The 121,896-nt window shown below is 34.1% G+C and overlaps 11 protein-coding genes across 20 annotated transcripts; 3 read left to right on the top strand and 8 right to left on the bottom strand.

Annotated features, from left to right (window-relative positions):
- The first annotated feature begins 297 nt into the window (after positions 1–297).
- LOC133299145 (extensin) lies at positions 298–2,230 on the top strand. Its single transcript, XM_061498585.1, has 7 exons — positions 298–457; positions 549–653; positions 732–858; positions 955–1,026; positions 1,319–1,370; positions 1,470–1,827; positions 1,945–2,230. Exons 1-7 carry the CDS (start codon positions 421–423, stop codon positions 1,968–1,970), a joined length of 777 nt encoding a protein of 258 aa, XP_061354569.1. The 5' UTR covers positions 298–420; the 3' UTR covers positions 1,971–2,230.
- A 7,591-nt stretch (positions 2,231–9,821) lies between these two features.
- On the bottom strand, positions 9,822–11,879 carry LOC133299131 (uncharacterized). The gene is made up of 5 exons (XM_061498567.1): positions 11,161–11,879; positions 10,773–10,843; positions 10,501–10,620; positions 10,226–10,344; positions 9,822–10,157 (listed from the first exon to the last, which is right to left on the bottom strand). Exons 1-5 carry the CDS (start codon positions 11,306–11,308, stop codon positions 10,079–10,081), a joined length of 537 nt encoding a protein of 178 aa, XP_061354551.1. The 5' UTR covers positions 11,309–11,879; the 3' UTR covers positions 9,822–10,078.
- A 226-nt stretch (positions 11,880–12,105) lies between these two features.
- LOC133299132 (stress enhanced protein 1, chloroplastic-like) lies at positions 12,106–13,456 on the bottom strand. The gene is made up of 4 exons (XM_061498569.1): positions 13,303–13,456; positions 13,141–13,233; positions 12,671–12,846; positions 12,106–12,358 (listed from the first exon to the last, which is right to left on the bottom strand). The coding sequence occupies exons 1-4, from the start codon at positions 13,346–13,348 to the stop codon at positions 12,254–12,256; spliced, it is 420 nt and encodes a 139-aa protein (XP_061354553.1). The 5' UTR covers positions 13,349–13,456; the 3' UTR covers positions 12,106–12,253.
- A 3,682-nt stretch (positions 13,457–17,138) lies between these two features.
- LOC133299039 (uncharacterized) lies at positions 17,139–35,177 on the bottom strand. 6 transcript variants are annotated; one of them, XM_061498437.1, is made up of 14 exons: positions 34,972–35,177; positions 33,983–34,687; positions 30,454–30,660; positions 30,043–30,351; positions 29,221–29,342; positions 27,902–29,056; positions 26,775–26,916; positions 26,501–26,660; positions 25,803–25,966; positions 24,582–24,667; positions 24,133–24,232; positions 18,923–18,984; positions 18,135–18,294; positions 17,139–17,711 (listed from the first exon to the last, which is right to left on the bottom strand). In XM_061498437.1, exons 1-14 carry the CDS (start codon positions 35,143–35,145, stop codon positions 17,544–17,546), a joined length of 3,714 nt encoding a protein of 1,237 aa, XP_061354421.1. In that variant the 5' UTR covers positions 35,146–35,177; the 3' UTR covers positions 17,139–17,543. The 6 variants fall into 6 exon arrangements, 4 of the variants coding, with proteins under 4 accessions (XP_061354421.1, XP_061354422.1, XP_061354420.1 ...); XM_061498438.1 differs by having other exon boundaries at positions 27,902–28,957; positions 30,043–30,354; XM_061498436.1 differs by having other exon boundaries at positions 30,043–30,354.
- Positions 35,178–37,001: 1,824 nt separating this feature from the next.
- LOC133299089 (RNA pseudouridine synthase 4, mitochondrial) lies at positions 37,002–41,085 on the bottom strand. The gene is made up of 9 exons (XM_061498512.1): positions 40,787–41,085; positions 40,555–40,692; positions 40,424–40,471; positions 40,229–40,309; positions 39,233–39,346; positions 38,982–39,080; positions 38,783–38,894; positions 38,029–38,075; positions 37,002–37,902 (listed from the first exon to the last, which is right to left on the bottom strand). The coding sequence occupies exons 1-9, from the start codon at positions 41,081–41,083 to the stop codon at positions 37,546–37,548; spliced, it is 1,293 nt and encodes a 430-aa protein (XP_061354496.1). The 5' UTR covers positions 41,084–41,085; the 3' UTR covers positions 37,002–37,545.
- An 18,532-nt stretch (positions 41,086–59,617) lies between these two features.
- Positions 59,618–61,099, top strand: LOC133299160 (gallate 1-beta-glucosyltransferase 84A24-like). Its single transcript, XM_061498601.1, has one exon. It carries the CDS (start codon positions 59,618–59,620, stop codon positions 61,097–61,099), a length of 1,482 nt encoding a protein of 493 aa, XP_061354585.1.
- Positions 61,100–71,352: 10,253 nt separating this feature from the next.
- LOC133299017 (DNA repair protein REV1) lies at positions 71,353–91,203 on the bottom strand. 4 transcript variants are annotated; one of them, XM_061498403.1, is made up of 25 exons: positions 90,913–91,203; positions 90,582–90,726; positions 90,223–90,338; positions 90,058–90,134; positions 89,348–89,850; positions 85,177–85,320; positions 84,832–84,964; positions 84,644–84,732; positions 84,469–84,513; positions 84,177–84,380; positions 80,915–81,034; positions 80,156–80,248; positions 79,600–79,659; positions 79,415–79,501; positions 79,143–79,226; positions 78,957–79,029; positions 77,404–77,472; positions 77,067–77,135; positions 76,610–76,900; positions 76,454–76,527; positions 74,912–75,507; positions 74,380–74,440; positions 73,061–73,236; positions 72,337–72,460; positions 71,353–71,859 (listed from the first exon to the last, which is right to left on the bottom strand). In XM_061498403.1, the coding sequence occupies exons 1-23, from the start codon at positions 91,149–91,151 to the stop codon at positions 73,189–73,191; spliced, it is 3,420 nt and encodes a 1,139-aa protein (XP_061354387.1). In that variant the 5' UTR covers positions 91,152–91,203; the 3' UTR covers positions 71,353–71,859; positions 72,337–72,460; positions 73,061–73,188. The 4 variants fall into 4 exon arrangements, with proteins under 4 accessions (XP_061354387.1, XP_061354386.1, XP_061354388.1 ...); XM_061498402.1 differs by having other exon boundaries at positions 76,454–76,524; positions 84,463–84,513; XM_061498404.1 differs by having other exon boundaries at positions 77,067–77,141; positions 84,463–84,513; positions 90,058–90,132; positions 90,221–90,338.
- A 4,080-nt stretch (positions 91,204–95,283) lies between these two features.
- On the bottom strand, positions 95,284–95,965 carry LOC133299166 (LYR motif-containing protein At3g19508). Its single transcript, XM_061498607.1, has 2 exons — positions 95,726–95,965; positions 95,284–95,604 (listed from the first exon to the last, which is right to left on the bottom strand). Exons 1-2 carry the CDS (start codon positions 95,918–95,920, stop codon positions 95,551–95,553), a joined length of 249 nt encoding a protein of 82 aa, XP_061354591.1. The 5' UTR covers positions 95,921–95,965; the 3' UTR covers positions 95,284–95,550.
- Positions 95,966–101,230: 5,265 nt separating this feature from the next.
- On the top strand, positions 101,231–107,053 carry LOC133299078 (alpha-L-fucosidase 2-like). Of its 2 annotated transcripts, none has more exons than XM_061498497.1 (11): positions 101,231–101,399; positions 101,619–101,775; positions 101,904–102,049; positions 102,169–103,064; positions 103,249–103,381; positions 103,779–103,937; positions 104,824–105,048; positions 105,156–105,257; positions 105,368–105,503; positions 105,905–106,100; positions 106,516–107,053. In XM_061498497.1, exons 2-11 carry the CDS (start codon positions 101,643–101,645, stop codon positions 106,844–106,846), a joined length of 2,457 nt encoding a protein of 818 aa, XP_061354481.1. In that variant the 5' UTR covers positions 101,231–101,399; positions 101,619–101,642; the 3' UTR covers positions 106,847–107,053. The 2 variants fall into 2 exon arrangements, with proteins under 2 accessions (XP_061354481.1, XP_061354482.1); XM_061498498.1 differs by having other exon boundaries at positions 106,524–106,788.
- An 8,832-nt stretch (positions 107,054–115,885) lies between these two features.
- On the bottom strand, positions 115,886–117,010 carry LOC133299161 (uncharacterized). Its single transcript, XM_061498602.1, has one exon. The coding sequence runs from the start codon at positions 117,008–117,010 to the stop codon at positions 115,886–115,888; it is 1,125 nt and encodes a 374-aa protein (XP_061354586.1).
- A 935-nt stretch (positions 117,011–117,945) lies between these two features.
- On the bottom strand, positions 117,946–119,616 carry LOC133299162 (cyclin-A3-2-like; the record flags this gene model as incomplete). The annotated part of the gene is made up of 5 exons (XM_061498603.1): positions 119,413–119,616; positions 119,105–119,337; positions 118,852–119,028; positions 118,315–118,453; positions 117,946–118,068 (listed from the first exon to the last, which is right to left on the bottom strand). Coding segments are annotated over exons 1-5 (876 nt in total), but the record flags the coding sequence as incomplete, so codon positions are not given.
- Between the last annotated feature and the right edge of the window lie 2,280 nt (positions 119,617–121,896).

Consider the following 121,896-nt stretch of genomic DNA (forward strand, 5'->3'; position numbering starts at 1 on the left):
TCTCAAGCAGCTTGAGAAACGATAAGCCCATATATATATATGTAAGGATCATTTTACACCAGTGTAAGTTACACTTTCAATCTTGTCCGTTGATCCCATTTATATCTAAGGGCTCTAATTTTTTAGTAATATGAGTCATTAGATACACGTGGATCAATGGTATTGAGTGTAAAACTTCTAACTCTTACACCGGTGTAAGAATATCCTGCCTATATATATATATATATATATATAAATATATATATATATATATATATATAGAGAGAGAGAGAGAGAGAGAGGAGAACAGGCGATTGGTCCTCTTTATAAGACTCAAATAGGCGTTTCAATTTGGTGTTGTTTTAAGGTCAATCTCAGATTCAATTTCAATCAGAAGACAATTGTGGTTGCTTCTTCCTCTCCATCTGTGTTTTCATCTCCATGTTGGGCATTCAGGGCCAAACTCTTGAGGTTACTGGTAAGCAAAGTAACATCCTGTCCTTTGATTTTGATTTTGATTTTGATTTTGGTTTTGATTTCTGAAAATAACAATGGATTGGTGGATGCAGTGGTGTCGTGCTCCAAGTTGAAAGACACTGAATGGATTTCAAGGCAAGATCCCTACGTTTGTCTTGAATATGCCAGCACTAAGTTCCGAACCAGAACCTGCACAGGTTCTGTTACATCCTCTTTTTCCAATTTGGTTTGACTCTTTTGTAATCAACGTTGACCCTTTACCCCTTTCAATTCAGACGGCGGAAAAAATCCCATTTTTCAAGAGAAGTTCATCTTTCCCCTAATTGAAGGCCTTCGGGAGATCAGTGTCATTGTTTGGAACAGCAACACAATCACCTTCGATGATTTTATCGGTAGCGGAAAGTATTTCACTTTCTCCCTTTTACGTTTTTTTGTTCTTCTTCTGCTTTTTTTTTTTAATTTTTTTAATTTTTTTACTTTGCTATTCTCCTTTGTCAGGATTCAATTGCACAAGGTTCTTTCTCAAGGTTTTGATGACTCTGCTTGGCCACTTCAAACTAAAACTGGCAGGTGAACACAATGTTAAGCTTCACTCTTTGTCTTTCATAATATCTATCTCTTTAAACTTCAAAGTTTAGACTGAACTACTGCTTGTTGCAAAACAACATTCAATTTTCATTTTTAGTTATAACACTTGACCAATGTTGAAAATTGAAATCCAATAACGATATACAGAAAATCATGTCTGCTTCCAATGTACACTACTTGTTTGATGCTTCTCTAGTGTTGATATGGAAAATTCCCTCCCTTTTCATGCGCTTAACTTTCATACTTATAATGCAACTCTCTTTTCCTTTGGCAGATACGCAGGTGAAGTAAAACTTATAATGCATTATGCAATTGCAAATCACAACGTAAGCTGCATTTTCATTATTTATTTAGATGATTACTGTCACTATTTTGATATAATTGGAATTGAACAGTTGATGATTATTGTATTGGGACCATTGCAGCAATTAGCCTCAAGCCATGCTCCGTCAGCACCTCCCTATGTGCCACCAGCAACTCCACCAGTCCCTTTATATTCTGCGCCACCTCTGGCACCTTCTTCCTACCGACCACCACCCTATGCAGCTCCTTATCTTCCAACAGGATCCGTACGTGATTACCCGCCACCTGCTCAATCTCCCTACCCTGCTCAATCTCCCTACCCTTCACATTCATCTGCTTATCCACCATCACCATACCCACCTTCATCTTCCTATCCACCATCTCCCTATCCACCATCATCATATCCTCCTCCCCCTTCATATCCGCCAACTTCAGCTTATCCACCACCTCCATATCCACCACCTGCGGGTTATCCTCCTGGTAATTATTGTTTTTCTAATTGATGTGTAGTGCTAACTGCTGCTTGTGTACTGTTTCTCTGTCAACCTTTTTTCTTGTTATCGTGCTTTTCACCTTTCTAATCTGATCCTTATTCAGGAATGTACCCTCCACCGCCTTACTGAGATGGATCTTCTACATTCTCAAGCAAGGAAGCAACATGGCTTTGTAGATAGTTTGTGATGGTCCATATCCAACATTTTGTCTTTAATTGCAGCCAATAAAAGGGATAATATCAAAAAGTATGCATGGTTATTAGATGGATTTGTGGAACAAAATTTTATGTGACCACTTAAATCGGTCTGAGTTTTGAGATGTGTAACTTGTGAAATGTTTATTTATATTTTATTTTAGGGATTAATGTTTGAGTTTTGAGATGTGTAACTTGTGAAATGTTTATTTATATTTTATTTTAGGGATTAATGTTTCTCATGTGATAGGAGATAATAATTTTATTTCCTACACACATAAAAATGTGTGGCTCACATAAAAATGTGATATTCATATTTTTTTTTTCTCTTTATTCTCTTCACATGGCTGACCCCACGTATTTTTATGTGTGTATAGAAGATAAAATTTATCTCCTATAATATGAGAAATATTATTCTTTTATTTTATACTTGAAATGTTAATCAGGTTGCTTGACTGGTAGAATCAAATAGCGTCCGTCTATCAGGGCTCTCTATGTTGATTAACCCAAAAGAACCAACATCAACATCAATATCAACAACACCTTTATCCCAAATTAATTGGGGTAGGTGGTAGATGAACCCACATGAAAGATACAAAACGGTTGAAAAAAAGTAAAAAAAAATAAAAAATAAAAAATAAATAAATAAATAAATAAAAATACACAAATAAAATAATAAAATAAAATAAAATAAAATAAAAATATATGTATATATAAATAAATAAAAGTAAAAAAGAAAGGGACAAGAAGAAGTGGGGGAAAGGAAGGGGAAAAGGACTAAAAAAGGACCATCTGGAACATAGGAATAACAGCGAGTCTAACCCTCCACATTACTTATAGCTTTTCTCCATTCCTTTCTAAGACATACTGTCCGCCAATCTATATCCCACTCCATTAAATCTTGTTTTACTACTTTTCCCCAAGTAAGCTTCGGCCTACCTCTGCCTCTTTTTGTGTTTAGCTCTTGGTAACAAACTTCTGTTCTTACAGGAGCATCCATGGGTCTTCTCATCACGTGCCCAAACCACCTCAATCTATGTTCTCTCATCTTCTCGGCTACCGGTACTACTCCGACCTTTCGTCGAATATCTTCATTTCTTATCTTATCCATCCTTGTGTACCCACACATCCACCTTAACATCCTCATCTCTGCTACTCCCATCTTATGCTCATGTTGCCTATGTGCTGGCCAGCACTTCGCTCCATATAGCATTGCTGGTCGTACTGCCGTTTTATAGAATTTTCCTTTTAACTTCAGGGGGATTTTGCGGTCACACAAAAATGCAGATGCACTACGCCATTTCATCCACCCTGCTCTGATTCTGTGATTTACATCCTCATCAATCTCTCCACCATTTTGTAAAATGGAGCCCAAGTATTTAAAAGCATTTTTTTTGGGTACCTCTTGACCATTTAGATGCACAGGTTCTTGGTCCTCATCTTGTACCAGAGAAAACTCACACTTCAGATACTCAGTCTTGCTTCGATTTAATGTGAATCCTCTGGATTCCAATGTGCTTCTCCACAATTCAAGTTTTCTATTAACACCCTCCTTGCTCTCATCAATAAGCACAATATCGTCTGCAAAAAGCATACACCATGGCACTTCCTCTTGAATATCTTTTGTTAGTTCATCCATAACTAAGGCAAATAGGTAAGGACTTAGAGCCGACCCTTGGTGTACACCTACCGTGATAGGAAAATAACTTGATGATCCGTTACAAGCTTTTACACATGTAGTAGCCCCATCATACATATCCTTGATTGCCTTTACATACTTTAATGGAACCTTTTTCTTCTCCAGGACCCACCATAAAACTTTCCTTGGAACCCTATCGTATGCTTTCTCAAGGTCTATGAACACCATATGCAAGTCCTTCTTCTTTTCTCGGTATCTTTCCATTAGTTGTCGCATCAAGAAAATGGCTTCCATGGTACATCTTCCTGGCATAAATCCAAATTGATTTACAGAAACCTTGGTATCTCTCCTCAAGCGATGTTCAATAACCCTCTCCCACAGCTTCATAGTATGACTCATTAGCTTAATGCCTCTATAGTTTGAACAATTCTGTATATCTCCCTTGTTTTTGTAGATAGGCACAATCATACTTTTCCTCCATACATCAGGCATCTTATTCGTCTGGAGAATCTTATTAAAAAGATTGGTCAACCATTTTATTGCCACATCCCCCAGGCCTCTCCACACTTCAATAGGGACACCATCAGGCCCCAAGGCTTTATTAGTCTTCATCCTCTTTAAAGCCTCCTTAACTTCATGTGTATTAATTCTGCGTACAAATCTTCTATTCATATCATCATACGCGTCCTCTAAGTCCACCTCGCTTGTGTTTCCATCCCCAAAAGAACCAAAAACCATCTAAATTCAAAATAATGAGCTTCATGACTAAGCTCAATGCGTCAGTTCATTGTGTTTTTAAAATATATTTTCAAAGATTGGACGAGGTTATTTCTGGTCTAGAACAAGGTTATTATGTCTGTTCATGCTTTGGGGTTGGGTTGTCTTGTCTTTCGGTCGTCGCCATGTGAGTGACCGTTTCCTAATTTGACATGTTTCTTCTCTTTTAGTATAAGTGGATGATGCCACAGAGAAGTGGAACACTTTTAGACGACGCAAAACTCTCCTCCAACTCTCTTAAACGGCCCCTGCTGTGTGTGAGCTAATCGAAGACCGTGGGTGGTCTTCCTCATTCGCATTATAGTTGTTAGGAATTTAAAACCTTCTTAACCAGTTAGATAGGTGTAAGTGAAGTGAAAGTCTTTCAGCGCTACCACCATTGTGACTAATTAAATAATTACCGAGTTTATGAAGTATGCCTTTTGAATCTCTTTCCTGTATACTAACTGTATAAATTAATTTCAACTTTTATTTCACTTGCCACGAAATTAACAAGTACATAAATCACCAATAATAGTGACAAGATTTTATGTGGAAAATCCAATTGAGAAAAATTATCGAAGATCTCTTAGAAATTCACTAAAAATATTAGGAGAGTTATAAAAAAATTATCTCTCTGAGAAAGTAAATTTATTATTATTTTATCTAATTCGCTCACACTAAAAATGTTCTAAGTTGAGCTTTTTCTTTAAACTTTTTCTCTAAAGCATTTGGTATGCTCTTCTTTCCGTGTGTTTAGAACTTGTTCGAGCAACTTTTATTTAAGCAAATTATCATCTAGTGTGAAAGCTAATAGCCACAATAATAACATATTTTTCACTGCCACTGCATCTGCATGCCATCAAATTAAAGATGAAAAAGGAAAGTGTTTAAAACTTCGTTTCATATTTAAAAAATGAGTTCGCTTTTTCTGGAGTATCTGCCGTAAGTTCAATATGATGTCGTTTTGGGACAGAAATCATGATATTTTTGTAATTTTAATTTATTTTAGGATTATTCTAGTCTTTATAATTATATATTTTTTAATATTTCAATCCGAAAACGACGTCGTTTTGAAAATAAATGCAGATAACTTATCTGCAGTAACTGCAGAAATATTTTTCTGTTTAAAAATTTAATGACAATAGTAAAGTGTTTTGAAATTATTATTATAATTTTTTTTGGAGATGAAATTAAATGTTAATGACAACAAAGGTGAGCACAGTTGGCTAAGGATTTGGTCCATACTCCTCAAGGGTGTGGGTTCAAACCCCGCTGGCCGATGTGAGGACTTTGTTGGTGGGTGATATGTAATTCTTCCCAGAAATCCTCAAAAAAGTTGGGAGATCTTCCCTGACCCTAGTGGAATATCGGTGTCTAACCCTACTTAAACTTTTTTGTTATACAAAAAAAGAAAAAAGAAAAATATTGCTTGGGAAATTGTTTCTAGTTTCTTACCATTGTTATTGGGAAGCTTGTTTGTATTAAAATAAAGCAAACATGTATTTCCAAAAAAAATAAAGCAAACATGTGTCATAGTTTTGTCGCTCCGGACAAATTTATGTAATATTTCAAAAGGAAATTATTCTCTCATTTTATATAAAATAATTATCTCATGCTTTTTTTACATAAAAAATTATGTCATCATTTTTTTTTCTTTTTTTAAAGGATGGTGGCCCATCACATTATGTGTCTGTGATAAGAAATATCTTTCTCCAATAATAAGAGAAAATAAAACCTTTTTTTCAAAATAGAAAAATCAGATTCTAATTTAATTATTTCAACAAAGGCAGGTTATTATACGTTTCAATAGTTCCCAGAAAGCCTGTAACTTTAGGCCTAGTGCCTGTTTGGAGGCTTTTTTACTCTTTTACCCTTCATTAATTAATAACTATTTTGCCTCTTATCCAAAACTATCTACTAGTATGTCCCTCTTTAATCGATTAACTTGAAGATTTAATCGATTAAATGATCAAATTGACAAAAATGGTTGACTTGAAGATTTAATCGATTAAATATCTCTCTTAAATGATTTAATCGATTAAATATCTCTCTTAAATGATTTAATCGATTAAAACTTCTATTTAATCGATTTAATATCCCGAATGAGCGTGAAAGCATTGATCGAATGAGACAAACACGGTATTGAAAGTTATTTAAATTTTGAATTTTGAATTTAATGTAATAGGAATTGATTGCGATTTGTATTTAATAGGAGCTGATTGCGTCTTATTAAATACAAAACGCAATCAACTCCTATTAAATACAAAACGTAATCAGCTCCTATTAAATACAAATCGCAATCAACTCCTATAACATTAAATTCAAAATTCAAATAACCTCCAATACACGAAAAACTGATTGAAGATTCTGCTAAGTATTTTTATGATGAATATGCAAGACGGGAAGGGTTCGTTGTTCGCCTTGATCGCTGTCGTCGTTCCGAGGTTGACAATAGAATCACTTCGCGCCGTTTTTCATGTAATAAGCAATGTTTTCATGTGAGATGTAGAAATCAAAGAAACAAAAGAATTTTTGTTTCTTTGATTTGCTTGTTTATCATATTTTAAAACCTAATAGGTTGACGTACTATATCAAAAGGAAAGTAACAAAATCAGTTCATGTAAATCAATCCAGTTTTCAAGAATCGTTTTTCTTTTGTTGGTTTCTTTGTTTGTTTGGTTATCTATGCTTGTTGATTTGCTTCATATGCATGAAATCTGCTTTTGTTTATGGAAGAGATTTGATCTTTGTTGGCTGTTGGGAGATTTAATCGATTAAATTGAATATTTAATTGATTAATCTTCAAGTCAACCATTTTTGTCAGTTTTGACCATTTAATCGATTAAATCTTCAAGTTAATCGATTAAAGAGGGACATATTGGTAGATAGTTTTGAATAGGGGACAAAATTGTTATTAATTAATTAATGAAGGGTAAAAGGGTCATAAAGCCCTTGTTTAGATCCTCTCTTTTTTAAGTTAGAAGCTACTTATAAGCATAAGCTAGGTCAAACAGATTTTGGGAAAAAACTCTTATAATGAATTTTTTTTTTTATAATAAGAAAAAATCTAAAAGCTAAAAACTTTTAAGAAGAACATTTTTTTAAAGCTTTTATCTGATTTTTTTGAATTGTGTGCTTTTTTTTAAAATGAAGGGTTATAAAGATAGAGAGATAATTTTCTTGAAATATGTGCTTTTAAATAACTTTGAAGCTAAAATTTTTATATGATTACCAAACAACTTTTAGTTTTTTTTTAAGCTCTTTTGTTTAGCTTTAGCTTATAAGAGTTTCTAGCTTAAAAAAGAGATGATCCAAACACTGGTTGTACAATAGTTATGGGTTATTTATAAAACTCAGATTTTAAATATTTTAAGATCTGTTATTTTATATTTTTTTCACTACTTTTAGTATTTTTATTTATTTTTTTATATTTATTTATTTATGTTATTAAATTTTTTATTTACAATAATTAAAAAATAAAAAATTTGATGTGAGAAATAATGTGAAGTTGAACAAGTTAATGACCATTGCAAAGAAAGAATGTTCTGTTCAATATCATCCATATGCTTTTCAGCTTTTTTATATTTATTGATATTGTATTTGAATATATTATTGTTATACATATCAATGGTTACTAAAGAAAAAATTATATTATTCTTTTTTTTTCGGTAAACAAATGCAATAAAAATTATTATTATTTTAATCATTTAGGTTTTATTTAACTCTATCTATTTATTTTTTAATAAATTAAAAACTAACATTTAAAAAAAATAAAGATTAAAATAATGGAAATAAAGCACCCATTAACCAGTCTGTTTATATTTTACCAAAAAATTAAGAAATTCGCATTATCTAATCTTAATTTAAGTACATCGCAAGAGTGCAAAAATAATAATAAAAATAATAATGATATTCACGTTATTTCTCTTCTTCTTTTTTTCCACAATGAGACCTTAATTTTTTATTTTTTTTGCAATAAATTTTAGTATATGTTGAACAAAACACTCTTTATTTATCGTGATCATATACCATATTAGTTTGTTTAGTTCCATATTATTCCTGGCATTAAATTTCTTCATATTTTAATTGTTATAAAATAAAAGTTCAAAAAACCATCGTATGATTTAATATTTTATCACTTATCGCGATCTGTTTCTTTTTTTAATCACATATCATCGATGATTTTACTAGTTCACTACAATAAAATAGACACATCAACCCAATATCTGATAGCGTTAAGAATGAATTTAGATAAAAAAATAAAATCCCAAGAGTGATAAATGATAAATAAAAAAAAGCATTCAGGATTAAAATTTTTGAAGCAAATAAAGAAAGGTTTTAAAACTTTTCACAAATAAAAATATGCAAGTGATGTCACCTGAAAATACCCAAATATTACCTCGTTACCTCTCCTTAAAAATACTCTCCACAGTCCACCCCTTATCACTCACATGTCCATTCTCAACTCTCTTTCATTCTTAGCTTTCTTCATTCCCGCAACGGCATGTTTGGATGGATTTTTTTTTCTTTTTTCTAAAAACTTTTTTTTTCATAAAAAAAAATCACTCTTCACTTTAAATTTGTTTGGATGTTTGTTTTAAAAAAAAAAGCAGAAATTAAAAAAAAGCCAAAAATATGTTTTTTTTAAACTATAAATTTTGGAAATGGATCCTCCGATGTGCCAAAAAAACATGATATGGTTATGTGAGAAGATCACAATCATACAAAGGTAAATCAACAGTTATGATTTTGTAACTACCTATTTTATCATTTTTTCTCTCTCCTTCTTTTTTATCATTGATCCATTTTTGTGTGGTTATGATTCCTCACCACATGACATGGTCATGTGAATTTTCACATTAAAGGATCCAGATCCATAAATTTTAGCTTATAAAAAGCAGAAGTTAAAAGTCAATTTTTTTTTTAAAAAACTAAATATTTTTATAAAAATATAAATAATTTTAACTTTCGTAAAAAACACTTCTGAAATAAGGAAAAAATAAAAGTTATTTTTTTTAGAAGTCCAACGGGTTCTAACTTTATCAAACTCTCTCCACATTGGATATTAACAACTAAAACTCTACTTAATAATTAATTTAATACTAACCACTAAATTTATAATTAATAAAATAATAAAAAGATTAACGAACAAATATAACATTAACTACTAAGTCGTTAATTAACATTAATTTTGTAACTATAACTATTTAACATAATACACCTTAATTAACAAAACAATGAAAATCACTAATAACTTACTAATTGATAATTAACTAAATTACTAATCACAAAATTATTATAATAATAAAATATTAAAAAACTTGCAACTTAGTAGTTTATTTAAATATATCCACCACAGCCTGAACATATCTTGATTGCTAAAGGAATATGTATTAGGGAAAAATAGAACTAAGGTATGATTGACAACAAAAGGATGAGTGAAATAAAAGTAAAATTAGGTGTGATGTGTTTTCCCCCCTCTAATTTTAACAATGATTCAGTACTACTGAAGATAATTTGCTACAGACTGAGTTAGTATTTCAAGGAGACGCGAATCTGACACTTTGTTGTTGAGAAGTACAATTGAGCTCCGAGTCATAGCATCTTGCGTAATGGGCAGGGACCTATGTCAGTCATGCTTCCTGTTAGGAAATGTTGTTTAATAGCCAATCAAGACCTTGATAGAGTCCTTGGCCAGAAATGGCAGAGGTGCTCTGAATGTACCTGCACGGAAGAATTCAGTAAGTAGAACAAACATATATATAAAGCATTACAATGAAGCCAACCCTTACCAACTCCGATTACCAAGTGAATGCAGGGCAAGCTTATCAGCAACCTCCCTAACACTCATGGCAGTTGGAAGGTCCTGTTTATTAGCAAAGACGACAAGTACAGCACTCTCTAGTTCAAACTGCAAAAGGATGTATGAGGCAATTCATCTACAGTATAGTACAGCACTAACAAGTAACAATATCATGTTTATTGAAGCATGCAATCGTAGAACAAGATGAATCTCACTGTCATGTAGGAAACAGAATATATGCAATTCCGCAACAGCTGGACTCACATCACTTAGCAAATTATGCAGTTCATTCCGGGCTTCTGAGATTCTTTGTCTATCATTGCTGTCCACCACAAATACAACTCCATTTGTGTTCTGAAAGTAATGTCTCCATAAAGATCGAATCTGCATCACTGCTCACAGTATAATGCACTACCAAGCTAATGTTAAGATGAGTCATGCCTTGAATAAAGAATAACTTGTGTCAATTGACTCTATCTGCTTATCAGAACTAATGGTAATGTCTGCTACGGTAGCACAAAAAGACTTGTTAATACCTTGTTTTGTCCTCCTACATCCCAGATGGTAAAGCGAACATTTTTGTACTCTATACTCTCCACATTAAAACCTGCTTCATCAGAAAACAATTATCACCCGCATTCACTGTCATGAGGGAATATAAAAAGTCATAGCAAGCTCAAAATCTTTATTATCTCCCACCACTCCCTTTTATGTAAATGAAGTCTGCATATCTAGATCAAAACAAATAAGAGAAAAAACTTAAAAACAAGATGAACCGACGGAGCTCAATTAGACCAACTTAAAATTCATGTAGCAACAGAATATAGGTGATTTTGGGGTGCTGAATTTGGCATGTGGCAACTGCCATAATAAGAGAATTCTAAATAATATCAAAGGAAACTCGGAAGGTACTGTCGCTGATACCAATAGTGGGTATGGTTCTGACCGTTTCCCCCATTTTAAGCTTGTACAGTATGGTTGTCTTCCCAGAGGAATCAAGACCTACCATCAGAATCCTCCATTCAAATTTCTGTAAGAACCCCTTTGCCAGTCGAGATATGATCTTGCCCATTGAACAACTGGATCTGGTGAACCGAAATTCTTGATTGAATCAGCGCTGAGCTACACGGTGATAGAGATGACTTGATTGATGATTTAGCATACTTAACGTTTTGAAGGCACAACAGAAAATATCTCTTGTAATATACGTAGACATCATGGGGACAAATACCTGATTGGACTCTAATTAGAAGGTAAAGGATAAAGAGAGAATCTTATCTTTAATTTCCAATAGCAGCTGTTTCCATCAAGCAATGAAGTCTAAATTAATATCGCAAAGATGATCAAACTTTTGATTGTTCTTGGAATAGACTTGAGGCAGGTCATGGTTGAACTTTTTAGAAAAGCCATGCACTTGTCCCCCACCTGAAATGAGGCTTCTCACGGAAGTCAATCTCATATTCTACCCATCCCACCAAGAGGCCTTGACCCAAAGTTAAACAGTTTCTAATTAAATCATAATAGCTGTATAGATTTAAACTCTCATTTGTGCTCGGAGTCAGGCTATTGACACTAAAATAAAACACTTCAGCGTTCAGTAATTAGGACCATTACTTTGATATACCATTAAAGATTTATTGACTCGTGTGCACAAGGGTATTCTTTTTTGTTGCTTTTAGATGTGCAAGAAGTAGTAGTAGTAGTATGATGACTGGGAAACTTCTCTAATTCAAAACTAAGCGACGGAATATCATCCTAAATAGAATAAAAAGGAGAAAGGGAAACGAAACACAAATCTCAACAAGAAATTAACGGGGAACGGACAAAGGCAAGGCAAGGCAACAGTGAAAGTAAGGCCTTATTTAGGCTCAACATTTTCCGGCACTGGTGCCATTTTCTTTTTGTCATCAACACAAATATTACAACAACAAAAAACGATAAATCTTTGTCTTAAGAAAAAAAAATCCCCTCAGTATTGCAGAATCAACTACAAGCACTACCGGCTTAAATACACTGATCAGTTCTTGGAGGCTGACTGAAAGATAAAAACCGCCGCGAGGACACCCACAAATGCTGTTACAGCCAGGGCAACTGTAGGCAGTGGAGCTGTGACTCCAAAGTTCTGCAAAATCAAAATACAAAAATATTATTATTATTATTATTATTGCAACAGATTCTGCTTATAATGAGAGAGAGGGGGTGGGTAAGGGTAGGAGCAAAGCGGTATTAGACCTCCATAAAGCTTAATCTTGAAGCGTCAGATTCAAGAATGATGGCCAAAGAGGTAAGTGGGTGGGTATACTAAAGCCAAAGGGAGGAAAAATCACACTTGATGCAGTAAATTAAAAACAGCTTCTTTATGCTTCAAAAAATGGTGATATATGTTTGATCACTAAATCACGGGAATTAGAGTATAATGAATGTCTCATAATACCTCTAGAAGACCCTTGCCGGTGGTAATTTCAGCAGTGACGAGCACTGCAAAGCCAACCATGGCCAGCCTGCCTAGCCATACATCCAAACTGTTCCCTTCTTGGGTACTTCGCTCACATCTTATTGAAATAGGCTTTGCTTTGCATGTTGTTTTCCTTTCATAACTCGTTGAGATCACTGAACACAAAAAGGTAAACATCACTTATCACTAACCTTACTAACTGCCACATGTTATTTCAAGTTTCCAACATTACTCTGGCGCCCCACAAAATCCATTAATAATAATAATAATAATGTATTCATCAAAGGAAGGTATTAAAAGGAGTAGCGAATAAACACTAATCCTTATGCTACATATTTTCTTTAATCTGAAGAAGTCAACAGAAGGAATGATCTGTGCGATAAACCCAAGATTGCTGAGAAACAGAAGCATCATCAGGTAGTGACTGGGAACTAGAATAGAAGTCTTACAGAGTGGGGAACCGGTGGCAAAGGATGGTGCATTGAGTTGAGGAAAGCGAGCAGAAGATGAAGGAGGTTTTGGTGCATTGAAAACGCAAGCATCTGCAACGGAAAGGGGTTAGTTTGAACTTGAGAAACCAGTCCATAATGGAAAGAGGGAGAAAGCGTTACCGCGTAGAGAGACAGAGAGAGAAGCAGATATATGAGCAACTGCCATTGGATTATGATTGTGATTGCAGCCTCTGCCTCACATACATATCACAAACTGCTTCAGCGCTTGATGGCTGATGCTGCTTCTTTTTCCTTCCAAGGATCAAATATTTCAGGCTCAGCAGACTGACACGTACCCTCTCTCAGTTCTCTCTCTCTTTTTTTTTTCAATATTAAATGATTTGTTCCTTTCACCTAAATTTATTACGGAATTAATATTTCTTCGGAGATAATTTTATATATATATATATAAAAGACTATCTGAGATTTATATATATATTTTTTTTTTTACACGACTCTATATGAATTTTATATATTTTTATGTATATATAGCTATAACATAAGAAATATTAATCTTATTATATATATATATATATAATTTTAATATGCCCTTGCTTATAACCAAAAAATAATTTTTTTTCATTGTTAGAATATGATTTTTCAGGTCAACCCGAAATATCTCACAATTCCCATAGGTCCGTCATATTGAGTTAACAATTTACTAATTCAAATTATATTTACTTTACTTGGTAAAAAAAACAATTATCCTTAATTTATTACGGACCGACCCATCTTTAGGTTGGCTCGCAACAGGCCGGCTCAATTCGATAAAATGTAACCTTTGATAATCAGCACAGCACATAGTATTATCAAGATTATGATTCAACAGCCCCTTTATAAGGCAAACACAAGCATATGCACAGACAGGCTTGCTGCGATGGGTTTTGGTTGAGTTTCTAGTCACCGTGACTGTCTTACAAATGTTTAATTATCTCTTTCTCTTATTTCTTTTAAATTGCACTTAATAAGGAATATTACAACGGACATAGCTATCTGCATACTAAATATCACAGGTTGGAAATGCATTTAGTGAAAAATGATACTAATGATATCATTTTTTTTTTTTTTTAGATTATTCTCTGGCAATTCTATAGGTTTTCTGGACTAATCCAAAATTAAAGGTGAGTCCAGAATTAAGACTTTAAATTCCTCCTAAAGATGCTAATGATATCATTCTTGATCATATATGATGTATATTCAGAAATTCTCTTTTCATATCAATTCAGCCACTCGAATTACTTGGGGCTGCCAGTGGCTCTATACTAACAGAAGAGCTTATGAGCACCATTACTCATTGACTGATAGTCTGATATGCTCAAATCAGGAAGTGCTTAAAAGAGAGCTGGGTAATTCGTTCTTCTCAATTCTCATACAAATCGGGAAAACAATGCATGTGCTCTTTGGCTCGCGATGCATGGGATTTCTGCTGGTAGTGGTTTGCATATTTTCCATGATCCCCCGTTAGGTCTTCGGGCTCTTCTCTCTGCTGACTTCTTTGGTATTTAGGTTCTTTAGTAGTGGGCCTTAGGATAAGGCCCTCTTTATTTAAAAAAAATAAAAAAAATGAGGGTACAGTACTCGCGTTCCATTTTACGTCATCAAGAATCAATGAGCACATGACGACCATCCCTTCTTTTGCCAGTTGCAAATTTGGCTTATTGTGTAGTTTATGTTTCTCCCACATTTTACTTTGTGCGAACAATATGTATTACCTCCAGTTCTGATTTGTAGTAATTTTGAGTGGTAAATCCTTCTAGATATTCTATGAGCATGTCCCTTGAGATTGAAGATTATTCAAAGACTACATATGAAAAAGGTTTTAATGAATGTTTGATTGCCCGGTAATGCCTCATTTTAGGCCTTCTACCACTACTAATGGAAGATGTAGAGAAGTCAGTGTACAAAGTTTATTTATTGTAACTACTAAATATAATATATGTAAAGTGTTGAAGTATTCAAGTGTGATGAGTCTCATATTGATTGGTAATGAGTTAAGTGAAGTCCATATAAGTGGGAGGATCCATTAACCCAATACTTTAAGATTTTGGGTTGAGACATGATGTCAAATTCATTTGATATGGTGGTCTAGTTTAGCCCATTGGTAGTTATCTCTCGCCACGGGCTTTCCCTTGGACCCGCTTGACTCTGGTTGAGACATGATGTCAAATTCATTTGATATGGTGGTCTAGTTTAGCCCATTGGTAGTTATCTCTCGCCACGGGCTTTCCCTTGGACCCGCTTGACTCTGGTAGTAGAGCCGGTTTGGGCTCGGACTAGCCTGATGATTGGCTAGAGGCAGGTTGAGTACTTGGGCCTGGATTGTTGGGATATTCAAGTGTGATGAGTTTCACATTGGTTGGTAATGATGGGCTAAGTGAAGTGAATATAAGTGAATGGACCCATGAATCCAATGCCTTAAGATTTTGGGTTAAGAAGTGGTGTCAGATCTACTTAGTGTGGTTAGTTTAGCTTAACTCATTGGCAGTGTCCTCCACCACGGGTCCCCCGCCACGGGCTCCCCTTGGAGACCCGCCTAACAGTGATATCAGAGTCGGTTTAGACTCGAGCTAACTTGGTGATTGACTAGAGGCAGGTTGAATACTTTGAGCTTGGGTACTCGGTTGAGAGGGAGTATATCAAAAGTGAGTTTCACACTTGAAGGGGATATTGTTGAAATATTCAAGTGTGATAAGTCTCACATTGGTTGATAATGAGCTAAGTGAAATAGATATAAGTAGATGGACCTATAAACCTAATGCCTTACGATTTTGAGTTGTGACATGATGTTGGACCCATTTATTATAACTGACCTAACTTCCCCTAGACCCGCGGGTAGGGGTGAAACTGGGTCGGGCCGGCCTACAGGGGCCTATGGCTCAGCCTACATCAGGCCAGACCTGACTTAGTATATTTTGTATAATAGGTTGGGCTTGGACCTTAAAAAAGCCTGTTTAATAAAAAGGTCGTAGGCCCACTTTCAAAAGGCCGGGCCTATAAGCCTACAGGTCGGTCTATATTGTACTATTTATTTTAAATAAAATAAAATAGAGTAAGTATGCCTTGAAGAAAAAACAAAAGATATAAATTTAATCAATTGCAATTATTTATAACTTAATTATATTCGATTATATTTTAATAGAAATCTTACTTTATTTCTTATATAGGAGGAACCAACATCTCAATATGTTAGATTATGTATATGAATATATTAAAAGATTTTTGGGAGAGGTTATACTTACTACAAGCATCATGATGTGTTTGATGGATTCATGTAGTTATTTTAATTTACATAGTATGGATTTGTTTGTTGGATTTGATGAAATATATATTATTTAGTTTGAGCATTTTGCTTTTGAAAATGACTTAAATGCATATTGTATAAGTTTTGTTATGATTCATGATTCTGTTTGGACGTTGAAATTATGATTTTTGGTATAGCAAAAGAATTTGAGTACTTTGTAAAGTTGATTCATGGTTCTGCTTGGAAGTTAAAAATTAACAGGCTAACAGGCCAAGCCAGACCATTTGTTTTTTTTATAAACAGGTCAAGTCAGGCTAACAGTTAAACTCATACTAGGCTTGGACCAGGCCAAATTGAAATTTTTTTACGTAGGCTTGGACTTTTCAGGGCAAAGCTTGGCCCAGCCCAGCCCACTTTCACCCCTACCCGCGGGACACAAAGGAGGTGCCGAGGTGGTATGTCTGTGCTTTCTCAGCTCTAAAGGATACTGGAGGTTCTTTCTCATGTACAATACCAGTGTTCCTAACCCCTCCAGAGTGAACCAAGGCTAGAGGGTGGAGATTCAAGATTCCTGTCGTATCATGGCATGAATTGAGTTGATTCTAATCTGGTTGGTATCCATTTACCGTATCAAACAGTTAAAACTTATGAGCAATCCAAACTAAATAAGTACGGCGAAGATTGCCACTCAGAAAACATTTTTCTTTTTTCCTTTCCTTTTTACAAAGTAAATTGTAACATCGTCATTGACATTTACATAGCATCCCAAACATTCTCATACCCTCTACATAAACTCAATTTCCGTTAGCAAATCCATGGGAAATAATCTCATTGACATTTCACAGATACAATGAGTTTGGTGTTTTTTTTTTTTTTTTTTACCTCCATCAGAGATACAATTGGTTAAGCTATTCCTAACATCCATGACTTTTCAACCAGTCACTTCCTCACATTTAATTGATTCTTCTAAAACCTGAGAGGATGTTAACATGTTCCAATCAAGAATACCGAGCCACAAATCAATGTTGTTACAAAATGCCATCATTCATCTGTCAAAGCTGGCTTCCTAGCTCTCGGCTGATACAAAATGCCATCATTCATCTGTGAAAGCTGGCAAATTTCAGACAGCATAGTACCCCGTATCATTGCTGACATGGGAATAATATTCATTGTAGTTGAGATATTCCCAAAACCGAGAAAGCCCAAAATTCCAGTGTTTTGGTTCCTTAATATAGCAAATGTGCAATTCTTTTAGACTTCTATCAAACTTTTGTTTTATGGAAAGCACCTGCAAATAAATACAAACAGCAGGTCAATATACTTTTTACTATGAGTTTAGGACCAATTATTTGAAGACATACCTAACATGTTCCAGATAGGATGTTCCATTTCCTCTTATGTTCTTATCTAATGCGTGGATGCTTTTAAGAGGCCTTTCGGCAAAGCTTAGGTTATTTTGAGGGCATCAGACCCTACGACTAATGAGAACATTGAGAAGACCCCCTAGAATACAGGGAAGCATGTATATTGCCATACACCATATGTAGACATTCCAATGAACACAAAGCCAGTTAAGAATAATCACTCGCAATCTCTATATATATAAGATGCCAAAATGTCCAGAATCCTTTTAATATATCAAAGAACAAGCTACGGAGAGTATTTTCATTAAATTTTATTTTCTAAAGCATAAGTGTATCGCATGGCTTACCTGGGATATATTGATTGTAGAAAGTTTGCCCAACAATTTTTCCTGATCACTTCCAGTATCCCAAGCACCAACTGTAAGACACGACCGGAAGTCAAGTGCACATTGCAAAATACTCTCAATAATGCTGCCTACTGCCTTTGTTTCATCAGACAGGAAACATCTGCAATGAATATATACATAAATACATAAAACACTGATTAATGGAGTCAGAAGCAGTTTACCCTCTGAAGTCTGAACTTAAAGGGGTATTATCACCAAATCTCCAAAATGGAACCCAACCACCAAGAACAGCCTCAAAAGTGACGAGCTTTCCTCAGACCAATAAGACGCCCTTCTCTATCCCCAAAACGCGAGCCATTTTGTCCTGAAACAGCACCTATGCCAGATCGCTGCTACACCTGCGATTTTAAGATCTAGTCGGTTTCTTCAAGATCCAGCCACCATATGATTTTTCTGATGCTCCAGCAGGCTTGGTTGGCCTCAATAACCTAAAACTAACTCCTAATACTAACAATAACTCTCTAACAATGACTGAGCTTTCGACCACACATCCAGATCCACTAAACAGGAGACATAGCATGTCGCATTGAGATATGCATCACTGACTTTCAGAGAAAATATTAACTTGGGGGAGAAATTTAGCATAGAAGAGACCAGACTAGACAGAATTCATAATTCAATTTGTTTCCTTAAGTAATCATTATTACCAAAATAAAGATAAAAAATGGCCTAAAGTGTTGTAGTAAATATCCTTATAAGTGGTAAGCAAAAAATAACTGTAAACTTACATGCATAACGAATCAGCAAGATATTCCATATGCACAGACTCAAGATCCATCATGTCTTTCACCTGCATAAATGGCAGGAATATCCAAAACATTCATATAGCAATCGAATTACAAAGTCAAACAGATCATTTCTAGCCATCTAGGTTAAACTAGAAAGCTATGAAATGGACAATTGAGGTAGAAGAAAAAATATGGTCATCCAGGTCTACTGAGATCATCTTTCTATAACCAATGCAATGGTAATTTTTGTATTGCTAATAATATTTGAAAATTGTTGGAAACTATGTGAAAAATGCTATAGGTAAACCAAATCTTGTCATAACATAATTAGGATATTTGTGATTCTTGTAATTATTACATTAGCTCTGTATAAGAGCCTCCATTATGTAATTCAAACACACCGAATAATACAAATAACTTTCATTTTCTCTTTCTCTTACCAGGATATCTAGAGCCTAATGGGAGACAATCCCGATTCATGCAGCCCGGTGGATCCACTGCCCACCGATGAAATTTTTTTCCACAAAGTTTTGTTTCAATCCCTGTGGACCTGCTACCTACTGCCCAGTGCAGAAAGTCTTCATGTTTTTTCTCTTATTCTCTAGTCTAATATCAAGTTCTCTAGCAACAAAATCAGAAGTAGAGTTCCCATAAAGGGCACGCATATACATGTAATTGAAAGTAAAGGATTGTATATTATTGAATTGTAGTAATAGCTGTACAAGAGTTCTCTATTTAAAGAGACTAAAAGACTTAATGGGCTAAGCCCAAAGACGCTTCTAGAGTATTCTAGCTAATACAAATAATAAACAAATAATTCTAATATTTACAACATTAATTCTAATATTTACAACACTCCCCCTCAAGCTGAGGAATGGATATTTATCATTCTCAGCTTGCTAATAAGCTCTTGAAATCTATCATTAGGAAGACCCTTAGTCACGACATCAGTCAATTGACGATCAGAAGGAATATCTGGAGTAGTGATTATTAGTCCACTATCTAGTTTCTCTTTGATGAAGTGACGGTCAATCTCAATATGTTTGGTTCGATCGTGTTGGACTGGATTGTGGCCTATATAGATAGCTTATTTGTTATCATAGAATAACTTCATAGATCCTTCACATCTCACCTTGAGATCATCGAGAATAATTTTCAGCCATAATAACTCACAGATACCTTGGGCCATGGCCCGAAATTCTGCTTCTGCACTCGACTTAGCAACCACATTTTGCTTTTTACTTCTCCATGTTATTAGATTTTCACAGAGAAACATACAATAGCCCGAAGTAGATCGTCGGTCAGTCACAATTCCAGCATAATCGGCGTCTGTATACACTTCTAAGGATAGATTTCCTCCTCTCTGGAATAATAGTCCTCTGCCTGGTGTGCCGTTTAGATATTGGAGAATCCTGTATATTGCTTGCAGGTGTTTTTCCCTCGAATCATGTATAAATTGGCTAACAATACTGACTACATAAGCTACATTAGGTCTAGTATGAGCCAGATATATCAATCTTCCCACCATTCGTTGATACTGTCCTTTGACAACCGGAGGGCTGTCATTTTCACTTCCTAGTTTGTGATTCTGCTCAATCGGAGTACTGAAAGGTTTACACCCAAGTTTTCATGCTTCTTTAAGGAGATCAAGAACATACTTTCGTTGACAAATAAAAATCCCCTTCTTCGAATGAGCAACCTCTATCCCAAGAAAATATCTCAGTTTTCCTAGATCTTTAACTTCAAATTCAGAAGTCAGTCTTTCTTGCAGCGCACATTTTTCACCTATATAATCACCTGTTATAATAATGTCATCAACATAAACTAGAAGGATAGTATGCTTGCCTTCTTGAGAATGTTTAAAGAAAAGTGTGTGATCTCCTTGACTTTGCTTATATCCCAATGAAAACATAACCTTGGTAAATCTTCCAAAAAAGCACTTGAGGATTGCTTCAAACCATACAATGCCTTCTTTAATTTGCAAATTTTCTTATCTCCATTTGTAGAGTCAAATCCTGGTGGGATCTCCATGTAAACCTCCTCTTCTAATTCGCCATTGAGGAAGGAATTTTTCATATTAAATTGTACCCCTTGGCTATTAATCGAGCCTTATATCTCTCAAGAGTCCCGTTAGAATTATACTTCAGAGTATACACCCATCTGCACCCTACTGCCTTTTTTCCGTTTGGCCTATCAATGACTTCCCATGTATTATTCTTCTCTAAAGCATTCATCTCGTCACGCATGACTTTAATCCAATTATTATCCTTTAATGCTTCATGCACTGACGTTGGGGTTGAAATGGAGTCAAGTGCTGTAACAAAACTTCTATGCTGCATAAAAAGATTCTTAGAGGAGACAAAATAAGAGACAGGGTGTTGGGTACAAGACCTTTCCCCTTTCCTTATAGCAATAGGTAAGTCATCAGAATTAATATCAGGCTCAGGAATAGAATAGGTAGTGCATTCAGTACTTACCGGTGGAGCAGTGTGGGTTGTTTCTTTCTTTGGTACAGTAGTTCGAGTGTCCCAGCTTTGCGTACTTTCTGTCGATCAATAAAAGGCATGTCACATGAAGTATCAGAAGAACTCTCAGCTTCATCAACTAAGTCTTCTTTCTTGTTGTCAACTTCTGGAGCATCTAGTGAAGTAAAGACTGACTAAAGAGGTATGGGTAATGGTAAAGAAGGCTTAGACTCAAAGGAGAAAATGGACGAAGCTTCTAACTTATTCTCCCCCGAAACTGAGGATGAAGGAAATATGACTCGGATTCAAGGAAACTGACATCCATGGAGACAAAGAACTTATGACTTGGAGGATGATAGCATTTATACCCCTTCTTGTCTGGAGCATAACCAAGGAAGATACATTTAAGAACTCGAGGGTCCAATTTGCTCCGATGTTGTTTATGAATATGGAGAAGGCAATACACCCAAAGACTCGAGATTGAAGGCTCTGCATGACTGGAACAGAAGGAAAGAAAGATATCATGGAATGAACAAGACTGACATGACCAAGCACTCGGGAGGGTAAACGGTTGATCAAATAAGCTGCTGTTAATATGGCTTCTCCCCAATAAAAGCCGGGAACAGATGTCTGAAAAAGTAATGCTCTGGTTACTTCAAGCAAGTGACGATTTTTTCTTTCAGCAACCCTGTTTTGTTGAGGGGTGTCTACACATGTGAGCTCATGAATGATACCTTTATCTGAAATGAATTGTGACAGTCGTTGGTTGACATACTCTGTGCCATTATAAGATCTTAATTGCTTAATGCTTTTACCAAACTGTGTCTCGATCATGTGATAAAACCGAATAAACAATTTTGATACTTCTGACTTGTCTTTCATCAAGAATATCCACGTCACCCAAGTATAATCATCAATAAAAGAGACAAACCACCTAGCACCTTAAATGCTATGTACTTTAGAAAGGCCCAAACATCGGAATGGATAAGAGTAAAAGGCTCAATACTTTTTATTGAACTTGAAGGAAAGGGCACACGGTAGTGTTTTGCAAGTTCACAAACAACACAATGGAAGGAGTCAATTGACTGATTCAGAAACAAAGAAGAAAACATTGACTTCAATAGGCTAAATGACAGGTGCTCCAGGCGCTTGTGATGAAGCCAAATTTGTGAGAATGAAGTAGACGGGTGATGAGTCATCAATAATTGATTCTTGGTATCACTTGTAGCATGCTCTGGGACGAGAAAGTACAACCCACCATTCTCCTTAGCAACTCCAACTGTCCTCTCCGTGGAGAGATCCTGAATAACACAATGGGTAAGAAAAAAGGTGACATCACAATTCATGTCAGTTGTAAGCTTATAAGTGGAGATAAGATTAGTGGAGAGCTAAGGAATATGAAAAATATTTTTTTTAAAGCAAGGAAGGTTGAATTTGAATGTTACCATAACCCATAACTGATTTGTGGGATCCATCAGCTGCAGCTATACTTAAAGTATGAATACCACTAGTAGGGTGATATGAAAGAAACGGATCAGCTAGACATGTCATATGATCAGTCGCACCAGAATCCATAATCCATAAATTTTTGAAATCAGTGCAAGAAGCAATAAGAGATGTAGGGTGTGTGATCTTACCAAACATAGCAAAGGAACAAGTCTCCATGGATGAAAAGAGAATAAGGAAGCACAAAAAAAGAAAATAATTACCAATAAGCCTTTGAACGTCCCAAGTAGTAACAAATAAGTCAGATCTGATCAAAAGAGTTTTGCGAGATCGAAAAAGATTCGATTTTTATGACGAGATCAAAGACCCACTTCTAGAAAGGTGTCTGATCAAGCAGGAAAGGATAGATCTGGAATCGGGAAGGCAAGGCGAGGCGAATCGTGGTGGTCTAAGGCAAAATGGCGGCGGCACACGCTACCATGAGCCGAGAAAATGGCGGCATGTGAGTCCCACGCGCAGAGAATGCAGGTGGCGCGTGAGGGCTCTAGCGACGATGGGCTTTTCACGGCAAGGTCACTCGAACGTTGCGATGCTATTTGTGACTGATCGGAGCTCAAAAGGTCATTGGAACCGTGTTTTCCAGTGAGATCAGGTGCAGTTTGGGTATTTTGGGGTTGTTTGGTTCGTTTTGTGACTGGGAAACATCTGTAAATGAGTAGATCTGGGAAAAAAGAGTCCAACAGCAGTCTTCTCGGTCCAAAAGGTTCTCGAAAAAAAATTCTGGTAGATGCTGGTGGCGGTGAGAGGCAAACAAATAGGGTTCCGCTCTAAAGGCGGTAGTCGCGGAAGCAGAGCCATTAGAATCGAGAGATCTAATACCAAATTGAAAGTAAAGGATTGTATATTATTGAATTGTAACTGTATTTAAAGAGTTCTCTATTTAAAGAGACTAAAAGACCTAATGGGCTAAGCCCAAAGACATTTCTAGAGTATTCTAGCTAATACAAATAATTTTAATATTTACAACATTAATTCTAATATTTGCAACACATGTATGTGGTGAAGTTACCAGAAAGATAACAAGTAAAAGTCAAATCGCATTTGAACTAAGCAACCACATTTAATCAATAACTTGTGTTGTAACATATAAGCACTTACGGAGCAAATGATTGTGCGCTGAAAGTAAACACTTAACTCATATAGTACGGTAAACATAACAAATTCCACTTTGAAGAAAAAGATGCACAGATAATAACAACTAAATAAATAACTATCCAATAAGAAGCATTGGCTTCAAACCTTATGTTGAAGGGAATGAAGAAATCTGCACCATGACACATGAGATAATTGTGACTCTACATACTGCTGCAAAGTGGATACAAAATGGCTGATCTGGTGCCTGCCAAAGAAAGTGGAGCAAAGGATGCTTAGAAGTACAAACTACAAAGATGCATATAAAAGAAGTTTACCTTAAATACTTAAAATTTATTCAAGTAACTAGTTAAACTAATGCTCAATAAGTTTCCCTTTACAGGTAATGGATTTTTTTTGCAAAGTGTCGTATCTCTAAGATTCCCAGGACCAATTAACGGTCATCAATGTTTGTCACCACCCAGAACACATGGTCTAAACCTCCAAAGTCCTTCCTATCCATGAAAATGAGAACAGGATCCGAGGAAGGCCCATGATATCATATATACATAATGTGCCCAGACGTTCAAAAAAGAAACACAACTTTCAGTATGTACCTCATCTTCATCAAAGTATTAAGATCCCCTGCCTCACGCTGGTGTAGTTCAGAATTTAGATCCTTATTGGTTGTATGCACCAAATCCTGTTCACCAAAATTGAAAAAAAATTGTACAATTACACAATCAAAAGCCCTTAGATTCCCATGAAAATCCAGAATGTAAGTGCAACTCCGAGCAACAGAAGCAAGTATATCAGACTATATGCTTCAGAATGCAAACGCAGACTCTTTTTGCAAGCTCTAAAAAAGAAACATGCAAAGCACTCTGCAGGTAAAAGAGAACAATAAAAGAATAGTTTTTTTTTTTTGGTGGTGGGGGGCGGGGGGATTACAAAAGTACAGTTCTTAACAAAATATTGCCAGTTAAGAAAAAATTGAAGCAATTAGGTACGGAACAAAATCTAATCAATTCAATCCAAAAACTTAAGCTGTTAGCTAGAAACCACATTAATGGTTTTATATTATATTTCCCTAACATACCCCTCACACAAGAGTCCATTGAGCTTGAGGGTTAAACAATACACAGATTCACCTATTTGTGCTAAGAAACTCTACAATATTTAATTATTTATTAATAGTATGAAAGACAGTGAGTATTGAACTCGTGACCATTTGGTCAAGGAGGCCCGATATCATGTAAAGAACTAATTCAACCCTAAATTTCAAGCTATTAGGTGAATGTCACTTTAATATTATATTTCTCTAATAGACACCATTAACCAATTAAGTGGTTAATCGTTCCTAAATTGGAATGTTTCTACCAATAATTCCTTTTGGTGATGCCCCCAACTTTTGATAAAAAAAAGCAAAGATTATTTTTTATGTATAAATAAATTTGATTAGAAATAGAAAGAGAAAACAGATTAATTGCATCAGAACACATTCAACCAGAATATGACAGAACATTTAGATTAGTGGTTGTTTATCAGAGTAAAGGAAGCGCTAAGAAGTGGTTAAAATTACTGAAAGCTCATGCTCAAAAGTTATAAAATTGGTGTTCCTATCATCCAATCATACTTCGTTTTATTAATTAATTGATCCAAGGTAGATCTTTGGTGTGTCTTATTTCTAACTTCTACTTTCAACGTGTCAGCCCAGCCATTATTCATTTCACAGAAATTCACGAAAATATGTTTAGAAGATATAAGATAAATAAATGCTGGTGCATAATATTAAACAACAGGAAGAGAATAAAGGAAACAATTGCAAGAAATCACACCTTTAGTGAGCGCCATACATCAGTCAATGAAAAAATGGCAAGCTTCACTTGTATCAAAAAGCTGAATATATCAGCATATATTTTTAATGCAGCAGGTGTCAAAACAATACTGAGTGGCCAATCCACACGGTAACCCAGTCCTAAGAAATCAAAAGAACGGACCCCTGCCATTATTAACAAATTCATTATCAGAGACATGATTTCATGTTCCGCCACACCCAAAGAGAGGAGAAGAAGGGGGAGGGGGGAAGCATATCAAACTTGAAATGAAACAAAAGTATAAATAACAACCATGATAAAAATAATAATAATAAAATAATCAAAATTGTTATTAGTAATTTATTATTGTTATTTATGCAAGTGAGTATAGTAATATTCTAGAAGAGGCACTCACTTGTAAAATTGTAAACAGAAAATCCAGCTTTATTTAATTATATAAATGGCCTAACAATTTTTTGAATTTTTAAAAAATTTAAAAACCAAATGAAACTGACTTAAAATCTGTAAAATATAAATAACCAAAAAATTCTTTAAAAAGTAGGACGTGGGCGTATAGTTGGCCTTTGTAGCTACTTTGACAGAAATGATGATTTCTTCTCCTTTCTTTTCATTGTAGTGAAAACAAAATACTGCCTTTTAAAGGGGGAAAATTGGATACCAACTAGGAGAAACCCCTATCTATAGTAATATGGATGTACCAATAGCAGATGCAGAAAGAGGCAATTTCCCATGTCCTTTCATGTACACAAACAACCTATCCTTATTGGTGTCTTGTTCACAAGAAGACTTCTGAATTGACAAATCAAGTAGACCTTGAATTTCTGAAAGTCTCTCAGTTGCTTCTGTAACAGACCGCTTCTGTGATGTCACATAAACCAAAGAATAAGTAAATGCTCAGTATTATAGACTGTAGTCAGAACTTGTAGCCAGGAAATATTATGCAAGTCATTGTGAATCAGAATTTAGGAATACATGATGCCAAAGAGACAAGATAAACAAATCTGCCCAATCTGCTGTCTCCATAAAATGATACCGCCGCAGTGCCAAGAGATGCTCTTGCAACTTAAATGCTTCCTCAAGCACATTGATGGTTAGCTTGCTGACATAATTGTATCTGACATCTTTAAGGACAAGCAACACTAGTACAGAATACTTTCCAAAAACAATATATCGAGCATCTCAACCCATTTCAATTGTGTAATAAGAGAAAAATGACAGAATCCTGAAAGCTATCATCTGAGAAATTACTAATAAAATTCAGGTAAGTTGTCATGTGTCAATTAAAGGGATCCAACAAAATTATATATAAAAAACAAAGGACTGCCATCAAATACTTGCAAATTAGTTCGTGATGTGCTCAGATCATGTACCCAAACCTCATCACCATCTGCAATTACACATAAACTATTTATTCCACATCGTTTCAACTATCAACTTTCACACATAAAGCTCTTAACATGGCCATTAAATTTGCATTATCCACCTCAGCATATCGCTTTTTCTACAGGTTTAATGCATAACTTGTTGGTAGGCACAATAATACTTTAAGCACATTAATTACTATGGAGCAGAAATACTAAATGGCATCAACTGATCCATGTAGCTTGTCCCACCTAATGGGATAAGGTCTGGTTGTTATTGTTTAAGAAATATTGAAGTACCATTATCAAGCATTCTCATACTTTAAAATGTTCAAATGAATTAGTAACATTTACATGTCCTTCATAGTTTTTAGCTTCTTGATCATATAATTCTGCAACCCATTCCAACAGGTTCCATCACCAAACAGTCAAAATCCCTTATAACTCATTTGCCTTCCAGTAGTTTGGCACATTTCAACTTCATCAGTAAAGATGCTGACCTAGGCTGCGTTTACCCATTTACAGAAAATGATAAAACTGACAAATAGTCAGATATATGTACAAGATTAGAAGGACCAGATTAAGAATTCATTAAAATGAATAGGATATTCATGATAAATTTGTACTAGTTTAATCTAAGTATCACAAACAAACAGAAGCAATAGAGGAATGAAATACAAAACACCATGCATAACCTAACCAATCAGTTTAACAGAATAAACATAAAGATAAGGATACTGAAGCATGATTTCCTGCAGTAAGCACTTGTCAATTATAATTTCAAGTGGTATCTCAAATGTTGACAACAAACTCTGCTTTTGAGTAGCATCACAATTGACAGTTTTCCTAAAACTACCCAGCAATCTTTCCCAGCTGCTCCCACCAGATACAACTGTTAAAATATCTTGTTTACGGTCCATCAAGTCCAGAGAAGCATCAAAACAATATTGGGGAACATCAACCAATCGATCATCTCTAGCATGGCCTATTTCTCCATATTCATCATTCTTATTACCATAAGTAGACACACTACAATCCAGTGGAAATGAAGATGTGGGTCTACATCTGAAGTTGGTGGATAACTTGTCAATATAAACCTTACAAGGGTCCTCTACAGAAGAAAAGTTGAAGTAAGGCAAAGTTTGTTCATGATCTGCTTTACATTTTTCCCCATTCCTACCCATCACGTGAAGCAACGCATTTCTTGTCAACATTGGGTTCATACTAAGGGGATTGATGCTGGGAAAATTACACCGATGGCCAATTTTTTGTGGTTGAGAAGCATAAAAATTTGAAACAAGAGCATTACTACCAGGTTGATCCTCATTCGTGGCTTCCCCACTTAAAATATCACTAACAGCAATAACATCATGGCATAACATGGAATTTCTCAGGGATCCCAGGTGCTTTTCAGTTGCATTTTGCTTAATAGTTCCATCACCATCAAATGATTTTTTCAATAACTGGCTAATTGCTGAATAACTGTCAACCAAACTCTCTCTATTTTGAATACTGAATATACACGAGCAGCTTGAATTCCCTGAATTTAGAGGATTAGACATGTGACTTGATATCATTCCCTCATGGGAGAACTTCACCAAATGACTGATTGCATCCATTTTATCACAGATTCCATGTGAATCACCACCTGGCTTTTCATTATGACAGGAACTTTGTATTGAACTATTTAAAGTAGTACTCTTCAAGAAGCTTAAAGCAGATAAATGATTTTGTTGCCCAACTATTGGACAAGGCCAGCCACTAAGCTGATCAGACTCCAGTTGTTCGTCAGAGCTGTTTAAGGACAAAGTTTCAGATGAATCATACATATCTTCCAGCAAGGAGAACTCATCTACCGCACTTGAGACATCCGAGCCCAAATTATCAATACCCCTGAGAATTTCTATAAAACATCAATGAAGCAATAACAAAGGGAAATAAAGTTACGAGGACAAAAAAACTAAGATGCCCAGCAGCAAATGAGAGGGAACATGTTACTCAGTGCATGCATCTTCATGGTCACATGTTTCCGCAAGGGGGGAAGAGTAAGAAATTACATATTCGAACTTCTATTATCTGCCGTTGGATGAACAATGGATACGTCTTCCGATATAAGCTGACCAAGTTTGTCTAAAGTCCCTCCATTATCAAAAGAAGGAACTGAGGCATGCATAGCTACCTGCAAAAGGAAAAACTTCATGCATAAGAATGAAAAAAGAAAAGAAAGAAATAAGCACCTGCTCACAATGGGAAAAGTAGTCTTCTTTCTGGTCTCTATCTCTTCTTTGTCCCTAGCGGACCCTATAATACTTCCTATGCCCCTTTTTTCCGTTAGCGGCCCTTCCAAAAACTTATTCAAAACAAAGATAAAAGAAGATCATTGATGGGAATGAGATTATGATGAGACAAGTTTACTCCAAATAAAATTGTTGCACCCAAAATAAAAAATGCTTTTAGCTTGTTACTACAAAACCAAAGCATGAATCCAGAAATCATTAACAACTGAACACCCTCCCCTCCCCCCCACAAAAAATATAAAAAAAAAAATAGTAATATAATAATAAATAAATAAATAGATAATGGCCTATGCAATGGCATCTTTTGGCACCTCAATTTTCAGATAATGTATTCACAATAGCGTTCAACCAAAATTTGAAGAGGGTTTCCTTTGAAGAAACTGGAGGCCTATTCTGTATTTCTTCTTGCATTCTTGGTTTTTCATTGGTGATTGTAAGAGAATATCTTAAATTGCTGGCCTAGTAACCGCTTTCTTTTCTCTCACCAAAAAATAAAGTATTTTGTTATTACAAAATAACCAAAAGTAGATAGAAGTAAAAAGTGCACGTGTACAAGGAACCAAAACTATGGGGTATGATTACCTGCTGATATCTAACTTCTAAGCTGCTCAAAAGGCTTTCAATTTTTTCATTCATCCTTGTATAGTAAATTTCTCTTGCAAGCACCATAGCTTCTATAATATCTTTGCTGAAAGTCAATGGAGAAGAATAAGGACTATTGCTTGAAAAACCACTCCAGCAAGGTAGAAAGTCATTAGAATTATGTTCTCCAACATCAACATGAATGCACAGTTCAAGCAATTTCAGCAGTACTTGAAGCTGCTGACCAGCTCTAACAAGTGGAACCAAGAAGTGTTTGAGAAATTCAGGAACTGGTACTCCATCTCGCACCTGCTGTTAGGAAGTCTCCATCATGAGAATCAATATAACAAGAAAATACAAAGGTAGGATACACATGAAAACTGCCTGCAGGTCAACAAAGGAAAGAATTACCCTGATCCTTGCCAATGGGAAATCAACAGAATTGCCAGCTTTACCATGTGACTTTGGAGGTAAACACTCCAGATTTTCTACAATAAACTCCATATATGGGTCATGGATTTCTGCTTTGAAAATCCACGATCTAATGAACCCGCAATATGGTTCAAATGATTGAAGAAAGAGAAACTTGAGCAGAGTACACTGAGCAGGATCAGCAACCTAAATTTGACAAAGTTTATAGATTAGAAGAAATTTCAAAAAGGAAAAAGCATGTAAATTGTAAAGAGACAATATCTTGTGTTTACAAAAGAATGGATATAATGCAATTGTTGTGTTGCAACAAGTATGTAAAATATCCCGGAGGGAAGACACCCCCCCCCCCCCCCCCCCCCCCCCAAAAAAAAAAAAAAAGTTTTCTTAATTTGAAAAGGAAGCATTCCGAAAGAAAATATGAGTGACAATTGTAAGCAGTGTCGTTAAAACAGGACCGGACCGGACCGGCCGGTCTGACCGGTTGAATAGGAAACCGGAACATTGGCGAGATTAGTCTCACTAATGGATCAGATCTGCTTGCGAACCGAAATCAAGCTGGTGTCAAACCGGAACCGGGTTTTGAGTTAAAGCGGTTTTTGAATAAATGGTGCAAAATATTATAGGATTGCAGGCGCTAGGTGTCAAACCTGACCCCTTCACTTGTATAGTTCCATCACCAACCATTAAGCTACAACATATTCTTAGTTGTAATATGGCTATTTTTATAATTATTATAAACTTTTATATATATCCAGTTCAACTAGCGACCCACCGGTTAGTAACTCATTAACCCAGTTGCTTGATCGAGTCGATGACCGGTCCGAATTTAATAACATTGATTATAAGATCCACAAGCCTATCTCCTCTCCATTTCAAAATAATATCTGTTACAATCTCACTTGATGCTACAACTCTTCCAGGCAACAATTTATTGCCACCCGAGATAAGCCATTTGTAATCAATTACTGATAGTAAAAAAAAGACCAGAAGCCGAACTCCAAAAATATAATGGTGCAGACAACACCAAAGATAAAAGGGAAGATGCTTAAGAACAAATGATCCAACTAGTTTGGTTTAACTGTTGAGATATATAAAACCATTGATGTAGCCTCACCCAAAAGCTTAAGCATTTGGGTTGAATTGGTTCTTTACATGGTATTTGTTGTGATATATAAAACCATTAAAAAGCCCTCACCCATCAGCTTAAGCTTTTGGGCTGAATTGGTTCTTTACATGGTATCAGAACTTCGTGTCCCGGGTTCGATCCTCATCGCCCCCCACTTTCTTTCTAGTGGAATTTCTTTCTGAGCACAGGTAGGTGGGCCTGTGCATTGTCCAAACTTCAAGCCCAACGGGCTCTCTTATGAGGGGGCGTGTTGAGATATATAAAACCATTAAAAAGCCCTCACCCATCAGCTTAAGCTTTTGGGTTGAATTGGTTCTTTACAGTATCAGAGCCTCGGTGCACCGGGTTTGATCCTCACCACCCCTCACTTTCTTTCTAGTGGAATTTTTTTCTTCGCACAGGTAGGTGGGCCTGTGTATTGTCCACTCTTCAAGCCCAAAGGACTCTCGTGTGAGGGAGCGTGTTGAGATATATAAAACCATTGATGTAGCCTCACCCAAAAGCTTAAGCTTTTGGGTTGAATTGGTTCTTGACATTAACTTTCATCTCGGGTCAATTTGTTATATTACATAACAACTCTTAACAATTATGATCTAGCATGGTTCATGTTACATTACACCCCAATATCAAATTTACCCAACTAGTGATATCTATTGTTCTTTAAACTAACACCTTTTGAACCTTGCTGCTTGAATAAAATAAAAAATTATTACCAATTAAAATTTAAAATCAGTTTGTAACCATATTTCTCATCAGATTCCATTTTAGTGAGGTAATTCTAAATCATGAGTCACTTCCAACTTCATATGTAGAAAATTTGCTATTTCTATGACAACAATGGGAAAAACTCCAGAGTTATTGAGTTATGCACAATCCTACAATTTGAATGACATCTTAAATTGAGACGGTAATATAAGTTTAGGATTGAGTGTGAATAAGAGAAAAGAAGAAGAATAAGTGCTGATCTATGGGCCACTCCCCTTACGTGCCACATTTGAGTCTTTCTATTAATATAACAAAATTAATAATAAAATTATTAAGAAAATAATAGAGCTCCACATGAAACCCTGACTTGTGAGGGTGGCGGTAAGGAAATCAGTTTTATACTTGTATTTTTTCAAAGGGACTGTTCCTAGATTCGGTCACAAAAAAGCAACTTTACCACTACTCTAGGCTCGTCCTCTTCAATAATAATAATAATAATATAAATTAATAAAATTAAGTGATCCACTAAACCGAAATGTTGAAGAATGATAATTAAGAAAGTTAAAAAGAAATCATGAAAAAGATGAGTATGATAGTTTGGTATCTAAAAGAGGTATAAAAGAGCCAGTCTTGATTATTTCTGATAGTGGATATGCCAAAGAAGAAGATACTATATACAGAGAGAGAGACATATAATTACATAAACATATTGAGGAAAAGATTATGGAATCTAGCATGAAATGGTTTGTTCATGTGAGAAGAAGACAAATAGAGGCCCCAATAAGAAGATTTGATCATATTGAAGATTGCCTGATAAACTGAGGTAGAGGACGACCAAGGAAAACCCTAAGGGCTCGTTTGGTGGACAGGATAGGATAAGGGTAGGATATGATATGGGGCTGATAAGCTTATATCATGTCCTGTGTATGATGAGTACCTGATTAGCAATCTGATAAGATTATGTAGAAGGAGAAAGGAGAAAGAAAAAACAAAATATAATGCAATAAATACAAATATATTGGGTAGCGTGGGAATATATTGGGTAGCATGAAGATATATTGGGTATTCAATATTGGTATCTTATCCTGTTAGAATCCTAATACAGCTCCCCCCATAGGATAAGAAATCATGTATTGGATAGGATAAAATGAGACAATAGGATAAGCTAATCATATCCTATTGACCCACCAAACAAGAGATAAAAGTAGGATATGATAAGTTATCCTATCCTATCTTCTTTGTCAGGTGCTCCAAACAGGCCCCAAAAGAAGTTATTAAAAAGGACGTTGATATAAATGGTCTATTAGAAAACTTGGTTTTTGACAGAACATGATGGTATCATTTGACTCATGTACCCCACCTAGTGGTAAAAGGTTGTAGTTGTTGTAATAACATACGGTAATAGTCAGCATTGAGGATAAGCCCAGAAAAGAGGAATTTATTTGGTTATTTCTGTGATCGTCAGGAAAAAAAGCTTTTTATGAGGTTTTTCTATTCATATGTCCACCCACAGATATATGCTAGCTTGACAAGGCTTCTAATGCCTGCCAGTCAGTAAGACAAGTAAGATAACTAACAATTTTATAACTTGTAACTATTATAAGTTATTTAGAAAGGCATTCAAAGAATAAAAAGATAGAGAACAAAAGAGATAGGTTCAGATTCAAATAAGCTGACCTGTAATTGTGCATACAAAAAAGTTAATAATTCCCCCCCTCTGCAGAAGTTACAAAATTCATTAGTAGCTTCAGTAATCAGATCCTCAAAAAAAGTATCTGAAAAGTAAAGAGCCCACTTTTGTAGGTTACATATGCTTGCAAGGGCTTCAATCTGAGTCCTTAGTTCTTTTGTATGCAGGTAAAACTCAAGCAGTGTAATTTCAGAATGCACTACATTATTCAAACATCCGGACACGGGCAAATTAGCATCTTTTGATGAACGCCTTAAAACTACAGATGCATGAATTGTGTCCAATCCACACATGTACCCTTCCAAGATCTTTCCCACCGCAACAGCAAAGGCTTGATTAACAAGACTATAGCGAGGGGACTCTTCCTCCCTCACTCTATCCTCTTGATGAATTTGACTTTTGTCAGCGTCAGAATTACCATGACTCTTTGCAAAACTGTTGTCCACATTCATATTTGTGAAATAATCTACAAATTCACGGAGAAGGAAAACTAGAGACCCGGTGCAACCCATAGATTTGAGTATATTTCCCAAAGAATGAGTGCTCGAAGCTCGATTCCACAGATTTGGAATCTGGTGAGAGGTCCTGTCAGCTGGATCATAACAAAAGATGGAAGACAGCTTCTGAATACTAATAAGGGATGATTTTACACCTTGCATAGCATTCATGACTAACCTCACCAAACTTGATTCCTGAGGCCAAAATTTCGAATTATCAAAATAAACACAGAGCCAGTAATCAAACACGTCTGTTCAAAGTAACACGAATCATAATTCCTAGTTACGTAGTCATACAAAAAAGCAGAGCTTGCCAAAGTAGTAAAGCAACTAATTTGAAAATGTTTAGGTTTATGAAGTTGGTAAAATGCATTGCACTACTGAAGTTAGAAAGGGAAGTCCATCACGTGTTGAAAAAGTTAACATTGCAAATATTATCAGAAATCAGAATACAAGGTTTGGATTGGAGTGGAACTTACAGAGAGAACGGAGAGGGGTTGATTAGATTTTGAACACGAGGGAAACGAAGGGTGTACTCCACTTTCACAAGGTATCGATTCCCATGTGTTTGGGGGAACCCATGGATCCTCTACCTTCAAATTCTCAAACAACGATGCAAATTTCGCATCAACGCCCATTGAGCATTCCATCATCTCTACCTCTCACTCCTTCACCTTCACTTTTCTGTTGTTGTACTGTTGTGTTGGGCGTGTTTCTGATTTTTATTCTTTATTTTAAATAAAATGCAATGTGAAGATCTCTCGCTCCAATTGGTGGCGCCTCTGACCCAATTTTTTCAGATTTTAAAAGATAAGTGTTTAATGTTTTTTCTACAAATTAAAAATATAAAGTTATCTTTAATTTATAGAAAAAATAAGTAGTTTTAGGATGATAACTTCATCTCAAGTTAACGGAGAAATCACAAACTTTTTTTTTTAAAAAAAATATATGTTTTATCTTATAAAAAAACAAAAATTAAATTTTATAAATTTTTAAAAAAAAATTTAAACATATTTTTCTTAGGAAAAACTTTTTGTAATAAAGTTAGTTTTGTAAATTTAAATTCAATCTATATTTTTGTAATACGTATATTAATATATTGCATTGATATAAATATAAATATATTATAATAAGATATTAATTTAAATTAAGAAGAGACATTTGATCTCACTTGTTTTCAACTCTTACCCTGCCAAATCCTAAAGTCACTATAGCCGAAACACACACCCCTTTTTATCTTCGCCAAACACTTGGCAGACTCACATTGAGTCTTGGTTTTTATCATTGTTACTTTGAGGAGAAAATATTTTCTCATGTCGCATTAGAATTCAATTCTCATATTGTAATACTTTGATTTGCGTACATCTTTTTTTCTTTTTAAGAAATGTAGAATCCATCACTAGTTGAGTCACAATATAAAAATTCAATTTTCATGCAACGAGACCTCTACTTTGAGTATCCTAAATCAAGTGATACATTTTTAGTTCTAGAAATACAACATTTCACATGACTTCTTTATCTATTATTTCTATAGGTTATATTTATCTTATGTCGTAGGAAAATGATTATCTTATATTGTAGAAATAAAATTACAAGTGAGATTCACATGTAAGAAGAGAGAAAAAAAATAAATGTGGAACTCACCTTCACTTTTTGTGTATTTAGGGGAGTGTGAAACGGGAAACCAACCATTCAACCGGGTAAAAGATCTAAAGCATGGTTTTTATCTTTAAAAATTAAAACACAAAATAAAATTACTTGAGTACCGAGGAGGCTAGGACCCTTACCTGGTTTTTTTTTTGTCACTTCTTTTTTCTCGTAAAAGGAGTTTATAGTAAAAATGTAAAAAATATATTTAAAATTGTTTATAAAATGTAAATTATGCAGCAGTATTTACTGTCCTATTCCAACCCCAAACATTTGAACCCCCTTTAATCGTATCACCCTGATTTTGATCTGTCCTATATGATAGGTAATGGATATGATAAGTTACCAGAAATTATTAAAAACAAATAAAAAGAATATTAAAGGGATTTCTACGGTATTTGCATAGCTTTATTCTCTATTCTGTATACTAACAATGTTGTTAATTATGAATTTATATCTATACTATTATAAAAGGATTACTGATATTTGAATAAAATGTAGCGGTAGCTAATTTAATTAGCTTTGACAATTTCGTCAATTTTTTTTTACTCCGCGTGTTAGGTAACCTCTGGGCTCTGGCTCCTGGCAATGGCATAATTGCAATTCAGGGATGACGACAATGGTAAACCATTGCAATTTATATCGCTTCATAAGTTTCGGTTGCCGGTGCTAGAAGTTAATTAACTGATCGTATTTGGATTCATAAGCAAATATCAAATGCACGCACGCCCCCTCAACTCATGATAATAACACGTAAAGTGTCACCGAATGATCTTCGTATTTCAAGTCATTAATACTCCATAGTCAAGTTTGAGGTCTACCGAAAAAATAAAATGAAATTGGGAATAAGATAGATACAAGATGTCTTGTGGTTTATTAAGGATAAAATCATCTAAATCAGACGGACACTTGGCAGAAACTAAAATTTGGTTATCAAGGAAACTTTTTAAATTTGAATAAGCTACTCAACATAATTGGATTTAATGTGGACATGCATACAACAAACTTAAATGGGTATTATCAACTATAATAACGTGGACTATAGCAACCAATTGTAACTATCATTTCAATTTTATTCAGGAATTGGCGCTGATGATTGTCATTTGTAGACAATTTCACCGGTTATAAATCCCTGTGAATCTACTGATCTTAATTCCAATCAATGGTCGCGTTTCGCATTGAGTGAGCACCCAAAATTGTTTCCAGTCAATGCTTAATGCGTGAGGAAAATTGTCAATTGAGTTCTTGCAGTCTGGCACGAAATACTACCGCGAGAGCACAAGATCTCAACTTATGTGTAGCTGGTGACTTGTGTTAATCCAATGGAAAGTAGAACATCTCAAACGGTAGAAATTACCTTGATGGAATCAAGTGAATTAGAAACACAGTAACATTTTAACCATAACTCAAGAATTCGTGACATCCCAACTTCTTTGCATGTATGGAGGCAAGGCCGCGACCAACTCAAGTCCTTCCATTTGTGAAAAATCATAATTGGAAGCTGATTGCACATTTTGCAACGCTTGAGATACATTGGGCAAGACTATTTGCTTGCAATGAAGATGTAAACGAGGACACTTCTCAGATATGCTCCCCTTGTTCAAATTAAGGTCAAATGGTAGTTTTTCTTCCTTGAGAAGCTCTTCGCTTGAGTCCTCCAGATTAGACAAATCAAAATGTCCCAACTTCCTGTGAGCTTGCCATCCATACTTGTAGTCCCCAACTATTGGTGTACCTAACACCTCAGCACAGTGGACTCGAAGCTGTGGCACCAGCACACAATCAGAATAGAAATCATGGTAAATCATATGGATTGATTAAATATTTTAAGTTGTGAGTCTTTTGACACCAAGATCAGCTGGTTATGATTCTTCCCTTGCTTTCATTACCTGGTGTTTTCTACCAGTTAAAGGGGACAGCTCCAACCAAGTGTAACCTGCATTAATCACGGTGGCGTAAGTAGGTGTTGCCCAGACAACCAGAGGAGATAATTTCTGCAGGAAAACTCATGATAACAAAGGAAAAAGAGATAAAAAGACGCATCACAAATTTTCTATATATTTTAGGCTCAAGAATTGGCAAAGAAGGCCTGTTGTTAAAAAAACCCATCTAAAGGCCTCGTTCAGCCGATACAATTACTTATGCTTTTTGGCAGACTGTAAAATTATATTTCCCAATTACGAAATTAAATCAAAGTCCTGCTTGATATGTTGCTCAGATCTTCTCTGTCTCTCTGCTTTTCCAGTATCATGTGAAAATGTTGAACTAAATTATTTAATAAAACACTTTGTAAACTAACCTATTCTGGAAACATGCATTTTTGAAATTTTAAATACGGAATCATGTTAATTATTGCTTCTTATATATCACAAATGACATTTAATGACACCGTCTCATTAACAATAAGGGTGACTGTGAGTGGTTGAAACTAAGGTCCTGATGAGTTCAAAATGTCACACGCCAATGCAAAAAGGAAAAACACTAGATGAAATTCATTTTTAACACTCTCAAAGGATATTTGCTGATACCAGGGTTGTCTTGTGATATAATACAATTTAACCACCCACTTACTGTTGTGATCCTTCATGCCAACTTCTAAAGGTAACTTTAATCTTAGAATTCAAAGTAAGCTTCATTACAAACCATGTGATGATGATCCAATCACTCGGTACTCTGTAATTGCATGTTGTGATGACAAAAATTTAGAATTGTCAACGATAGTTATTCGATCAGATTTCCCATTGTCAACAACCACCTGAAACCAAAAAAAGGATTACAACAATCTTTTACAATACATAACGAGCTTTCTACTGTACATATGAAGTGCCAATATGGATACAACCTTACCCAATGAAGCAGTAACCAACCCCTTTGAACGTCTAGGACATCCAATGACAAGTGCCCAGTACCTTCTTTGTAGGATTCTCTTTTCTGTGTCAATCTATTTAAGGATCAAATGGAACAAGGTCAGAAAAAAATGAAACAGATATAGCAACTTGAGATTGTGACCATAATAGACCAATGCTCTGGAGGTTATATCATCCAGGTCAGCCAGCATGAAGCATTTGATGAAAAAGTACAATTATCACTCACATCATCTGACGCCCTGGAAGTTTTCTCCCGGAAGATGGAATGCAAAACTGCAGCACTTGTCTGTGTCCTTCCCATCACCAGAATGCCAGAGCAGTCTCTGTCTAGTCTATGTACCTTAATATATACAATCTTGTTCAAGTATCAATCTAATATCTAGTTCATACTTCATATATCCAAGCAACCATCAATAATATTGGCACAGAACTAAAACACAAGGCAAACAATCCCACAAATTTCGTGGATGTTCAAGCTTTGTAATGATGATAACAGATGCAACGACCTATGACAAAAATAATAAATAATTAACTTCTACCATTCTTTTTTACAACGATACCACTTTCCAAAATCATGGCAACTGTCTTGAGTAACAATAAAAGTGTTGTCTAATGAAAATGGAGAACACATGAGAAAAGAAAAGAAAAAAGAACTCATTCTTCCCTTTTCATTTAATGCATTGTTTCAAATTGCAAGGAACTCCTTTAGAAGTGATACCTCTAAAAAGTCGTAAAAGTGAAACCTTTGTAATTAAACCCTGACGCATGAAACAATATATTGCTTCATAGAGGAAAAAAGTTTCATCGTGGGTTCTTATATTATTGTCATTATTACACAGCCAATGCAAAACTTGAGCAAGTTGAGTACACGATATGATGAGCTCCCCTTCCTCTCTGGACACAAACAGCTAGTGGTGGATTGTGATGTTCAAATCATTAACGAAAAAGTACAATAATTTGAGTAAATGTGATTTTCCTGTGATGAAATGCAGTTCTCCTTCACCAAATACTCTATTCGACTTTAGTTTCATTTTATCATCATCATTTTTTATTGAATCAGAGCAACTGAAGGAAGCTTATCACTAGTAACAGCTTCAGGAAGGAAAAAAAGTTAATTGCATCAGTACATAGCTTCGTACGAGAGAAGACATAACTTAACAAACTGAACCATAAAAAAGACATTGAGAAGATAATTGAATCACAAACTCAAAAATGAGCTTACCAGACGAGGGGGTTCTGAGTATTCATAATTTAAACATGCGGCAGCTATTACATCTAAACTCCGTTTGATATTAATGCCACCCTATTTAAAGAAAGATACAATCCACATGTCAGAATTAATCGCTGAAGATCAATATAAACCCAACCCCGCCGCCAAATAATAATAAAAAATCAATGGGGAGCCTCAGATAGTTACCTGAACTGGCATTCCTGAAGGTTTATTCAGGACAAGAATGGTAGGATCCTAGTTTTGATAAGCAGATCGTATTAAAAATTCAAGCAAGATGGCTTGAGATAGCGAAAAAACAAAGAATTAAAATTGAAAACCTTATAGATAACAAGACTACGGATAAAGTTGATTTCTTTGGCAGTGACATGACAGTCAGGTTTCTGTCTAGGGATTTCTTTGACAGACTGAGGAAGAAAGATCCGATCTCCTGAGTTCAAGGTATCCTTAGCTGCCACCTGAACAGCTTGAGTTTGTACTTATCATAGCAAAAGAAAAGGAATGGTACGTAAAATTGATGATTTGATTTGATTTGATTTAATAGTTGGTTACCCTTTTGTATCTATGGTCTTGTTCTTGTATGCCATTGGCAGCAGAGACTATTCGAACCTGTCTAAGACGAAAAAGCTTGTGCACAAGGGTTCTGGGTAAGTCGGGGCAGCACCGAATAACCCATTTGAGCGCGGTGGTGGGAGTGGGGGACAGTTGTTTCCCCAGGGCGGAGGCGTTGAGAGTGGCTGTGGCTGTGGCTGTGAAGGGAGGCAGAGTGAGACATTTGGCTTCATGCCTTGTCACGGAGAAGTGACGACTCAACGCTCGGAGACGGAGGACGATGGGTTCCGCCGCCATGTAACGATGAGGAGAGATAAGATAACAAACAAGAACAAGGTGAAGTGAAGTTGTCGAATGAGAAGGGCTTTCAATTTCATGGCCCAAAACATGACCCTGAGATGGGCCCAATCCAAATGGTATGAATTGCAAAGCAAGATTTTTCACAAGAAAAACAATTTGTCCGTCCGTGTTGTAAAGTCTTTCTTTCTACTTTTGTACTCTCGCCATTCACATCAAGCAGCAATTATAGTTATGTGTCTGTATGAGGCTCTTTTTTAGTAAAAGCGCAGAACAAACTTTCAATCTAATGTATGATATCACATTCGTTATCGTGACACTGTCAAATTTTAGTGAGGAAAAAATAAAATAAAAAATCTCGTCATACATTATTAGAATATCGGGCATTAATTGGCTTTGTCGAGATTTTGTTGGTGACATGAAAATGAGAATTGGATAAAGAAAGAAAATAACATAAAATACAAGTATCTCAGTTACATTATTACATGTCAAAATCTAATATCATCCCCAGAGGCATAAACAGATATTCGGAGCTAATTAATTAATGTCCTATGCCGGGGCTTGGACCGGAGTCCGTGAGCTGTAGTAGAATTCGGGCATCCTCAGTCGTGGAAATGGATTTATGACCTTTGCCACCAGGACTTGGCCCGGAATGATTCATTGACCACAGAGACGTCCTTGCAACTGAGTCATTTGGATTTATAATCTGGAGTGGCCGAGCCTCAATCCCAGAAAGCAACTGAACATTAATGCATAAAAGTAAAAGAAGAGCACCCAAACAGAAAGACTTAAATTCTCTATTCATCCCGTAATTCCACAGAGCAGAGGATCAGAACTAATAATGGTGCATGCTAGCTAGCTTGTTAGTTGGTAACTTTGAAACTTTTGGAGAATACATTTTATAGTCTGTATGGGAAGAAAAGGAGAGGGCAATTAAGTTTGCACTTTCAGGAGGGAGGAATTACATTGGACAAAGGGGAAAAAGCATGACAGTAGTGTTTTTCGGGGTTTGAACAAGTTGGAAGGTACGACAAAGAATGAAAATGATATGCTTTGATAAATGAGATATAGAAACTCTCGTACTTTCGTAGTGTGACTGGTGCATGTGTAATTTCCTGATTTCTAGCTTAGTTTGGCCAGTGAGAGGCCTGCATGCGAGAGGGTTTTGAGCATACTTGTCTCTTGTCCGAGGACCTCAACATCAATTAGGAATTTGGTTGACCAATCTACAGAGCAAAACTAATGAACTGGCCAGCGGTGATTCTGTTGCTCAACTTTCAATGCGAGCTAATCTCTTGAGTTTTCAACCCAATGTGACTTTCCTTCTATTTCACGTTACAGCAACAAAAATACATTTGTTAATAACTTTTTCCTAACTTCCTTGATCTTTACGGCACCCAGGAATTGAAACTTACATCTGCATTAACATCTCGTAATTATATCTCGCAATTGGTACAATGACTCTGTTCCAAAATTCCCTGATATTTTTATTCACCTTCACATGAAGAAATAAATCAAAATAATAATTTGATTTATAAGATGTATGACCACAAATGGGATCTACTATGATGGTGGTTGAATAATAACTGGGGGTGTTTTGGACACTTTTAACAGATGTGCGTATCGGACACGTGTCCAACATGTGGTCAATATTTTGGGACACACGGTTAACGCTCTGACACTTTTTTCTGACACGCAGTCAACTTTTTTTGACACGCGGTCAACGTTCCGACATGCATCCGACACGTTTTTTTTTTTACTTCTTAATTTTATTTTATTAACTAAAAATAAAAATAATAATTTATAAATCAATTTTTTTTGTTATGAAATTTACATGAAAAATTAAGAAAGTATGAAAAACTATTTTTGTTTATATTTATGTTATAAAATTTGAATATTTGATTGGTTATATGACTTATTATGTGCTGTTATATGTATTAAATATAAATTATATTATATATATTAAAAATATTATTTAATATCAAAACGTGTCCCAACATATTGGAATATGACATTTTTTAGAATTTACATGTCGGCGTATTTGTCATGTCGGCGTGTTTGTCGTGTCGCGTGTCCCGTATCAGTGCATCATAGGATAAGATAGTAGTATAGATTAAATTTCAACAATAGAGCTATTGTGTAGGCATAAGACGTACACTAATAGCCTGTTGGATCCTCTCTCTCTTTTTTGGCTAAATTACAATTTACCACCTTATACCCCTATTCAGAAAACCCCCTACTTTTAATTGAAATAATTAACTCCCTCAAACTATATCATTAGATCAATTAAGCATATCTGTTAAAAGAAACATCCAACTCTGTTAACTATCTCACGTGATGACCGAAAATCGTCTAATCTTCTTTTCTAAAAATGAAGAACTGTTCTATTTCTTGATCAGCTTATCATTCTTTCTATCGTTCGGTGGAGCATCTAAAATCCCATTTTCCAACAGATGCTTTGTTGGTTATATCGATTTTTGAGCAATGATAATTAATTTCTCCCACAAAAAATGATAAGAACCCTAACAATAACAAAGACGCCGAGACTAAATTCAAACAGATATCCGAAGCCTCACAGTATATTTACAAGAGATGGTAATGATGTGGTTGTGACACACAAGGTATCACTTGCAGAAGCTGAAGCTCTTAACAGGCTCCACCATCCAACTTACAACACTAGATGGCAGGGGTCTGACAATTGTCGTAAACAATGTGATTGATCCAAACTATGAAGAAGTGATTTCCGGGGAAGGTATGCCAATTTCCAAAGATCCTTCAAAGAGGGGTAACCTTAGGATCAAATTCAACATCGAATTCCCAAACATGGTTTAGCAGAAAGTTATAATTTTTTAGTAACGATAGAAAGAATGATAAGGTGATCAAGAAATAGAACAGGTTCTTGATTTTTAGAAAAGAAGATTGGACGATTTTTCGTTGGATGTTTCTTTTAACAGATATGCTTAATTGATCTAACTTTTTTTTTTTTTAAACTACTTTTAAATTAAAGCTAAAAAAGAGCTCAAAAAAGTTAAGAACTGTTTAGTGATTACATAAAAAGTTTAGTAACACAAACATCGTTTCAAAAAAAACTGATGATTAGAGCTTAAAAAAAATTCCTCTAAATTTTTTTTAGTTTTTGTCTATTTTCTTCGTTATAATAAGAGAATCCAAACAAGCACTAAAAATAATTTCTAACTCAAAAAAGAGAAGATTTCAATAGGTACTAAAAATAGCTCTTTTTATATAAGAGCTTTAATAAAAAATTGTTTGACTCCCTCACCAAAAAAAAAAAAAAAATTGTTTGACTCAACTTACGCTTATAAAGAAAAAAATACTAAAAATAAAAGATTCTAAAAATTACTTGAGGTAACTGGCAGGGTGGCTTTGCGGCTGATATTCAGTAGAACAACAGTGAGTAATGCGTAGGATGTGGCTCTTCAACAGTGAAAACAGATATTTATTCGGGAAAAAAGATTTCCAAGTGTGAGTCATTCTTGAGTCTAACCATTTTTACAGTGCGAACCCCGTTATGGAGCGAGCTTCACCTATGTGTGATGCTCATGTGTATGAGAGTAGGGAATCATATAAGACGAGGAGAGATAGGTGATACTTTTAAGAGTGCAGATCAACACCAGTATTGGACCTAATGTCCGGTCCAGAGTTTTGGACATAGTGGCCGGTCTAGAACAGTAGTAATTAGAAAAAAATTCTGTTCTATCTTAACTTTTTAAAGGTGTAATGGACCCATTACTAATTAGTAAATACTTTTTTTTTTGGGGGGGTGGGTACAGGAAATTAGTAAATACTATTAACCTCGCTATTGCATCAACACGTTGGTTGTGAAAGGGGCAAACGTGGGCTTGGCAGAACTCCAAGACCATTGTCAATTCTTTCCTTTACGCTTTCTCAAAACTCAAAAGTCTAGATTTTCTCCTCGAATAATGGTGAATTGGGAAGAAATATTCGCTTACCATTTTGTCTTAATTAAAACTGTTGACTCTTTTTGGTATTAGGTGATTGGGGTTTATTTTTCTCCGTGATACCAAATTTTGACTGTTAGAAATAGAAAGCCAAGTACCACGTGGACTGTACATCAACAACTAGAAGTTGTTGGGTTGATAAGCACCTTTTCATTATGAAAATGCCCCACCGTCTGAATCTCCCAAAGATTCGATTGCAACACTTTCCATATGAGCAGGAAAAAAGAACTTTGGTTCACAACTTCACAGCTATAAATCAATTTCTCTTATTTCCCCTTTTTGGCTTCTCCTTTTTCATTATTTGACGCTTGTTTGGATGGCTGGCTCAGTATGAGAACCAAGTATATCTTAGTTTCAATTTTCAACCTTGAACTTTTGTTCTACAAATCCTTCACTCACACGATACCGACAATCGTTGAATTCTTCGTAGTTGGTGATTATTAACACAAGATAAAACTATATCTTGTGTTATATCTTGTGTTAATAGTGATACAGTATGGAACAGAATTATATGGAAAGAGACTGTACTGCAGCATAAAAATCTGCTTTGAAGGAAAAAATTTGCATTTGTTATTTAACATGACATAACAAAGTTTCCTACACACACAATATTTTGTGGGGCCCACACTCTTCGAAGAAAAAAGAAAAAGAAAAACTATGGCACGCAAAACGAATCTCAATAACATTACACATTCACTTTTCCTACAACATAACTCTTATTTGTGTTATGTTATAGAAATTCGTTTTGCGCGCCGAAGTTTTTTATTTTTTGCTGCGGGCCTCACAAAATGTTGTGTGTGTAGGAAATTTTTTGTGATCATATTAAATGATAGATGATAAACTCATCCCTATGGACTCAAGTGTTCGGCAATTGGTAAATAAATGTTTTCTTTTTGCCTTGGCTAAACACCAATTTGGAAATTATTTGACTTCTAGTATGTGAAGTTTCTCATCGAATTTGTTCTCCATTCTGTTTTTAAGGTAGCTAATTTGATCATAAGGCTAAACTAAAATAAATCATAAACCATGCCAAAGTAGATTATCCAACTCACCAGAAATAAATTACAAAATTTTGCAGGAAAAAAAATAAAAATCGCATGTGCATGAGTGTATCTCTAGAAGCCACAAAATAATAACAAAAGGAAGACAAATATGGAGAGATTTCCAACATCGTTAAAGTCAGCGATTGTGTCATGAATCACTTGCATAAGAACACCTGGACTGATGGCTTCTTGCCGTGTGGTCCATTGGGTTACTTGCATGAAGTAAGTAATTAAATTGGACCATTTGTGGTTGTCGCTGTCTTTCGTGCCTTTCCACAATGGTCGCTTTAAAACCACCATTCTAAATCAGTAACTTCTTCCAATAGGGGTTTATTTGCATGTTATACGCATACAAAGTTTATTTTATAGGAAGTTAACATCCTCAAGGAATGGGGACTCTTAAATTCTAAATTTGCAATTTCATCACATCTTCCAAATACCAAAGCTAATGGATTAAAGCTAGCATTTTAATACTTATCCTTTAACCTTAACGTCCAAACAAAATTTGGTTGGCCGGTTTAATCGCTTAGGACCCAGTATTAGCCTTTTGGGGTTAGGTTCAAAGCCATCTCATGACTTGGTTTGAAAAAAATTCCTATACTTAGATTCTTCAAAGGTCAAATGAAATCTTTTAGGTAGTGTTTAGTTCGGGAGAAATTTTTTTTTACTAGGGAAATGTAATTGATAGGAAAATGGTTAGAAAGTGAGTTTGATAGGAAAATATAAAAAAAGTTGTTTGGTTGACCCAAATATTACCAGGGAAATTTATTTAAATATGCAAAATCTATGTTCGGGAGAAACTTTGCACCTGTTTTTTCACTTCCCCAGTCATCTCACAATACAACATCTCAAGTGGTATTCTGTAACAGTGAATTTCATCCAAAAATCAACACAAAAGTCATTTTTCCATCTATCCTATTTGTCTGGTATTTCTTGAAAAAACCTGAACCAAACGTGGTATTTTTCAATATCCACCTACACTTTTCCGTCAATCCTAAAATAAACCTTCAACCAAACACTACCTTATAGCTTGTTTGAGAGTTAGTTTTAAGAGGAAAAGAAAAGGAAGATAATAGTTTTATTAATCTCTTTCCTGGTTTGTGAGTTAAAAAAAGTTAGGGGAAGAATTTAGAGATTTTTACAAAAAAAAATTTTAAAAAATTTATTCTTAAAACTAAAATTCCCTCAATTTGGGAGTTTTTAACTCACAAGGGAAGAGAATACCTTTCATTTCCCTTCTCTTCCTTCTCCTTCCTCTTCCTTGAATTCACTTTCTTTCCTTTTCTTCCAAACTCCCAAACAAAGCATTAATGTATGTAAACAAAAATTTGAGTTTTATGGGAAAAAATAAAGGGAAATATTGCTTTCATATTGCATGAGAGAGAAAAAATTTCTCATGCACTCACAATCTAGAGAAGAGAAAAAAATATAAAGTAAATCCCACTTTTGATTTGTGAGTGCATGAGAAAAAAAAAAATCTCTCATGTAATGTAAGAGTAATAATCCCCAAAAATAAAAGAATTTTTTTTGTTTGGTGAATTTCAATCTCATTTGCAAGTTTGCATAAGAAGTTATAAATTTATTTTTGGTCAGTCAAAAACTTTTTTCTTTATTAGTCCTATCACTTTCAAATATTCATTTTTCAATCTCTGCAAAGGGATGAATTGAAGTAAACACTAATTGTATTATCTAGCATGGTTTTGAGCAGTTAAGTACCTTAGTCATATCAGGCTCCTTTTCCTTGCAATAATCAATTCACAACCTTCTGGCGCAGACATTATAAATAAGACATCCATGATGCCACTTCAGCAATACAAAACAAAACTAAGATGCGATTATGAGAGGCATCTAACCTAATAAGCCTAGACCTTCACTTACGATGGATACAAGACTGAAGTCAATTCCCTTTCTCACTCTTATTATTCTTCTTACTTCCTTGTCTGCCTCTTTGTGTTGTGTATCAGAAGCCCGGCAATTGAGGAGTCCTTTACCCGGCAAATATGGTATAATCAAAGAGGTAAATGGGGTTTTCAGGAAATTGAAGAGCACTGGCCCAAGCCCTGGTTTTGGGCTCAGGCTTAAAAATCTTCAAAACCTTGGAGGCATGAAGGACTCAGGTCCAAGCCCTTGTTGTGGCCACAAGCTTCAAAACCTTGGACACATGAAGGACTCTGGTCCAAGCCCAATTGATGGTCACAGATTCAAAACGCTTCAACATCTTGGAGGGATTAAGAATTCTGGTCCTAGTCCTGGTGAAGGACACAAGTACTTTACCAATAAGCACTGATAACTCTATATTTGGTATTCTAAAGGGGACTAGAGGTTTCGACGTTTCGTGTCTCGTTCTTTACCTATTGTGTATTAAATTACTGACGCTATTGTCCTTTTAACTTGAAAGATAGTTTAAGAAGTACTATAGTAAAGATGGATATTGTAATGCATGTGATATTAGGCTTTAGTTCTGCAGTGCTCGTTACCTACTCGATCGGTGCATGTAATGTCACACAACTTATTGAAGATCATGGTTAAAAAGATGACTTTGCGGGGGCTGCATGGTAACGTGTTGTTTTTATGCATATACAATTAAGTTAAGAATACTATTAAAAATGCATACATACAATATGGGGGTTATTTTTTTCTACAGTGATTCTAGAAAAAAATTTATCTGTATTGAGTCCAAAACTACGTCGTTTTGAAACGAAAATCAAAGCATTTTTGTAATTATAATTAATTCTAAGGTTATAATAGTCTTTATCATTATATTTTTTTGATGATTTATCAATAATATATTTTAATTTTATTTATACTAGTAATATTAGCACAAGGTCCGTCAAAAAATTCATAACTTTATATAAGAAAGCAACTTATACAAAATTTATCTTATTAATATATTTTAAATTTTCATATTTCTAATTTGTAAAATTTTATTTTTATTTTCCATATTTATTTTTATAAATATTTAAACAAATAGAATCAAAAGTGTGTTAATTTTTAATAAATTCAAAAATTACATATTTATTTCATATATTGATGGTTACCCACTCACCTATGTTGCACCGACACCGACACGGGACACGGGATACGACATGACACGATACTTCGACAAGTGAATTCTAAAAAATGTTAAATTTTGACACGTTATGACACGTTTTGATATTACATAATATTTTTAATTTATGTAGTGTATATTATATTTAGTATTCAATAATTTAATAAAAAAATAAACTTGAACTTATAATACCCATCAATTTTGTAAAGAAACATAATATATCTCAAATGCTTATATTAAACTCAATAAAATCGTAATTGTAATCTAACGAATTTAATAGTTGGAACTCAAAATACAACGCAATGTAACCTTTGAACCTTTTTTGAGGCTTTGCAAAAAGTATTGGAGTGTCGGAAAATGTCAGTGAGTGTCGGACACGACACATCAGGATTTTTGAAGTGCCGGTGCTTCATAGTTACCCACTATGTAATGTTTTTACTTATTTATAAATTCTATTATCTTTAAATATTAATTTAATTTTTTTAATAAATTTTTTATTAAATAATATTTATTTAATTTAATTATTGTATTTATTGATAATGTATTTTAATTTTATTTATACTAAGAATATTAGTATAACATACGTTAAATTTCTTCCAAATATATATAATATCAATTTAAATAGAAATAGAAAAATAGTTTATATTTTTATTTAATTTTAAAATTTTTAACAAAAATTTAGATTATTTTATTGAGGAAATAATAAAATTTTAATTAAAAAAAATAGTGACGTTTAAGTGTTTCAAGTTAATTATACTAGTAATCGTAAATATTTAGGTTTGCTTAAAAAGAAACTATTTGTAATGATATTGCCAAAAAATATAAACAAGTTAAATAAAATGTAAAATAAAATCACATAACTTGCGTTCGGGCGCGCGCAAACTAAAAAGGCTCCTCTTTCTTTCATCAAAAAAAAAAAAAGGCTCCTCTTTAACTTCATGCAAAACTAACACGCTTTATCCATTAGAACTTCAATGATACAAGGCAAATAATTGAGAAACTTTTACCGTATTTAGGAGTGTATGTGACTTATACCAAATTTACAAATGACAAATTAGACGTGGAACTGTGCGAAAGGTTTGTATGACTTTACAATTAAATCTAAAACACATTATAAGAACTAACAAGAAGGGTACTTTTATTTTTGGTGAGCAAGAAGGGTACTTTAAATATAGGTAAAATATAAACTCAAAATATTTAAGATAAGATTGATTCAATTAATGGAAAATTATTTTATTGATGATAAAAATTAAATTAAAATATAAAAAAATACAGACATTTGAAATTTTCAATTTTCAATTTTTTTGAAAATTGATCTAATTAATAGAAGATTGTTTTACCGGTAATTTGTAAATATCCCAGCAGGGTTAATATTGATTGAAGAAATTAAAGCATTGATTAAAGAAATTAAGAAAAGTAAAAATATTTAGTTAATTAAAGAGAAAAATAATATTGACTTGTTTGATATGGAAATTCAGAAGACATGCGACTACGTGAGAATCACACTATGTATGCTGGTTAACCTTCTCTGAAGAAGGAAGGCTCGAATTTATCATATAAGGTTGGTTGTTTGAAAGGAAGAGGTAATTCCAAGTAATTTAAGTGGATGTAATTGAGTTTCAAAGACAGAGGAGTCTATTGGAGGCTAGGGCTACTCAAAGATTGCCTACTAAAAATGCAAATGGGGAACTGTTAGCAACTTGAGCAAGGTTTTGAAAAACGTAGTGAAGTTGCATGGGGTTGGTCCAGAAGCACATCAAAGAACAAAATGTGATAGATGCCATAAAAGATGCTAGACAAAATAAAATAGATCTTCACACTAGAGCAATGAAATTAATTTTTACTCTTCCTTAAAAAGGACATATCTTTTTCCCTTGAGGTGGTGTTTGGTTGGGAGTTTTTCAGCGGATATCTATGTTTCTGAAGTATGGCTTTTAGAAACACCATGTTTGTTTCAACGTATTTTCACCAAAAACCCATCTATCCAATTTGTCTGGATTTATGAGAAACATAGATATCCGCACTGTTTAGAAACCCAATTTGAAGGTGGGATTTTTTGGAAAACCGATTATCTGGCTTTTAATGCACCGTTGATTTCATAAAGTTACCTAATTTTCCCAGTAAAGTTTTTCCCCACCAAACTACTTTTTTTTTACATTTTTCTACCTATCTCACTTTATCTATCTTTCCAATCATTTCTCTATCTATTACATTTTCCTACTATTCCACAAAATTTTCCGAAACCAAACGCGACCTGAAAGTTAAATCTATTTGCATACATGTTATAGTCACGCAATGCCCAAGAAGAAGAATAAAAGGGCCATACATTATTGGAATTAGTCAACGCTTCAAATTGTGTTCGGAATGCGTAGTCAACAGTTGGCTCAACCTAATATGAGTGTTGAAAATTTAAGAGTGAATAAAGAAGTCTTATATTGAAAATGAACGGATAAAGCGATGAAAATATAAATTGAAAGGATCCTTAGCCCAATGCCTAGCTTTTAGGTTAAGATTGTGACGCAAAGCTCGCTAGCTAACGAAATTTTTTGTACAAGTCCATACATGATACATAGATTACATATCTCGTGGTGTTTTGACACACCCCTGGTGGCCCAGCTCAGGTAGAATCAAAGCAAAAAGTCAAGGCAATGTTACTCTGCCGCCAGCAAATTAAACAACACTCTGCTATCATCATATTTGGATTTTACGAAATGTCATTAAGATAAATAAGATAGAGAGCAAAGTTTGGCTTCAAAACAATAATCTTTTGCAGGAAATTGTCCTCAGCTCAGACATTGTTTTGAAAAATTTAATTAATTAATTGAAGTTACCATGCTGCTTCTTGAAAATTATACATAAATGGCTTCAGAGAATCTTTTAACCCATAGTCTGAAAATTAGAAGAGATACATTTAACATATATCTTACTCTAGATTAGAAGTGATTCATGGAGTTTGTTCATAGACCAACTGGCGGCTTACGATACGATGAAAAGGAGAATTTGAGAGTTCATATTACTGAAAAAGGTATACAGTGTCTATACAATTGAGAATGCACTAGCCACTTGATTGAGGGCTGACAAAAGTGCGGTGCATCACTACACTCAAGTTACATGCATTTGAACAATTTAAACGCCCGGCTACTCCTGATATGAATGTCACTGTCGTCCCAATGGTTTGACTGTTTCAAATTTCCAAATTCACTCTACCGCATTATTAAATTAATTTTGTCCAGGTTCATAGACACTTTGTAGAATATAGGAAACCATATATTATGTTTTTTTTTTTTTATTAACCTTACCTCAAATAAGACATTTTCTGTCGTCTCAGGCGACACATATATGTATGATAGTAAATTTAACTGAACCTCTAATGCAATCTCATGTTTGTCAGACCTTGATTATCTTTTTGCACGCTAATATATTTATGGATTAGTTCCTGCAACACTAAGAGATTGATCAAAGCAGCAAGAAACAGAAACCCGTTTGACTGGGTTTCATGAGCCCTATTCTTGTTCCTAGAAACAGGACAAATAATTCCCATTACCTAGTCAAACGTAATTAAATTTCTTGCGTTGATGAACGTTTTAGCAAATAGGTAGTGTAGCCAACTCGTTGTTTATGGGCACTGGTCACATTGTGTTATCAGTGAATAGTTGACCGCATATAGGTCAAAGCAAATTCCCTCTGAACAACACTATAAATTGAAGTGCACCATGCTGTTCTCTTCTCAAGGAGAGTCTTACATTATTAATTAGCAAAATCATATATACATCCAATCCTCAATATAACCTGGTTCATTTGCTTGCAGCTACCAATCATGGTTGGAAGACTCCAATCCTTTGCATTCTTTCTTATTCTTCTTATTTTCTTTGGGTTGAGCTTCCTATGTGGGATGGCTCGGCCACTGAACTCTTTAGACGTTAATAAGGAGCTGGAGAATAGTGTCATGATAATGAGGAGTTCAATTGTGGAAGGTCATGGACAAAAGAATGTTACTCGAAGACTAGAGATTACCAACTCTGGTCCTAGCCCTGGAGAAGGGCATAATCTAGGACCACGTGGATACCGCACTCTCCATCATTAAAGCTTAATAAGAAAAATTAAGTTACCTCTCTCTAATCTCTCTCTCTATATATATAATTTGAAATATTTTGTAGTGGTTTGTTGTCTGCCTGTCTTGGTTATTATGATTTTTTTTTTTTTTCCAGTGAATGTCTTTGTCATTGTCCAGGGTACCAGGGTAATTATGTGTTGGGATCCCTAGCCGTCTCCTGGCCCTCTGAATAATGTAATCTAGCAAGTAATGGCTGGTAAAAGTTATGCTTCTGTTTAAATAAATTAATTATTGTGTTGGCGTACACCTTTCTTTTCTTTTTCTTTTTTGATAAAGTGCCTAAAGAAAAAATGGGGATGAAACAGATGCGCTAATTATGTTAATATAAAAAATGAATTTATTTACATAAAAGTGTAAGAAGTTTATATTTTTTTTTTATATGACTTCACATGAACTTTACATAAATTTATTTATATGTAGCAAATAATTTTATCTCTCAAAACATCAAACCCTTATTTAATATACAGGATTTATAACAAACTGTTGCTTGATTAACCGAATTCGACGCAGGGAGCCTGAAGCTAGCTTTTACTACCATTTGTGAGTGCTAATGGATAATGCCATATCTTGAAATTAAATGGGAGACACAAAGCAGATCAATCTAAATTATCTGCTCAAGGACATGAAGATAAGCTTATAAAGTGGCTTAAATTGATTATAACCCATGGCAAACTTGTCAGTTTTGCACGATTATTCGGGCTAAGATTTTGTCTAATTCAGTAATTTTTTTTTTCACTAGATTGTATCACAACGATAAATTTGAGTTGAATTGATTTTTACATGTCTTCTAATAAAAATTTTAATTTTATATTACAAATCCTAAAAAATGTCTTTTGGTATGGTAAATTTATAAATTTTTCACGCTTCAATCCTATAATACTTTTAGCATAGTGGGTATTTCAAAAAACTTTATAATGTAAAAGAATAAATAAATTTTACCTAATAATTTAAACTTTTGAAGCGAGTTGGTTCTTTATATTAATTGTTATCAAACTTCATTTGGTTGTAATATCGGGGGACTCTCTTTACATTATTTTTTTTTCATTTCCAATACTCAAATTCAAGACCTTTTGTTTTTGTATAAACTATCTAGTATCTTGACTAATCAAAATTCGAGTTAGGTAAGATCACAAGCGCGACAAAATTTTTCTTCTTCCTACTAAATTTTAATACAGTTACATACCAAGCACTCAAATTCTAGATGATTGGTTAAATTGAAACATCTCCCCATGAGTTGATTCATATATTTGATGTTGAATTTCAAGCAATTAACGGCAACAAACACCTTGTATTTGAATTAGTGTTTGTGGGTAGATACAAAAGAAATTTTATACTATATACAAAAGAAATTTTACAGTAATTATACAATTCAGCAAGAAATAATCCCTTTTCTATATTCAATTTGATTTGTTTTCATTCGGTCTCTCTGGCAACAATGGTTTATGTGGAATACCATCTCTACCATCATATCATATCATATGTTTTGGGAGCATGGCAGAATATTGACTAGGGGTAAAATTATAATAAGCTTGCCATGTCTCTTTGTTTTGTGTATGGTACCTGCTGCTATATATCTACATCAGGAGGAAAAGGAAAGATTATGACTTTGGTCTACCTGAGGAATTAATGTGTAGTATGCTTTCAATGAGATCCTGTTTCTGTAGAGCATTTTTATTTATAATATTTCCGGTACTTCTGGCGTTGCACATAGCACCTGCCATAATTTTTATATTGTCTTTCACTCAAAATGTTTAATTTGAGCCATTTAAATTCCAGCCAATGACAAGAGATGATTATTTTTACACGGACTTTGGATATAAATCCTGTCCTACTACTTGTTGATTATTTTTTATGAATGGTTATCCGAATAATCGATTCGAGTACTCTTATATTCGTTATTATGGTTCTTCTAAAATTATTTTCTCAATTCTCATAGCTTAAATTCGAAACCTCTACTTAGAGGTCGTTTGTTTAAACTTTTAGAAAAAATAACTTTTATCACTTTCTTATTTTAAAAGTATTTTTTGCAAAATTTAAAATTATTTATATTTTTATAAAAATATTTAGATTTTGAAAAAATTATTTAGATTTTGAAAAAAATATTTGGCTTTCGACTTCTACTTTTCTTAAAAGTTAAAATTTTTAACTTCTGAAAAAAGTAGGTTTTTGGCTTTTTTTGTGACTTCTCCTTTTTTAAAAGCAGACATCCAAACGAACTAAAAACGAGAAGTGCTTTTTTCTTGAAAAAAAGCAACTTTTGAAGGAAAAAAAGCTCATCCAAACGAGCCCTTAAAAGAAAATCACTTATGTTATATTTGATAAAGGAGAAATTTTTTTATTTTTGAAAATCACGATTCCTAAAAATATGCTAGGAAAGTGAATTTCTCAGGAATGTTAAAAAAAACTATTTGATAGGCCAAAATATTTCCAATAATGTTAGCTCAAATTTTCTGATTCTATGTTTTGTTGATTGTCAATGATTTATAGGAATGTAAGCTGATTTTACAAAGCTAATATTTGATTAATTTTTGAAAAAAAAATTGATATCCACAAAAGAGATAAAATGCGACGTTGGGGTAACTGAAGCAAATCGGCACGAAGCAAAGAGGAACCTAGTAAAAAGGCATCTTGAAAGAGAAGAGGAACTCATGCTTTTGTGAAGTAAATTAAGCTAGAGCTTTTACAAGATAGGGTATTTTAGTCATGAAAATATTAAAGCAGAGTTATTTATATTCTATAAATTATGTAAAAAAATTCACCAAGTGAAAATCTAAAAGTACCACTCACCCGGTAATATTATTTTAATGAGATTCTTATTCAAAATGTTAATTCTCAGAAATCTCATTTTCTTAAAAAAAAAAATTAAAATCTTTGTATCAAACGTGAATAACTAAGATTCCCAATATGTATTTTCTAGGGATCTAAAATTTATCCGTTAAATCTCATTATTAACTATTTTATGGCTTCTTTTGTTGCGTTAGCTACCAAGAGAAACCAATGTGATGGTTCTTGGGTGGGTGGAGAATCAATACTCCAAGGGATTACAGTCACCTATTACACTACAATAATCGTAGATGGGTTTTTTTCCAACTAGAAGCAGTCTTTTTCTCTTATATAAAAAAGTGATTTTTATTTAATGCATATATTTATATGCAATTTTCTCACAAAATAAAATTAAAAAGAGTTAATTTAAAAAAAAAATCAATTTTCCCCCTCTCTCTCTCCCCGACCACTCCCACCTCACCCTCACGATTATTATCATGTCATTTTCAATATTTTTATATATAAAAAATATTTTTAATTTAATAACAAAACAATTTTTTCATTTAAAAATCATTTTTTTATATATTTACATAGGGGTAGGATATACTAACCACCAAAAAATTTTACCACTCTTACAACCAATTTAATCACCGTTGATTTTCGTCAATCTAACAGTTATAATTTATTGAAAATTAATAACATTTATTGAGTCACACTTATTAATTAATTATTAATTTTCAATAAATTATAATCGTTAGATTGACGGAAATCAACGGTGATTAAATTGGTTGTAAGAGTGGTAAACTTTTTTGATGGTAAGTATATTCTGTCCCATTTACATAAACGCAAAAAAAAAAAAAAAAAATTAATTTATAAAAAATTGAAACAGTAATATATAAAAAATTGTTTTTTGAAAGCCCATACAAATAGGCTTTTATACCTTTCGGTGAATACGTGATGGGAACAGCCCATTAATGTATACAATTTGAGCCACCAGTTAGTGTCCACAAGTTATGAGTGATTGAGCTTCATAGTACCATGTATGGTCCAAGCTTTGCGATACATTGATTTACTTTAAGTAAGGACCGAGATCTTCTACATTTTATAAAAAATTGAACTGACTGATTACAAGCTGCACGGGATGCAGTTTGTGAGCATGATAGAGAAAATTGCCTACCCTTTTCTCAAATAAATGCTTCTATTTGATTTGTTCACTTTACCTAAAACTACGAGTTAAAAAAACAAAGGTATGATCAAGTTTCACCCTATCAATGAGTTTTTATCTTGCATTTAGTTTGAGTTAATAATCTGAATTAGTAAAAACCAAAAAAAATAATATTTTAAATATTATAAAAAAATATAAAAATTTAAATGTAATGAAAAAATAAAATAAAATATTTGTTAAACATTACCAAAAAAAATAAGTTAGTGATATTTTTAAAATGTTGTGAAAAAATTAGCAATATTTTTGAATATTATTATTGATAGGCTAAAGTGTTGTTGAAAGCTTTTGGTGATGTAATCTTAATATATAAAGTCAATATTTATGGTCTCAAATAAAATCGAGGACAGGAATTGAGTTATATAATTTGTTTTAATTAAATCAATATAAATTTAAGTATAATATATTTGAGTAATTAAGAATATTGTAAAATTTATATTTCAAGTAATTACGTGAAAAACACTTTAAAAAAGGGAAAAAATTTCTATCCTAATTTAGATATATTTATCTAATTGGAAGACGAATCAACTATAATGAATCAAGTTCAATTCAAAGTATAATAATAGAATTTATTTTACTGTTATATAAAAATTCATTCAAACCCTATTCTAGCTAGATTCACGCCACCCCAATTATCATTAGATAACTATTCCTCTATAGTATACTCTAATAATATCTATTGTATTTAACGCGATTCAATTCTAAACCCCAAAGTACGGGTCTTCAATTATCTCTATATAATCGTTCCCCTATTATTAACCCCAACAATAATTAAAAGTAAAATAAAAAACACAAAATAACAACTTGAGAGTTACTTTACATGCTTCTCATCAATATGTAAATAAGTACAAATCAAACTAAGGAGGTGGACTTGATTAATCTGTTCAAGTCTTAATTGATAAATTATTTTAAATTTGTGTTTGAGAAGGAATACTCACAATATACATTCAAACGTGTAAATTCTAGCTCTTGAATGCAGATTTTTTTTCTCCTGAATGCTCGCTTTTGTATCTTGAATGAGCACTGTCGAAAGAAAGATTCAATATGATTTTTCCTCCAAACCAATTATCTATAAAATTACCAAATTATTGCATTGAATATGTTTTCAAGGTCATCATGATTTAAAAAAAAAATCTTTTTAAAAAATGTAATCAATTTTTTTAAAAATGTATGCATTAAAAGGGAATAATTATTTTATCAGGTTTTATCAAATTGATTTTTTTTTTTAAATCAAAATTCAAATCTTAAAAATCTGTTTAGTAAGAACTTTTAATTTTCTTTTTATCTTCCTTCCTTTGTTTTTATAATTTTAAAATAATGCAATCCAAGACATGATAAAGATTTACCTCATTTAATGAAATTTAAGATTTTATATTGCAACTTCTATTTTCATAATTTTATAATAATTTTATTAAATTCATTTCTTCATAATTCATCACATATTAGAGCTTACAATAAATTTTCAAAAATTCAAGAAATTATTAGTAGATTTCACCTCATTTATTATTATTAAAACTATACAAGTGGACCCACCCAACACCTACCCCCATTCCTTTGAACCCGCTTTGCCATTTGCTCCTATAGTACCTATTGAATCTCCTTGCAAAACGAATAATCAAAATTGTATTTGGACAATATGATTGATACTTGAGTTTAAATTAAAGTTTCGGATATTGTAGGTGTTTAAATTATGGAAAAAGTGTTTGTCATTTTAAATGACATAAAGTTATGTCATTTTAAGAGAGAGACAGACACAGAAATTTTTTTTATTTAAATTTTAAATTAAAAAAATCACTCACTTTCTCTCTCCCATGATTTCTATTTTTCTGTGTCTATCTCTCTACTAAAATGACATAACTTATGTCATTTAAAATGACAAACACCAAACCCTTAAATTATATATATATATATATATATATATATATATATATATATATATATAAAAGTGTGCGGTCGTGTGTGGTGCTATGTGAGGAGAAAAAAAAAGGAAAAAAAAAATAGGCTCGAAACATTTTAATGCATGTATCTTGTAGCATGTAATGTATATATATATATATATATAAAATTAATGGATTAATGATTTAGCTAATTAGATGTTTGGTACCTGAAGCAATCAATCCGCCGTGTTGGGACAACGGACCGACAACCTCAGTGTTGATTGATTGCATCCTAAAAAATAAAATTACACGACTAATCAAGTCATGACTTTCCAGTGTAGCGTAGGGGGATCGATCACAACCTAACAGTCTTTCGATATATACATGCCATTCAAAATGAACTCTGCGCATCACTATAAAATAAACCGCATTCTATTCAATTTTATACATCATATATATCTAAGCTTGTTAATTACTTTCACCAAAATGAGCTGCGATTCCGATGTGGTTCATGTGTTCCTCGTATCATTCCCCGGCCAAGGCCATGTGAACCCTCTTCTGAGGCTTGGGAAGCGCCTGGCCTCAAAAGGTTTGCTTGTCACCTTTTGCACACCCGAAAGCTGGGCCAAACACATGAGAAAGGCAAGCCACATCTCCGACGAGCCAGCCCCGATCGGCGACGGGTTCATGAGGTTCGAATCGTTCGAAGATGGGTGGGATGAGGATGAGCCGAGGCGTAATGACTTGGATGAATATCTGCCTCAACTGGAGTTAGTTGGAAAGGAAGTCCTCCCTCTCATGATCAACAAGCATGCCCAACAAGGCCGACCCGTCTCGTGTCTCATCAACAACCCTTTCATTCCTTGGGTTTCCGACGTGGCAGAAGCCCTCGGCCTCCCTTTCGCCATGCTTTGGGTTCAATCCTGTGCTTGCCTCTCTGCATACTATCATTACTACCACAAATTAGTCCCTTTCCCATCCCAAGCTGACCCCGAAATCGATGTTCATCTCCCTTGTATGCCTCCTTTGAGATACGATGAAATCCCGAGCTTCTTGTATCCAACCACTCCCTGCCCCTTCTTGAGAAGGGCAATCATAGCACAGTTCAGCAACTTGGATAAATCTTTTTGTATTTTGATGGACGCATTTCATGAGCTGGAGCAAGACAACGTTGACTACATGTCCAAGATTTGCCCTATTATTAAGACGGTGGGGCCCTTGTTCAAGGCACCGAACACAAACACTTTACGTGGTGATTTCTTGATGGCTGATGACTGCATCGATTGGCTTAACTCAAAGCCAACCTCTTCCGTTGTGTATATATCATTTGGCAGCGTGGTGTACTTGAAACAGGACCAAGTTGATGAGATCGCTCATGGCCTTCTTGAATCAGGAGTTTCGTTCCTGTGGGTCATGAAGCCGCCGAATAAATATTCTGGGCATGACCCACTCGTGCTTCCTGATGGGTTCATGGAGAAAGCTGGGAACAAAGGAAAAGTGGTGAAATGGAGTCCTCAGGAGCAGGTTCTGGGTCACCCCTCTGTGGTTTGCTTTGTGACACACTGTGGGTGGAACTCTTCTATGGAGGCAATCACCTCTGGAATGCCGCTTGTTGCCTTCCCACAGTGGGGAGACCAAGTCACCAACGCCAAGTACTTGGTGGATGTGTTCGGAGTGGGTGTTAGAATGTGCAGGGGTGAAGCTGCAAATGAATTGATCACCAGGGATAAGGTTAAGCGCTGTTTGTTGGAGGCAATCGCTGGCCCCAAAGCGGAGGAGATGAAACAGAATATGCTCAGGTTGAAGGCGGCAGCAGAAGCGGCGGTGGCCGAAGGTGGTTCTTCTGACCGGAATATCCAAGCATTTGTGGATGAAGTAAGCAAGAGAAGCATAGAAATTAAGAACAAGCATGCCGTTGCCGTTGCTGTTGCTGTTGCTGCTTCTGTCAACAAGCCACTGGAATATTAATTAAACATTTAACGGATCTTTTAAATTTGTAATTTAAATTTATAATATAAAACTTTAGCCATCCTGTACTTCTTTTTTTAAATTTGTTATATATTTATAAATTTTTCTTTAAATTTTATTTTTACAATTTGTAATAATAAATATGGAGGAAGTTATACTTACTACATTTTTTTCTCACTAATTCTTACTATCAGATCTTAACTGTTGATTTCCGTCAATCTAACAGTTATAACTTATTGGATCACACTTATTAATTAATTATTAATTCTCAATAAATTATAACCGTTAGATTGATGGAAACCAACGGTTAAAATTTAGTAGTAAGAAAAAAGATAGTAAATATAACATTTCTCAATAAATATATATATTTAAATAAGTCTATGCAAAACAACTTTCTTAATTAGTTGAGTCCTGAGACATTCAATATATACGAAAACATATTTTAAATCCTACAATAATGTACACTTTGTAACTTTCCCATTCCTTTTTTCCTATATGTGTGGGTTTAATTCTTGTTAGCTTTCCAAAGACTCACTCATGTAATATGATTTTCTCTTGAAAAAAATAAATACTTGAATAATATTAATGTAATCATTTTAATTTACATATATTTCATTGGAAATATATTTTTATTGGGGCAGATTAATTTATATTGGTATAAAAATAAAAAAATTGTACCTAATTTTAATTGTTGATCTTATTTTTACCTAATAATTTTAATTTATTAATTATGTGAGTTATTAAAAGCAAGTACGATCAATAACTAAAATTGTGTTAAAAACTTAATTGTTTCTGTCTTTTTTATTTATTTATATTAATAAGATTAACACATGGTTCCCCAATTTTTTAATAAATATACAAAATATAATATAGTAAGTAAAGATTTTGTTTAGTATACGATGTTTTCAAGGAAAATAATTATAGTTGAGATTGGATCATAAAATTATTTTCTATGCCTGAGAAATTTAATTGGCATGTTAAAATAAATATAATGATATTTTTTATTTAAATTATGCATATATCTAAATATATTATAAGAAAATAAAAAAAAATAAAAAAAAATAATATAATTATTAAATGTAAATATGTTCTATGATATTATAAATTTGTATAAAACTTTTAACTAAATATTAACTTCAAAATATCTCAATTATATATTTTTTAAATAAAATAAAATAATTTAAATAGTCAATAAATATTTATTTGTCGATTAAAAAATTATAATTACAAAAAAAAAAAATTATAATTACAAATATTTAGTTTAAATAATTACACAATGTACAGATAAAACAAGTAATATAAATTGTATATTGCTCATCATTGTAAACATTAATTCATGTGCGATGATACCCCTTTTTCTTTTTCTTTGTTTTTGGGAGCATGCATGTATGTAATTGACAAATTATAATGCAGGCACAAGAGCAGCCGCGTTTTGCTTTCGGTATAATTCGGTTTTATTTCTCGTGTCAGGTAGGTAAGTGAAATTTTATCTTCTGCTCTTATTTTGATTTTCGTATTATGTATTTTTTTCTTTTCATTTTTAAAAACTTAAGTGGGTTTCACCATTTATTATAAGAGCAAGAGAGAAGATTTATTTTATGTGATATAAGAAAAATATTTTTTTTTTAATTTATTAATTCTAATTCGAGTTTTTATTACCCAAGTCGATTCACGTCTCGATAACTCGTCATAATTCGGGTGAAAATGAGGGGGAGTTCAGAGTTGTCGCAATCTATTTGATTTGACGTTAAACCAATCAAAACTTGGTTTGATTGAAAACTTTTAGGTCAAATGATAAAATTATATTTGAAGTAAAATTTGATTTTAACTCCTCTAAATGAGAAAGTAATATTTTATTAAGGAGATGTTATAATTATTACTATTTTTCTTACTATTTATTATTATCAAATCTTAATCGTTGATTTTCATCGATCTAACGATTATAATTTATTAGAATTAAAATTAATTAATAAGTGTGATCCAATAAATTATAACAGTTATTCTTGTAATAATTAATAAAATTAAGTTTGTGTGTATTTGCAGGAAGATTAATTTTTAATATTAATTTACTTTTAATCTAACTTCAAGATAAAGTCATATCTTATTGTTGTTTTATATATAAAATTATTTTTATTAAATACTATCAAAATAACATTCAATACTTTAAAGTATTTTAAATAAATATTTTAAACACAAATTAATCAGTCAAATAATTTATTTTTAATTAAAATCAATTCCTGTAAAATTAAGTTTATCTAATATCTAAGTTTACTAAATATGATACAAACGTTTCGTCGTTGTTGCAGCGTGGGTGAAGTTCAAGTGGCTGGTAGACTTGACTTTCCCCCCTTTTCTCATGACTAAACGTTGGGCGTTGCATCTAAAATAATACCATATGGTGCTGTAAGAATGGTTGTTAAATTTTCAGAATTTGGGATAACAATGACTGAACTGAAGTATTCACGGAACAAAATCAGGACGCGTCATCATTATTCACACTGCACTCCGCACTCTGCAGTATAAAGTTGATTGCCCATCATCACTTGTTTACGCTGTGTTGGTCTTATTTTTCACGAGCATACAAATTGATATGTATACTACGAGTGTCGAGTTCGCATTTAAGAAGTTATTCGAATTTAATTTATTACATATTTGATTAAATTTGTTTTTTATTAAAAATAATTTAACTTGACTTTAAATTTGATAATATAAATAAATCAAATTTAAGCTTTATATTAGAAAAAAATTTATTGCTTAATGTAGCCAGGAGCTTGCACCTCCAATATAGCTAGGGAAAAAAGAAAGGAAAAAAAAAAATTTGATATGGGATCCGTGGAGAGCTGTGGCCTGTGAGCATGTAGTTAATCTTAATCAATTACCTTAGCGTAGTTGGTGGGTAGAAATAATTTAGTCTATCAAGATCGATCTAAGTTAGAGCCTTTAGATTTTTTTATTTTTTTTTTAAGTTAGAAGTTACTTATAAGTTAAAGTTAAATTTTTTTTTTATTTAAAAAAGCTAAAAGCTGTTTGGTAATTACATAAAAGTTGTAGTTTAAATGCACATATTTCAAGAAATTTATTTCTCTTTCTATCTTCATAACTCTTCATTTAAAAAAAAACACATAATTTTAAAAAAACACATAATTCAAGAAAAACAGATAACAGCTTAAAAAAAAGCTTCTTCTAAGAGCTTTTAGGGTCCATTTGGATGAGCTTTTTTTTTTCTTCAAAAGCTGCTTTTTTTCAAGAAAAAAAGCACTTTTCGTTTTTAGTTCGTTTGGATGTCTGCTTTTAAAAAAAGGAGAAGTCACAAAAAAGCCAAAAACTTACTTTTCTCAGAAGCTAAAAATTTTAAATTCTCAGAAAAGCAGAAGTCAAAAGTCAAATATTTTTTTTCAAAAACTAAATATTTTTATAAAAATATAAATAGCTTTAACTTTTGTAAAAAGTACTTTTAAAATAAGAAAGTAGTAAAAGTTACTTTTTGAAAAAGCTAAACCAAACGACCTCTTAGTTTTCAGCTTTTTTTCTTCATTATAAAAAAAGAGCTTTTCATTATAAGAGTTTTTCGCAAAACCTGTTTAGCCTAACTTATACTTATAAGTAGCTTCTAACTTAAAAAGAAAAGAGGATCCAAACAGACACGTAATCTCCTAAGAGAGCATCTGGTAGAGGAGAAAAAAAAATTTATCCAAAAATCATGATTCCCGAAAATATAATGGGAATGTTAGTTTTTCGGAAATATTACAAAAAAATTATTTGGTAAGACAAAATATTTTGGGAAATATTGAGTTATTTTTTTTTTTTTTGGTAAAGAGTTAATTTTTTTTATGCTATATTTGGTTATTTTTGTCTAAAAAATTAATTCATATTTTTCTCATCATCTGTGATTTCTGAAATACCACCCTATGGATGGTATTTTTTGATGGTATTTTGGTTTAGAAAATACACACAAACAGAATTCCTAGAAAATAACTTTCTCGGAAAAAATTTCTCCAATGTACTGCCAAACATGGGATTCTAAAAAACTCACCCTCACTTTCCCAGACATCTAAAAATAATCCTCCTACCAAACACATCTCGGGACGTTTGGTAGAGGAGATATTTTTTTTACCGAAAAATAAATTTCCGGTAATATAATGAATTTTTTTCCTAGTAAGTTACGAAAAAATGTTTAGTAGGCCAATTTTTTTTCAGGAATGTTGAGTTAATTTTACTGATGCTATTTTCGGTTGATTGTAAAATATTAATAAGAATCTGAATTGAAATGACAAAATTATCCATTATTTTGAATATTGAATCTCTTGTCAGTCAACAAAAGTTCATTGTACCATGGCATTTTCGTCTCAAAATATTGTTACGCATTTTTCGGCTGGTGGGAAAAAATTAATACCATGAATGGAATGGTATTATTTTTGGGAATGTGTAGTTAAAAATAAAATGATAAGAAAAAAAAATCCTGAATTTATTTTTACTTTTACTTTTACTTATATCAAATATGGGAAAAATTTCCACCCCACTTTTTCAGTATTTCAAGAAAAAAAAAAAAAAACTTATACCACACAAGTGTGCACTAGAGGGCCGGATGCACTTTTAGTGAGTCCATGGCAAAATTTAAATAGGAGTATTGCAAACTTATCACCCACAATAAATATTTAGACTTTTATGTGAGAATTAACGGATAACTGATGATGGGTTAATTAAAGTTAAATAATGAGTGATGATAAAGCTGTAGAAATAAGTACAGGTAATGGCTCTTGAACTCTCCTCCTGCTCCTCCTGGGAGATAACTGGGTCTGTGTTCACTTATATATACGTAAGAAACTCTGTTCAAGACATAATGCAAACATTGATCTATCTCTTAACCTATTTTATTGAGAGGCCAAGTGACCTGCACAGCATGAATTGATCGGAGAAGTGAATAATAGGAAAACATACAAAATCTAATTAATTTGTTCAACTGAAACCTCTAAGAGCAGTCAGCTGATACATTTATTAACCTAATTAATACTTATTCATTATCTTGTTAATTTGTTATTCTGAAAAAACTAATAATTAATTAATCTAGTTGGTAGCATATATACTTGGCCCTGTAATCAATCCAGAGCTGAGTAACTGGCTTCAATTCCCCAGCAGCTCAGCAAATTAACTCTCACTATAAGTGGTCTTCATCTTCTTGTTTAACTCAGCAACAAGTACAAACCCATTTTTGATACTATTGCGCGCAGTAATCTAAAAAGCGAGCAGTGACATAGACTAAGGGCTCAAATATATATGATACATAATAAGAGATACTTAATATTCTTTACTAATTTCTTTTTCAAAACTGAAAACCCATTCCACTTGGGCCTCATTCGCTTACATCACCAGAAGTGAAAACGTAACTAGTTAATATTGTAAAATCATCTGATTGTTTTGTTTTAACTAATTGTATAGTACATACGTACAACCTAAGAGTTTGTGAGAGTTCTGTCAATTGATCGAGATGTTAGTGACTCTGTAAATTATTTATTAAGCAGCTGGCTCGATCGTAAGCCTTTTTCTGACTAGAAGAAAATGGAATTTACATGCCAAAGTATGGACTAGCTCGAAGATAATGATGACATTCGCATGTTATTCTTGGACAATAAAAATAGACCTTATTTGAACCTAATCATCAGCATTTTAAATTGATGTCATGTTATTCACAAAGGGCGTTTCGCCTTATTTTTGACGCCTCTATAAGCGGGGATCTAAGCGTAATTTTAGAATCATCTCATCTATATATATAGAAGAGGAGGAGTAAACGTACAATATAAAATGACCACTTCAGGCAATACCACATAAAATAATGGAATAGATTACATATGCTGTGAAGTTTAGATTTTTGCTGAAATAATAAGGTAAACAAACCATCATATATATTTTCCTTTGTAACCTTGGTCCCATCTCTGTCCCTGCCCTGTGATCTTTGTTTTCACATTGCAAGAGTAGCTTAATTCCAACATATTTTATGCGACTCCATCGATGTCCTCCACAATAAAGCTGACATTTTGCACGTTTTTCCTGCTTTGCGAGAAGACCTTACGTGTGAATTGTGTAGCAGAGTTGAGTGTTTGCGCCGACATCATGCGACATGCATGACAGAAACACCAGAGGTAGTTAAGACTGCATGTGTTGGTGACTGAGTATTCAACCCAGTGCGTTAATTTCTAGAAAAGAGGATCACTCATTTTTAGCTCTCACATTCCCACTTAAAAAAATGAGAATGAGATGTTCTTGTTGCCATATTTTTCATGCATAGATTGAGTAATAATTATAGCCAAAAATACATAATATTAAGGGATTTGCTTTTCTCCTTTTGCAAAAAAATTACCCAACTTCCTGCCGATACAAAGAAACAATGGATCCTATCATTTTATAAAAAAGAAAAAAGAAAAAAGTGAGCCACGGTTTTCTATGTTAGTGCAGTAAAACAAATTCATTTGCCTGCAGAAAAAATTTGCCCTAATATTAATTGACACAAATTGATAATGCCATTCATTTATCCAAAACCTAATATTATGGCGGGAATTACGTCAAAATAACGTCAAGCTTTTTAATATTTTCCTTAGTATGTATTTATATTTTTTTAAAATTATATCTGAATCAAACCTAAGATTTAATTTGTGCCGAGCTTTTCATCTTATCTGTCTTATCTAATCAATCTTTCCTCATTTCCAGTTCGTACTTAATCAGTGCCATAGTCATATATTGCTGGAGAGAGCAAGTATGACTATTAATACAGTTTGGGAAACTAAATTTTATTTTATTGGGTGTAAACTAGATTTTACTTTTCGTGTTGATGAAATCAGCGGTCGACGATGAACATATCTGACATGCTACTATGAATGAAGAGCCAAAGTTTTCCTTATGAAACACGGGTGTATATATTTTTCATTTTTCTTTACTTGTATCACATACAATATTTTTTGCAAAATTTTTTTGGGATAAATTTGGGAACGACTAACGAGTATATCTTCAATAGTTTGCCTTGGATACGGGGCTGGATTTACTTGCATTAAATTCAGCCTTTAGCATCTCAACACGCCCCCTCACACGAGAGTCCATTGAGCTTGAAGAATGGACAATGCAACAGGCCCAGCCTACCTGCGCTAAGAAACGCCACAAGAAAAAGTGGGGGGCGGTGAGGCTCTGATACCATATAAAGAACCTTGGATACACCATCCCAAAAAGCTAGCTCAAAGGGTGGGAGTGCCCAAGACCTTATAAACTCCACGTTAGTTACTATATATCTCAACAGGGCTATAAAAATACGATTCGAATCACGCGTGTGATTAATTAATGAAATTCCTTATAATGTTAGTTGGTTTGGTTGGTGTCTGGTGAAGTGTATGTATTTACATAGCGAGAGAGAAAGAAAAGAAAAAAAAAATCATGTTGCAACCAGGGAGGAAGGGGTTCTGAAATGAGAGAAGTTACCTCACGTTCACTCATAATAGACATACACAGAGAAAAAAGAGTTATTTTCACACTTGGCAGTTTTTGGACTCGAAAACAAAAATGCTGAGGTTGAATATTAAATAGAATCAATACTGTTTCATTAACCTTGTTGTACCATTCTCTTTTCTTTTTACATCATATTGAAGAGAAATGGTATTTTCTCACAACAGGAAAGTATACTAAAAGTAAATTACATTTGTATAATTAATGTATTGATTTCGATGAACAAATTAAAGCAAACAATTACAACACTACTTGAGAAAGTGGGAGTCACATGACTTGGACCCTTTATCCTGCTCCTTTGCTTAAGTATCAAACAGAATTGCCAAAGCAAGTCTATTATATATAACTAGAGAGAAAAAAGAACATATAATAAAGTGATCAGTTGAAGAAGACACAACTTCAATGACCGCGTCCTCTGTGGCTTGGCCCAGAATAAGCCCGGTTGATTATTGAACTTATGAAGGAAGAAGAAGAAGATTCATCTTTGAGAGGTCTCACGCCTTCAACCTTCATGGAGTATGAGACCAAGAGAAACAACATGATCACAAAAATAGCTACAATAGAATAACCCTTGTTCATTTTAATTGTTTCTCTTGTATATAGCGGTTTGGGACTCAAAGATGCTCCAAAACACAGAATACTATGGAATGGTGTGGTTTGGAGCATGGTCACGAATGTTATATATAATAATATAATATATAATGTGTTGGGAATTAAAAGATTGAATGAAGGCATGTTTTGTTTTTTGACTTTAGTTGATGTGGCTAGCGCCGGAGTTGGAGGGTTTTGAATTTAAAGTTTGAATGAGACCAAAACAATTACTTTTTAATTTTCAGTATTGAAATCAGACTCCGCAAATAGTGTGAAAGGAAAAATAAAATAAAATAAGGAAAAGCAGAAAAATGTACTTTTAAAACGTATAGAACACGGCTTATTGACTATTGAAGCATTTATCTTGTACAAGATTAAATATTAGGAATAAGTCAATTAGTCAGAAAGAATATTTCTGTGTGTATAGAAGTTTCTGGTTGTGTGCTCTGACTTTGATATATTTTATTTTACTATTAAAACCTAAGCTACCAAATTCTTTTTTCGACTTAACTCTACTAATAATTTCTTTTTTATTTTTCCGGATTCCAGTTTCTTTCCCCTACATTGTGTTGGATATTACAATTTGATTATTTTCGTCAAAGCCAAACGCAGTTATATTTATAATATGACCAATCATTGTTTCAATAGTATTTAATTTTGATTGTAAGTGGAAAGGTTTGTTATACAAACAGTACTGATCAATCATATATTAAGAAATTATTTGGAAAGTTTGATTTTTTGAGTAATTATTATTTAGTTACTTTTAATGATAATATATATGATTTGAGTGATAATGTATAATAATAATAATAAATTAAAATTAAACTCATTTGGGTGATTACATAAGCAGTATTATTCGGAAACATGTGTTTTAGGCAGAGAGGAGAGGTGTCTCCTTTTTTGGACTCAACCTATGCTAATACAAAATGCTCAATTTCCTTTTCCCATTAGAGGACTCTCATTATGGTCAAATGTCTCGCTCTCAAAGCTTTGCGCGGTTTGTTTACCCCACACATATACTATACAGCACCAACCCACACATGCTGGCGGCAGTGGTATGCAATTTATCATTTTCAGATACCATGCAGAAATTGTTTACCTTGTCCATCTTGACTTCTGAGATTTGAGGTCATTTTAGCTTTACACATTTGCCCTAAATCTTAGAAAAGGTTTGCACCAAATCTTAGAAAAGGCTACCAACCAGGCAGCTGCATCTCCCACCAAATTATAAAATACATTTGTTTATATTCCTTTACTCTCTTTTTTATATTATTAGAGTTGAAAATGATTTGAGACAACTTACAAACTACTCGTAACTCGATTTATTAATAATTCACGAGGTAATGAGTTAAACTTGAACTGAAAATCTTGCTTATTTATTAAATGATTCGAGCTTAATCTTTTATATGTTCAAGTCATTAACTTGTAGACTAGTTCAATGTCTGAGTGTATAAAATTTATATTCTAGTATATTAGTCATTATAAATATTAATTTGTAAAAATAATTTTATATAATATAATATTCAAAATAATATCTAAAAATTTAGATATAAAACAACACCATTTTGATGAAATTTGTTTAAAAAATTAAATAAAATTAACCTAATCACCTAACCAGAACCAACCTGACCATAATTAGGTTGAATTACTTTGGATTGATAATAAAATCTCAATCGAACCCAAAATAACGTTGATTAATTTTTATTTTTTTTAATTTTGTCTTAAATCAACCAAGTCCAACCTGATCACCCGTAATTGGAATAAATCTTTAGTGCTACTATTGCACCAAGATTCAGTGTATCTCACCAATGGGAGCATTACACATCATAGGAGAGAGAAAAAATTTAGCAAAAAAAAAAAAAAACTTTAGCTGACATATAATATTTTTATTGGTGGATTGTACTGAATCTTTGGTGCAACAGTAACACCAAAGATCTATTCCCGTAATTGTATCTTTACTTTCTGTCATAAACTAGTAGTTATTTTAAAAATAAATAATAGTTACATTTCTAACGTAGCTTATATATATTTTCCCGTTAGATTAGATATACTCATCAGGGATAAGTGTCGTTAGTTTCATACACTTCGTATTTTTATGTACACCAACAACAACAAAGGAGGGGAAAGAAAGAAAGAAATGCTAAAAGAGACGGAAAGAAAAGGAAGAAAGATGCAAACTGGTTCCATATCTATATGTATTGTAAACATATCAAAGTCAATAGTCTAAGCAAAACTCGGCAGTCTGTTTAGGTTTCGGATGTGAACCAATGGTCCTTATTCACAAGTCAACCATCTCTCAATGGTCTTTAACACTTTATATAAACAATTCTTTGAAGCAAAAAACTAATAATCAAATTCGCATCTACCACCACTATATTGGTTAAAGATCAAGCCAAATTAAATCGGCTGCTCATTGGAGAATATAATTGCTGGGTCAAATTTCTTCGCTTCACGGTGCTTCCAACGTGATGCAATGGATATAGGAGCAGTGACCGTTGCAAATTACAATAGACAGCGGCAAGAAAGCTACTCACCCAATGCCTTGTGACTTGTGGTTGCCATCAAGTGACGTCTAATTTGAATGAAAAATGTAATTAATTAATCTTCTGCCTCTTGACTGACTGAGTTGCAGTCCTTCGACTTCACTGTGACAAACTCTTTCCATGTCCAAACATAACCCAAACCTGCTACAATTTATGATGATTAAATACATAAAACTGATTTTCGGTATTGGACCCCTGCAGGATGCAGCACAAGGACATAATAGGATCCAACATGTAGGTTTCATAACAATGGCTTGATCCTTGTAGCATCTAGAAATATCTACCAAAATTCATATCACCTTGAGGTGAACTAACAAGACCAAGTAATACAAAATATTTTCCACTATCTCATGTTCAGTGACTATGAAGATTATAAATCCCAAGATCAGCATGCAGCTTAAATGCAGATGGAAGAGTCAGAGGGAACTAGAGGTACAATTTCAACCACAACTAAAATAGTTGAGTACATCTGTAGAAAACACTATTCAAATAAACATCCAGCTAAATGAACCAACTTTCCCTCCAGCCCAAAAGTAATTATATGCAGATAATAAAGACGAATAAATCTATATATACATACCAACCCTAGTTACAACTCAGATCATGCAGACAAATTACCTCGTTTGTTAGCAGCAAAGCATCAATGAATTATACAAGAAACTTTCTCCACAAATTTTGTCATATTATGGTTCTCCGAGATGACCAAATCTACCCTTCCCAGTTGTAATTGCAACATTGATGCCTGATTCAATAATTATGCGAGTGTTATTGCAGCCATAAGCCAGAAAATCTCAATTCTCTTGATGTAAGAAAATGATTTAAGAAAATGAACAAAGGAGCTACACAATTCATATTGCACAGCCACCAAGACATACAAGAAATGACTAAGTAGTAATGTAAAGGTTTATTATGGCTCTCCAAGATGACCAAATCTACCCTTTTCCCAGTTGCAATTGCAACACTGATGCCTGATTCAATAGTTATGCAAGTGTTATTGAAGCCATAAGCAAGAAAATCTCAATTCTCTTGATCTTAGAAAATGATCAAAGGAGCTACACTATTCATATTGCACAGCCACAAAGACATACAAGAAATGAGTAAGTAGTAATGAAAAGGTTAATGTGAGAAGTTTAACATCACAAAAAAGGTCTTGTAGAACCAAAGGAGAATTCATACATTTCGAGCACAACGCAAAAATGCAAACAATGTAACATAAAATTGCAAATTTATCAATAAGATGAATGTTTAATTAACTGATTAGAAATTAAATACAACATACATTAAAAGAAGCACATACACTACTACAGAAAATGTTTATCTCTCATGGTAAACTCAAACATACTCTGTAGGAAAGTGGTGGATAGAAACTGCTGAATTGTGACCCAACCTCATAGGTTCATCCAGTTAAACCACGGAGTTTTGTTTAAGTTTCCCATAGAAAGTGGTATATATTTGACTATTTGAGAGCTACTATGATGGTATAAACAAACTCCCTCCATAACTGTCATCAACAGCCGCCTACAAAATTGGAACCGGGGTATGATCAAATATATATATAGAAAGAGAAAAGAGAAGCATATAATGAATGTAATAAATACAAAGATATACTTTTCCTAATTATTATATTTACATGATACCCTGAACCTAGACGTTTACATTGAATCTAGCCATAATAATACATGTTTCTAACAATATATTTATATACATGATTACGCATTCAGCATATAGTAGTATACATCAAGTTGAAGTCCCACTCCAAAGAACCAAGAAAGCTTCCAATCATGAAGTAGTTATTAAAAGCTAAGAGGAAGCCCTTACAATGCATGTCTTTCCTGTCCCTTGCTGTATGCAGGCCATCAGTGCACATAGTGTACGTTAGCCTCTTGCTTTACTTTTTTTGGAAAAAAAAAATGGGGCTACGTAATTAGTCAGCAATGTTGACTAGCAATTCGCCAGGGTTTTTCTTTTTTGTTTTTTAATATTTTTTACAACAGAGGTTTTTATACCTTGACCTGACCAGCAAGGTGACCAGTTCGCAGTCCAACCAGTCGAACAAACTAATTTGGTCCACTTTCTGTAACTATGGTTTCTCGGTTTCTCCAATGTCAAAATAGACTTGTTACTTGTTAGCACAAGACTATTAAACACTATCGAACAGCATGTTTAAGGTAAAAGGATAAGGAACATAAAAGGAACCAATCGTTAACAAAAATGATTATAAACAAAAGAAATTTGAAGATACACTTTATGGAACTCCTTATTCAGCATTTTCAGTGAATTTTGGGTGTGTCCCAAGTCCCTGGACCAATTATTGATGATTAGCTTTAATAGTTTGGCATAAGTGAAGAGGCTAAATTTTTATGGAATGTGCAGTCTATGCTACAATTGGTACATTTGGTTGGAGAAGAACTCTCCTATTTTTACAGAGGATTCTTTAGCACATCATTTGGCATCTATTTGGTGTAAAACACGTATGTTGAGGGATGTTGTTTTTTGTGTTGCTCTTTTGTTAAGGAGTCTTTATCCTCCGTTCTCTTTGTAATTTTTTCTGTTCACAAATAAATTTCTTCTTTTATTAGGGGAAGAAACAGATACACTTATTTAATATTGAAAGAGTAATTTCTGTATTTAAACAATTAGTGAAAGAGGAAGTAGGTATACCTGAAGGTATGGCAATACAATATTATACACTTGTAGGAAAAATTGTGACTTCACTGCAAACCTGAAAATAAATTCTGAGTTACTGCAAAGATTGTCACAAAATATTAGTCCAAAAATCAAGGAAACTGAGTTGGACTTAACAACCACCGCTTTCATATTATTCTTTAATAATTGTTTAACTGTATCATTAATCAAAGCTGAAGTATAGTACAAAATTTTCAGGAATTTATCAAAACACCAAGCTCACATGATCTTCACTGGATATGAGCCTAAAGATGGTGGTACAAAGTTACAAACACATAGAAGACAGTCTATTACCAATAAACTAACCTCACTTTTAATCCATTCAAGTTCTACTTTAGCAAAATCTCCGTTATCACTAACTAAAGGACAATACTTAATCCAAAAACAAACAAAATGGATACTAACAAAATCTGTGTAGGGAGATACTAAGGAAATAAGCACATAATCACGTATAAAAAAGAATAAACCTTTCAATAGAGTACCATACCAACTTGCAACGTTAACATACCTTTTCAAAAGCCGAAAACATATATAAATCTCTTCAATATCTCTTTCTATCTTCACTTTGATATACTGCTTCAGTAGCTCACACATGAGGTTAACAGTTTCATCAGAAATCTGATGGGCTAGATTTACTTGGTGAAATTCCGATATAATTTGGTGCAGAACTGAAGATAAAGTGCTAGTCAACCCTGATTTGTAATACATTTCAGCAAGTTTCTTTAATATTAAGCAACTGCTGACTTTAAACTTATCAACCCAATGTGGAGGATTCCCAGCCCAAAGACTGTCATTCAAAACATGATCACTTGATCCAGGATAATTCTCAGAAGTTTCGATACCTAACAACACCTGATGGTTTTCCCCAGGAGGGGCCACGGCAACATTGGAGCAAATCCCTTGCTTCCTGTGTGCAGGAAGCTGCTCAACAATGACTGCTTTCAAATCCTCCGGCAATTGTCGTAACACTGAACCATCTATTTGACTTAAAGAAGACGGCAATAAATCATGTTTTTCAAAACTCGAATTGTGAGTAACCTTGAAATAGGGTCCAGACCCTGAACCTGGTATTGCTTCACCTCCAACTGCTTCATGCTGCATTGCCTGCAGTAAATAATAACATATGTTGCTAATCAAAAATTCTTAAAAAAATAGAACAATAAATACAAATTAAAGAAAAACATACTAAGTACCAGTTTGGCCAAAAAAATTTGAGCTGCTCTTCTCCTTTTAAGGAGAAATAAGCCAAACACTATTTAACAAAAGCTCTTTTAAGAAAAGTAGCTTTTCATCATCAAAGAAAAAAGTAAGTAGCTTTTCAGGAAGCTTCTCCATTCTGGCTTTTTTTAAAAATGGCGCCAGCTGTATGTTTTCCATTTGTATCCTCACATTTCAAAATGTTATTTTTTCTTTCCATTCCCTTCCCGAGCATCGTCTTCTCTTCCCCATCAGAACAATCACAGATTGGAGAGTTTCATCCAACAAAAACATCCCAGAAAAGAGAATGAATATTTATATATTAAAAAAAGCTCTGAAAATGTTTATTTATACAAATAAGTATTTGATATATTAGTATAAAATATCTGAAAATGTTTTAAATATATTTTTTATAAATTGATATATTAGTACATAAATATACTTATATAAATAAATTCATTTTTATTTTTAAATATATTGATAAATGAATACTTGGCATTTTTTAAGAAATTTTTCTTTTATTTCTTATCATATTTGTGTTTATTTTAATATATAAAGGTTTGTAATTATATACACTTTATGCTAATTCCAATTAGAAATAGAGCTTATATAAGTAATTTTACCAAATAACTTATAGCTTAAGCTTTAAAATAGCTTTTAAGCTAAAAAAATTATATAATTAACAAGCAGCTTTTAGCTTTATTTTTTAAGCTCATATTTTATTTCTTTTGGGTAAATACTAAGCTCATTTACTTTGGTGATCCATGGGCAGAAGCATGTGTAATGAAGTAATTGTTTCAAATAAATCAAACTTATCCAGCCTAGTACCACACAAGTTTTTAAAAAAAATTACCTTATTTTCTGATAGTAGATTGTTTTGAGGAATTGGCTCAGAATACGAAAGTTTCACTTCCTTGTATACAGCTGCTAAGAAACAATATGAAAGCATGTGTAGCAATTTGAGTATTAGTCCAAAGTAGCTACACCAATGAAACAGAGAAAGGCTTACCTTTTTGCTCCAAAAACGAGTCTTCTAAAGAGCAAGAATTCTCACTTGTGCCTTTCCCTTTAGCAATAAAATCAACTAACTTCCTTCCATAAATTTCATTTAATTCTGAAAATAATTCTGGGGGAAGGTTCCTTATAACTTCCACGTCCAGGTGACATAAAGGAGGTGGTGTTGAAATTGGGTCACCACTGGCTTGGTTATTTAGTATTTTATTGTCCATTTGAAATGAAGGCCCTTGCAAATCTCTACGTCCATCACTGGAAGTGCAATCCATATTCTGCTTGTCATGTACTGATGAAAGAGAAACCACCAGAAGCTATTTTTATTAATTCATCATTAACAAAATCTCAAAATGAAAAATAAAATAAAATGAAAATGCATATATAATTTGCAGCAAAAATCATCTTCTAAATAATAGCATAATAAGTAACCCCAGTTTGACAACAATTTCCATTACCAATAGGATATTTCTGTTTGTCTATACTTGCAGATCCTGAAGTGAGCCATGATTTCAAAGTATACTTTTCTGTACCTTCATGAAATAAATAACGTTAGACAACTATAATAAAATTATTAAAAAAAACAAAAAGCAAAGTTCAAAACTAAGGAAAAGCAGCAAATTTTGTCTGGACAGAGGGATGTAAAGATGTCAAAATAGCAGATCTCAGATTAAATAAAAATGTTTTCATTTAGTTCCGTAATGGGCATTGCCTTTAAATTTAGTTGCTTGCAGGACCAAATAATATATTATTACAGCACAGCAGGGTTACACTTCATCAGAATAATACAGGTACCTTGCTTAGAAGTCTCTGCACTTTCAAGTCTGGAAACTTGCAGGCCAATACCTCGAATCTCCTTGACATCTATGTGAAATCAACAAAAGGAGAAGATGAAGATGTTTAGATATCCAATTTCTGAAGAGATATTGATTCCCTGCTAAAAGTCTTGGGCTGAAACACTATATAACATGTTAAGGATAAAATTTTTAAAATATTTAGTTCAAGGACATAAGTGTCATCATCATGCAAGCATCTAATTTTGTTATAATGATAACCCAATATCTGCACTTCAAAACAGTCTAATACCAACAATAGCTACTGCTAAACAAACATGACCTTAAGTGCTTGACATGCAAGCATTTAATTTAGAATATGATAAACAATTTACAACCAGAAGCCATTCACCTTATAAGTGTCTGATGATACTTTCAATATAAACTCAAGGCTAATACAACTCTGGTCTATCAGCAAAGCATCTAAAATTGTATAACTTTCCTAACCATCACCCTTTCTATAGTATAGAAACATTAAACCTGTCAGTTTTGTTTTAGTTTTGAGCTTTTTAGTTACCAAAAACAAGAGCTTTTTTAACAACTAGGGCTTTTTCTCAATCGAACTTGTCAAGAACCAATCATTTAAAAGTTTAAGCTGTGAAGTGGAGACACAAAAATGGTTTCATATCTCTAATACAGCCCCTCATGCAGAACTAAAACTTTGGAGTTAAGCCATGAATGAAGCACAGACCCAATAATGAAGAATGGAAGTGACAAGGATAACCACTTGTTACAGCTCTGGATTTTGAGAGATGGAAATTGAATGGGGTGCAGTGGAAGGATTGAAGATGAAAAGGAAAGCTTTATTGATTATGAAAAAAGAACACAAGAGCTATACTCTTCACAAGGGAGAATTCCCTTCACACTGAGAAAGACTCAGTCAATCACTAATTCAACCAAAAAGTACCTAACAAAGGGAACCATTCCCCTTTGATTCCCTTCTATACTGAAGTTAACCTAGAGGTATTTTTCATCTTCATTTTGTCCCAAAATTGCAACAATAGTCCATAACTCATTTGAAAGTTAGCTGAATTTATCAATAATGTTGGGAAAATATAACTGAAAAAAAATGAACTGAAATAGATTATACTTTTTATATCTCTCCGGTTTCCTAACTTTTTTCCTCCATATTTACACTACCTTCTCTTTTTACTGCCTTCACTCTCACTTTCTGTATTTTTTGAAGTAATATTCCGTTTTCTTTAACTCTCTATTTAGGAGAAGGGGTTGAGGAAGGCCTAAGCAAACTTGGCAAAAACCATTAAAAACTTGCAATAAATGGATTTACTGAAAATTTGTTTTTTGATAACAAGAAATGGCATTGATTGATCCATGGAGCTAAGCCCACCAAATGGGGTTGTTGTTTCTTTATCTCTATTGCTGATAAAAGCAAATGCAGTAAAGCATTCAAGTTCTGAAGATAAACCAAACATGTTTCAGACTGTTCAGTTATTGATTCACTAAAATGATGGAAACCAATTACATCAAAAGATCGAGCAGGCCAGAGTTAGATACCTATGTGAAAACATCCAAAAAGTTTCTTTACTATTCTTTGGAGTACTTCCACATTATCAGCAGCAAGAGGAATCTACGATGAGAGTACCAAACACAAAATCAGTCCTTAAAACAATTAAAAAAACCTAGAGAAGACAATATGACTGTCTAATATACACAAAACATATTTGACGTTTCGATATTTACCGTTATTGAGTGACTCAAATTTTCACAGTCACCACACCCCATAAACTTTGCCGGTTCTTGAGCATCTTTTCTTCTCTTTTTTATCTAAACCATGCATCCAAAAACATTTACAAATTTCCATTTGTTGACTCTGACATATAATAAGAATAATAATAATACATGACAATTTCAGAAATAAAACAGATCACAAAAAACAGCCACCAGCTGAAACAGAAAGCTGATATCTGAATAATCTAAAAAATAAATCTATCCAGCTAAATGTAAACCATTACCTTGAGAGTAAAAGTGCGCCCCTGCACTCCACAACATTGCAATCGTAATGACACTTCCTTGCAAAGGTTTATTAGGAAGTGTTCACACTGGAATAACTTTTACATCAATATTTGATTGATTCTGTTTTGTAAGAGTGTAAGCTAAAAGAAATATAAAAATAAGACACAGTGTATAAGATACCAACATCTTTCATATCTTTGAACCTCACACCCCAATTAACATCAGCACCGATGGACTTATTTTCCTGCAGAAATGCAGATAGTATCATCTACATGAAATAATATTAAAGACAAGATTATTAGGAAAGAATGATAAACATTCGCAGGAGGAAAAAAAGAAGATAAAACACCACGTTTGCGTTGGAAATTAAAAGCAACACAGGCCACTTCCTAGTGGCACCATGATTTTACATTGAGGTGTGAACCATAGCATGATCAAGTTCCAAATTTACAATGACGGATGATGGTATCATTTGTCATATTAACCTGAGACTTTATATAATTTAATTCCTAGTTCACCCTTACAACTGTTAGTCAATCCCTAGACAAGGACTGCAATAGATCAATGAAAAGGTTACCTTAATACAACAAATTGGCACCATGTAAAATGGAAGAAAATAGAAAAGAATATTTAGAAAAAAATATCCAAAGTATTTTCAGCATCTGAAATCAAAATGATGAGCATTCAAGTCTTGATGCTAAAGCTAAATATTAAGTCAAAATTATGGTCTTTTTCCCTACCTGAAAGATGCCAACCAACCGGTTATCAATCCCTCTGCTACAATTCCACAGCATTTCCCCCGTTTTCATTCCATAGTCTTTCTGCAGTGAGGCCTGCAGATGCAAGCGGGTAGACAATATAGAACATTACAAATGCTTATCAACTAAATGCCCGAAAGGAAAGTGCAACACAACTACAGAGTATGCAAGTAAATGAACTAAGTAGCAATGTAAAAATGAGTTTGTTCTGATGATTAGATCCTTGAATAAAATTGGGCTGTAGTTCTTGAAGTTTCTTTCCACAAATTCTAGCCTCTTTGTTTTTTTCTTTTGCTCAAATGAACTTTTCATTTTCAATAACTATTGTCTTCTATATAAAATCACTCCCCATCAAACCTCAACTGGTGAGGATAGGGATGAGGGAAATCACTATATGTAGCTTTATCCTTACATATTTGCAAGGAGACTGTTTTCAAGATCCAAACCAGCGACCTTTCAGTGATCTTGGAGCATCTTAACATATTGTTTTCTATAAAATTTCTGAAATTTCAGTAAGTCAAAAATAGTTTCTTCCAAGTCTCTAATCTATTTTAATAAGGGTTCTAAATTCAGGAGTCAGACCATGTCCTGCCCAAATGTCCAAATCTCTAAGACCAGTGGAAGAACACTGATAACAGGCTGAAAGCAAACGTTACAAATTGACCTTCAAAAGGAAAGCGACTGAACTTTCAGAATATCTCAACAAAACTTTATATTAAGTGAATAAATAGTAAATAAAACCTTGGAAATCATGTGCAATTCTCCACAAGTGTGAATATTCTGCTTCTTCAATTTCTCCTGTAAAACATGCCCTATTCCAGGAAGTGCATCAATTGGGAGTTGACGCAAATGATCTTCAACCTGGAAATGTGAAACTAAATCAGAGAGCAAGGTGATATTGATATATTGTCAAAATACATAAGTTGCAACAAATAGAAGTAGATTTACTTGTCCAAGTGAACTACAATGGCTAGGTATCACAAACAACAAGATGAGATAAATGTCTCAATTTTTTCATTAATATCTGGAGAATTAAAGGAAAAAATTGATCTTTAAGATATTATCGAAGCCAGACAGTATAAGTTAAAAACATGCAGCATAAATCACCATGAACTCTTCATGAACAGTCAATTTCAAAATACATTCACAATACATGTCAATCCTAGAATTAGCACTTTCGACAATATCATGATCTAGAGCTGAAGGGACTTGACATAAAGATAAGTTCCACATCTAGCATAGCACTATCTCAATAAGTATTTCTCATTGAAAATTTTATAAAATACAGAATAATCCAGAGTCGTAAATACAGAATTACAATAGTAACAATTAGCATCTATACTTCAATCTGCAAATATCTAAAGATAAGCAGATGCTTTCAGCAATAAAATGCATGGAACAGACACTCTTATGGCCACATAAAGTACAGAACATTTACTATAAAAAAAACCAAAAAAAAAATAAAAAATGTAGGAATCAGTAATGAGTTACATGATACCTACGTCACACCATGGTTGTTAGTATCGCACGATACGCGATACGTATCGTGCGATACGATACGATACAGTGGCAAATCAATATGGATCGCAATAGCAAATCGTTTTTGGCATGAATCATGATTTGGAATCGTGGAATCGAACGATTCGGTTGTGAATCGTGAATCGAAAATTTTTTGCGATTCAAAATATAAAAAAAATTAAAAAAAAAAAACACTCAACAGTCGCAGGATTTGGAACGGCATGTTGTTATCTGAAAGGTTGTTTGCTTCAGAAAAATCAGGGATTCAAAATCCCATTTAAAAAACAAAAGGAAACAAGAAGTCAAGAACAGAAAGGTGCGACGGTGCAAACTGCGAAACAGAAAGAGAACAACAAAGACAAAAAAATAAAAAACGATACAGAAGGAGAGACGACTTGCAGAGAGGTGCGAAAGCAACAAAACAGAAGCCTACTTGCAGAGCGGTGCGAACAGAGACGACTTGCAGTGACTTATAAGAAGCAACGAAACAGAAGGAGAGACTTGCAGAGGAGAAAACGCCTTGCAGAAATTCCCAAAGAGTAGCGCTCAAGAAGACTTGCAGACTCTGTGTAGAAGAAGACTTGCAGAGGAGTAGATTCAGAGAGTGTGTAGAAGAAGACTCACAAAAGACAGAGTAGATTCAGAGAGCATGTAGAAGAAGACTCACAAAAGGCAAAGGAGTACGGGTACTATTTTTGAAATGGGTGATTTGATTTGTGATTGGAATTTGTAAATTGTAAATATATTGAAATATTATAGTGATGACTCAGCTGAATTGAAAATGTATGAGAGGATCAGAGGAATACATTATATTATTATAATATTATGAAAAAGCTACAGTGCTGAAGTCGTTCTCAATTTAAATACATTATATTTTTTTTCTCTCTTTTACAGTAACAGAAATAATAAAAATGGCTCCAAAGAAGAAATCCCAAAAACAGAAGGATATAACTTGGGATCATTGTAAATCCCTTGGGAATAGGTTGAATGTTAAATGTAACTATTGTCCCAAACAATGTGGGGAGGAGCATTTAGAATGAAGCACCATCTAGCTGGAACACACAAAGAAGTTGCTCCATGCCAACAAGTGCCGGAAGAGATAAGGGATCTATTTAAAAAAATATTAGAGGATGCAAGAGATGATGATGAACTAGAGTGCTTCGATGATAAAGATTCACAAAAAAAAGGGAGCATGGATAGTTTTATGATAAAAGGAAAAAGTGGAAGTGGCTCATCTGCTATGAAACAACAAACTATAAATTCAATGGTGAAGGATAGAGATTTGGTGGTTCGAGATATTTGTAGATGCATATATGGCAATGCATTGCCATTTAATTTAGTTAAGAGTCCACTATTTATTAATATGGTGAAGTCTATTAGTGAATATGGTAGAGGCTTAAAACCACCAACTTATCATGAAGTGAGGGTGTCATATTTGAAGAAAGAAGTTGATCTTGTCCATACTAGTTTGGATAAATATAAGTTGGAATAGAAGAAAACTGGTTGTACATTGATGTCAGATGGATGGATTGATGGAAAGGGTAGATCTCTTACTAATTTTCTTGTTAATAGTCCTAGAGGGACTGTTTTTATAAAATCTGTTGATACAAGCAGCTTTATTAAAGATGCTGAAAAAATGTTTGAATTACTTGATGAGATGGTGATGGAAATTGGAGAAGAGAATGTCGTTCAAGTAGTGACAGATAGTGCTTCAGCCCTTGTATCTGCTAAACAAAGGGAGGAAAAAGGAGACACATATGATCCTATCTGCTTATCAGATTTAGATTCTGACGAGGAATGGATTACTGAGCAAGAGGAGCCTTGCTTAATGGATGAGGAATCTTGGATGGATGTTCATGAGTGCTTCAACGTTGATGAAGGAGACCAAAGCAAAAAGAGAAAGAGAGGTATATTTGCATATATAATATTTCTTTTAATCAAACACCTTATCTAATATATTTATTTACATTATGTATATTTTTTTTTTAGGTCCTCGAAATCTTCAAGATGATAGGAATGATAAAGGCAAAGGCATCTTAATACAAGAGGATGTCAACAGGAATGATAACAGAAAAGGATCTCAAATTATTGAACAAGATATGGGAGATGAGTCAGATGACTCTACTAATGGAGAGGATGAAGGACTAGATATGCCAATACTAGATCCTGATAGTGATAGTAGTGATAATATTAGTCTTGAAATTTAATGAATATGAGAAATAACTGGTTTTAGATTTGGTTACTTATGGATTTTGGTATTTAGATTTTATTTTTAATTTGGATTTATATGATATTATATATTTTTAAGTTATTTTTAATTTGTTTCTGAATCTTACGATTCGATACGATTCACGATACAAAAAAGCAGTCGAACGATTCACGATACGTATTGCGATTCAACAACCATGCATCACACCACAAATACAAATTGAAAACTATGAAAAAGACAACAATTTCTGAATAACATAATACTCCAAAAAAACACCTTTTCTGGAGTTATGCGATATTGACCATTTGGTTTTGCAGTTCTGGTAGCAATACGAGCCATAAGCATATTTCCAGCTATACCAGCACTGGCTGTACATCCAGTACTCTCATAGATCTCATCTCTAATTGATGAAGCTAAAAGTAGAGGATCTTCAACTTCTGAATCTGTGACGTCCAAAAATGCTTCATCACAGCTTACAGCCTGTATCAAGTAGCATTTACAGCATTAAGTACGAGCCGACTGAAAATTTTATGCACTTACAGAATGTCCAACCAAAGAAGACCTGCACTTTGTTGCAATGTCGATGCAATATGCTATAAAATTGATCAGCTACCTGCAAGTCCAAGATATCTTTGTAAAAATCAACTAAAAGGGGAAAAGATAGAGAGAGATATGACAAAATAAGATATTCTGCCATTCTGCTTTATAAGTCATTCAACTATGGATGCCCTATTGTTTCTTACTTCCTCATAAGCTTCAAAATTGTATGGAAAGATAACAAGGTGGGGACAAAGAGCCTTGGCATCCCGGACAAACATACCAGCCCTAATACCTAGCAATGATAGAAAGCATAAGTTACATACCAAAAAGATAAACAACCAAAATAGCTTATTGAGCCTTATTATCATATATAACTTGCAATATAACCAACCATAACTACGTGCTGGGTAGTTGGCAGAGGAAATCTCAGCAGTTCCCTTCGAATTATTTGAGTGACATACAGCTACAGGCTTGTCCAACAATTCAGGGTGGTTCCTGATAACCACGGAGACAAAAAAGCAGTCCTGGGGGAGTACACACACATATATAAACACAACATTCATTCTTAAAAGTCTAATCTCATAAGCATTAAACAAAGTTGGGGATGGAAATAAGTCAAATAATATATATCACCAGCAGGATAAAGTTAAATGACATTTCTATCCAGAATCCAAATCAAATGAAAATTAGTTGTCAAAAATAATTTATTTCTAACATCATTGTATGTAAAGCTTACCATGTCAATATGGATAATGACTGAATTCACAGAAATATCAGAGGCGTGAATATTAGAAATTTCATTTTTAGCCACAGTAGATGAGATGGGAAAACGCTTTCGATACCGATTTCTCCAGGTTCCTATAAAGTGTAGCCGTGAGCTCTGCATATACCAAAATTCAGTCAGGATATTAAAAAATAATGGCACTCTAAGTGTAGATTAAACGATTGGTAACAATAATAATGGCAGCAATGTTATGATTGTGAGAGTCAGGAAAATCATGTGGATGTAATGCGAGGAGCAATTCAGTATCATATCAGTATATGACAGATAGGTTAAGGTCAATATTCTCCGTCCCCTTCCCCCACCCCAAATTACTGATATATGTTGAGATATATAGTCCCACATTGGTTGTATGTGCAACTAATGTGGAGTTTATAAGACCTTGGGCACTCCCACACCTGAGCTAGCTTTTGGGGTGGTGTATCCCAAGGTTCTTTACAAGGTATCAGAGCCTCGCCGCCCCCCACTTTCTCTTGTGGAATTTCTTAGCACAGGTAGGCTGAGCCTATTGCATCATCCACTCTTCAAGCCCAATGGGCTCTGGTGTGAGGGGGCGTGTTGAGATATATAGTCCCACATTGGTTGTATGTGCAACTAATGTGGAGTTTATAAGACCTTGGGCACTCCCACCCTTTGAGCTAGTTTTAGGGGTGGCGTATCCCAAGGTTCTTTACAATATAGAATACACAAAACAAAAGGCACAAGATGGGATTTAAACCAGTAATCTGATAAGGCCAGAGAGTAATTAGTTTGAATAGTTATGTTTGGACTGTTAAAATGATCAGAGGTGGGGAATTAGCTTAAATAGGAGGTGAAGGGGATTCTGAATTGTTATCATTTTGGGAACTGAGTATTAGCTCTGCCACAGAAACCCCTTTGTGAAGGGGAAACCTTTGGAAGGACAATGCTTTACTTTCTCTGTCCAAAATTCATTCACCAGTAATGAATTCATTCTTTTTCTTTCTATCTCCTGAACTATATCTTCAATTCTTGATTATGGAATTGTAACAATTTGGTCCGACGTACCAGATTCTCAATTGGCCAAGATGTGAATCAAGAATGAAAGCATTGGAGAATTCTGTAGAATTTCAAAATAAAATGGCCAGCAATCACGACACTCTGTTTTTAGAGATCAAAGAGTGTGTGGATGGGACTGATGACATCAAACAACTTCTCAGAAGGTTGATGCAGAAAAAGGCATCGAATTGGAGGACGATGGCTCAAATGAGTAACATGTTTGTGAGGAAGTTCATACCCATTCGATCAAGCATGTTGAGGAGAACGAGGAGGGGAGTGGGTCGGAATGCAATTGTGCAGAGACTTGTTCTTGGGAAAGAAAGTTGGAGTCACCCACTTTTGATAGCAATGATCCTTTGAGGTGGATAGCTCAAATCAAGAAATTCTTTGAGCTATCTATAAATCGGAATGTTCAAAAATATGATGGAAACGAAAGGGTTATTGAGAAAAAAGAGGTTACAGAGGATGAAGAAAACTGAACACCAAGACATAGAGAATGGAGATGGGAACACTCCAATGTCATTCATTAAGGGGGCGTTTGGTAGAGGAGAAATTTTTTTTTATCCAGGAATCATGATTTCCGGGAATATGGTGGGAAATTTTTTTCCCGGGAATGTTACTAAAAAGTGGTTTGGTAAGGCAAAATCTTTCAAGGAATCTTGGGTTAATTTTTTCGATACAATGTTTGGTTGATTATAAAATGAGTAAACACCCTTTTTAGTCCCTGACAATATCTACGAAATCCTTTTTAGTCCCTGGCAATAAAAAAGGACCAAATTGGTCCCTAAAATTATGAAAAAATGGCCATGTTAGTCCTTATGTCAACTCCTCCGTCACTAGCGTGGCCCTTTTTACATACTGTTAGGGACCAATTTGGTCCTTTTTTATTGCCAGGGACTAAAAAGGATTTCGTAGATATTGCCAGGGACCAAAAAGGGTGTTTACTTTTGTAAAATATTGATAGGAATGTGGACCAAAATTACAAAATTACCCATGTGTGCCGCACCCAATAAGTTTCCCTTTTTGCCATTGGCTTTTCATTGGCAATGATTCTGCTCAAAGGACTAATTGAAAGAGAATTACAAAATTACAAAATCACAATTTCTCTTTTTCTGTGGACTGATTGAAGGACTGGCAAACGGACTACTCGAAGCACTCCTAACCGGGACGCAATCTCGAGTATTCTCCCCACCAAGATCTTGATGCAATCCTTGATGACCTAGTTTCAGTCTGCTCCATATTCCTTCTTGTGACTGGGCTCGACGGAGGAATGGGGGGAAAGGATGATGGCGTCTTCGTAGGAGAAGTGTCCCGTGGCATCGTGATCACTAACGTGGTGGGTGCGCTTCTTGGCAGAGGAGTTCCCAAAGAGCTAGGCCTTTTGGCGGTGGTCGACGGTGGCAGAGGTCTGATACAGAGGAGTTCCCAATGCTAGGTATCAGGGCATTTTCGTCTGACACAAGTGTGACTCGTTTCCCACATGGTGGGGAAAAAAATACCATGGTATAGATGGCATTCTTGGGCTGGAATCGGATGTGTAAATCAAAAGCCTAGGAAAAAAAAATTCGGGCATATTTTCACTCTTCCTCCTACCAAACATGGAAAAATTATTTTCCCTATCCTACTTTCCCAAGATTCCCAATAAAATCCATGTACCAAACATCACCTAAGATCTAAGTAATGATGATGGCTAAGTTCAAGATTTTCTAGAAAGTGATTGGGAGGATGTTCCAAAAGCGCAATGCCAAGGAACCAGCTTCAATAGAATCCTCGAAATTCTGCCATTGCGCAAAGGTAGTGGCTTCTCCACCTTGGATTGGCATTTTACCTTGCTCCATAACCAGGATCACGTCATCACCAAAAGCCAGACATTATGCAGGGCCAACAAATGGGTCATTACAACATGTCACTCTGGCAACTACTTGACCACCACCAAAGCCACCCAATTTGCACAAGAGCACATTTCCAAGATACGATCTTTCAAACAAGAATCCAGCATCCTAGTTTCTCAAGGTGGTAAGGCAAAAAGCACAACACAAAGCCATAAGGGGAAGGAAGGAAGTAGGGGCAATGGCAACCCTTAGAGCAATAGTGATAGCGACTCGAGTTTCCTTCTTGGGGCATCTAGGTCAATCTTGAAACTTCTATATTGCAACCATCAATTCCTATTCAGGTAACCCCCACCCTCTCCACTACTGGACCCACCACATTTGAGCCATACACAGTAAGCATACCAAAGGGAAAGTATGGACATTACAAGTTTGGGCATCTCTTTATGTTGGGATTTTAAGATTTCTTGCAGCCGACGGATTATGTAAATACACCACTATCCAAATGTTTGAGGAAGATACATCATATGGATAAGAGGGCTTTTGTTGCTTGCTGCTGTAATCTTTCAAGATTGTTTAGATTGTACTATTGCTTGTAGGTTAAAACTTCTTATGATCTACAGGAGAAATATTTTGCACCAAGCATTTAGGGGGATATATTGTGTTTCAATTGTGAAATCCACTGTGGTATATGCTAATGTTCCTAGAAATTTTAGAAAGGGAAAAGGCCGTCCAAGCTCTCATTAAGGGCACAACTGGAGGGATGGAAGTAGCACTTAGTTTCTAGATTACAACCTTGAAGACAAGGTTGAACTTACAGGGGATGGTATTGATAGGGCCAGAAAGTAGTTAGTTAGAATAATTATGTTTCGACAGTTAAAATTGTTTGAGGTAGGGAATTAGCTTGAATAAGAGGAGAGGGTAGAAGAGGGGGAATATAATTTGTTATCATTTAGGGAACTGAGCATTAGTTTTGTTGTAAAAGGGGGAAACCCTCTGAAGGAGAATTCACTCATTTTTCTGTTCAGACCTTATTCATCAGTAATAGATTCATTATCTCTCAAACTATTCTTCAATTCTTGTTTGTGAGATTGTAACATAATCACTCCATCCACCTTCTATTGAAGTAAATAATGATCGTTGACTCTTACAATAATATAATAAGATTCAGATGACTAGTACAACAACCATATAAAGAAAAAAATAAAGCAGACCACCAACAAGAAATTCACCATTTTGCCAAGCAATATAAAAATCCAAACTTCTTCCAACTTTAGTACCTTGAAATAATTTTCCACAAAATTAGGGTCTGCAAGAGTTGAATGACACTGTTTAGAAGGCTTAGTGGCTGCAGAACTTGGAAATTCTTTTACATTCTGGTCATCTGAGCAGGAAGTACTAAATGATGTAGAAGGTTCCTGATGATTAGGTTCAAGTTCACCCACATTTCTCTCAGCATCGTTGCTTCCTCCTGTAAGCTCTTCTTCATCACATTTAACTCTAACTCTAGTCAGCTGTTCCCTCATAGTTGCATTAGTATTCTCAGGGACAATATCATCAGATTCAGTACTGATTTGCCCGCCAAGTTCAACCATCTCCTGAACTTCAGACGAGTGTCTATCCTTTGATTGTCCAACCCTCATAGATGAATCTTCAATGTCTGAACCTACTTGACAAAGGGCATTTGTAGAAGTATCCTCTGACATTTTGCTACTTTTAAATGTGAAGAAGGCCGACAGTTTTGGTTGGTCACTATCAAGTTGGTCAAGTTGATAAGGCACCCCTATCAAAGCAAAATTCACATCACTTGAGACAAGATGACTTAAAATTAAAAATACAAATAAGATATCATCATTCCCTTTGCAACAACCAAATAAATTATCACTTTCACTCTATCTGCTCACTCCATCCTTTTCTTCCTCTCCAAATACAAAGCAGACGGCTTTCGAAAGAGGATGAAATCAATATAAGGAGAAATGCAAAAACTTACAGCTCAAGAGTCTATTAGCAGCAACCGAGTCTAAAATCCAAGTGGGTTTCACCACTGGCAACCCTGCACTGAAGGCTCTGCATTGGACCATCCAACAATTAAATTTAAGCTATACGAAAGAGTAGGACTCAAACCGCAAAATTTAAAAAGGACATTAAATCACACCTCAGGTTCTTAACTTTACTGTCAGGAAGATTACTGCAGATGATATGTGATACATGACGTCTTGAGAAATAATTCTGAAATCTTCCTCCATACTTTAACATGTAGCCCCGTAGTTCCTGAAACATGTTTGTGATTAACGTCGTGTCATCCCTTTGACTAAACCAAAACAAACTAAAGCTGATTCAAATATACAAATTTTTGTCACACTTAATCCCTGAAACAGGGAACGATAATTTCAACCAAATTGTTATTAAAATTTAATAAATCCACCACTCACCCACTCTACCCCTTATTCAAATTTCAGCAATCAGGGAGAGATAAAGAGAATAATAAAAATGAATAAAAAAAATACGATTAACCTGGCTGGAAGGAAGCGTGAAACCATCAACAAAAATTGAAACTCCACTGAATATAGGCTTCCCAGAACTAGAGCCATTAAACGAAGACGTCGAAGCTTCAGCGTCAAACTGGTTGTGTAGTTTCCGATTCTTAATCGCCATATAACTACATTTGCAGAGTCATTAAAACATATAAAAAAAAAACACTCTGGCGTGACATACTAAACAATTTGATGCATGGAACCAAAATGCTGACGAGAAGATATAAAATTGACATCATCCATAGTTCTTCTGAGAATGAGATCGGATAAGAAATGAAAATGATAATAAATAATAATAATAAAAAAGAAACCTGCCGAAATCGGAGAAGGCGGATTTTCGGGAAGAGGGGAGAGAATTTGAGCCCCAAGAGACGCCTAGGGTTTTCTGGTTGGTGGTTGTGGTGGTCGACGACTTCGTCTTCTTCTTCTTCTTACTGTTATTAGCGCTATTAGTGTTAACATTGGAACGGTTGGAAGATGCTGAATTAGAGAAACTTCGTTTAGAATTAGAGGCTAAGGAGGATCCTGAGCGAGATGAATCCAAACTCATTCTGCAAATATTCTCCCAGATTCCAGAACGAGTACCCAGCAAGATCGTTGCTTCTTCTGCAAACTTCTGGGTTTATTATTTCTCGTCCCATATTTATTATTAGGATATAGATTAAAATTTGTAAATAATGGGTTGGCTTCTTCTAGATGATAAGTTATGTGGATTAAATTCGGGCAATAATATTTTTATAATTTTAATTTATTTTAGTGCTATTATAGTTTTTATAATTATAATTTTTTAATTTTTCAATTCAAAACGACATTATTTTAAGAGTAAATATAGATAACTTATTTATATTAATTGCAAAAATATTTTTTAATTTAGAATAAAAAAATAATTAAAAAAATATTCACTTTTTCTGCGATGAATGCAGAAAAGTTATTTTGTTTTAGAACGAAAATTAAGGTATTTTTATAATTATAATTTATTACAAAATTATAATAGTCTTTATCATTATAATTTTTTAATTTTTTTTTTTGAATACAATTTTTTAATCTTTTAATTCAAAATGATGGCGTTTGAATATAAATATAGCTAATTTATCTTCATTTATTATAGAAATATTAGAGCCTACAAAAGTATATATAAAAACTCAGGAACAGTTGTGTACATATTAAAAAAAACTTCTTCTAAAAACTTCTAATTTTCTCTTATTTTATTCATTATAAAAAACTCCTTTTATTTTAAGTGTTTTTATGGAAATATATATGATTAAGTTTCTTTTTTAAAAAAAGCCGCCAAACGAATACTTATTTGGGGAGCAACATTTTAGGGGGAACAAAAAGAGTCGATCAAGCCAAAAGTAATATCTTCAGATGAAATGGCTTGTTCTAATCGGGCCAAAGGTCAATTCAAGAAGGAAGTAAATTAAGGATATTTGGGACCTTACCAACATCACTATGATTAAAGAGATTGCTTGGTTCCCTCCTAAATAAAACTGGATTAAGATTGATAATTAGGGGTGACAATTTTATTATATGATCACGACCTTCACATGACACAAATATTAACGAGATTCTTGTGTTTGGGTTGATTTGCATTTATCGTTTCGTGTCGGTTAAAAAATGATATAAAAAAATTTATGGAAAAATTCAAAATCTCTTTGATGTTATTGTTTTGAATCAATTAGGGTGTGTATAACAATCATTCTATTTCCTAGCATTATTTCTGAGAAGAAACAATTCTTTTCTATTCCCTAACATTATTTCTGTTTTTGAGAAGAAATAATTTATGGAACAGTTTCTGAGTAAAAAAATGTGTTTGATAACAAGTTCTATTCTTATTCCGAGAATGAGAATTGTGTTTGATAACACAACAAATAATATTATAAAAATTATTCCTATTAAATATAAAAAAAAAAATTGGATCATCACTTTCCTTTTCAAATGGTGTGGTTATAGTGATGGTGGCAGCGTCAGTATGGTAGTGGTGGTGGCAATGACGTGATAGAGATAGTGGTGGTGGTTGTTACGGCAATGGCTGCAGCGATGACGATGGTAATGGTGGCGGTGGTAGTGGTGAGGATGGTGGTGGTGGAGGTGTGTTGGAAATCGACAACACACAAATCGAAAACGGAAAAGAAAAAGAGAGAGAGAATAGACACAGCGATTTACCCTGGTTCACCCAATTTAGGCTACGTCCAGCTTGTCTGTACTATATTCACCCCACCGCCACTCGTTACAAGTCTCTAGGTTTACAAGGCAAATATAAATAGGATTACAAAACCCTACCAGCAGCTATTCATGGGCCCAAGTCCAAACTGCTAAGAAAATTACAATAAAACAGAGACCCACAACAGTACCTAGCCTTTGCGGGCCCTCTCATCTGGGAGCGGAACCCCAGTTGTCTTTCTGCTGATCCCGATAATTAGGGCCCTCATCAGCATGCGAAGTATGAGCCATACCCAACAAGGTGACAGCAGTGACTACGACAATGATGGTGGGTATGGTGGTTGGTGGCGGAACCAATGGTAGCAATGGCATGGTGGTGGTGGTTGTGAAGGTATCATGGTGGTGGTGGTGGTGGTGGTAATGGTGGCGATGGCATGGTGATGGTAGTGGCGGGGGTGATGTAATGGTGGCGATGGTGGTGGTGGTGACGGTAATGGTTGTGACGATGGTGGTGGTGGTTGGTGGCAGCAGCGGCGGCGGCGTGGTGACGGTAGTGGCTGAGGCAATGGTAATTGTGGTGGCAGTGGCGTGTGATGGCGATGGTAGCGGTGACGGCAGTAGTTGCGATGATGGTGGTGGTAGTTGATGGCGATGGTGACAGTGATAGTGGTGGTGGTGGTGGTGGCGACGGCGATGGTAGTTGTGGTGGTAATGGTGACAGTGGTGAGGGGTGGTGACGACGACACTAGTGGTACGATGGCGGCGGCGGCGATGGTGGCTGCAGTCGTGTTGGGATGATGGTGGCGGTAGTGATGATGGTAGAGGTGGAGAGTGATTGAGAGAGATAAATGTTTCTCATTTTGTGCCCGGTAACGAAAAACAGAAATTTTTTTATTCTTTCTTCTGTTTCCCAACACAAAAATTAAACCGGTTCATCCCGGGAACAAAAAAATAAACTGATTTTACCAAACGAGTTTCATATCCTTTTTTGTTTCCGAGAATATAAATTAAAAAAAAAATGATTCCGGGAAGGTTGTCATGCACACCCTTATAATTTCGTACTTTTTTTTATTATTTTAACTCTTGAAAAAAGTGTTTGTTATTTTAAATGACATAAAATTATGTCATTTTAAGAAAAAGATAGACACAAAATAATTTTTTATTTTAAATTTAAATTTAAAAAAAACCACCCACTTTCTCCATAATGATTTTTATTCCTTGTGTCTATCTCTCTCCTAAAATAGCATAACTTATGTCATTTAAAATGACAAACATCAAACCCTTAACTCTTATGATTTTTTTCATCCAGTCTCTCCTTAACAATGATAAAAATTTGACTAAATATATTTATTTTACCCTTCTTAGAAGAAGAAAAGAAAGTAATAAAAAAAGAAAAATAAGATCAAATGTTATAAAAATTTAGAATATTTAATAAAAGATTAAAAGAAAAAAAAGATCAGATGTGTCTAAATAAATAAAAAATAGAATAAGGACAAAAAAAATAGAAGAAAAAATAAGACCAAATATGCTAAAAATCACAACAGTTATAGGAAAAACTAAAATTAAAAAACAAATAGTCTAAATGAAAAATATATATACTGACTACAAAAAATAAAAGAAAAATCAAGATAAAAAAATAAAATAAAAAATAGAATAAAAAAATCATAGTTATAATTTTCAATATATTCGATTTTTTATTTTCAATTTATTTTATTCATTTTATTTAGATATGTATGATCTTTTTTATATCTCTATTTTATTCTCTCTCTTTTTTTAATTTTTTTTTTTTTACAAAAATCTCGAGTAAATGGGATGGCACAAGACTAAAAAAAGAGAAGAGAAACTCAAAATAAAATAGACCAAAAAGCTAAAAAAATAAAAATGGAAAAAAAAAACCAAACATATCTAAATAAAAAAAAATAGATCAAGTACAAAAAAATTAAAAATAAAAAAATTCAAATATATTGAAAACTCATAATTGTGACATCTTTTTGCTTTATTTTTTTTATCTTTATTTTTTCTTCTATTTTTTAGTCTTCAATATTTTTTTTTCTTTTGAACTATTTTTATTTTTACAAAAATTTAGTCTTTTCTATCATTATTGTGATTTTTAACATATTTGACCTTATTTTTCTTCTACTTTTTTCTCTTTATTCTATTTTTTTATTTAGACACATTTTATTTTTTTGTTTTAGGCTTTTATTAAGTGTTCTAAGTTTTCATAATATTTGGTCTTATTTTTCTTTTTTTATCACTTTGTTTTTTTCTTCTAAATAGAATAAAATATATATACTTAGTTAAGTTCCTAACAGTGTTAAGAAATAGTATGGATGGAAAAAATATTGGGAATTAAGTGATTAAACAAAAAAAACATAAGGGTGTAAGCAATATCATAGAGGACATTTTGAACTTTTCCCAAAAATTTATATCATGTTATGTGTCAACGAGCAATTACAACACTAACAAGTTAATTATCTTGCATATCGTGACAACTAACATAACAAGTAATACTTTGAACATTAATCAATGCGTTGGTTGCTAAAAATGAACACTAATTCAACTGCAAATTATTATGAAGGGTGCAGTAACGGCCTGACCTGACACTTAGAATTAAAAAAACAAGGAAGCTTAGCGATCACAGTGACGTGACAAAATCTCACAATTGGTTTTTACAAAAAAAAAAATCTCACAATTGGAAGAGGGGCAAGGAGATAAATACAAAAACTATCCTTGGTCTTGAGTGGGAAATAACAACAAACATTTGGCAGGCATTGCGATACACACATGCACTAAGTGCAACATATCCCCTTTAGCTTATCCGCGGCAGATTTTTCAACCGAATACTGCAATCGCATCCGATTGGAAATGGGTCAGAAAATAAGCATCAAAAGCGCCCAAATTTGGATGCACAATTAAATGGCATTATATTTATACAGAAAAAGCTGGGAAGAGGGAAGTGGACACCTTATGAAGGACCCATAGGGAATGATTATAGGTGCGTTGAAAGAGCTCATGAAGAGTAGTGGAATCAGTAGCATCGACTTCACGGTAATTGACGAAGTTCTCGCGAGCGTATTTGGCATAATAAGCCCTCGTGTCCTTAGGCAAACACCTAACCAGCCTCAGAACCTCCGCGTACGCTCTCAGCGCCTTCTCCATTTCTTTTCTTTTCACTTTTCACTTTTCAGTGCTCCAAAACTCAATACAAATAAATACAAAAATGTTTACGGCCTACACGCACGACTGTGTTTTATTGTTTACTCTTTTTCTTCTTAAAATTGTTTCTAAAATAGTTAAAGAAATGCGTGTGTTTTGGATTTTTTTTAAAACTGTTTTCTAAATTTAATTCTAAAAACTAAAAATAATTATAATTTTTAAAATTATCTTATAAAATAAACATTATCAAACAAGTTTTTTTTGTTTTAAAAATTAAAAAATTATTTTTGAAAACAAAATTCAAACATGTTCTTAGTTTCGAACTTCGAAGTAGTCTAGCCCACCCGGTTAAAGATCCAATTTTTTTTAATTAAAAAACCTCAAACGCAGTATGTTTTAGTAAAAGTTTAAGGGATTATATTTGGCTTTTTGTCCTTTTTATCCTTTATTAATTAAAAAATAACCACTTTGCCATCGTTCCAAAACTATATATTAATTTACTCCTATTTAATCGATTACAAAGACATTTAATCGATTAAGGGTACAAAATTTTTTATAATCGATTACAAAACTTTTTTAATCGATTAACTTTCAGTGACTTTGGTTTAGGAAAACTGCAAAACTTTCTCCTTTTGCGTATTTCCACCCAACTCTTATCAGATCAAATCCTCTTCTTGAGCCTCTCAACGGACTTTACCATTTTCATTGTTCTCTGCATTTTCTTCACTTTCTATTTCCTCTTTACCACCCACAACATCGTAAGCTTTTTTTTTTTTACACTTTAATTTCATATTATCTGCTTTTGTGAGGAAAAGTTGAACGAAGACAGAGATAAAAAATAACTTTTGAATCAATGGTGATTAAAGTGATAGTGAAGTGGTAGTAAAAAAAATTGGTAGTAAAAATATCCTAGTGCATTTTCATTGTTTGTTTTTCGAGTAAACAGAGAGTTTTTGTTATTTATGTTTCTTTTTTGTTTCTGGGTTTATTTAATTCAAAGAAAAAAAAAGCAGATCTTGCTATCTGGATTCAAATGGGATGAGGATAAGACTTTCGCTGGATCCAGTGGTGATTTAATTATGTTATTTTCTTGGCAAACAAACAGAAAATTTGAGCAGTGAAAGGAAGCCATGATAGAACCAGATTAATTTGTTATTATGCTACTTTCATGGGAAACAAACTGAAAATCTGACAAGAAATCTTACTAGAAAGGGACTGTCTCTGTTTTGAAAGAGATTTAATTAATTTGTTGAATGATTTGATTATGAGCTAGAGTTTTGATGGAGATGCACATGGATTTGAATCAATAAGTAGATCCATGCTTGCTTTGAAAACTGATCCTCTGAGGCCAAGGTTGGATCAGATCCGAAAGCATGTTGAAGATCATCACTCTTTGGCTCTGGTGTACGCATCCTATGTAAGGAAGCTCAAGCTTGAGGGCTCCAAGCTTGTCACTCTTCTGCTTCGTTTGAATAGTTCATCTCCAAGAAGTTTCCTATGCAACTTTGTTACAAAGCCACGAAAGTTAATCGATTAAATTTTTTTGTAATCGATTATATATATTTTTTTGAACAGTTAATCGATTAAGTGTATCTGTAATCGATTAAATAGGGACATATTAGTAAATAGTTTTGAAATGAGGGCAGAGTGGTTATTTTTTAATTAATAAGGGACAAAATGGTCAAAAAGCCGATTATATTTTCTTATGCAACATAAGATAAGATATTTCACGTTAATTTACAAATTCATATAAGTTCCGTTGCATAGAAAAAGAGAAAAAAGAATTTGAAGTGGATCCCACATCTTTTTGAGTGTGTGAAGAGACTTACTGTCTCCTATCACATGAGGCTAATATTTTCCGAAGTTTAAACAAATGATCTATTAAAAAATAAAAGAATTTAATGTTTATGCTTTTTTTGTACAGTCACACTCACGTAAAAGTAAATGGAATCTATTGTAACGAGAAAATAGTGGAACCACTCATTTTTATGTGACATGGGCCCCACACACTTTTATGTGTGTGTGTGAAAAATAAAATTATCTCCTACAACATGAAAAATATTAATTCAATAAAATAAACATTAAACCCAAAATAAAATGAGACGAATTAATAATGGGTTCACTTTTTCTGCAGATAAATTATCTGCAGTAAGCCCAATACGACGTCGTTTTGGAACGGATATTATTATATTTTTATAATTTTAATTTATTTCAGGGTTATTATAGTCTTTATAATTATAATTTTCTAATCTTTCAATCTCAAAACGACATCGTTTTGGAAGTAAATGCAGATAATTTATCTGTTGATGGTGATTTTCATGTTGTTGATGATGCAGTGCTTTGCTAAGTGACATCTTTGTGGAAGAACATTCATTGGAGTAATGGTTACAGTGATGTGCATTGTAGTATTAGAACATAGTATGATACATTGTAAGATAAATGATGAATAATAAATGATAAATGATATAAATGTATCTGTAAGATGTATCTTTGACCTGTAGATTATATGTATGTATGCATTTGCTTTCCTTGGAGCCAACCCTATGTGGAACTCTGTATGGTTAACACCTAAGACACAACCTTTATGGACCTCTCTTGAAAGTATTTTGCATGTATGGAATTTTCTTGGACACAAGCCTTGTGGACCTTCTTGGGACTTAATGCCTATGAGACATAGTCTTTGGGACCTTTCATGAAAAGACCATAGTAGTAGGGACTTCCCTTGGACACAACCCTATGGTGACCTCCTTAAAGTCAGATACCTAAGAGACACAACCCTTGTGGACCTCTCTTGGAATTTCCATATGATATGATATGATGTATGATATGCTTATGCTTATTTTACTGCTGATGCACATGAAATGAACTTAAGGGTGAAGTAATCCTCTAATGATCCTTAGTTTATTGAGATTTTTATCTTACCACGTGTTGTGGATTATATTTCAGGTACCAACAATGATTGTTTAGCATGTCATTAATGATTACTGTTTTGGTGTAAATATAATCAGATTTTGAAGGAGTCATATGACATGATGTAATGAATAATTTTATAGCTTAGATATCCACATTTTGTATAAGCCTTGATGTATATTTGATAGAGGATTATGTATAGGGCTTATGTAGTCTCAATATTCAATGATGTATATTTATATGAGATTATGAAGATATAAGTGTATAACTTATAAGATTCTACGTTATTTTAGTGTATGGAAAATGTATATTGGCACCATACCTTAAGAAACAAGTTATGTAATGGAGAGCCTATGCAAATGTATGTTATTGAGTTAGCTTAGAATGCAAGTTATGTAAGATAAAATGGCTTAATGCCTAAGATATATGTATGTTATATGTAGCTCAAATGAAATGAAGTATACCAATGTATGCTTATCATAAATTGACAAAATGGTCAATTAGGTATCAAAAAGAAGTTAAGAGTTCCCGAAACGATAGCATACTACCTTAATGGAATATGTCCATAGTTTGGGAAGCGTGCAAAGTGTATTATGAATATGTGAAAATGCTTACTCGAGCGTGTATAGCGCGCTTGAGGGAGCTAAAACACGCTCAAAATAGCAGAGGCAGTAGCCAACCCCATGAACGCGCTAATGAAGAAAAAAATACCTGATGAGAGCACTACAACACGCAAAATAGACGAAAATTTACATGCAACACGCTATCACTACACAATCAAAGTAAGTTCTGCCACCTAGTAAGGGATTGTAGACTAATGTATGACACTTCCAATTCATCTACGAATAATGATTAAAGTATTTGAGATAATTGAATACAAAAATAATTTATACGTAGAAACAAAAAAGTTTATCCGTAAATTTTAATCTAATTACTCTAATTGTAACTGCGCTTAATATCATAATTAGTAATAATACACCGGGAGTTCACGGAGTGTTACATTCATTGAGGAAAACATTGGGTATTATGGATTACATCTCTAATGAATGAGATTCTTTGCCATAAGGAATTTCCCTTCGATCCATACTTGCTTGTATCCTTTAGACCAAGCCAACTTAGCGCCAAAAGGAAGCCCCAAACCTCCATTCCTAATCTATTGAAGGAGGCTGCCATTTATAAAATTTTCCTCCCCTCCCTTGTCCATAAGAAGCTCCTATGATTTCAGCACACTTTCCATCTATGAATAACCCATTTTGATGGATCTACATATGGATCTCGACATTGTTATTAAAATCGGATCGGATTAGTCAATCTGACCAATTAAATTATGAATCGAACCACCAATCAATCTAATCTAGATAGTGGATTGGTTGTGCAATTGAACCAGTACTAGATCATTGAAACCTGTATCAATTTTTTCACTTGAACTAATTTTTAAAAATTTGTGTAAATTTTTCAAAGATTTAAAATGTGTAGGATTTTTGAATTAATAAGCCATTGATTGAGTATCTTGGTAAAGTCCATCGCATGTTTAATAATAGAGTAAAGTTTTTGTTGGGTCCCTAACAAAAAATACAATCCTCACTTTAGTTCCTTATAAAAAAAAATAGTTCTGAGGTCTCTAAGAAATTCAAAGTGAACTCATTAAGTTGAAATCGTGGTCCCTTATAAATTCAAAAAAGACCCACATTAATTACTGAAAAGGACTAAAATAAATCTATTTTAAATTTCATAGGAACTAAATGATTAATTTTTTTTTATAAAAAACTAAAACAAAGAACATATTTTTTTATTAGGGACAAAAAAAGCTTTCTCCCTAATAATATTACTATGAAGTACCTACTCTCTCGTCACACCCAAAAAAAAAATAAAGAAAAGAAAACGAAACACCGACCAAAATGTCATTATTCATCGAGTTTTTTACTTAAATGCTATGCGAACAGTGTTATTTTTCAATTTGTTACGGGGCAAGTTCGCTACCCGGTGTAGCGAACTCGGTTTGCTGACGTGTCACATGTCCGGTGGATAACAAGTATCAAGTTAAAAAAAAAATAAGTATGGAGTTCGCTACATTGGGTAGCGAACTTGGTATCCACTAGAAATGTGACACGTCAGCAAATCGAGTTCGCTACACCGGATAGCTAACTTGCCTCCGTGGCAGATTAAAAAATAACATTATTTGCGTTTTAGATAAAAAACTTGATGAAAAGTAATATTTTGATCACTGTTCAAAAGAAAGGAAGGGGATGGGTACGAAAATAACCTCGAGAGTAGTAGTAGAAAGTAGAAACATGTACGGAGTCTTCCACTGAAGATATTTTCGATGAGCCTTATCCAAGACTAGAGTGACACTCTGCTCTCTTTACTAACATTTTGCATTGAATGTGCTGTGGTACGCAGTCTCCTATAGAAAGAAAGAAAGATTGGTGCAACACATTTCCATAATGATGACTACGAGCTTACCCCTCTCAAAGCCAAAGGGGCCCTCCCTTCCCCATCGGCATTGGCCATTTCGGTGTCATGGGTAGCTCTTTCACTGTGTTTATATTCCATTGCAACTGAAAACAACAACGTAAGTTAGATTTATTATTTTTTCAAACATCCGTGTTTTGGGTGGGTCATGTTCATATTCAATTTATATATAGAGGGAAATTTATTATTAAATCAAAAGCATTTTATTCTCGTTGATAGATGAGATGATATTACTCAATATTAGGATTTAGGAGCATCAGTCAGAACTCAGAAATATTACAGTACAGTCCCAAGTTAATTGTTAATTGTTATTTGATAGGAAGAAACGAACACTGGAAACACGATGGAAGCTGTGAATCTGAAGATTAGGTTTAGAGATGATGCCAAGCACTGGACCGATGCGCTTCCCATTGGAAATGGACGGTTGGGAGCCATGGTTTGGGGAGGCATCTCTTCCGAAACTATCCAGCTCAATGGTATGGTATGGACGTATGGTATGGTATATAAAATAATACATTTCTGCAATAATTCCAATTTCATTTCATTTGTAATAATGGTGAGAGTCACTCACTGACTCACTCAGATATGTATAATGTTTTTGCAGAGGACACGCTCTGGACTGGGGCACCCGGAGACTATACTAACACTAAAGCACCAGAAGCACTTTCACAAGTTAGAAACCTCGTTCAACGTCAACTCTATCCTCAAGCTACTGCTGCAGCTTCTCACTTGACAGGAAATCCTTCCGAGGTATATATGTTCTTCATTTTTCAATTACATTCCTCATTTTCCATCTTCAGCTTCATTCCAACTAATAATTTCACTTTCTTTCTTTCTTTCTTTCTTTTTTCCTTGTCATGCATGACAAGGCCTACCAACTTCTTGGTGATATCAAATTGGAATTTGATTATTCACATCTTACAAGTTCTCAAGAAGAAACTTATCAGAGAGAGCTAGACCTAGACACTGCAACAGTCAAAGTAAAATATTCCGTGGGAGATGTAGAATTCAAAAGGGAACACTTTGCCTCTTATCCAAATCAAGTCATTGTCACAAAGATTTCTGCTAGTAAACCTGCAAAACTATCATTTACAGTTTCTCTACAAAGCAAGTTGTTTAATCATACTTACATAAATGGCAATAATCAGATTATAATGAAAGGAAGATGTCCTGGTAATAGGATCTCACCGGAACTCAATCCACAGGGAATTCAATTCTCGGCAATTCTTCACTTGAAGATTGGTGATAGAAATGGTGTGATCAATATTTTGGATGACAAGAACTTGAAGGTCGAGGCTTCAGATTGGGCTGTTTTACTTCTTGTTGCTTCATCTTCCTTCGGTGGGCCTTTTACTGCACCTTCGGATTCTACAAAGGAACCTACTTCGGAGTGTTTGAGTACATTGAACTCAATAAGCAATTTATCGTATTCTGATCTTTATGCTCGTCATTTAAATGACTATCAGGAACTTTTTCACCGAGTATCACTGCAGCTTATGAGAAGTACGCAGAGTATATCAGAAGAAGATGGGTCTTTGGAGTTAAAGAGGCTCACACCATCTATAGCTGGTTTGTGTGTCATGGACAGTGCAATAGTGGTTTCAACTTCAGAGAGGGTCAAATCATTTCGGACTGATGAAGATCCCTCCCTGGTGGAACTTCTATTTCAATATGGTCGTTATTTGCTCATTTCTTGTTCACGCCCAGGAACTCAGGTGGCAAACCTACAGGGAATTTGGAACAAAGATCTTGAGCCAGCGTGGGAGTATGTTTACATTCTATTTCATTTTGAATAGATATTCTTTTAATCGAGGCTTGCTAATCTGTCATTAGATTTCAAGATAATCAGGTTTCTATTTTTATTTTCATGTTGCCCCCTTTATTTGCAAGGCAGCGTTGCATTAGTTTTCTATCTGAGATTAATAATAGTGGCGTTATTTTTGTCCCAGTGGAGCTCCCCACTTGAACATCAATGTGGAGATGAACTATTGGCCTTCTCTTCCTTGCAATCTTAGCGAGTGTCAAGAACCCTTGTTTGATTATATTTCCTTTCTGTCTGTGAACGGCAGAAAAACAGCAAATGTAAGTATTTTTTACCTCTTTATGTTCTTATTGAAGCCCATCTTAATTCAGCATGATGCTGTCTTGAAGTTAGCCTAATGTTAAAGTTCAACGGCTAGTATCTGCAATCTGATTATTAGTAGTAAACTTAGTAGAAATGAAGGGTCAAATGCATATGCCAAGAAGTCAATTTGATAAGAAGCTTTTTTTAAAAAACAGTAGCAACCTCATGGCAGTGGTTGATTAGTTGTTGAAGATGTTGCTTACCTTACATTGGAGGCAATGTTAGATTGCCTTGAGCCATCTTGATGTCCATTCATTGTCATTGCTCCTTTATTTTTTGCTCTTCCTGTGAATTTTTTTCATTTGTCATGCTTATGTTTTCGAATTTCTCTTATTCAATTACTGAATGCTGTAGGTGAACTACCAAGCAAGTGGTTGGGTGGCACATAGTAAATCAGATATATGGGCGAGAACATCAGCAGGTCAAGGTGATGTTGTATGGGCCTTGTGGCCAATGGGTGGAGCATGGCTTTGTACCCATCTATGGGAGCACTATGCTTACACAATGGATGAGGTAAGTGTTCGGATGGATCCAAGCTTCTGATGTTATGCTTAGTTAGTTGAGAACATATAAAGCTTAGTTGTTCAGAAATTAGTAGCCTTTAGGAGAGTCCTTTAAATTTTAATCCATTGTAGGATGTTGTGCTTGTTTGGGTAATTTGTGAAGAATTACTTTTGATTTATTATTATGTTTTTTTTTTGGTACATAGATTTTGAAAGATTTAACTTGTGGAAGAATGAGTTCATGTTCAGGAATGCTTATAATTTTTTTTTTAGAATTAGTTTTATTTTGATAGTGTTAAACAAAAGTTTTGTCTTTAGTGTGAAAAAATATATAAAATTTAATTTGAAATCAAAATAACATAAACAACACTTTTATATCAAACTAGTTCGGGTTGACGAAAAAACCACTCCCCATTAGGGGTGAGGGCAATTCTTTGTACGCAGTCTCTTATCCTTACATATTTGCAAATAAGCTGGTTCATATTAAATTTTAATTTGAAATATTATTAAATATTATAATTGAAGAAGAAATTGTAAAATCATGTATATAATGTGCTAAAATGAACTTTTGCTAAACTGACATTATGTTAGGCAGCTAGAGGAAACCCATGGCAAAAGAGTCTTCCATTTGAGGTCCCAACAATAACAATGCGGGACAATCCACCACAGTAAGAGGGTTTGACGCCATGTCTAAACCAAAAGTAGTGAGACGTTAAGTTCATGGATCCTTCTATTTATGTGGTTCTCACTTCACTTCTCACGTAGTCTATTCTTTTCTAAAATGAGACTTTATTCTTCACACTTGAGGTCTCAACAATACCTACCAACGTGAGATTTCCAACATATTCAGCCGGAACTGACAAAGGTAAATTTTACTGATGATTTCTTTCTAATAGGATTTCCTCAAATATAAAGCATATCCTTTATTGGAAGGATGCGTGTCATTTCTGTTGAGCTGGCTGATAGAAGGCAGTGAAGGATATCTTGAAACTAATCCATCAACTTCCCCCGAACATAATTTTATCTCTCCCAACGGTGAGCCTGCTTGTGTAAGCCAGTCATCAACAATGGATATGGCAATCGTAAAAGAAGTCTTTTCCATATTTCTTTCTGCTGCTGAGGTGAAGTTGCTAAACTTTTAACTAAAGCATACAAATTATAAGACAATTTTGATGTTTTGTTTACACAATATTTGTGTCTTCCTTTTAAGTTAGTTTTTTCAAAACAGATTATGGGGAGAACAAAGGATAATATTGTTGGAGAAGTTCGTGAAGCTCAACCAAGGCTACGTCCAACTAATATTGCAAGGGATGGTTCCATAATGGAATGGGTATTTTATTTTTTCACTTAAAATGTGGAAGATGAATGTTACTTTATTCAATGGTCAATTTTGATATGCTAAATTGTTGGATAAATAATGGATTTGCTTGTGGAAGACAGGTTAAAGATTTCAAGGATCCAGATGTGCATCATCGGCACCTTTCTCATCTATTTGGTTTATTCCCAGGGCATACGATTACTTCTAAGGAAACTCCAGCCCTTTTTGAAGCTGCTGAGAAAAGCCTTTATAAACGAGGTTTGCATAAGCTGAATAATTAGATTACTTATTTTTGTTTTGCTGGAATTCTGAAATACAATTCTCTTTTCTTTATTTGATTTCTGATAAACTGCATGGTTCAGTATTGTTCTTTGTACCTTTTTGTAAAATGGAGATCTTATATAGTGAGAGTCCTGATACGAAGTACCACAGTCTAAAAAATTACAACCAACAGGATTCTAAATCTTGGGGGGGGGGGGGGGGGGGGGGGGAATGTCATCATGTAAAAGGAAGTATGCATATGAAGGAAGCACATTTCCTTTATTTTAAAGAAATAAATAGTAATTGTGCTACAGTTGACAGATGGATGCTGAAGCTATTATGGCTACCTGCTTTTCTTAAACAAAGTTATCTGGATGATCCTTGAAATTTGGAAACAGGTGAGGAGGGTCCAGGATGGTCAACTACATGGAAAACTGCTTGCTGGGCACGTCTGCATAACAGTTCTAATGCATATAAGATGATCAAGCGCTTGATCAACTTGGTGGATCCAGATCATGAGAGACAATTTGAAAGTGGACTTTACAGTAACTTATTTGCTGCACACCCACCATTTCAGATCGATGCCAACTTCGGGTAACTTGTTTCTAAGAGTTGTACACAAACATCAAATATCTTATCTATCAAAGTGATACTTTTGTGTCTTTATTTTAATCAAGTCAGTAGCATTATCATTGGCTTGGCATCATTGTTATTTCCAAATTTAAGAAGTCACTCTAGCAATCAAGCATTTGTTTAATCAGACGAGGAATAATTAAATGCCAAAACAACATACCTGGAGTTGAATAGCTAGTTTCAAATATATATTATTGTCTTTTGATTACATGATTATCAATGTGATTTTCTAAATCATATGAATTCGGTTCTTCACTTCACAATTTTTGGGTGATATCCTCTTTCAAACTTGTTGCACTTGACTTTTTGCCAACCCCAAAAGAAAGTTTTAGGCAGTGATAGATTGAACATCAACTCAGGATATTTTCGTTGGCAGTTTTTCAGCAGCAGTTGCAGAAATGCTTGTTCAGAGTACATTGGGCGATCTTTTCTTACTTCCTGCCCTTCCCCTGGAGAAATGGCCAAATGGCTCTGTGAAAGGCTTGAAAGCTCGTGGAGGAACAACAGTTAGCATATGCTGGAGAGAAGGGGATCTTCATGAGGTTGGTCTTTGGTCCGAGGACCAAACAGGAACAACTTTAAGAAAAAGAATACACTATAGAGGAACCATGGTCACCGCAAACTTAGTTTCCGGCGTCTTTTACAAGTTCAATGGAAAGTTGAAGTGCTTAAATACATGCTCTCTTTCAAAAGTGGCTACTTCCTGAATTTCGGGATTTGAAGTAACAATTCTTATGTTTTCTTTTTCTTAGGAAAACCTCCTTTCTCATGGTACTGACAACAGGTTTCCAGATGTAAGTAATTTCGTAAAACACCTTAGTAATATTTGTTTTCCATCTAGCATTTAGCACTTTCCTTTCAGATAATGTCCGAATTTCACTTTGTATATTCGTAATAGCCTAGTGCGGAACCAACTAAATATATTGCAGCACCAGTTTACAATTTCTCTGCGGAATCTTGTCTTGAAATAATAACGGAATCTTAATTACGAATTAAAATAAACTATTTTGATTTGATATATTTAATGCATTTAAGTTATCGTTCACAGCCACAGGCAGAAATGTCAACGGGATCGGTAGGAACAAAGTGTTGGGACCTAGATATAAGATAATAGGGAATGGATGAGAATGGATACTTTTTATGTTTCTTGTTAACATGATCGTGAGCGTGAATTATATGAGCAACGACAATCCCTCGCGCTTTGGACTTTGTGGATGGTATTCTATTTATGTGCGGGATGAGATGCTTCCGACGTATGCAAAGTTTGAATGAGTTCATTACTAAAGCTGATATAAATGAGTTCATTACTGCCACTAGTCGTCCGTTAGCTGGCCGTCATTGTTCGGGCTTGGCACTGGTGTTTTTTTTGGGATGAACAGATTTGAGCGACAAGTATGAGAAATAATTGAGAGATTACCTTTTTCTTTCTGTTTAATTACAAAATAGACAAGATCGACGAAGAGATTTGGAAGAAGAAGAAAAAAAAAAGTATCTAAAGGAGCCCATTTTCCCACTTCAACGGGTGGGAAAGGGGCTTCCTGGATCCAGCCACATAGATCATCAATTCAAATGCATTAAAATGAATTTTCCTGTGTTTCAAGATTGGAGTGTTCTTCCCCAAAACCATTTCTAATAAATGAGATGTCTTCACTATCAAGCTTCTGTTCACCCCTGCAAGGCTCATCCAGCATCAAAACAATATAAAACCAATGTTCTATAGTGCACTGATTTTCTTCCACAAATTTAAAAAACCAAATAAAGTTAAAAAAAATAAAAAAAATATGCACGAAAATAATGTTGAAATTTGACAATACAACACATGCAAATCAAAGCAAGGTAGAAAGTTTTTCTTCCAAGAAATCAACAAATGTCTTATGATCGAGAGAAAACTACAATCTCAGAATGAAAATGAATCAAATAAACTGAAGTTCCAGATGGGGTCTTGTTATGCATTAAGGGAATTGTCAATCGATTTATGAGATGCAGAGCATGTATCACAAAATATGTCCACAACTTTTAAGGTAGATGTGCTAGAAAGAACAAAGCACGTGTAACACTAAGAATATGTTAACGCTTTCTCTCAACCACCCCATTTTGATGGGACATTCAACACAAAGAAGTCTGATGGAGAATACCTTTAATAAGAAATAAATAAATCAGCATAAATTCAGCCCCATTATCACTCCAAAAGGTTACTTATTTTGAAGATATGCAGCGAAGTTCTGTAAATGCATTCGAGTCTCACTTTTATTTCTCATAAGAATGATTCAAGTAAAACGAGAGAAATCATCCACCAAGATATGAAGATATTTGTATCTATGTATTGAAGAAACTGTGTAAGGTCCCGTATATCTCCATGAATCAATTCAAATACATGTGTAGTGTTAGTGAGACTATTACAACATGGAAGTTTCTTTTGCCTTGCAAAATGACATAGATCACAAGGAGAGACTACTTCAGCTGGAATACAGGGAAGGAAGTAGACATATGTTGTAAAGTTGTATTAGAAATGCGGCCAAGTCTAAGATGCCATAGTTTGGCTGTGTCTGAAGATTTATTTTGGCACTAATTTGCTGCAGCAGATGGTGGATGGTGATTGAGAACATACAGTCCATGTTGCTGTTTAGCAGTACCAATCGTCCTCAAGGATTTGATCTGTTGAATTGAACAAGTCAGGCGACAAAAAACTAAAGCAGATCTCTAAGGAGCTAAGTGACTGAAATTAAAATGACATGGAAAAGAGGAACAAATAGTACATTCAACAAGGTTAATGTATCAGGAATATTGACTTTTCCTGAATAGTGAATAATGAGCAAGGACACTAGCACTGTTTGGAAGAGTAATGGAAACAGGTCTAATTTTATGCATTGTGGAGAAATAGGCTTTATTGCATTAGTTGCTCGGAGGAATGATTACCTGAAGCAGTCGTATCAACATTAAAAGTGCAAGTCTGAGCAAGATTGGAAGTGTGCTCAGAGGAATCATCAACTTGCTTCGAATGCTGAATCAAATTCAAGGTACTTTGATATTGTTCTTCTGAGAACATCTGGTTAAAAGCATTCTTCTGATTATTCTCTTCGCCAGCAGGATAAGTAACACAAGCTTGAGACACATTATTAGCAGCATGTGGATTCCTAGTTTTGTATTCAGGTGGGAATCCATGTTTGAGGAAGCAGGTATCTATGGTATGATTAATCTTACCACAGTGAGAGCACAATCTATTGTCATTTCCTCTACCTTTGCTGATATTTGAACGGCCCCTCCACGTATTAAATGATCCAGTGACCTTTAGTTCCTTGCAAATATCTCAGAACTTTCTTTGCAGCTTTCCAGTGATCCATACCGGGATTACTTTGGTATCTACCCAACATCCCAACTGCAAAGCTAATATCTGGTCTCGTACAAGTCTGAGCATACATTAAACTCCCAACTAATGATGCATACGGAATTGCCTCCATTTCTTTTCGTTCCAATTCACTTTTAGGACATTGCATGAGGCTAAACTTATCTCCTTTCTGAATTGGAACTGGAGATGATGAGCAGTTTTCCATTCTGAATCTCTCTAGAACTCTATTAATATATGCTTTCTAAGACAAACCTAACAGTCTTTGTGATCTATCACGGAATATTTCTATTCCTATCACATAAGCTGCCTCACCCATATCTTTCATTTCGAAGTTACTAGAGAGAAACTTCTTAGTCTCATTTAAAAGACCAAGATCGTTAGTTGCCAGCAAAATATCATCAACATACAGAATCAATAAGATAAACTTGCTCCCACTGATCTTCAGATATATACATCGATCAACAATGTTTTCTTTAAATCCAAAGGAAACAACGGTATCATTGAACTTAAGGTACCATTGCCGTGAAGCTTGTTTAAGTCCGTATATTGACTTCTTAAGTTTGCACACCATGTGCTCTTTACCCTTTTCTATGAATCCCATTGGTTGGTCCATGTACACATCTTCATCTAAATTTCCATTTAGAAAGGCGGTTTTCACATCCATTTGGTGTAACTCTAGATCATAATGAGCCACCAATGCCATAATAATTCTTAAAGAATCCTTCTTTGAAACTGGTGAAAAAGTTTCTTTATAGTCAATGCCATATTTCTGAGTGAATCCTTTTGCAACTAGTCTGACCTTGTAACGTTCCAAGTTACCATGAGAGTCACGTTTGGTCTTAAAGACCCATTTACAACCAACTCTCTTGCACCCTTCTGGTAACTCAACAAGATCCCAGACCTTATTCTGTTCCATAGATTTCAACTCATCTTTCATAGCATCTAACCATTTATCACCATTTTCTCCATTCATGGCTTGTGAAAACGTTACTGGATCATCCTGAATACCCATGTCAAATTCAGACTCTTGTAGATATACCACATAATCATTAGAAATAGCAGGTCTCATTTCTCTTTGAGATCTTCTTAATGCTATTTGTTGTGGTTCTTCTACTATGGGTTCATTCGGTTCATCAACAATGATCTCTTTATAAGTAGTGGGATCATTAACTTGTCCTTCATTATTATTGATTGGTTCAATAGCATAAGGAACAATAACTTTACTAGAGCTACAAGGTAATGGAACTTGTACTCTCACTTCATGAATATCCACTTTACGTGGTGTTTTACTCCCACTAACTTCACCATTCTCAATGAACCTTGCATTTCCAGATTCAATAATCCTTGTAATATGATAAGGACAGTAAAATCTATACCCTTTCGATTTTTCTGGATAACTAATGAAATAACCACTGATTGTCCTTGCATCTAGTTTCTTTTCTTGCGGATTGTAATATCTAATCTCTGCCTGACAACCCCAAACATGCAGGTGTCTTATACTAGGTTTCCTTCCAGTCCAAAGTTCAAAAGGAGTCTTTGGAACTGACTTACTAGGAACCCTATTCAATACGTACATGGCAGTTTTTAGAGCATAAGTCCACAATGAAACAGGTAAAGAAGAATTACTTAACATACTCCTAACCATATCCAGTAAGGTCCTATTACGCCTTTCTGATACACCATTCTGTTGCGGTGTACCGGGCATTGTGTATTGAGCACAAATACCACGCTTTTCCAGAAATTTAGCAAATGGGCCCGAATGTTGTCCACTTTCATCATACCTTCCATAATATTCACCACCCCTATCAGACCTGACAATCTTCACCTTTCTGTCTAATTGCCTTTCAACTTCATTAATATAAATCTCCAAAGCATTTGCAGCTTGAGACTTATCATGCAGCAAATAGACATAACCATAACGTGAATAATCATCAATGAAAGTGATAAAATATTTTTCTTTATTGAAAGCATTAACATCAAACGGACCACATACATCAGTGTGTATAATTTCAAGAAGCTGAGTGCTCCTTGTGGCTCCTTTCTTTGTGTGTTTTGTTTGTTTTCCTTTAATACAATCCACACAAATATTTAAATCAGTAAAGTCTAAATCCGGAAGGATTTCATTATTTACCAATCTTTTCATCCTTTCTTTGGAAATGTGTCCCAAACGTTTGTGCCACAAGTAAGCAGAACATTCATTAATTAAGGCACGTTTAGTACCAACATTATGATGCAGAGTCATAAGCGTTTCAGCATAAAGATTATCAAGACATAATTTATATAATCCATCACATAAAGTATCATTACCAATCAAATGATTGTGCTTGTACAAACTGAAACTACCACTACCAAATTTAAAAGAGTAACCAGCAACATCAAGTTTGGAAATTGAAACCAAATTCCTAGATATACTAGGTACATAAAGAGTTTCACATAAATCCAAATGAAATCCACTATCGAGAATTAAACGGTAAGTCCCAACAGCTTCCACCGGAACTTTCACTCTATTGCCCATAAGGACAAACTTTTCATTTGGCTTTGTGGTTTGGGTCATAAGAAATCCCTGCATTGTATTAGAAACATGAGTAGTACAACCAGAATCAATCCACCAAGTATTATAAGGAACTTCAGCCAGGTTTGATTCATAACATACATAAGCACTAGGCTTACCTTTCTTTTCGAACCAAGCCTTACGTTTCAGGCAATCCTTTTTGAAATGCCCTTCCTTTTTACAGAAATGACACCTCATCTTTGCATTACTTTCCTTTTTGTGGATTTTAGAAGAAGAGGCCTCATTCACTTTAAGGGGTCCTCCTCCTCCTCCTTTCTTCTCATGCTTCTTTCCTTTATTCTTTTCAGCTCCTTGATGCTTTACATAATTGATAGAATGAGCTCCCTGATTCTTAAGTCTGGTTTCCTCCTGAACTAACATACTGTGCAATTCATGCACATTCCATTTGTCTTTCATGGTATTATAGTTCATTTGGAAAGGACCATACTCAGACGGTAATGAGTTCAATACGAACTGCACCAGGAAGTTCTCATCCACAGCCATTCCCAATGCTTTCAATTTTGCCGCAATGTTTGTCATTTCAATAACATGCTCATGCATAGTACGCGAACCATCAAACTTCATGGTGGTCAGTGTACTCATAAGTGTCCAGCAAGAGACTTATCAGCGGTTTGGGAGCGCTCTTCCACAAGTTTCATCATTTCGATGGCACTTTCAGTTTGTGGAAGAGCTGACTTAATGTTGCTTGCTATGCTCATTTTCATGTACATCAAACTTAATCTGTTGGATCTTTCCCAGTTCTTAAAATGGTCCCTTTCATCCTCAGTGCTTTCATCAGTAATAGCACCAGGTATCTCTTCTCTAAGAGCCATATCCATATCCATTACCCCAAGGTAAAATTGGATTTGCTCTTTCCATTCAGAGAAGTTCAAACCATTAAAAACTGTAACAGTTGAGAACATGGAATGTGTAGCAACAGGTACTGCAAGGAATAACATTTAAAACATTAATGCTTTGAGTCATACATGTCATATACTAACATACTTCACAGATTCAACTATACTTACTTCAATGCATATCAATGTTCACCTTTGGGGATCCATTAACATACAACATTAACTATAATGATGCTATATAAATTTCACATAATTTGGCAATGATGCATACCCCTATCATAAATATTTGTCATCTTTGGATGTCCAAATGCAAGGAAATATGCCAACAATACCAACATCCATGTTCATTTTATAAAACAAATAATCAACCTTTGGGTTGATCCCTAACTGTTCTATAATAATGAACTTCAATATACCACAACATGAATAATTATATCATACTATTCACAGCATCACAGTCATGGTAATTGAAATAAAATTCATAATATTTGAAATTAAAATAACTCTTCAAGATTTGGCCACTTTGGTGACTAACAAATCTACGCTAATTAATTCCAAAACTTTAATATATCATAAACAATAATAGGATTAAATTTTCACATTTAATTTTAATCAACCACGTCACATAAGCATTTACGGTTTAGAGAAATAAAAAATAAAAATAAAAAACAAGTTTCCAAACCGTGAAGGTTGCAGTATTCCAAAACACGAAAATCGAATGGCAATATTATCCATTAATATGTAAATGGAAGTGAAATCCAACGCACTGTTACCGAAAACCGAATGGCAATATAATCCATTAATCATGATGCACAGTTAATTGATTTCAAGAATAATATGAAATCCAATATCATTCACTTTTCCGTAATACCAACAGTGGTTCACGATTTCATTCAAATCAATTGAGGCTTTTTTGTCCATAAGCACGAAAACCGAAAAGCAAACTCATATACCAAAAGTACCAACTTCAAACATCTAAATCCTTTTATCTGAATGTTGATAGTAAATCTTATAATTGGCAAAACCGAAAAAATGTACAGTGCATAAAACCAAATGGTTATTGCCTAATATGTGAATGACGTTGTCCAATACGTGAATTCCATTAATGGCTTTCGTGAGTTTTTTAATAATAACCGTGAATTTTATTTTCAAAACCCTAACTTTTCATGAATCAAAAATTCATTTATAATTATTTATGGAAAAACACAAATCCTTAAACACATGCTCTGATACCACATGTAAGTTAATTTCATCAGTAAATCAATAATACATGTTCAACAATGATCATTCAAGAACATGATACAAGATCTTTAGAATTCATGGTTTTCACATAAGGGTGTACCTTTCTCCATTAGTGCGGAAGAACTTTGATGGTGGAATGACTTTCTCAGAGTCTTGACCCTTTTCTCTACTTGTATCTTCTTTGACAGTGATTGGATACAACTATGATGGGCAGACAATGAAGGAGAGTTTCTCTGAAGATACTGTTCTCAGAAAACTACCAAAAACTCTTATAATAACTGAATCTGTCACCAGTTATTTATTCATAAATAACTTCCCAACTCCCTTAAACCGTCAATTACCATTATGCCCTTTTTATTAATTAAATCAACTGACACGTAATATTACACCTGAGACAAATAGTTTTACACCATGGTCACCGCAAACTTAGTTTCCGGCGTCTTTTTCAAGTTCAATGGAAAGTTGAAGTGCTTAAATACATGCTCTCTTTCAAAAGTGGCTACTTCCTGAATTTCGGGATTTGAAGTAACAATTCTTATGTTTTCTTTTTCTTAGGAAAAACTCCTTTTCTCATGGTACTGACAATAGGTTTCCAGATGTAATTTCGTAAAACACCTTAGTAATATTTGTTTTCCATCTAGCATTTAGCACTTTCCTTTCAGATAATGTCCGAATTTCACTTTGTATATTCGTAATAGCCTAGTGCGGAACCAACTAAATATATTGCAGCACCAGTTTACAATTTCTCTGCGGAATCTTGTCTTAAAATAACAACGGAATCTTAATTACGAATTAAAATAAACTATTTTGATTTGATATATTTAATGCATTTAAGTTATCGTTCACAGCCACAGGCAGAAATGTCAACGGGATCGGTAGGAACAAAGTGTTGGGACCTAGATATAAGATAATAGGGAATGGATGAGAATGGATACTTTTTATGTTTCTTGTTAACATGATCGTGAGCGTGATTATATATATGAGCAACGACAATCCCTCGCGCTTTGGACTTTGTGGATGATATTCTATTTATGTGCGGGATGAGATGCTGCCAACGTATGCAAAGTTTGAATGAGTTCATTACTAAAGCTGATATAATGAGTTCATTACTACCACTAGTCGTCCGTTATCAACGAGAGAAATCATCCACCAAGATAAGAAGATATTTGTATTTATGTATTGAAGAAACTGTGTAAGGTCCCCGATTATCTCCATGAATCAATTCAAATACATGTGTAGTGTTTTAGTGAGACTATTACAACATGGAAGTTTCTTTTGCCTTGCAAAATGACATAGATCACAAGGAGAGACTACTTCTGCTGGAATACAGGGAAGGAAGTAGACATATGTTCTAAAGTTGTATTAGAAATGCGGCCAGGTCTAAGATGCCATAGTTTGGCTGTGTCTGAAGATTTATTTTGGCACTAATTTGCTGCAGCAGATGATGGATATTGGATGGTGATTGAGAACATACAGTCCATGTTGCCGTTTAGCTGTACCAATCGTCCTCAAGGATTTGATCTGTTGAATTGAACAGGTCAGGCGACAAAAAACTAAAGCAGATCTCTAAGGGGCTAAGTGACTGAAATTAAAATGACATGGAAAAGAGGAACATATAGTACATTCAACAAGGTTAATGTATCAGGAATATTGACTTTTCCTGAATAGTGAATAATGAGCAATGACACTAGCACTGTTTGGAAGAGTAATGGAAGCAGGTCTAATTTTATGCATTGTGGAGAAATAGGCTTTATTGCATTAGTTGCTCGGAGGAATGATTACCTGAAGCAGTCGTATCAACATTAAAAGTGCAAGTCTGAGCAAGATTGGAAGTGTGCTCAGAGGAATCATCAACTTGCTTCGAATGCTGAATCAAATTCAAGGTACTTTGATATTGTTCTTCTGAGAACATCTGGTTAAAAGCATTCTTAATCTGATTATTCTCTTCGCCAGCAGGATAAGTAACACAAGCTTGAGACACATTATTAGCAGCATGTGGATTCCTAGTTTTGTATTCAGGTGGGAATCCATGTTTGAGGAAGCAGGTATCTGTGGTATGATTAATCTTACCACAGTGAGAGCACAATCTATTGTCATTTCCTCTACCTTTGCTGATATTTGAACGGCCCCTCCACGTATTAAAAGATCCACCATCACGAACATGAGATTGTTCAAAGGAGTTTTCTAATATATTTGCATCTAAATTCAATTGTCTCTCATGTTGAGCTATGAAAGCAAAAATTCGATTGACAGTAGGGAGAGGGTCAAGAAGCATAATTTGTGATCTCACATTAGCATATTGATCATTGAGGCCTTTGAGGAATCTAATAGCATGATCTCCGTCTCTAATAGTTCTCATTTGTGCCATAGCTCCACAAGAACAAGGATTTATACACTTACACAAGGATAAAGGCTGTAAAATTTCTAGTTCATCCCAAAGAATTTTTAATTGAGTGAAGTATTCTGAAACTGACCTATCACCTTGCTTCAAACGAAAAATGTCATCTTGAATGTCAGAAATTCTGAATACATCAGCCTGAGAAAAACGTTCTTTAAGATCCTTCCACACTATTGATTGAGCAATCAATTCTGAAATGGATTTGTGAATCCAAGACAGAACCACTGCATTACAACGTAGCCAAGCTGGATAAATTGGATCTTTCTTCGAAGGAATGGGAATAGTGCCATCAACGAATCCCAATTTGTTTTTAGAAAGCAATGCAATGGACATGGCCCGAGACCAAGTGTTATAATTCATTCTGCCATTGAGAAGTGGAGAAACAAGGATAACGATTGCAGGGTTTTCATCCGGATGCAGAAAAAAGGGATTTGATGGGTTGGTTACGTAATCTGGAATGGAGCTCTGAGTTGCCATTCTGTGAGTGAGTTCTTTCTTGCACCAGCTGACTCACTATATCATATGGGAAAAGAAAACTAACTCCTAACAGACTAACAGAAAAACAGAATTGAAGCGGCCTATACACTATTGGTTGGCAATTACATACATTTACACTATCACTCAATTTAAAAAGAATTTCATTCTAACAACAACTGCTTGTAAATATTTCTTCCAAACTTTTTGACTTCATTGCCGGCAAGGTTTAAAAATATAATTAAAATTTGATTCAGTAATTACATCCCTCAATTTAAATACAAGTTTCATTATAACAACAACTACGTATAAACATTTATTAGAATTTTTTATTTTTTATTTTGGTAAAACCATCTCAGTCTCATTTTTATTTTATTCATTTCATATGAGTGAACATTTCTTAGTACTATCCATATTCAATTGTATCCATATAGTCTATATTTTATTTGATCATTTTAACTGGAACACTTTTTGTAACGACTTTTTTGTTCCCAAAATCAAATGGTTGAAATTAAAATAAATGAAAGTAACAAGACATGTTTCCTATATCACCACCAAGGAAATTTGTTTCCATATGTATTCAATGACATTTTTATTTTATTTTACAATTTTTTTTCCATTTGTTTCCATATGTGACCATTTACTGCTGCAAACAGCTCTACGAGCTCCATTGAACCAAAAATAATTACAGTGGTGAAAAGGGATCAAGGGGGCGGGGTGCATATGCTGTTCAACACTGTATCTAATTTACAAAATTCAGCTGATGCTTAGTCAGGAGTGCCCTCCAGATAACTTGCAGGAATTTCCCAAGCAGTCAATAATGCTACTCTAGAAAACTGTTGTAGAAAGGTCGTGCACTTCTGATTAGATCTATGTTTAAAAATTAAGTGCTGCATACTGCCAAATTAAATGAAAACTAAGAATACCTTGGGTTGCAAGTATTTTTCTCGTATCCCTCGTAAAGGACTTTCTTTGATTGTCGAGTGCACCGCATGTATGGCAAGGACACATTCCTTCAGGTCACATGGCTTATAACCGGTTTTGCGTTGTAACAGTAGGTTCTGCTTAACAAGAAAAAGATGCGGTTACTGCTAAAAGGCAATGATGCCAATGCACATGATTTATTCATTCTTTTATCTTAAAAGATACACCTGCCACTCAATTTTAATTTAACTCTCTCAGTTCAACAACCCTTATCACAAAGTACGCAGGTCATCAAAGTTATATTTCTACCGCAAGAAGTGGGACCCCTTGGATGGCAAAGATAATTAAAGTGAGTTGAAAATAAAATTGCCTGTGTTTCGTACCCATGGATGCTTCCTTGGTTCAATTATGAACCTGGATAGAAATACAGCCGATGCTGCAGCCACTGATGGTAAGAATTTAATGCACTCATATTCCAACAGGCATAGCTCCAGTAGATAATAAGCCAACAACTCCAATTGTTGCAGCCAATACTGTGACAGCAGCATAAATAATTGTTATAATATACACCAGAAGAAGGAAAAGTTAAAGTGAATATTTGTTTTATTAACTTTTCATTAACTCCATTGCAATATATGTTTTATATTTTGATAGTTTGTTAGAAAATATAATATAAATCATTTAATAAGAATAAACACGAAAGAATTAGTACTAAGACACTTAGTTAAAGAGGGGAAATTGTAGAGTACAAGTACAACTGTGCCTAGAATACCTGTAAATCCATCACAGCAACTCTGGTAATAAGTAAATCTATCTCAGCAGCTCTGATAATAATTCTGCCATCGAGTAACAGTAGGTAATAGAATTAGAAAGAATCAAACAAACAAAAAAAAAGAATTAGAGCGAATCAAGTTATGGATAATGAGAAACATTTAATTTCTTGCCTGAGAAATGTTTTAGCGGTTGGATTGCCCAAGTCAGGGTTCAAGGTTCTGAGGACCTCACCCTCCATATCCATAACCTCTCTGGGGGTATAAGCGTTATCTGTCATGAAGCAGAAGCCTTCCACATGTGGAATATTAATCTCTTCACGTTTCCTGTTAATTAGTTAGTTATAATAATTAACATATGTAAATTAAATAATGATGAATGATTAGGAGTAGGATTAGTTACGCGGCAATAAGCAAGCAAGAAACACCAAGAAGCTGGAGGTGATTCCGTTTGATAGGACGAGCAGAGAGGAAGCGATCAAGGCAAGAAACAGCAAGATGAAGGGTATCGGGAACAGACTTGCATCCATTAACAACCTCCGCTAACCAATCCACCAGAATTCTGCGCATATTGCTTGTAAGATCTGTCTGAACTGTCTCCATATAATTGGGCAATGGCCTCCTATTCACCTCCATCTGAACTCGTGAACAACCAATGCTCTTACTAACTAACTGACTCACTGACTAACATATAATGAAATTAATAAATACCTCCAAGGCATGAAGATGGTTGTACATGAAAGAAAAAGAAGACAGGTGATTGGTGTTGTGCGTCATCTTTATCTCAGTCTTCTTCTTGGTTATAGTTTTCCTGGCAAAATTGGTGAGATCGCTCAGCACCGTCCGCCTCTTCGCCGCAGTTAACTCCGGAGGGTGAGTCGCCGGCCGTTTGCAGTTGTTTTCCTGTTCAGCCATGTCCACGTCAGATTGGAAGGGAATCATGGTTGGTTAGGTGTAATTCAACAGTGATCACTCACACTCAGCTTCTTATAAATAAAAAAAAGAAAAAAAAGAATCAATCTTACCTTTCTTCTTTTTTTATTATTAATTTGGTTTCTGCGGGGGAAAATGCCGCCATTTCATCTGTTCAAAATCTCCATGCCGCGCTCTTCACCCACCCTGCTTCCTACTTCTACAACCTGTTTACGCAATTGCTAAAATCTTTTTCCTTTTTGTAAAAAAGGAAAAACAACGTACTTTTACAGTAACTATGGAAACATTTATAAAGAAAAAGGAAAACAAATCTGTTCAAATAAATCAGATTATAGCATATTACCATGGGGTTTGATTTTCTCATGTTGCAATTCTCATGTCGTGACTCAACTAGTGGTGGGTCCCACATTTATTATAAAAAAAAATATATTTTGCACGCAACTCGAAGGGTCACAACATGAGAATTGAATTCTCATGCAACATGAGAATTGAATTCTCATGCAACATGAGAAAATGTTTTCCGTATTACTATTTATATACATAACTAAAGAGGAAAAAAACAATTGAATTAAATTATTTGTTAAAGATGAACTTTCTTTATTTGATAGTATTATAAAAGAAAATCATCATCTTTTCTTGGGACAAATCTTTGGTGGAGACATAGAGGAAAATACAAAAAAAAAAGAAAAGAAGATAAGGATTGAAATGAGATAAAACTTCCCTTATATAGAAAGAATATGCAATGAGTTGAGTGCACTAGTTGCACCAAAGATTTATCTCTTTTCTTGTCACAAAAAAATGATAATTTTTCACCAATATTCATTGGCTTAACTGATAAGGAGCTTATGTCTCTTAACAAAAGGTCTCGAGTTTGAGTACTGAGAATGAAAATAATGAATTTGGGAGAGCTATTCCCTTAATAGAGTCCTTCAACGGTCGAACCAAATTAGTTGGAACGATGAATCAGTTAGATTGTACCAAAAAAAAGAAAAAAAGAAAAATAACTGTCTTTCATATATTAACTTCAAAATCAAAATATTAGATAAGAAAAAAAAACTGGCTATATTGAGGACCAATATGAATGACCTAAGCTATAGTTTTGGAAAGGGGTCTAACCAATAATCCCTAATAAAAAGAGTTGTGTTCACTAGATTTAGCAATCATGAAAATCAAGTTCATAATGAAACATAATTAATACAAAATGGATCACAATGAGCTTAATTAGATAAGTAATTGAATTGAAATATTTTGAAATTCTAAAACATAATTAATTAATAGAGCTCACATATTGAAAAAATTATAACACTCTCTCATTTGGGCTACATTAATTAATATAATATCTATTTTGAAAACGACTATCGAGTTAATAACTAGAAAATAATTGTATGTAGCCACAATTTTGAAAAATAATATTTCAATTCAACATTTCAAGCCAACCAAATCCAATATAACTCTATCATAGGAACATAGTGGTTAATATGCTGAAAATACTATAATATATGACATCTCATACTCACATACAATACATCATACTCACATACAATACATATTACACTTTCATGAATCATGGGCATATAATAGTATGGTAAAAATTAGTGCCAAAATACAATCAATAATGTAGCACACTAATTGTTATGGGTCCTCAATGTGTCTCCATATTCTTTTTTCTTTTTATAATTGAACATTAAACCAGGCCGGTCATTGATCCAGTCAAGGTATTGAGTCACTGGTTCAACGAGTGGGTCACTGGTCCAATCGCATGACTCGGTAATTATATGCAATTCTATAATTTATATTAAAAAATTATAAACATACTCAAATATCTAAAAAAAATGATAAGAATTTCAAATATTTTAATATAAAAATAATAAATCACGTATTATTATTCAATAAAGGATCAAACAAAAATATAATACTCATAATATGGGGTTTCAGATTCAGTAAACGAAATCTCTAACTATAAATCAAATCAAAATTTTCTACATAGTGCATAATTGAGATAATATTAGTATTGTATGTACATAACTTATGTAAGTTAATAAGCTAAAAAATATTCAAATATGTCCATTATGATTTTACTTTATTTTTAAAAAATTGGAATAATTTTTTTTTGGAACCGGGTCAGGTCACCGGTTCTCATGAAAACCGGTCGGTCGCACAGGGTCATACCGGTTCTGATGCATGGCCGATCCATTGCATCAACCGGACCTTTATATGACTGGTTTATCGATTCCCGGATTAACCCGGCCGGATCAGTCCGGT

This window comes from Gastrolobium bilobum, unplaced genomic scaffold (genome assembly GCF_033153095.1).
Source record: "Gastrolobium bilobum isolate Gb01-03AN ecotype WA unplaced genomic scaffold, APGP_CSIRO_Gbil_v1 utg500, whole genome shotgun sequence".
Taxonomy (NCBI): domain Eukaryota; kingdom Viridiplantae; phylum Streptophyta; class Magnoliopsida; order Fabales; family Fabaceae; genus Gastrolobium; species Gastrolobium bilobum.

Coding starts and splice junctions, on each gene's coding strand:
- LOC133299145 (XM_061498585.1), top strand. CDS start 421: ATGTTGGGCATTCAGGGCCAAACTCTTGAGGTTACTG. Junction 458..548: donor CCAAACTCTTGAGGTTACTG/GTAAGCAAAGTA, acceptor TGGTGGATGCAG/TGGTGTCGTGCTCCAAGTTG. Junction 1,828..1,944: donor ACCTGCGGGTTATCCTCCTG/GTAATTATTGTT, acceptor ATCCTTATTCAG/GAATGTACCCTCCACCGCCT.
- LOC133299131 (XM_061498567.1), bottom strand. CDS start 11,308: ATGGGCAAGATCATATCTCGACTGGCAAAGGGGTTCTTACAGAAATTT. Junction 10,844..11,160: donor CAGAACCATACCCACTATTG/GTATCAGCGACA, acceptor CTGATGAAGCAG/GTTTTAATGTGGAGAGTATA. Junction 10,158..10,225: donor TCACTTGGTAATCGGAGTTG/GTAAGGGTTGGC, acceptor TCTTCCGTGCAG/GTACATTCAGAGCACCTCTG.
- LOC133299132 (XM_061498569.1), bottom strand. CDS start 13,348: ATGGCAGTTGCTCATATATCTGCTTCTCTCTCTGTCTCTCTACGCG. Junction 13,234..13,302: donor TCTCTCTGTCTCTCTACGCG/GTAACGCTTTCT, acceptor TTTCCGTTGCAG/ATGCTTGCGTTTTCAATGCA. Junction 12,847..13,140: donor TGCCACCGGTTCCCCACTCT/GTAAGACTTCTA, acceptor TTTTGTGTTCAG/TGATCTCAACGAGTTATGAA.
- LOC133299039 (XM_061498436.1), bottom strand. CDS start 35,145: ATGATGGAATGCTCAATGGGCGTTGATGCGAAATTTGCATCGTTGTTT. Junction 25,967..26,500: donor TCTTTCTGCATCTGCTATTG/GTACATCCATAT, acceptor TAATAATGGCAG/GGGTCCGTTCTTTTGATTTC. Junction 17,712..18,134: donor CTACAATCAATATATCCCAG/GTAAGCCATGCG, acceptor ATTTATTTGCAG/GTGCTTTCCATAAAACAAAA.
- LOC133299089 (XM_061498512.1), bottom strand. CDS start 41,083: ATGGCGGCGGAACCCATCGTCCTCCGTCTCCGAGCGTTGAGTCGTCAC. Junction 40,310..40,423: donor CTTCAGGAATGCCAGTTCAG/GTAACTATCTGA, acceptor TTCTTTAAATAG/GGTGGCATTAATATCAAACG. Junction 39,081..39,232: donor CTTCCAGGGCGTCAGATGAT/GTGAGTGATAAT, acceptor ATCCTTAAATAG/ATTGACACAGAAAAGAGAAT.
- LOC133299160 (XM_061498601.1), top strand. CDS start 59,618: ATGAGCTGCGATTCCGATGTGGTTCATGTGTTCCTCGTATCATTCCCC.
- LOC133299017 (XM_061498404.1), bottom strand. CDS start 91,151: ATGAGTTTGGATTCATCTCGCTCAGGATCCTCCTTAGCCTCTAATTCT. Junction 84,965..85,176: donor TCATTATCCATATTGACATG/GTAAGCTTTACA, acceptor GTACTCCCCCAG/GACTGCTTTTTTGTCTCCGT. Junction 74,441..74,911: donor TGTTTTCGGCTTTTGAAAAG/GTATGTTAACGT, acceptor ATTTATTTTCAG/GTTTGCAGTGAAGTCACAAT.
- LOC133299166 (XM_061498607.1), bottom strand. CDS start 95,920: ATGGAGAAGGCGCTGAGAGCGTACGCGGAGGTTCTGAGGCTGGTTAGG. Junction 95,605..95,725: donor CCCTATGGGTCCTTCATAAG/GTGTCCACTTCC, acceptor ATGCGATTGCAG/TATTCGGTTGAAAAATCTGC.
- LOC133299078 (XM_061498497.1), top strand. CDS start 101,643: ATGGAAGCTGTGAATCTGAAGATTAGGTTTAGAGATGATGCCAAGCAC. Junction 101,776..101,903: donor CGAAACTATCCAGCTCAATG/GTATGGTATGGA, acceptor ATGTTTTTGCAG/AGGACACGCTCTGGACTGGG. Junction 103,065..103,248: donor GATCTTGAGCCAGCGTGGGA/GTATGTTTACAT, acceptor TTTTTGTCCCAG/TGGAGCTCCCCACTTGAACA.
- LOC133299161 (XM_061498602.1), bottom strand. CDS start 117,010: ATGGCAACTCAGAGCTCCATTCCAGATTACGTAACCAACCCATCAAAT.